The 143,809-nt window shown below is 40.1% G+C and overlaps 6 protein-coding genes across 11 annotated transcripts; 4 read left to right on the top strand and 2 right to left on the bottom strand.

Moving 5' to 3' along the window:
• Positions 1-3,713: 3,713 nt before the first annotated feature.
• On the top strand, positions 3,714-15,480 carry FAM210B (family with sequence similarity 210 member B). The gene is made up of 3 exons (XM_067554204.1): positions 3,714-4,522; positions 8,148-8,323; positions 11,367-15,480. Exons 1-3 carry the CDS (start codon positions 4,058-4,060, stop codon positions 11,581-11,583), a joined length of 858 nt encoding a protein of 285 aa, XP_067410305.1. The 5' UTR covers positions 3,714-4,057; the 3' UTR covers positions 11,584-15,480.
• A 495-nt stretch (positions 15,481-15,975) lies between these two features.
• On the bottom strand, positions 15,976-27,522 carry AURKA (aurora kinase A). Of its 3 annotated transcripts, XM_067554202.1 has the most exons (10): positions 27,426-27,522; positions 26,803-26,913; positions 25,913-25,971; positions 23,098-23,383; positions 22,444-22,498; positions 21,322-21,513; positions 19,285-19,423; positions 18,643-18,791; positions 17,810-17,984; positions 15,976-16,853 (listed from the first exon to the last, which is right to left on the bottom strand). In XM_067554202.1, the coding sequence occupies exons 3-10, from the start codon at positions 25,964-25,966 to the stop codon at positions 16,662-16,664; spliced, it is 1,242 nt and encodes a 413-aa protein (XP_067410303.1). In that variant the 5' UTR covers positions 25,967-25,971; positions 26,803-26,913; positions 27,426-27,522; the 3' UTR covers positions 15,976-16,661. The 3 variants fall into 3 exon arrangements, with proteins under 3 accessions (XP_067410303.1, XP_067410302.1, XP_067410304.1); XM_067554201.1 differs by lacking the exon at positions 27,426-27,522 and having other exon boundaries at positions 26,803-26,941; XM_067554203.1 differs by lacking the exon at positions 27,426-27,522 and having other exon boundaries at positions 26,868-26,922.
• Positions 27,523-27,792: 270 nt separating this feature from the next.
• On the top strand, positions 27,793-43,511 carry CSTF1 (cleavage stimulation factor subunit 1). 2 transcript variants are annotated; one of them, XM_067554198.1, is made up of 6 exons: positions 27,793-28,473; positions 34,211-34,406; positions 38,135-38,412; positions 39,048-39,245; positions 39,847-40,237; positions 42,607-43,511. In XM_067554198.1, exons 1-6 carry the CDS (start codon positions 28,327-28,329, stop codon positions 42,864-42,866), a joined length of 1,470 nt encoding a protein of 489 aa, XP_067410299.1. In that variant the 5' UTR covers positions 27,793-28,326; the 3' UTR covers positions 42,867-43,511. The 2 variants fall into 2 exon arrangements, with proteins under 2 accessions (XP_067410299.1, XP_067410300.1); XM_067554199.1 differs by lacking the exon at positions 27,793-28,473 and adding an exon at positions 33,495-33,511.
• Positions 43,512-53,885: 10,374 nt separating this feature from the next.
• Positions 53,886-83,872, top strand: CASS4 (Cas scaffold protein family member 4). The gene is made up of 8 exons (XM_067554553.1): positions 53,886-54,193; positions 69,570-69,624; positions 71,116-71,547; positions 74,739-74,843; positions 75,347-75,496; positions 77,146-78,489; positions 82,404-82,484; positions 83,294-83,872. Exons 1-8 carry the CDS (start codon positions 53,886-53,888, stop codon positions 83,705-83,707), a joined length of 2,889 nt encoding a protein of 962 aa, XP_067410654.1. The 3' UTR covers positions 83,708-83,872.
• A 3,804-nt stretch (positions 83,873-87,676) lies between these two features.
• Positions 87,677-139,187, top strand: RTF2 (replication termination factor 2). Its single transcript, XM_067554197.1, has 9 exons — positions 87,677-87,806; positions 89,689-89,783; positions 89,889-89,982; positions 91,810-91,949; positions 98,679-98,757; positions 129,101-129,214; positions 132,432-132,486; positions 132,567-132,659; positions 135,293-139,187. The coding sequence occupies exons 1-9, from the start codon at positions 87,738-87,740 to the stop codon at positions 135,478-135,480; spliced, it is 927 nt and encodes a 308-aa protein (XP_067410298.1). The 5' UTR covers positions 87,677-87,737; the 3' UTR covers positions 135,481-139,187.
• Positions 108,729-117,364, bottom strand: LOC137157070 (beta-1,3-galactosyl-O-glycosyl-glycoprotein beta-1,6-N-acetylglucosaminyltransferase 7-like). Of its 3 annotated transcripts, none has more exons than XM_067554194.1 (5): positions 117,036-117,363; positions 112,915-113,005; positions 111,122-112,159; positions 110,537-110,632; positions 108,729-109,490 (listed from the first exon to the last, which is right to left on the bottom strand). In XM_067554194.1, exons 3-5 carry the CDS (start codon positions 112,098-112,100, stop codon positions 109,255-109,257), a joined length of 1,311 nt encoding a protein of 436 aa, XP_067410295.1. In that variant the 5' UTR covers positions 112,101-112,159; positions 112,915-113,005; positions 117,036-117,363; the 3' UTR covers positions 108,729-109,254. The 3 variants fall into 3 exon arrangements, with proteins under 3 accessions (XP_067410295.1, XP_067410296.1, XP_067410297.1); XM_067554195.1 differs by lacking the exon at positions 117,036-117,363 and adding an exon at positions 113,550-114,931; XM_067554196.1 differs by lacking the exon at positions 112,915-113,005 and having other exon boundaries at positions 117,036-117,364.
• Positions 139,188-143,809: the final 4,622 nt, after the last annotated feature.

Genomic DNA, 143,809 nt, shown 5'->3' with positions numbered 1-143,809 from the left:
ATATTAGGAAGGCTCACGTTTATTACATGAATAAGGCAAAGGTCAAATCTGAGATCTTTTGGTAGTCTCAGGGAAATGGAAATTACCTACATCCTCCTGATGATGACCTTGAGAAGTGTCCACCTCAAAAGTGTTATAAAGCTAACAGAGATGAAAGCACTAACCTATGTTTATATGGAAGCTGAACATACTACATCACTGGGGTAGACGAATACAGAAACCAGAGAAGCAATTTGTATTCAGTAGATATCACAATCACTGCACTGCATAAAGTTTCATCTTTCCCTCATGGGACCTGTAATACTAACAGCTAGTAAATATTTTAGAAGTTCAAAGAGGATCTCTTAACACAAGGGACTAAAAGAAAAGCAAACTAAAGATGAAATATTAATGAGATGTGTTACAGCACACTCACTGTTTAGAGGCTGGAAACCCTGCTTTCACGGAACATTTTCCTTACCGGTGCCCCAGGATTAACTTTGAAAGTTAAGTTATGGGTGTTTTGCACTAACAATGACAACTTGTCTTTGGAGGCTATAACCCAGCGCATCCTAGAGGGACAGCAAACCAGATGATTCAGATGCTAAAACTGCAGCGCACTAACACACACTTCCAGTGTAGGCTGAGTAAGTCACAGCACAGCACCGGCAACATTAAGCCTACGCAACCGACAGGCCTGCAAACAGCTCTATTCTCCCAGTGCCCACACATAACACACGCAACTACCCTGCTAGCTAGGGCACCAGCCTGCATTCCAGGGCTCACCATTCTTACCATGTTCTCAAGAGGCACAGCAGAGAGTGAATCCCCTAATTGCCCTCCTTGCCTCCTTGCAGGGTAAACTTTCTTCAGCTCCATTATTAGGATTTCAGGTATTCCCAGGTGCATGGGGCAGTTATTAGAGGCCATAGGACTTCCTAAAGAGGGGAGGCTGGGTTGCGATAACAAAAAGGAAGGAGATTATGGACAAAAGGTGGGGATTGCAGTCATATGTGGGGAAGGAATAGGCGTTGCACGAATGAATTTACACCAGGCCCTGCAAATCTGAGGAGTGGGTCTGCATTCTTAATCTGGCTCTGATAGGTGTGTCTTCTCCCCATGTTCTTAGTCCATTATGCCCAGAGCAAACTGGAGCAAATCTCTCTTCACTTGGCACTTGTGTGCTTTCTTTGCTTTAAGCTGTGTTAAGTGGGGATGTTTGTTTCTTTTTCAGTGATTGCTGTTATTGTTTCTAATTTTGTTCATGAATTGCTCCGTGTCTGGAAATATCTATGCAAAATGACTCACCAATTATTTTATTTTATGCAAAAAAAGATCAGCCCGACTCAGTGGTTAGTATTGTAGATGGCCACTCTGCATTTCTACATTTGATCCTTGGCCCCAGTCTCAGAAAGAACAAGATTTATGGAGCAAGGACTAAAATGCTAGTACTATGTTTGCAGCCCATTATGTCTGGAACAGACACTCATTTAATATATGCAAAGCTCTCTTACTCTCTTCCTTCAAAAGACTCTTCAAAACACATCTGCTCTGTGGTGCATTCTACTGATAATGGCCACCCACCATGCTGTTTCCGCACTGTAACATTCTGTGTTGTCCTGTGCAGTTCTAGCTGTGCTCCTACACTACAAGTCTTTTCGGGCAGGAATCCTTCTATGTATTGGACACAGTTCTCCTTTTGTACAGGGCCATGTATGCATACAGCAATATAGAACTAATAACACTCGTAAGGAAGAAAGGATGGGTCATTAGGGAACAGGGAGAAGAAAAACATTTCTGAGCCACAGCTTACCATTTAGGTGCATTAAGTGTTTCCACACAATTTATGGTGATCAGTGATTGCTGTGAAACATGCAAAATTTCCCCTCCTCAACTTCTGAGCAGTATTCTGTGTGCCATTTGGAAGCCACCTTTCAGCCCAGCAGGAGATTCATTTCAGCAAAGTGTAAAGTGATTTCTGTTTATGAAGGATTCTGGGATCTTCAGGGCAAAAGGTGCTGTGTAAATTTCCAACATTGAACTATATTCAATGACCTTAAGGTTCCCCAGCTAAAAATCACAGAAGCCCTGGAAATGGACAAGTTTCGGCATTGATATTGCAAGTTATATGGGCAGACCGGCAGTTTGCACACCTCCTACACCACAGATCCCCATTGAAGATAATGGGCCACATGTACAGAATAACTTCCTGGACCAGGAACTAAGGTTCCAACTGAGCTATGTAACACCTGTACTTCCTCTTTTTCTTGTTATATTTATAGCTTAATGTAGAATTAACAGGATTGTCGAGCCCCATTTTCCCTGATTTTTGGTGCGGGGGACAGGGGGTTGGGATCTTAGAGATGTGAGCAGTTTGGGGGCAGGGACTGTCTTTTTGTGTTAGTATAGCACCTAGCACAATGGGGTTGTGGGCTCCAAATGTTATACAATGCAAATAATTAATCATGATAATAAATGTGTTCTATCTACCTAGGTTCATCTAGGTACGTATGTGGCCCCCATCAGTATCTGAGCACCTTCCACATATTTAAATATAGAAATGACAGTACCAATATTTCCTTCTTTTTACCTTCCCTCCTGTCTGGTAGGACAAATAGCATGATTAGGCTGTAGAGTTTTGGGGGGGTTTTTTTAATGTATGTTTCTTTGTGTATGTGGATGAGTGGGTACATATATATATATATATAGAGAGAGAGAGAGAGAGAGAGAGAGAAAGAAAGCTAAAATGGAAGGCTTGCTCTCACAGGCCTTAGCTTTGAAAATGAAGTCATTCTTAATATCCTGTGGGAGTGAGTTCCACAGTCTAGGTCCAGCATACATTCTGTGAAAGTTCTGTCGCTTGCCCTGCCTCATGAGCTTCTTCACTGTCAACTATTCACATGGCAGACTCTGGCGATGTCATAATTTCACTAGATTTCCAGCTACCCTGGACTCTTCCACCTGAATTTCTAATGTGAAAACAAGCAACACAACCCTCCCCAGCTTTTTTTTTTTTTTTTTTTTAAGGCAGACATTTTTCAGCCCTTCTTTCTACCTCATAAAGAAGCAAAAAAGGACACAAGCCAGTTTTTTTTCCCCTAAGGCCATTCCCATGTTCATCAGTCTCACTGATACTTAAATTCAGAGCTTTGCATTTAAGGTGAGTTACACACTCACACCCACACACCCCCACCCCCACCCAAGCAACAAAACTTTGTGCTGGGAATTAAGGGGGGGCTGTAGACAGGTCCCAGACCCTGTGGGACATCTCCTCTGTGAACCCCTGAGATGTGCTGTCAGGGGATCCACTGAGTGTCATTTCTACCCTTCGTAACTGATCACCACCACTCCTGGTGTCCTTAGCCACCCACCAGCGCGCTTTATTACATCCCCTCGGCGGGCCCGAGCCTAGAGGGCCATTTACAGTCAGCTTCCCCCCCGGGGCAGGGGGGCAACTTTTATTACTAGCAGCTGGACTCGCCGGCCTTCGGGCTCTCTCGTGCTCCTCTCGAGCCTCGCCGACCTGTCTGCCTATGGAGTCTCAGCAGCTGGGCGGCGGGGGGGGGCAGGCCCTCATTTGCCCTTTAGCTGTTTCTGCTCAGTGCATCAGCACCCGGGCCTCTGCCCACCGCCTGGCTTCACGCCGGGCCCAGTGACGTGCACGGGGAGAGCTGCGGGGCAGGCTGTGCGCTCCGAGCCGGCTGCTGACTCAGCGCCCTGCCCTTTGCTACACGGGGCCTGGGCTTTGCTGGCCGCCCTCCTACTGCCCCCCCCCGGCCCCGCCAACTCTGCTGGGGGCGTCAGCGGTGCAAGGAGGCGACGGTCAGGCCTGGCTCAGCGGAGAGGGGAGGGCGCACGGAGCAGGGGAGGGGACCGAGCTTCTCCCTCCCCCGAGTCCCGCCACCTCCGAGGAAAAGCTGCAAGGGGCCGCCCTGCCCCGCTCGCTCGCTCGCTCGCTACTGTCTCTTTAAGGAGGAGAGAGCCTGGGCTGCGGGGCGGGGGGTGGCTGCTAGTCTCGGCGGGCCTGGCTGCTTCCCTCGCCGGAATCGCGGCCGGGCCACGGGGCCCTGTTCCAGCCATGCCCTGGCTGGTGCCCCTAGGCCCCCCGGGGCTGGCCCGTGCGCTGGGCTCTGGCGCGCGCACCGCCTGGCGCACGGTGGGCAGCAGCAGCGGCGGCAGCCCTAGAGCAGCAGCAGCAGCGGGGGCCGCCGCGCCGCTCTTCGGCGGCCAGGTACAGGCTGGCCTCGCTGGAGCAGACGCTAGAGCGGCTCCGCGCAGGAGGCAGCATCGATCCAGCCTCCTGCAGGGCCACAGCTGGCTCCGCCTGGGGGACCTGCGCCTGCAAAACCCCCTCCGCCTCCTGCCCGCCGCCGGGCGGATTGCCCCTGCTGCTGCTCCCCGCTGCAGTTATCTGCCCGCCCTCACGGGCTCCGGACGCGTCCAGCAGGCGCGAGAGGAGGCAGAGCTGGGCCAGCTGCAGCTCCAGATAACACTGCAAGCAACTGCCAGCAACTTCCCCAGCAGCAGCAGCAGCTCCGGGAAGGTGGGTGAGGGTGACTCAGGCTGAGTCAGCAGCAACTGGCAAAGTGGGTTTCGCTTTGCTTCTCTGTAGTGTGTGCCCTGGTCAATATTGGCAAATACCGCCCAGGATCCCTCCTGCCTCAGGAAACCCCCTTGTGCTTTAGGGAGATGCATCGGGCAGGGAGGGGATTGTCCCGTTGAGAGGAAAAGGAGCTGTACCTGGGTTAACTATAAGGTCCTAATCTGTGCTATAAAATTTCTCAGGTCCTGCAGTGTTTCTTTCCAAAATGGGTTCATTTTCTGCACCACCATAGAGATTTATAATGCTGTACAGAGGGAATAAAGATGCCAGGAGTCTCCATTGGGGAGATGGCATCACAGCAGGGTTCAGAGGGAGGGAAATAATCTTATTTCACCCCATATAAACTTGCTTTTTGCTCTTTGAAATCTTTCTGGTTATATTGTTGTACGAGCTAGTGCCAATTTGTACGGGCTGGACACAGTTTTAACAGGCAGTAAAACAATTGCTTTTTTAAAAAATAATTCTGTCTTATCTGCACGCATTGGCCAAAAACATTACTTGATACTGTTTTCAAGATGCTGCAGTTTTTGTAGGATAGGTTTTAAGAATAGAAGGTGTTAAAATAGAGGAAAGAGTTCTAGTACTTGTAGTGTGTTTGTGCAGCATATTCTCATAAAATACAGGAGAAGGATTTTCATTTCCTGTGGTATGCTGATTACACGTTTTGAATTTTATAGAAGATCTGAAGTAACTGTCACTTCAGAAAAACTGAATAAGAAACAAAAGAAAAGGGATGAAATTCAGTTGGAAAGTTTAGGCCAAATGTTCCAGTCACTGATATCTATTAGCCTGCAGAATAGTTTTCCAAGGTATACGGTAGAGGCCCAATCACTTGGGACACTTAAAACTACACTGGGCAGGACACTTAAAAATGTACTGAGATATGGGAGTAAAGGTCTTTCTTATCTCTCTTATCCTCTTCCCTATTTCAGTTCAAAGACAACTAAGGAGCACTTCCACACTTTATTTGCAAATGTATTTTCAGCATTCAGTATGTCACTTTATTTTTTTTTTAAATGAGTGGTGTTGGATTAGAAATGCAACATGTTTGTTAGAACAAAATACATAGTATTTTAACATTTCCATAACTTGGCTGAGCTGTATATGGATCTCCCCCTCTCCCCCCAAATCTTCTGATGATGGTGAGGATTGTCTTTAAATTTGTTTGTCAGGATTTCTGAATGTGAAGGTTCAGCTCCAGGTTAATTTTTATGGCCAAGTTGTAAAGCATAAAAACGGCATCTTGTGGTGTTTCAAAGGTTCTTTGCATGGGCTAGTATCCTCTAAGGTCAGTGGGAGTTCCAGCTGTACAGTGCCTCTGAAAAACAGCAAATTATGATGGAAGTAATGATACGGTTTTAACTAGAAATGCCGCAGAGAGCTGTGAGAACTGAATGAGAGCCAGTGCCCATTACTTAAAGCTCTTGACATGAGCTTCTTTTTCTTCTGCCTCAGACCACCCACAGTCTGCACACTATTATCCATATGTTCTTTTTTCTTATTAGGTTAAAATATTTTGTTGAAGACCCTTCTGTGACCTATACTGTCTATTTATTTTTTTTTTTTATTCTTATTCTTAATACAGTTAGATTTTGTTTTGTTTAGGGGGAAATAATCCTGTTGGTATTGCTAAAGAACATCATATAACTACAGATGCTTACAACTCAAAATAGTCTCTCTAATGTGATTTTTCTTTTTAAACTAATCCTTTTAAAATATTTTTTCATTCAGTGCATTTCTGCAGGACTACAAATAAACACTGAGTTTCCTTTGTCTCAAAACAATAATCTAAAAATAAAATTTCATGAATATGCCCTCATGAGGCTCCAATCCATCAACCAGATGCATGCCAGGGGCAAAGGTCTGCTCATGAGTATTCAGCTCCAGCTAACCAGCTAACCTGTGCTTTTGGTTGCTTTCAGTCACGATTGAATTCTTAAACACATCAAGCACCTTAATCTTCTGGTGTGTTGATTTCTGACCTTACAGGACTCCCAGGAACCAAGAAAAATAGGCTTCCTAGCAGAGATGTTATAGAAAATAATTTTGTTCCTTCCGCTTTCTTTACTAAGCAAGTAGAAATACAGGGCATGACCACACTGGGTATTCAGAATAAATTGCTGCTAAAATGGTACTGATTTAATCTCTTGCCTCACTGCCAATACCAGTTCAGAAGCTGCCTCAATATCTATCTGTTTTTCTAGTGCTTGAGATTAGTGAGAGCAAAATTGAAGGAAATGGAAGCAATTTAGGTGACAAGAACAGGCTACATCTTCGATCTTGTGCTTCCATTTTGCAGTATGGGCTTTGATATAATGAGCCTGGAGTTCCTGTGAATTCTTTGTATCTACATTAGGAGAGGATACTCTTCTGGTTGTTTGATGATTGCTTGAGATGCTTTTTAGCACTGTAAATTGAAAGAATATATAATGCGGAGCTTACGTGGGCCGCCTCATTGGCAATCTGAAAGAGTTAAGACAGAATGGGCAAAGGAAACTGAAATATTCTCTCCTCCATCCAGGTCTAGAGGCACTTTTACTGGTGGGAAGCATTCAGTGGCACTGCCTGTGCTGTAGCTAAACAGTGGGTGTCTGGTCTCAATGACTGTCGGGCTGACACCATTACTATTCAGTAATTTGAAGGAGGAACTCTTCTCTCCATCCTATTGTCCAGTAATAAATAAAAGATCCCAAAGTTTTCCCTCTTGTCTTGGCTAACATTTCCTCTGGGGTTAAGACAAGATAATGTCCAAAACTGTGTCAGACCCAGCACCCGAGGCATACTGGCTGCTCTGTTTGCCTGTACAGTTAGTATCGGATTGCTTTGAAAAATACTTTTATTATGAAATTCTATTATAAACCTTAATCTGTTATAGAAGTGCCAGAAGGAGAAATGAAATGGGTTCCTCGCTGGCTGTGGCAGAAATTTGTCAGGACGATTAGGCTGCTAAACCAGTGCTAGCATATCTGCATTTGTTTTTAAGCAAAGGCATAGTGCTGTTCCTTGCTACCAAGTTGCAGCAGTAATTCCCAGATTCTTTCTCTTTGTTCTGTGTATCAGTAACATGATTTACAAGAGCTTAAGATATTGGGCTTTATCCGAGGGTAAATTATTTTAAGCTGGTGTGTGTGTGTGTGTGTGTGAGAGAGAGAGAGACACCAGTCACTTGGCCTTTGGTGATATAGTGCTCTTTAGTGATCTGCAATGTGAAGCTGAGCACTGAGGTGCAAAGCAAAATCATTCTGTCCTACAGTCCTGTCCTACAAGTGTGGGTGGACCACTGCCTGAATTGAGTCAATTGCAGGATCAGGACCGTATTCAGTGCTCAATGCATCCCTGAAACCTGGGTTAATGACTCATGTGGACTCTCTTCCATGGGGTAAATTGCCGCCTAATACCATACATCTTTGTTTTGCTCCCCATTCAAAGCACCTGAGAACAGCACTGCATACAGTACTGTGCTTTGGTTTGTTTCTCAACAAGTAGTTCGAGACAATTAGCTGGAACCTGGACATTGTGTGTCATGTGAGTGTTCGTTCTAAATCATCATTTTCTTTTTGGATAGGACATAGGTGGATCCCCTGGAAAGGAAGCCACGGATCCCAGTGATGAGGATGAGAAGAAACCCAACAAAACCCAGCAGCTGAAAAAAGTTTTTAAAGAATACGGTGCTGTAGGGGTTTCATTCCACATTGGAATTTCACTAATGTCTTTGGGAATATTCTACCTGGCTGTTTCAAGGTGCGGTTTGTACAGTGCTTCTTGCAGACTCTCTGGTTTTCGGTAATATTGTGTAGAAAATAAGAAATATCTAACAGGCATGGATTTTTGAGGTAGTATTTAACTGCTAAGACTAGTCAGGGCTCAACATTGTGTTTGTTCCATGTGCAGAAGTCTCATGGTATCCAATTGGAGCTCTGTGTATGGGGCAGCTGCATATTTGGGGCCCATCTGTATTGAGACAAGCAAGAGTAAAGATGAGGGTTCGCATTTAAAAAGTACCTTGCTCTCTATCTGGGAGCATATCAGCTGAAGCAGCTGGTGAGGGCTGCAGGATGGGGACTGTGCCAGTACAGCCATCCAGAACAGGAGTCTCTGTTCATTTTCTGGGGACCTGCTGTTTAGTGAAACACTGGCTTGGTCTGTGTAGATCTAAATATTTTATGTTTAATTCAGTGTTAATCAAATAAAAGCAGAACTCAGTCCAAAACATAGTGATTGCCCTGGACATCTACTCCGGGACTTCCATGCAAGAAAAGAGAGCAAAAGAATGATGTAGGCTGGAAGCCAGTGAGGTGCCTTGAAAGACACCAGTTAGAATTTTGCATATAACTGCAGAAGGAACAGAAAGATCAAAACAAATATAGGACTGAATTAAAAACAAAACAAACTAGAGGGGGGACAGCCAGGGAGAGGAGAGAGGAGTTTGTACATGGCTCTTGGGATCAGGTTCTATTTTTAGAAATGTACATAATTGTTTACAGGCACAGAACACAGGATGGCAGCAAAGATCCCCCTGGAGGCATTGGAAATGCATAACTCCCATGTTACAAAACAATTAACAATACCTTCCATTTGCTTTTGTAATTTTGACAGTTAATATTGATTTGTATTTTTAAGCATTTGTTTTTAATTTTTAACTATATTTTAATTTCCATTTTTGTGGGAAATGAAGGAAGAAGGGTTAGGGGTAGCCCTGACAGCCAGGCTGCAGAGGGCTCCCTGCCTGGCTCAAAGGCCTGAGGCACCAGAGCACAAGAGCCTATAGTGCTGGCTTGGCAGAGCAGAGACCCTTGGCTGGAGCCATGAGCAGGAGGAGGAGCCCCTAGCAGAGGGAGGGAAGCCACTCCGCTGCTGAATGGTTCCTGTCAAGGGATGGCCCCTGCACTCCTGGCAGGGAGTGAGTCATCAGGGCTGCAGAGGGTTCCCTGCACAGCTGTGAGCCACTGACACCAGATTCCTAAAAGCACTAGGTGCACTTGCCAACTGTTGATGGATTATTTTGTCAATTTCTGTCAGGTGAAATTGACATTTACCAGTGATTAAGGATGTAAATCAAATCCTGCTAAGCCTAATTATATAGTCAAGTGGGAGAACTGCAGAGAGAAAAAAAATGGGCTATTGGATCTTTGTTTGGGAAATTTTCCAGAATTTAGAGTCTATGCTAGATAACGGAAGATAGCTGTGGCCTCCTTATTTACAATGTGTACATGACTGATTGATGGCTGGAGTTGGAGACAAGTCACTCTTTCTTTCCTTTGGTCTGTTTTTACATAAGTTATTCAGCATTCAAACAGCCATTTTACTTCTCCATTAGCTAACTTTCAACATTATGTATGGATGTATTGTTGTCTTACTCTAGGTCAGATTTACTGATGGTCTATTTCATTTTACTGATGGTTGAACTTTATTTTAAATCTTGTAAAGATTTACAAACTTTCAACTATTTTTTTAAAATACAGAAAGTAGAATAATAGAACAGATTACCTAGGGAGGTTGTGGAATCCTTGTCATTGGAGGATTTTAAGAACAGGTTAGACAAACAACTGGCGAGGATGGTCTAGGTCAGGGGTGTCAAACTTGCTGATGGTGACGGGCCAAATTCTCATAAACTGCACTTCACAGGGGCCATGCAATACCCTCCGCCGAAAAATTCGGGCCATCTTCCCCTTTTTGGCGGTGCAGCATTGGCCCTTTCGGCCGCAGGATTTTGCGGGGGACCGTGTTGCCGGACTGAGTGCATTGCCGCTTTAAGGGATTTCTCTGCATCCGGCATCGATGCTTTAAGACATTTCATGGACTCTTAAACCGGCAATGCCATAGGCAGAGAAATCTCTTTAAGTGCCAATGCCCTCACTTTGGGCGGCAGCACGTCTCAAAAAAGCTGGCCGGACGCGGGCCGGATGTTTGACACCCCTGGTCTAGGTGATCTCTTGAGATCCTTCTAGCCCTATATTTAAAAAAAAAAAATTTTTTTTAAACTGTAAGGGGGAGATTTGCATATTGGGCTGATGCTGCAGCTACACAACTGTGAGAGCAGAGAAAAGGGAGATGAATAAGAAGGCTTTTTAGGGATGCCAAGTTGGGAGGGGGATAAAATAACACTTCAGTCTGAAAATATATTACTTATTCTTGTAACAGGCATCTGAGGTTATCAATTGGCAGCACTTTGTCTAGTCAGTTTCCTTCTTAGGTGGGCCTTTCACACAGCAATAGGGAGGGGAAAAATATAAATATTTTTAAAAGTTCTTGTAAAACCATTAAATTGGTTGGAAGGTATGGGAGGTCTTAGAGGCAAAGGTAATACCTCAAATTACAAATTTAATGAATTTAGATTTCTAGTTGATGGTGCCTCTTAATTCAATCAGTGTAGCGTATTTGTTGGGATATTTTTTTATTTCTTAATACATCTGTGCTTTAGGTTTTTGATTTACATAGAAAAAGGGAAATGTTAATCATCATGTGCCCCTTGAATCTTCAGAAATATTGCAAGGCCAGAATCTAATCTGAGTAAGAGCACTATAAATCTAGAGTGGCTCCATTTTAAAAATTCATCCATTTCTAGATCAGAATCTGGCATGCTGTTTAACTGCTTTTTAAGTAATGACATAAACTTTAACACTGTTCTGCTATAACTAAGGTAGGTATCCAGTTGGGGAACAGGAACATGAGTACCTGGATTATCCTAGATGAAACAAAAGATCTCTTTACTAACCTAAGGAAAATGGTGCAACTTCTTATATTTCTTTTTAAAAATTACAATTTTTTTTCTTTTCCTTCCTAGTGGTGTGGACATGACTGCAGTTCTCTTAAAACTTGGATTCAATGAAGCTTTGGTGCAATCAAAAGTGGCTGCTGGTACAAGCACAATTGTGTTAGCCTATGCTATTCACAAAGTGTTTGCTCCAGTCCGAATTAGCATTACCTTAGTTTCTGTGCCATTCCTTGTCCGATATTTCCGTAAAATTGGTTTCTTCAAACCTCCTGCTTCAAACCCATGATGAAATCCTGTTTTTTTTTTTTAAAATGCTTCACATTCATAGTTTTTAAAAGTGCTGTGCAACTGCAGTTTCCCTATTTGATATCATGGTAATACCGATCTCATCTTACTTTTTACTTGTCCTTTCCAGTAAAGGTTACTTTCAGGAAAATGTTGATATCTATTTTCCTTTCCTTCCCTTCCTTTGAGAACTATATTAAAATGGTCTCTGAAAACTTCTGCAAGTGATAACATAAGCAAACCAATGAGGAAACAGTTTAGAACATACATCTTAGTATCCTTACAGCTCAGCTTTTGGGCCTTAATTTTTTCTTGGTAAAATACAATTGCTAGAGCGCAGCACTAGTTCATAATAGTGTAGGTCAGACATTAAACTAAGAATGAATCCCTATTTAATTATTCTCTGAGGCATACTCTATCTTATCATGTGAATACCTCTTCTGATAAATACACAATCTTGGTGCTTAGTATTTATATCTGTTGCCCCTTTAAAATAATTTATTGCTTGGAAAAGACCCATGCTGTAATTCCGTACTTTTAAGTTGTATGGATGCTGAGCATCACTCAAAAACTCACTCCTCTGGTTGGCTGGCAGCTGGACCTACTGGAATCTTATGTATGCTACAATCCTGTAGAATATTTGGGTGAAATCCTGACTCTTTATTGCATAGCTCACTTCAGATGCAATTTTAAAGTGCTATTTCCTTTGATGCTGGAGTTGTCCATTTGGCGAGCTGTTCGCAACTCAGTATGGCAAACTCTACAAACTCCTGCAATGTCTATAATTCATCAAACCAAGAAATCTGCAGGTCTGAGCTACCTACAGTGGGTGCATGTTAACTATTTAATGTAAACAGAAAAAAAACTGATCTCTGCAGTAAATTCTAACCACTAAATGCTACATCATTCTTGTGCTGCAAAAGCATTAGGGTGAAGTCCCAATAAGTGAAATTGTCCTAAATGAACACTTAGTAGTAGCTTTAGGCCCAAGATTTAGATTTTTTTTAAATTACCAAATGAAATAAAATATTTTGAGCAGCTTTATCTGGATGTTCCTTTGCAGTGTTGATAAAACAAACACTGCAGCATAATGCAAGCAAAATGGACTTTAAACAGATTGATTTAACTTCAGCCTCCAAGTTAAAGGAAGTGCAAAGAACTAAGGATCTCTGGATGATGCAATTTTAACTTTTTTCTTTTTAAAAATCAGGTGAAAATTGCTTCTTAAATATTTTATTACTGTGACCTATAATGTGAAGCTTGATATGTACATATAGCCACACAATACAAAGTGCCCAAGAATGGGTCCAAAATAAGCTAGTGTGTACACCTCAAGGAATTTTGATGATTTAGGTCTAGATTGGCACCTTGCAAGTTGCCCTTAGTAAGAGTGCAGTTACATGCTGTCCATCTCAGAAGTAGAGCAAGATCCATATTGTGACTCAGTCACAGGGTTGTGGCTGCTTTCTCTTTTGCTCCATGAGTGATATAAGCTGTGCCAGCCTTCTTCAGAACATAGCTTACATCACCCTGCTCAGCTGCTCTGGCAGGCTCTAGGGAGGAGCCAGTGCTCTACCCATTCTCTGCCTGGCCAGCAGAGAGTTAACTGCTCCTAAGTGGCTGTGCTCCCTCTTGCAATGTGACCCCTGATTGAAAATGGGGTGTCTTGCATCCTTGCACAGATGTGTAAGCCACTGTGTGATTGAATCTGTAAGTAACCATGAAATCAACTTATCCGTCAAGCAGACTTTATATTTTAGCTTAATTGCTGGGATGCTTTGACTTTTTTTAATGTAAATTTACTTCTGCTGATACTGAATGGACTTTCTGGATAAAACTGCAGTATTTTTAAGTAACCACTGAAGTGGTGGAGAGGTGTTACATTGTTAACTCATAACAGTAACTACCCTAGTAGTTTCCTGTGATATGTAAGTTGCTAAAACATTTGGGGGCCTTTAAGGACTCAGACTTCTATTTCAAGTCAATTTTTTTTTTTTTTTTTTTTTTTTTTTTAAAAAGGAAACTTGGTTTTCCTTCCCCTTCCCATAATTATTTATCAGAGCCATTTTCTCTGATGGGCTTTTAATTCCTTTATAGAGTCTTCTGAGTACTGTTGCAGAGTCACTGTTTGATACCAATATAGCAAGATACAAAAAATTCTATTTTCAAAGTATTCAAATTGTCATGTCACTATATTCTTTCATTTCTAAGTAAAATATATTTTTCTATTATCACTATTAGATAAACAAGTAGCATTACAGCCTGTCTATCAATTGCTTCCCGTAATGCAGTCATGGTTGAGTGGTTTCTGGAAACAGTGCCCTTTAAAAATCACTAGCATGACATATACTACTTACATTTTAAAATTAATTTAATTTGCTCAGTGAAGTAATTAAACTGCACTTGTCCCCTTTTTAAGTCAGATTAACTTTAACCTCTGAATTAGATAAATCTGGTTGTATAAACTCATTTGTAATTTGTGTGTAGATGAATTTTTGCATTGTATTTTAAATCAAGAATATATTTTGAACTTCTGTATCCTGACTTGTAAGCTTAAAAATTTGAAAACAAATGTCTGTAAAATAGTGGTAAAGGCCTTAAAGAATTGTTAACACTAGTAAAAATACAATAAAAAAACTTCTAGTTTACTTTTCCAGTAAGAAATGCATACAAGCCTGAGGTATTATAATTCTGTAAACTCAGTCATATGTACAAAATTGCAAAAACTGCAGTACTTTAGAACACAAAAGGAATGTGCAGTGGAAAAATCTATTGCAGGTGAAACAGCAGTACTTAAGTGTAATCGTCTTCACTTTTACGAGATGCAGAGAATCACAAGTGTAGAACCCTGTGTATATTGACAGCAGGATTAAATCCTGTGGCAACATGACTTTTTTCTATTGTTCTGTAATAACTTTTCTTTGGCCCTATCACATGCAATTGGATCATTGCTAGAAAATAATCTAAATTAATCTAGGATTATTTTTTGATAATTTGTTCTGGGCTGGGACAACAGTCTGGGCTTCTGCTCCTGTATTACTGCCTAAGGCAAGTGATCTTCAGAACCTCCTTCCCTGGTGCGTGCCCCAAGAAAAGGGGAACTGGTCATTACTTCAGTTGTTCTTGAGTCTCAGCTCAGCATCTGCCCTGATCTCCACATTGCTTAGTTCACCAGCCTCCATGTATGTCCATCTGTACCTGAGCTGCACACGACTTCAGGGCTGGCTCCCTAGTCACTACTGCCCAGCTCTGTGAAATAGTGCAGGGAATATGCCCTGCAAATCAATTAACTCACCTTGAGTGGAAGGCTGAAGACCATAAGCATCTGCAAGCAGGGCACAAACAAGATACTGAATTCAGCAGCATGTGGGGAAAAAATAAATTCCATAGGCTCTTAGGCCTTCTGTATCTGCTGATACATTAGACTATTTTGCTAACAATGTAAGAATACACTTTTATTCCTTACTTCAGTGGAAATTGAATAGAGATAACTGCAAGCCCAGCCAATAGCCCACTTCTAACCACAGAAGTTAGTCAGGTGCTTCAAAGCTCACTTTTACCTGTGGAAATCTTGTCTACTGCATTAGTGAAATTACACCTGTATCCACAGTAGGGGGCTGCAGCACAGCTTTTTCTACTTTTCATTAATTCATTGCAGAAACTTTAGACAAACCACCACAGACCCCTGAGCAGTACTAATTAACAGCCTGCTACTAGCATCTTTCTGCCCCATGTTTTGAATTTTCCTCATAGCATGAAAATATGCAAACGAAAACTAGCATGAGTTTTCTCTCTAGACAATACTTGGGAGTTTGAAGTTTCAGCATTAACCACTTCTCTTATAATCAAGTTGTTTAAATCCTGCTATTTTAGGCTGAAACTTCCTGATTCATTACTGTCCCCTGTGCTGATTAGGGCAAAGGGTTTAGTCACTTGTTCTTAAAACAGGCAAGTCCTAAATAATCCACATATGAGCATGTCCACAAGTTTAACAAATATGTAAGACATTTAAATTGATGCAGATTCATGTGGACAGTTAAGAGTTACTTTAACTGGTATAAATGCTTCCACATTGGTTATAAGGGAACTAGTTTTGTTTTAAAATAATTCTTAGCCTACTACCACACCTCACTCTCTACCTCAGTACAGCAATCCTTGTGCTGAACAATAAAGATTTGACATTACAGTACAGTTCTATGGAGGGTCATCAGCAGAATCATTAGGCTCTGCAAAACCTACTGGAGTCTTTAAGAACAGGCTCTTACTTTTCATAGAACAGGAAGCTTTTACATTTCAGCTTGATACTTGTTGCTATTTTTTGTGATTTAAGAATGTTGTCTTCTAGTAGGTCCGGCAGCATGTGCAATAATGAAAACAGCACTATATCAGAATGTTACCTGCAACAAGTCTTTATTTAACAAATTTCAAATGCTTCGCCCCTCAAGACAACAGAAGGCTAAAGAGTACACAGAAGCAAGAAATGCACACAATTTTTAGGACACATTTATGAAGAGGCACATGCATCTTTTTCCACTCAGCTTCAGAACACTGCACACTTGTGATAACCTTAGCGGCCCAATAAATTAGAATGCAGGTAACTCACGGATTTATTATTGCACAGTTTGTTAGACCATGACAGACAGACAGTTGTGGCTCTTGCTGTTAGGAAGTATGAGCCAAACATTAAAACTGAACACATCACAGAGCCCTTGGGGAGAACACAACATTGAGCTTTGCCTCATCTCAGTGTATATGGCACACATATGCAAACTGGACTTCAAGTATGTTGGCTAATATTCCATCAACTTCTTTAAGTACTTCTTGTCAAACTGCTCTGAATATATATATAAAAAAATTTTCCATTACAATAGGAGAGTTTAAAATGGTGAATAGCTCATGCAACTGAGTCATTCCCCACTCCCTATATCTTTCCCAGTCTCCTTTTTAATGAGCCGGTCTTTTATTAAAGTCTGATTACAAGCAACCTTTCCTGGCTGCATTACAGTAGTCATGGTTACAAGGCTCCGCTTACATTTATAGTCCATTTGAGATAGGTTATAGTATGAAACTGCCACCTTGCTAAGACTGCATTCTGTTATTAGTAGCAGCTTCACTCTTCCGGCTGCTTGGTTGTTTTGTAGAGTTTGTGGTAATCCATGGATGTTCAAGCACATCTTTCAGTGGCAGCCTGTGGTATGGATTATGCTTCAGGAGCTTTAAAATTAGGTCCTTAGCTCCCTCTGTTACAAAAGGAGGAAATCTGAATTCCACCTAAGAACAAAAAATAAGTTACTATTCTAGTGGTAAAGAATCTAGGACTAACCTTTTCAGGTGTTAGGAATTGTTTGTGGTTGTACACAGAGTAAAGCAGAGAATACTGGGATGTGGTTGAGCCAAAGGAAAGTTTAGAAGAGTTTTAACAGTCTATAGACCAAATCTGACTTTTCTCTAGCCTCATGTCACATTTCAGCTATACAGAGCAAACCAGGGGTTCCCAAACAGTGGTATGTGTACCATTGTTGACACATTAAGTTTATATTCCATCCATTCACTTCACCATGATTTTTTTAAGAAGATGGTATGTGAACTTCTTCAATCAGACACTGAGCTAGAAATTTTGTTGTCCTCCTGGATTACTAACTATAGCGTTAACTGTAGATACCAATGGTACCTTACTGCAAGAAATCAACTATTCACTATTCAGTAGCTGAAACAGAAAAAGGATAAGAGAAGCCTCTGAAGGAGAAAAATGGAAATTACTGTAGGGAAAAGGAGGGGGAAGTCTTGGCATGGGAGAAGAAAAAAGGACAGAAATAGTAGTGGTCCTAAAGGTGTCTATTTCCGCTCACTGGGATGATGATGGGAGCAACAGTGTATTGAACAAATTACAAGCAACTGAATGATTATTACACTGATTTCTGTGCGTACCTCCCACGGACAGTGAATTTTGCTGTGGCTTGTATGTAAATTCACACTGGGTTACAGTCCATATTAAGAGAAGAATCCAGCCCTCTCCAGAGAGGCTGATTAGATAAAATCAGGGTAATTCCTGATGGATCAGAGCTGCTAGGCTGCTCTTCGATTAGCCTCCCATGGTAAGTCAGGGCCCCGTTTCCATCCCCATAAGTCAACTGAGAAAAAACATTTCAGTTTTATCACCACATATCTATTTAATATCACTGAACAGGTGATCTAGGATGAAGAAGTGAAAGTGACCCCATACATACCTTTGAAATACTTCTGTAAGTTTCCTGGTATGTGTCTGCCTCAAAAGGAGGTTTCCCTACTAGAAATTCGTAACACAGAACCCCCAGGCTCCAGAGATCCACCTTTTCATCATGTGTTCTCCCTTCAATCATTTCCGGAGGCAAATAGTCAAGTGTACCACAAAGAGTTGTCCTCCTAAAACACATATATATGGTTTCATAGAAACTGTAATTTGGTCTTTATGGAGCAGTATTCTCCATTTCTAAGAGTCATTCAAAGTTACTTTGCTAGTACCAGCTTCCACCCAGAACTTCTAGTTTCTCTTATTTAACTATGAAGTTCATACAAGTAGAATATTAACTTTTAGATGCCATCTTGAGGGCAATGTCTGTAATGATAACTTGGTGGTCAGTTATGCAAGGAAATGCATAAGTGCACATTAGTTTGTGCTCCCTTTACTCCAACAAAGAATTCACTTCAAGTTTCAAACATTGGACAGTGACAATTAACAAATCCTACTGCTCTCCCCAGATGCATGCAAGGCTCAAAATACAGTAAAACAGTATTTTCTTGATACACTCTGCACCAACAAATTGAAGGGGATTGGGATGAAGGTAAAACAGTGATCTGTAAATTAACTGGGCAAACCAACCAGTTTTGGAAGTTCTCATGACAATGTGCATATTTTTAGGCAAGTTGCAATTGTGAGATTCAATCTCCATGCACCATTCTTCCACAATTAGTGCTATGACAATAATGTATGTTTCCTTAATACATACTAAGATTTTATTAGAGCCATGAAGTTTTGCACTGTATCAAGAGATGATAGGGTATATAGTGTCTGATTTCTTACCTAGATGAGGGAGCATGTACAGACCATCCAAAGTCAGCAATCTTCAGCTCTCCATTTGAGCCAAGCAGCAAGTTTTCTGGCTTGATGTCTCTGTGAATCACTCTCTTTGAATGACAGTATGATAGAGCATCTGCCAGTTCTGTCATATACTGTAAAGAGGGATCCCATGAGATAGCATATATTAAAGACATGATAATCCCTTTAGTTTAACTGTTAGAGAACCTGATGTGACCTAGACATTCATTGTGAAATTTGCAGTGTTGTCAGTTTCAGCTCAATAAGGTCTATCTTAAAACACTTTCTACTGAGTTATTTCATCCTCTTGAGCCCCTTTGGCTATTTAGTGCTATGCTCTACAGCCTTCTCCTCTCCTGCGTACTTATTTGAGATGTTTAAGACCCCACAGTAGCACCAGTGAACAACTGTCATGATGCATAGTGACTAACTTCCCAGACCTATTCCTAAATAGGTAGTTTCAAAACTAGAGATTAAACAATTAATCAGTTATGCTCTTAGTTACTAAATGCATTGACTTCAGTGGAGATTAAGTGTATGAGTATGTGTCACATTTTGGTCTAAAAGGTCTAATTTTATACTTCAGTTATTTACAAAGTTGGTGGATGATAAACGTTAGACACATACAGTAGCAGTTCTTTGTTCATCAAACTTGGTTAGCTTCTGCAGCTCTTTATAGACTTCTCCACGAGGTGCATATTCTAGAATTAGGTAAACTCTTGTGGCATCATGGAAGTAGCCATATAGCCTGAGAATGTTGGGATGCCTGCAAGAAAATGACAGATGACATCTTTTTTTTAAATCATCTCTCTCTCTCTCACACACACACACACACACACACACACACACACACACACACACACACACACACAATGTAGTTACTAGAACCTGGTTTGAAGTGTCATGCAGTGGAGAAGCTAGATTTCTAATATTTTAATGAGTTACCCCCTACAATTTACACCAATGACAAAGCACATCAACTTTAGTATATAAAGACCCTTTTGACTTCATTTAAGTTTGTAGGCAATTTTTTTTAAGTCTGTTAGCCATTGCATTCAAGACATTTCTTCACTGTAGTTCTCTAGCATTTCACCTCAGAGTGCATGAGTTTGGCAAGCCTACTGTACATTTTAGTGCCTCAAAGGCTAGTAGGTAAAGTTCTGGAGTTGCTATAGAGTTTAAAGTGCATGTTTTAAAAACTTCCCTTTCAATTTTCCTTAATAGAGCAAAGATTGTTTAAGCCCCTCCTCCATTGCACCCCCCCCCCCAAATCAGTCTTTATACAGCTTTTAAGAAAGACCTTGTAAGTGTACCTCACTTATCTAGACAGCCTTCACAGCAATGCTACCAAAATCAAGGTTCTGTTCCCCTCTTGACTACACACCTGCCTAATCAGGTACAATCTCCACGTTTGCTACTAAGAATAAGTTATAATTTTTAATAGCTAAATATGACCACCATTCAACGTGAAGGTTTCAAAAACAGTTGCCCAATAGAGTCCACAAGTCAGTATTATAGAAACATTGGAGGTTAGACTGAAAAACCATTAGCTTACAATATACCTATTTGAAGAATGCTTTCCACTGTCTTTATTCTATAATAAAATTTGCTTTAAATTATTTGACAACACTTCACAGCTAGCCAACTTCACCAATTCCCCAGTTATTTGTTTCTTTTTATTTGAGTGGGTCTTTCCTATAGCAACAGGAGATAGGATTTTCCTGCCCTTTTTAATTATGCAAGTGCGATTTGAAAGCCACAAGAATTGGCAGAGGGTCTACAGAATAGGTGTAATGCTAAAGCTACTTTTGTCTTTGTAAGTTGCTGTTGTCTCTTTATAGTCAAGTTACTGAAGAATTAGTAAGATTAATACAGAAAGGATACATCTAAAATTGCCACACACACCCCTCCACCCCCCAAGTGCCACAAGTTATACTGACCTAAGCGCTGGCGTGCACAGCACTATGTTGGTACGAGAGCTTCTCCTGCCAACATAGCCACCGCTTCTTGCGGAGGCTGGAACAATAAAGTTGACAGGAGAGCTCTTTCCCATGAGCTTAGAGCATCTACTCCACAGTAAGCTCTGTAGTGTAGCCATTGCCTGAAGTATGTTAAATATCTCCCCCCACTCCAGAAAGTAGAAGACTAGAAAGTTTAAGGAACATATAAAAGGAGTTGTACAGATTTGTGCCATCTAAAACTAACATGTAATGGGAGAAGTCCCATTACATGTTAATGTTTGACAATGGGGGAGGGAGGAGGGTTATAAGGCCTATTCCTTTAATTTATTCCCTAAAATGTGTTGCATAAGGGTCAGGATAAAAAAACCATGCAATTGACTTGCTGCTTTGAGAGGTTGGTGTGGCAAAGCATAAAAACAACCTTTAGATTCATATTGCAAGCTCCGCGCATTTGATAAGGTAAGTGATCAACATTTGTTAGGTACCAAGGCAATGCTTAGTACTATACAAGAACTAGAGTGGCTGCCCTAATATCATACAAGAAGTACAGGAGACTGGTTTGCCCAGGCCATCCCAAGAGAGTAACTTTACAAGATATTCCTACCTTCCTCCTTTAATCAAGGATCAGGAGATACAATGGAGTCCAACTGTTTCTCCTGTTCTTTGAAGCATATCTAGAAAAGTAGTTTTAGATAAATTTTACCTAAGATGAGACTGTATTTCTACTTCTCTCCGCAGCTGATGTTCTACTCCTGCTTTCTCCAGCTGTGTTTTAAACAGCACCTTCAGCGCTAGGATAAATTTACTTTGCTTTTCACGAGCCAGATACACATTTCCAAATTTTCCTTTCCCCAGAGGACGGCCAATTTCGAAGTCATCAAGACACCACTGCCTTCTATGAGAAAGTTAAATAGGTTTAAGTTGCTAGATGCCACACAAAGGACTAGAATTTCTTGTTACATTGGGGTAACATCCCAGAGTAACTCCACTGAAGTCAAATGAGTTACTCCATATTTATACCAATTTAACCAAGATCAAAGTCTGCCCACCAAGTACTCCCACACATAGGGCCAGTCAACCAAGAAATGCAAACCTACCTTTCAGAAAAGGAATCTGACATGTAAAAGTCAATTTTTTCAGACTTCTGTATCCAAATTTTCAAGAGTGCAGGGAATTTTGCATGTGGTCAGGTTGAATGTGCCAAGATAAAAGCATGCATGGACACAAATGCCCAATTTGTGCACACAAATGAAGGTGTGTGCTTATTGGTGGTTTAGATATATCAAAGTGCATGCACTTAATTCAGTGCACACACTATTGGAAGCTGAGCCATAATTAGTACATTTTTTCCCTAAGTTCATGTATACATGCAGAAGATTTGATCTGGAAAGAGGCATTTTACATTTAGTTTCAAAATATAAATCTTGTCCAGTTTCAAGAAAAAAAAATCTATTAAGTTGTGGTTTTCCATACAAGGAAATAAAAATTTCATCTTCACTTAGAATAGCTCACCTGAGTAAAAAACAGAGCTCTTTTTTGGCCTGAGTATGCAGATTCTTTTTTAAATAAACTATGAAAGCCTTTGCTCTTGAAGATTATCAGGTCATGAAACCGACTGAATATATCCCAGAACTTCTTTGCTCCAAAATATTTTGTGGTATTTACAAATGCAAAGACAGTGTTCCTGATGAACCAGCTCAAAAACAATAGTTGTGGTTAAGTTACAAAATATTTTGCATCCAAATTGCTACATTGTTTATTCCTAAACAAAAAGAGTGAAACCCTGGCCTCGCAGACTTCAGTGGCAATATTCCCATGGACTTACTTTTTAGTTTCTTCATTTTTCTGGATAGATGTCCCTTCTGCTTCAAGGTTTTTTGCTGCACATAGAGAATTGAACACATTCGTAACTAGAGTTCAGAAACACAACTGCCATCACTGTCTGCTTCCGAAATGATTTTTTCTTAACCTGGTTCCCAAGTTTTGCACAGAAGCCAGGCTCAGAGTCCAGGGACAACCTGAACCTATTTAGGTTCTCCTACTACAATCATTACCACGCGTCTGAGAAGCAATTACTCTCTTATGAATAAGCCACTAATCTGGCCTATGGACAAGCAAGCAGCATCACACTACTTAGTGCATCACAGCTACAAGGAATTTTTAATCCAGGAAAACTTTCTGCAAAAGTCTGAACTACTCTTGTAACTTCTCTTCCCATTAGTAAAGCATTCTCTTCCAAATTGTAAGGTGCTTTGGGCAGGGATTGTCTTTTTGTTCTGCTTTTGTACTGCAGCTAGCACAGCTGGGTCCCGGTCCATAACTGGGACTCATAGATGCTGTGATAATATAAACAACAGAAAAGAATTATAGTTCAAGGTAAAACTCATGCATGCAGGAAGCATACGTGCCAACTCAGTTAAATTGATGCAGTTGACTGCAGATTACTGAAGAGGAAATGTTTATTTACAGTTATATTTACCAGATACTGAGGCCTGTTGAGATTCCTCGCTGTTTTTACTTGGAGCCTGAGGCCTAGAAATTGGTTGAACTAGAGAAGTTAGTCGAGGCTGCTGCATCAGCTGATTTTGAGACTGTTTCTGGTTTGACAGCACAGGTTTTTGGGTCTGGGACTGTACAGGAACTCGCTGGGCCAAATTTGAACACAGAATACGCTGCGCTTGGACTCCACCTGCAGGTACCTGATTCTGAGGATGCTGCTGATGAACAGGGAGCCGTTTTGGACCATCCCCAATGGGGGTTAGAATCTAAAAAATCCAACACATTTAGTTACAATAGAGGCAAGTACAACACACTAGATGTTCTGCTTTTCCTGTAGTTTATTCCTTGGCCCTGTCCATTTATTAATACAAGCAGGCAAGTGATTTTCCCATCCATGTAAAGGTTAATTAGCTCTAGTACACTGTAATATATCCATTAAGGGTTAAAAAAAGTAAATTGGACAGAAGGGATTCCATAGAATCATAGAAATGTAGGATGGGAAGAAACCTCGATAGATCATCTAGTCCAGTTCCCTGCACTGAGGCAGGACTAAGGCTTTGTCTACACTAGAGTTAGGTTGACATAAGCTGTTCCACCTCCGCAAGAGGTGTAGTGCTTAGTTGTCCATGTAGACAGCATTATTTACGTTGGCTATCAGTCCTTTACCCCTGGGGCTAAGAGCCCTGCAGCAGTAAGGCCAGGGGCTAACAGCACATCACAACACCCCATGCAGTAAGTCAGGGGAAGCGCTCCTGGTGAGGATGCACACCATTGACAGGAGCATGGTGATATCCTAAAATGCTGCTTTAATTACTGCAATGGCTGCATGTCAACTTAACTTAAGTTGACTTAATTTTGTAGCATAGACATGCTCTAAGCATTATCTAGACCACCCTGACAGTATTTGTCTAACCTATTCTTAAAAAGCTCTTGTCACACTGCCTGGATTGGAGGGGGAAGGGGGGGTATTTATTGTGTTATTTAACACCAATATGTCAAAATCATAGTAATTCATGTGAGATATGCCATGCCAGGTAGTTAGAAAGGCTAGAATGTGCTAAGTAAGATGATAATGTTTATATTCATGTGTTGTGTGTGTCATGGGAGTTATGGATATGTTTGATATATCTGTATTTCAAATTGTGCTGTGTCTGGGTCACACCCCAGACAGGATGGCTGCAGAACAAATGCCTGCTTCATGACCCATTAAGAGATCCACAGGTACAAGGGGCCAAGGAGAGAAGCCAGGGATATACCTGATGAGTCACCAGGACTTACTCATGTGACTCTGGACTCCATTTTGGTTCCTGTAAAATTCCACAAGCAGCATGGCAAGGGCCAGAGGACATAAAAGGCAGAGGCCTGGGATCCATTTTGTCTTCAGTCACCAGTCTTTAGTCTATCTTTCAGTCATCACCTACCTCTGGATCAACTCATCTACTGAAGCTGTGAAACAAAGGACTAAGACCCTTCCAGGTACTGGATGTATATAAGCCTGAAAACTCCACAATTCTTCTAGAAACCTGATATATATGGACTTTCAAACCATTTGTATGTATCTGATTGCTTTAATCCTGTAACATTTCTCTTATAGTTTGTTTTTCTTTTTATAATAAACCTATAGTTTTCATTATTAAAGGATTGGCTGGCAGCATGGTATTTTGGGTAAGATCTAAACTTATATTGATCTGGTACTGTGGCTGACCCTTTGGGGTCAGGAGAAACCTTTTTGGTAAAGAGCAGAGATTTAAATAACTGGTCTCTTTACTGGACCTAGTGGCTGACTGGGAGCCAGAGACTGAAATGCAGTAAAGGGGCTGTGTGTATTTGTATACTGGCTTCTTCATAACTAATGTGCGGAAATCAGAAGTACTGTTTGCGGCTGGTTGGGAAGTCTGACTTAGTGTCACCCACCAGTGCTGGGAGAATCTGCTCTCCTTTTGCAGCCAGCCCTGACCTTGGCATTTTCAGGTAGCTACCCTAGACACGGACAGCCTCTAATGACAAAGATTCCACAATGCCCCTAGGCAATTTGTTCCAGTGCTTAACTACCCTTACAGTTAGGAAATTTTTCCCCAATGTATAACCTAAATTGCAACAAGGGAGATTTAAGCCCACTACTTGACCTGTGGATATGGAGAACAATGTATCACCCTCCTCTTTCTAACTTTTATACACTTGATGACTTATATCCCTCCCCCTTCTCCAGACTAAATAAGCCCAATTTTTTCAATTTTCTCTAATAGGTAAGATTTTTCTAGATCTTTAATAATTTTTGTTGCTCTCCACTGGACTGCCTCCAATTTGTCCTATCTTTTCCTAAGTATGGTGCCCAGAACTCAACACAATACTCCAGCTGAGGCCTTAACAATGCTGAGTGCAAGAATTACTTCTTGTGTCTTGCTTACAACGCTCGTACTAATACATCCCAGAATGATGTTCAGTCTTAGATATTTAAAAATCTGTATCACAATTCTGGCTGCCACCCCACATGAAAACATTTTAACACTAGCAGCATGCAGAAGCAATTTGTGGAAGCTTTACAAGTTATATTCCAGGTAGCTAGTCTCCACAGCAGTGAGCTTATTAACAGAGTAGCTTAGTGAATATTCCCTAGTCAGAGTTTAATACTTCAATAAAAAAGGGGGACCTATTTGTTGAAAAGTCAGTGATAATTATCACAGATAACTTATGGAGTGGACAAATAGAGGCTTATACTCACACTTATACTTGTATGATCAAGCCAAGTAAAATGCATTTGCATTTTAGTAAGTAAGCATGCATGACCACTTTACCTTGACACTGTGACCAGGTAGCCCACTGTGGTTCTCTTTACCATTTTTCTCCATATTGTCTAAATAGAGAAAATATAATTGCAGACTTGTCTCATGTAGGGACATAATTAACTAGAAATATCTTATATACAGATCACCTTTCTCCTCATCACCCCTTGCACTTCCTCCTCAGATCCCATCCCTCGCACTCTTCTATCCTCATCCACACCCTAGACCAACCTACACCCCTCTGCAGTTTTCATACCTTCAATTCCCCTCCCCAATGAGCCCCCACCACCACCATGCAGGCAGTCTTCCCATTCTCACTCAGACTCTCCCACACCCTGTCCCTGCACAATCCCCCCCACTACAGTCAGAAGAGATCATAATGGTTCCTGCTGGCCAGAAAAATCCTACTCTAGGAACCCAGTATCCTTCACAGCCCCCAGTACAATCCCCTCACACTGTAACCTACTCACATCATGCCCCCCAATCCAGCTCCCCCTAAACCTTCTCCCCCTTACAACGCATGCTTCCCTGCAGCTCCCGCTCAAACTGTCCCAAATGCAACTGCACAGACTCCACGTGTGTCCCCCCCACCCGTGCAGCAGCCCCCCAAGCCTCTAGAAACTAGAACGCGGAGCTCATTCCCTCCCCCGCGCCTCACGCCCCCCGCTCCCCTCACCGACCGTCATCACCCTGCTTCCCCTGGCCACCAGGGCTGTTTGAATTCAAACCGCCATACCCTTTAAACCGCCGCCTCTCCCCATTGGCCCGTCCCGAGCCCCGCCTCTGCCACCCGAGAAACCCGGGTTACCAGGACACGGAAAGCTGCGGCGGCTGCAAGCCCCCGCCCGACCCACGAGCAGCACCAGCTCCAGCAGCCAGAGCCGCACGGCCGCTGTGCCCACCTGCCGCGTTCCTACCGCCGGGGTCCGAGAGCGCCTCAGGGTGCTACCGCCTTACAGTCATTCACCTGAGGCGCGCTCCTGCCTCAGTCTCCTCCTCCTCTGACTGACAGCCTGAAACGGACGCACGGCGTCAGCGTCGCCACCACCAGCTAGCGGTGGCAACAGCTAATTAAACGAACCACTGATGATGATTTGATCTTTTTTTTTAAGGTGCCCGGTCGCGGAGACCCAGGATTGGCCTCTCCGGGCCACGTGACAAGGAAAGCAGCCAGTTAAAATCCGCTGATTTTTTAAAAACAGAGGCAGATGATTGGCTTCCCAGAGCCACGTGACAAGGACAGCCGTTATTCGCTAACCTGGGGAGGGAGGGAAGTCGATCCGCCCGCGAGGGCAGGTGATGGGTCATGCTCAACGCCGGCCCGGCGGGGGCGGGGTTTCTTTTCAAAATGGTCGTCTGAGGGGCAGTTGGAAGCAACCATTTTAAAAGGCAATCTCTTCCCCTTCCCCCCACAATAAATCTTAGCTGGGGACAAACACAAGCCCCCACCCGTTTATAATGTTATTACTGCGTTGCCACGGGTGGGTGGTCTGGAGATACGCGATTAGCGTAAGGAAAAACCGACCAAGCAGAGACGTTGTAGAGGAAACTCAGTAACTGGCGCTCCGATCTACATCGTACGGAGGGGAAAACAAGACGCTGTAGTTGCGTCAACGGCCGCCACCCTGCCCCTGACAGAATAGCCAAGGCAGCAGCAGGCAGAGACAGCGGTCACGCACGCATGCGCCCAAGTCTTGCGCGCGTGTGACGTAGGAAGGCTAGCTCAGCAACCAGATGAACGGTTAGGAACCAATCGGCAGGAGGCCCGGTTGAAGAGAAGCCAATCAGCGGGCCATTAAGGCCCGGCGCAGACTCAGACTGTGGGCACAGGGGCTGGGGGGGGCGGGGTGGAGACGGACCGGAAGGGCTGCGTTGAGGCGCTCACCCTTTACTTCCGGCAGAGGGGCAGTCGCGGTGCTGCCTCACGGGCGCGAGTGGGTATTGGCGAGTGTGTCGCACCGGCGGTGACGTGTGGCCAACGGCCGCTCCCACGAGCCGTGAGAGCTCTCGAGCGCAAACGTGAGTGGGACACTGGCCAGCGTGTCGCATCGGCGAGGAAGTGCGATCGGTGACGGGGCCCACGGGCCGTGGGCTCTGCAGCGCGAGCGCGAAGGAGACATAGAGCCAGCGTGTCGCACCAACGGGCCGTGGGCGCTCAAGGACAAACGTGAGGGGGCCGTTTTGTTATACTAGCAGCAAGGCGTCTCGCGTGGTGGCTCCCATAGGACTCGGGCTGTTAAGCACAGTCGTGAAGGGGCTTGCGGGCCATTGTGTGATCGACGGCCGCCGGGCCCCGGCGTGACGAGGATTTAAGGCCTTTGAAGGAGAGTGCTGGATTAAAGCCGTTCCCGTGGGCCCCGTGCTCGTGAGGACAAGTGTGAAAGTGATCTCGGTGCGTGGGGCTGCGTAGCAGTGACGCGTAATAGATGGCAGCGAGGCCAGGTGTGAGGAGGATGTCAGGCCGTCGTGTTCCCTCGGTGTGTGATCGACGCCCGCTTCCACGGGGCATCGGTAACATGGGCTCCCCCAATGCTGAGCCACGGCCACTGCGGCTGCCTTTTCTTGAGGCTGAGGTGAGTAGGGCTGCCTCTTGTGAGGGGGTGGGTGTGTGTCCTCTGGGGTCTGTGTGCCTCAACACCGTTGTCTGAGTCTGCACCCGTGCTGCCTGTTAAATTCTGGAGTCATCTCAGAGGCCTGCAGCAGTGAGGCCTTGTGATTTTTAAATTCCATTTGCTTCCACCCAGGCTTGGAAAGTGGGAGAGGCACTGGCAATGTCAAGCAGTGTTTCTAGGCTTTTCAACCCAGACCCAATAGAACCAAGCAGTCCCAATTCCCTGAGATTCCGCTGCTGTCTCGCCATCAAAGTAGGAATTGAACCCAGGAGTTTTGAATTTCAGCTACAGATCCTATTAGGTCGTTCAGTCCCTAATTCCTGCCCAGGTCTCTCTCTGATGTACCCCCGAAGACTGCCACTGATCTCTGTAGCCCCTTGATCATTCTTCAGCTTGTCATTAGATCCTACTTCTCTAACAATTAAATTCTATTTCTCTCAGAACTGGAAATAAATTAATCATGCTTTCCTGGATTACACTGCTGTAAATAGTAGAACCCTGACCTTCCAGACCAGGAACAGAACCTCTATTTCCAGGCTTCTAGTGCAACTCTATATTCTTCTTTCCTCCCTGCAAAAAGTAGGCTTTTGCCAGGGGTCTGTACATACTCCCAGACTCATGCTTTTGTGGTATGCATTTGCAGGATCACCTAGCAAATGATAGTGGATGCCTGGTTGTTTAGCATGTAGTATGTTACAAACTGCTCATAGCACAATTTGCTGCTGATAGCAGTTACTGATCTCTAGGTATTTTCTATTATTGCACTGTCACAATTTTCTACTTCTATGCTTCCCCATCCATGGTCCAAAGTGACATATTATGATGACTGAGGGGAGCACTCCCATCACAGTTTTGCTACTCCGTGTTTAGGGGATGGAGAAGCACAGAGTTAACAATTTATGATGGAAGTGCTGCTATCTGTCATAATTTGCTACCAACAAACAATAGCTTACTTTACATGTCAACATTATTTTAAAAACAAGCATCTAAACTTATTTTTAGAAACAGATTTAACACTTTATTTTTGTTACTTTACCTGTGTACATTAAAATTGAACTTCATTATTTGTATTTTGACTGTATAGTTGCAAGAAAACCAAAATATTTATCTTTTAAAATGATTATACAATATTCAGATTTTGTAAACACAGTTGCACAAAGAATGTATTCTTTTTTTTTTTTATTGCTCAGGATGTCTTTATTGGTTCCCTGTGGAAGGTAGATAGGGTGCATGTGCCCATCTCTTGCAGAAGTCACACTGTGCCTTTGAAAAAAGAAAAAATGATGACACAAAACTAATTGCCAAATATAATTTCAATTAATTCAAAATTGTAAAGTAATATTTCTTGAACTTCTGCTGTGACTTTTTTTTTTTTTTAATTTTCCAGCTACATTTCAGAAGTAAAGATATGACTATCAGCTGCAGTTGAAGTATTTATTGATGTGGAATTATTACCACAATCCCAGGTTATTCCATCTGGTCTATATGCAGCTGTCTAGATACTGGGCCATAACTTCTGTTGTTATGCAGTGAACAATCCTATTTTGTTTGTTTACCTGCTCAAACATATGGTGTGTGTTTCTAATATAATTTTGTGTTTCTTACCATTACACAATCTTTGTTTTTCCTTCTTGCATCTGACAGGGTTGCAGTAGTAGACTTTCATGCTGTCTGCAGAATCAATATAATTTAATCTAATGATTATTTCCTAATTACAGAAACTATAGATAGAAATAGATTCAGGGATGTCACTTATTTCAAGAACTACATTAATGATTTGCAAATATTTTCCTTTTGGGTGGATGTCATATTTAAATAATATGTGATACCCTCATCTATTTGTCTTAAATTTGTTAGTGTGATGCTGGTAGATATAACTATATATCCTACTATATTTCTGTGCTCTTTCAGTTTCAACCACTTTTTCATTTTTCACTAATTAAACACTGTTCATATAGAGAACCCAATTTCTTTCATTAAAGTACCAAATTTTGCCATATTTTAATAAACATTCTAAAATAACTCTGTACTAAGACATTCTACTTTTCCTGTTTACCTTCTCATATACTTTAACCTCACTAGGAATATGCAAGCTTTTTCATTAAGATAAACATAGGAGAAAAATAGCAATTATGCTCCAACAATGTTTCTATAAGCTAATCAGTTTTTGAAATGGAATCATCATAATTAGAAAGCCATCAAAATTTGATATTGAATATTTTTGGGATCAGTGGCCCAACAGTTGTGTCCATCTAGCAGTGTCTTGTGTTCCACAATTTTTGTTTTCCAGAGTCACATAGTAGATTTTCCAGTTTCTCAGTGGATGAAGAATCTAAACTTTAAAATGAGTTGCCAATAGCTGACTTCATAAGTGGGTTTCATGTTTTCATAAAGTCACTCAATGTTTAGTAATGGTTTACTTTTTTTAGTTAATGACTGTTTGGAATCAGTACGCTTGCATGCACGCAGTTTCATATTAAGGTATGCATATATTACTTGCCACAGTCTTGTGTTATATTTGCTATGTAGTGTGCCACTGATAACCCCTTCATACTTACGCTAAATGTTAAGGTTTTGGGTCCAAGCTGAGTAAAACGGTGAGTCACATGCTCAATTCCTGCCAGTTCAATCAATGTCCACTATTAAAAAGGATGAGCACAGTATGTGCTATTTCCATTTTTATCTTTAGCTACCATGAACATATTCTTACCTTGTTGCATCATATTTATCAAAAATAGCATTACACTAACACTGTATATTAACTATGAATATAAGTATCTAAAAATCATCTAGTCCGGGGGGGAGTGGAGGGGATGAGACCCTTCCCTCCCACCCACATACAAACTCACCCCTTCCAGACTGTGGCCCTCGGGCGGGGGGGGGAAGTAGACCACCATAGATGGGCAGTGCTCCCTTGATCCTGATACAGACACAGGTGTCAGCAACACCACTGCTGGGAGCAGGGACAGTCCAATGCCAGTTTATGGGGAGGGAGAGGAGCTCAGACCCCCTGGAAAGGCAAGTCCCCACAGATCACAGGGCGGGGGGGCGAGGTCCGTACCTCTCAAGATAGTGGCATGTACATGGGAAAGGAGAGGTGCCATTGTCTCCCTATTCCCCTGGTAGCCCCCATGTCCCTCCCCCTGTATTCTTCCCCTCCCCATCATCTAAGCCTCTCAACCCCTTTCCTTCCCACCATCCCCATTTATCTCATCTCGTTTCTCTAACCCCCAAATCCCTCTCCCTATTCCCACCTCCTCTTCCACCCCAGGCACCTTCCAGTGAGCAGTTTGCATGTGTATTTTTTGTAAACAAGTTTCAGTACCTTCAGAATATTCTGCTGTATTCAGATTGAATTTTGTAGAAATGTAATCTCCCTTTGACAGAGGCAGATTGGAGCAAACTGAGACTCCTGCTTTTCAGTTCTGGTGTGGGCTGGATTTGCCACCTGGCTGTGTTCTAGGTTTGGTAATCATAACAGTCCCACTGGAGCCATTCAGTACATGTGATGTAGAGGTAGTTTCCAGCTAGCCTCTCTCTGTACAGGCTTAGTATAATCCATGTGTCATACTATCCAGCATTTTAAAGAATAGTGCTTCTAATAGCAGAATTGAAGTCTTTGGCTATTAATGTAATTTGATTTCCCCCCCTCCTCCGCACCCCCCAAGGGATAGTAGATACCATGCATTCAGTTGAGGTAGCTTTTCAAGCATTGGAGACCCTTGTGTGATGATCTCTCAGCCCTGGTTTGATCACTATCTGTGATCAAAAATTCATTGCCAGAACATGTGACTATTAAGAAAAGCCGTGAGGATAGGGAGGAGCAGGGGCTGTATTTCCCTGGTTCAAATGGCCCCTAATTTGGATCACCACTCAAACCTTGCATCCCCATGGGGCACACAACTTCGAGGCAATCTAAGGAAGGCAGGAGAAACTAAAGTTTTGATACTAACCCAGGAAGTCAGTCAGCCTTGAAGTCATTTGATGCAAAAGAATAAATTTGTGCTATTAAACTGCAAACTCCACAATCACAGTAAAAACGTATGAAGTGTCTTACTAGAAACAATGTGAAATGTGCTTGCTTAAAACCTCTAGTAACCATTAATATCTTTGAATTATTTGCTATTGAAATATAAATTAAATTGTTCAGATGGATGCCATTGCACTATGCTAATGAATGTAAATGAAGTATAAGAGTAATAAAACTACCATTTTTTTAAAGTAACTAATTAAAAAGAGTGAAACAGCATTGACAGTGGAATACAAAAAGGGGCTCTAATTCAGGGAACCAGATCAGGAGATAAGACAAACTGCTCTGAATCTTTATGCAGACATACATACTGAAAAGGAATTCTTAACCATGTTTAAAAACATGTACAGGAATTCAATTGTTTTAGAGCGAGAAGAGTGTGTGTTTGGGTTTCACCGACTGCAGGTGTCGTTAGCTGCTCAGTCCATCTTTTCAGATCGGGAAGAGTTGCTTTGTCTAGGGCAGGCATGGGGATGCACTGTGGCTTTAAGGACATAGCCCTGAGCAGCGGGCGCTAAGAGGCGCTGCCTGGCAGAGGTAACAATTGCCCCTCTGCCATCTACACCCTATTTTTACAAACCCCATTCTAGGAAACTTCCCGTTCCTAGCTGGCAGCGGCTCTTAATACCGCCGCCCCCTCTCTTCCTTGCACCCGCTTCTGGCCCCCTGGAGTGCAGCGCCTGCTCAGCCTTTCCACCTCTGGGTTTGTGCCCTTCGCGGATGCCGGGACTCCAGCAGGTAGCTCGCTGTAGAATCCAAGTGCGGGCCGCGCTGCCGGCTGACTTCAGCGCAGGTACCAGTGAGCATGCTCGCTGCCCACGAGCATGCTTAGTAGCGCAAAGCTGCAAACTGCGCTGGGGAGCGATGGGATACCCTCCTCACGCCGCCGCCAGCATCTATCGATGTTCTCAGGGCTCCAGTCGCCATTTTAGTGGGAGACTAGAGCAAGGGAGGCAGAAAGACGGGCAGGTAGGTGCCGGGGCGGGGTGACCAACTCCTTTCCTCCGCCCTGCTGGGCTGAGCGCCTTCCAGCGCTGCTCGCTTGTGGGAGGCCCTTTCCTCTAGCCCGCGGTCTCAAGGAACAGCAGCGAGGCTGGTCACTTTCCTTGCAGACAGTTTTCCCCCCGCCCCTTAGTTTACTTCACCCCTCGCCGTTTATAACAATCGATTGTTCTTTGGGGCTGGAAAGGGATGGATTGGGGGAGGTCATAGGCTGGGGTTTGGTTTTGGGGGGCTTCACTGCCTCTTAGCTTCCCTACAGATTTGTATGTTTGTTAAGCCTGCCTTTCCGAACTGTTTGCCCATCTCCCCACACCTGCTTGATTGAATTAAAGAGAGGTTACTGGCAAGAGATGGACATTGCTAACCAGTGTTGCTCTTCTCTCGCTTTCATAGCAGTCCTTAATCACAGTCTGAGTGCTGGTAACTGGTGGACTCTTTCCTCTGTAGTTGTTGCTGTCTGCAAAAGCTTTCTGTTATCTCTTCTCAGTTGTCCGTCTAGTTGTGCATCTTGGCTGAAAATCCCTTTCCTTTGCATATACAAAACCTTTTCAAATTTGTCTCTTTAACAGCGCTACTTAACGCTGAAAGGTGTTGGGATATATTTTGTATGAAAGATTATACCAATGCAATGTAACCGTTTTGTAAGTATTTTTTTTCTTGTTTCAGCCACCCGCAAGGCATTCCTTGCTCACTATGTATAGAACAAAAGTAAGCTTGAAAGATCGTCAACAACTTTACAAACTGATTATTAGTCAGTTGCTGTATGATGGATACATAAACATTGCCAATGGCTTGATAAATGAGATAAAACCACAATCAGTCTGTGCACCCTCTGAACAACTGCTGCATCTGATTAAACTAGGTAAGCTGTAATGCAGGATTAATATAAATATACAAGCAATTACAGACTTTTTGCTGAAGTCCAAGTATGTAGGTTCTGGCTGAGCGGGACAGGGATGGGACTTAATCTCTAGAGGTCCCTTCCAGCCTTACATCTCTGTGGTTCTGTAGTGGACACAATACAATGTAAAAGCAAATGTTCTTGTTAATTTATACAACAATAACTCCTAATGTTGCTGTACAGTTGTCATATTATGCATAGGAAACAAAATATAAGTCTTTTGGTTAAATCCTAGAAAAGATTTCTTACTTATTTGGACTCTTGCAAGTAGTGCCTTTCCAATGCTCTGGATGCCCTTGACAGTCTTCTAAAAATACACTGAAAAAATGGGGCCATTAGCTCTTGTGGAGCAAATCAAATAATCCATTGATAAATATAATAGAAACTAACTGACCCACCCAATCCCACATAATCCCGCATAAACACTAGGTAACACTAAGCAGGTGAATATTGTATCTGTTGGAGAATGGAACTTAATAGGAAACCTCTGTTAAAAGTTGTGTACTTTCTAATCCATCGTAGTTGAGGCAGTGTGGTCCAGTGGATAGGATGCTGGACTAGGACTCAGATCTGGGTTCTATTCTTTGCTCTGCAATTTGTGATCTATTTGTGATCTATTTTTTGCTCTGATTTGTGACCTTGGGCAAGTCACTTCACCTCTCTGCATATCTGTGTTTTCTCCACCCTTCTGTTTCTTTTTTATTTACATGGTAAGGCGTTTGGGATAGGAACTATGTATTACTATGACAAACTCTCTTAGTAAGTACAGTGCCTCTTATGCACTGTAGCAGGGGTGTCAAACTCATTTGCCATGGCGGTCCAGATTTGAATTAAATGTACTTCAGGTGGGCCATACATACCATAAATCGAGATACTAGGCCGTTATGGAGCGCTGTGTCTCGTGCACAGAGTACACAGATCTCACGACATCGTACGCCCTGGCGGCAGCGCATGATGCTGCCAGAGAGTTTAATGCCACGCGATGTCGCGTGCTGGGGCCGGACCAAAAAGGTTGGTGGGCCGTATGCGGCCTGCGGGCCGGATATTTGGCACCCCTGCACTATAGGGCCCAACTCTCTGTTGGAGTTTCTATGTGCTACTGGAATATAAATAATAATGTACTCTAAGGTAATTTTTTTTTCACCAGCAGAGCCAAACAAATTATTATGGAGAGACTTGTAATTGAGTTAGGCAGAAGAATACCAATGAAAAAGTCAGTGAAATCTGCTAAACCAAAATGCATTGTGTCCCAGTGTGATTAGGAGTAAATTTAGATCTGTCACTAATCTGGTTTTTGTGTGTGTGTGTTCATTGCAGTATTAGTGTTGGAAACACTTTATCATTAAAGTCTCAAAGAATAAGAGGTATTCTGTTTACTGAAAACATACCCAACTTTTCCATGGAGCAGTATAATTTTATACTTGGGAGAATTTTTATACTAGTGAAAAACTGCTACAAAGTTAACTACCACATGAATAAAATTACCAAAAGGCTATTTAAAGCAGAGTAAGCTTTAACAGTTCTTCAGACTACCTTCTTATCTTATTTTGTATAATGTCGTGACTTGAATCACTGCATTTCAGCTAGATTTGTTTTGCTCAGAAAAAAACTAATGACAAAGGAGCTACAAGGAGCTCTGAAATAGAGCCTTTAACTTTACATACATTTTGGTGTTAAGCAATTGATGTCTTAGTATAGTTATCTTTCATCATGAGCTTTTTGAAAATCTTCTTGGATAATGTCATGGCAGGGTACACAGCAAACTGAAATAGTCAGTGTTTCAGACAACTCTGAGAGCATCAGTATAATAAGTGCCAGATCTATCTTAACGAAGAATATTAGCATCCAACTCTACTCTGAATGGGGTTAGATGACATAGATCAGGCACACCATATAACCCTGCTCAGAATAGATTAATGATGTGGTTAAAAATGGTTGTGCCTTGTCTAAGCTGCAACTTCCACTGGTGAATTGAGTTCTCATTTTGCCAGTGTAGATACAACTTGGAAGAGAAGGTGGTGTCGAATATGAAGTTACGTGTATGGTGGATTAATGGTTCTCATCTAAATTACTAGTGCATAGGAGCCCTAATCATGGACCAGGACCTCATTAATAGTACTGCTTCATTGTGGTGATGATGGTACCCAAGAAAACAGATTATGGCTATTCTTCATTGAGCTGTAAAGGAAAAGGTTTTGTAAATGTCATCTGTTCTTTTTTTTTTTTAAATATTTTTCTGTGCAGGTGTTACTGTTTCCTGTGAAAGCTGGCTGTAGACATTGCTCCTGAGGGAATTCTGTGCCAAAAAACTAAAAATTCTATACCAAAAAAATTTAAAATTCTGCACACAATATTTTTAAAATTGTCAATAAATAAATGTGGAGGCCCCAGCATGGCAGTGGGGAGCACAGGCCATTGGCTGCATGGAGGTGGGAGATCACCCTGCAGTGCTCCTCCCTCCTCCTCCCATTCCCGCCCCCCCCCCCCCCCCAAGGGCAAGGACTTGGCGGTAAGACTGCACCTGACTCTGACCCAGTGCAAGAGCTGGATCTGCCCCAGAAACACCCCGGGGCCCTGCCCCTCTGTTCCAGGTGCACCAGGTGTGGGCAGGTAGGCTCAGCTCAGGAGGATTCAAGTATAAAGGGGCTTGATGTGTGGGGATCCAGGTGTGGGGTAAGAGGGTTTTGTGTGGGGCAGTCTGGGTGCAGGCAGCTCAGTGGGACATCTGGATACACAGGCTTGTTGGGGTTTCCGGGTGAAAGGGACTCTGCAGAGAAGTCCAGATGAAGGTAGCTAGGGCTCAGCAAGAGGGGTCTGGGTGTGCGGGGATTTGGGGGGGATGTGTGGGCAAGTGAGGCTTGGTGGTGTTAGGGTCCAGGTGCATAGGGCTTATCAGAGTGGTCCAGATGCGGGGGGTGTGTGTGTGTGTGTGTGTGTGTGTGAGGCTTGTCAGGGTGGGGTTTCGATGGGCCCGCTTAACGGGGGGCCTCAGTTGCTGCTGCTGCCACTAAGGGGATGCTGTATGTTAGGCTCCTGTCTCCTCCTCCCCCCCCCCCCCAAATTCCCATGTCCTCTTCCACATCCCCCTGTCACATCCATTCACGCTTCTCCCCACTGCCCCGTTCCTGACTCCCATATCCCCCTGCCCTATCTCACCCCCCTTCCTTCCCCATTGCTTCTTCCATCTTTTCCTATCTCCTTCCCCCATTTCTCCCGACCTGCCCCACCATGGGCACTCAGTGTTGTACAGAAAACAGGATGGCTCCTAGCACACAGAAGAGGAGCATGACCGCCAGTAGAAACCAGGAGGCAGTGTACAAGCAGCACTCTTCTTCAGCCTGCACTCTCAGAAATGGGGGGTGGAGTGGCACGTGACCCCCATGCCTTGCCTCTCTTTGGGAGGGCAGTGTTGTCCCTCTCCCTCCTCCCCCCCCCCCTCCAAACTACACCTGCGGGCGTCCCCAGGCGCACACAACCCTCCCACCCCCCATGCAGTTTCCCTTTGCTTCCCCATCATTTTCTGCAGGGAAGCAAGGAAATCTGTAGGGAGACATGAATTCTGCACATGCGTAGTGGTGCGGAATTCTTCCAGGAGTGAGACATAATCATGGCTACTCTAAACAGCTACTAGTATATTTATGAAGACTTTTTGTAGAGAAAGTAAACATATTTAATCTCTCTTCTTTCAGGAATGGAGAACGATGACAGCGCAGTTCAGTATGCAATTGGACGCTCCGATACCGTAGCTCCAGGAACGGGGATTGACTTAGAATTTGATGCAGATGTGCAGACTATGTCCCCGGAGGCTTCTGAATATGAGACCTGTTACGTCACATCTCATAAAGGACCATGTCGCGTAGCTACATATAGCAGAGATGGGCAGTTAATAGCTACAGGATCTGCTGATGCCTCAATAAAAATTCTTGATACAGAGAGAATGTTGGCAAAAAGTGCTATGCCCATCGAGGTAAAATATCACACGAATCATGATCAGTTAGTGAATGTTAAAATGCTACATCCATTTTATATCGTTCTGCCTATGACTGTATACTTAAGGAAAAGTACCCTTTGTTGTCTGGAATCTGCACACAACTAGAGGCAGTGCATAGTCCTAAGAATGCTGCCCTAAGCAAAATCACGAAACGTTTGTCTTAATTATAATGGTGATTTTTAGTTAAGAAGGGTAGTATTGCGAGTTAGAGCAGGGGACTAACACTTGGGACAGCTGAGTTTTATTTCTTTTTTTCTGCTGTTGACTCCATTTTGACTTAGGGCAAGTCACTAACCTCTGTCGGTTTCTGCTTGTTTCTCTGTAAAGGAAAGATATTGTATACTTATCATAGGAATGTTAATGACTAATATTTGCAAAGAACTTTGAGATATACTTAAAAGAATGATAATGTTTATACCTAGTTATTTGTCAAAAAATGCAGCGTTTGCTTGGCAGATCAGGCAGGTATTGGTGTGTGTTTAAAATTCACTTTTCCTCTTTAAAACATATATTTTCTACCAGAAGATCCCATATGTTTGTTATTACTCGGAGCATTTTAAAAAAACCCAAAGAGTTGGATGGTGGTTGACGTGTATCAATGTTCTCTATAGGTCATGATGAATGAGACAGCACAGCAGAACATGGAGAATCATCCTGTTATTCGGACTTTATATGATCATGTGGATGAGGTTACGTGTTTAGCTTTCCATCCAACAGAACAGATCCTGGCATCTGGTTCAAGGGACTATACGCTTAAATTGTTTGACTATTCAAAACCTTCTGCCAAAAGAGCCTTCAAGTATATCCAGGTTAGAGGCTATAGTATTTTTTTTAAAAAACAAAAACACTTGAGATCTGCCAACTACCATGATAGCAGTTAGCTAATTTGTGTTAGCAATTGCTAGGTACACAGGAGTATGCAATTATCCAAATTGCAGATACTCTTGTGGTAATTATGGATACAAATTAGGTACATAAAACATGTGCCTGTGGTCTTTGGAAATCTGATGTCCACTTTCCTCTCTATGTGTACCACCAGGGAAACCTGAAACTACCAGGGGTGATGCCTCTGGCATGTCCTTTATGAACAGCATTGAAGTCCTCTGGATTTCTTTTTGGTTGCTGATGGGAAAATGTCCTCCTCTCTCCCTCACCCCGTGAATGGGCTTTGAAAATTGATCTAGGACTTAAGGTATAATCCTGCTCCATCTAAATGTGTTACTGCCATATAGTGGAGAGGGGAATGGTGTTCTCCAATTTGTATCCTGCCCTAAACTCTATATCAATTAAGAATTGAACTTACTTTTTTTTAATATGGAAAATATTGTAGAACTTCAAACTTGTGAATCCACCAGGATTTTCTTTGTAAATAGGTTCTTTACATTGATTTGTATATTTCTCATCACACAGGAAGCAGAAATGCTACGCTCCATCTCTTTTCATCCTTCTGGCGACTTTATACTTGTTGGTACCCAGCATCCTACCTTACGTTTGTATGATATCAACACATTCCAGTGTTTTGTGTCTTGCAATCCTCAAGATCAACACACCGATGCTATATGTTCAGTAAACTACAATGCAAGTGCTAACATGTATGTGACAGGAAGCAAGGATGGATGCATCAAATTATGGGATGGTGTTTCAAATCGATGTATCACTACTTTTGAGAAAGCACATGATGGGGCTGAAGTCTGTTCTGCCATCTTTTCCAAAAATTCAAAGTACATCCTGTCAAGTGGAAAAGACTCTGTAGCTAAACTATGGGAAATATCCACAGGTCGTACACTGGTCAAATATACAGGTATGTGGCAGATGACTTATCAAGCAAAAATTGTTCATGCAGTAATCAGCTAGTGATGGGAATGAATATTTGATACAGTACAAATTTGAAAGTTCTTAGTCCAGTGACTGATGCACACACAGTTAAATCTGTGAAAAACTTTTCAGAATTTACTCATAAGATCACAATAGCCTTGTGCTGTTGAGCAGTAACCTCTGAAGTTAATTGGTAGCTTCTTCTGTGAGGATGAAATGGTAGGATTCCTGTAGTTCTTTTTTCTTGGTCACTGATAATAGATAAGTCACTTCATGCCTTTCATGATTTCCTTTTGGTGTTGATCAGCATCTTACACTAATCTAGGTGGATTTGGATTGCTTTCCATCGTTACTTCATATGATGTATTACTACTCTGTTAGCTTTCTGTTCAGGGAAAGCATCATCAAGTACAACTCTTTGGTTACTCCAGAAAGGAAAATAAAAGCAGAAATATTAAGACATCTTGGCAAGTAATTTCTGACTGGCTCCTTTCAGTCTTCCTTAACCTCCACAGGAGATCTTGTTGCTGTGAAATATAGTTTCCAGAGAAATGGGGCAGTTTTGATCTGCCAAAACCAGAAATTGACACTTTGATTCAATTTGCAAAAGAACTCAGTGTAACTTAACATAGTGATCTTTTTGCTCAAAGTCTAAAATGGTAATATTTTTAACCAGCAGAGGGTGCAGTATAGCCTGATAAACAATCACAAAATGTTTGCAAAGTGCTGCCTCTTTATTTGATTTGATTAGAAAGAGTGTTTCTCTTATTTCTTTATCAAGTCTGTGTATGCCATGGTATATCTGAAACACCTTATTTTTATAAGACAGTGAATGCTAAGTTTCTGTGGTGGAAATAGCAGCCTAGCTAGATAATGTCTATATATTATATACAGACATTGATTATGAGAACTTGTACTTTCCTCCATTAGCTGCGGTTTTTCCAGTTTTAGTTAACAGTTGTTACATACTAAGAGTACTGGAGGGAGAAGTGTGTTTGAAGCAAAGAGTTTCCCATTATGCTCATGCCCTATCTGCTATGAATGTCTTCTGATTTGGTTGATTCTGGTTAGGAGGGAAGGTCTAATTCTCTACTTCTATGGAATGGTGTGTGAACACTTACAGTAATATGAAATTCCGCCCCAGGTAAACTGTTTGTTGGAATGTATATAGGATTTCTTTATTCAAGGTGGTTTTTGCAGGGAGAATCCTCACACTGTGGTGGTATTGACTATTTAAAAACAAAAAAAAGCCCTTTTATTTCCAAGCAGCTCTTTGAATTTTCATGTACAGAAGGTGAACTCTGGCAAGCATTGTGTCCCGTGCCATTTCTCTTTCCTCCTCCCCAAAAAGACTCCTACTGTAACGAACTCATTGAAAGTCACTTTTAGTTGTAAATGCCCACATTGACACAATTTTTTTTAAAGCCAGAACAAATTAATAATTCATAAAATTTTATTAGCAAAAACACATCTAGACTGTCTAATGCCAACACCAACAGCTGTGACTTCTGAACAGGTGGGGAGGTGTAACATACATGAATTTTCTCTCACTTTTATTGAGCATCTGAACTTAATGCTTGTGCACATGAGGGACTAATGTTGTTGTTTTTCAGCCAGGTAAAGAGTGGGTAAATGCTATGCAAGCTTGCATAGATCACAGGAGAAGTTTGGCATCCCTATTAAAATACTTCTAATTCTCTTGAATAGAAATTGCCAGCCATGCTAAATGCTCAGTGGACATAAATATTCCTCCTAATTCCCAAACTCATCACTTATTATGTAAGTCAGAATTTGAAGTGTGATCTCCTGAAGTGCAGCTGCGCAACTACCCAGAAAGATTTCAAAAATATTATGAAGATGTGCCTTCATTTCACATTTGGCTCTGATGATCTAGTATTAGACTCAGCAAGTTTTTATGAACTTTAGTGATCTGATTCTCAGATTAATTTGAGTTGTGTTCAGCATCCAATACTAATCCTGTTGATTACATAACCAGCAAGTGTGTTGCTTTGTAGGAGAGTGCACAATTTTCAAGGGCATTTTCATTTATTGTGTCATTCTTCAGGCCTGAGACTTTGTTTCCCTTAGTGCTACTAAGAATTTGTCAGTATTTCTGTAGTGAGGGTGAGTGGAGAAATGCTAGAGCACAATTTTTTCCTAAGAACCCTTCGTCTTAACTTCTAAAGCTTAATAAACAACATAAAGCTGACCCTTGTTGATGGTCCTTAGCAAGTAATATCTAAATGAGACTTTTTTTTGTGCTTTTGAAAATCTCTCCCCTACCCACCCTCCACAAGACTACCGTTACATGTTTTACTTGCATCATTAATGAATATCATGTCCCTGCTATTCTAGGAGCTGGTTTGAGTGGACGACAAGTACACCGAACACAGGCAGTCTTCAACCACACAGAGGACTATGTGTTACTTCCTGATGAAAGGACCATAAGTCTCTGCTGCTGGGACTCAAGAACTGCAGAACGGAGAAATCTTCTGTCATTGGGGCATAACAGCATTGTCCGCTGTATTGTTCATTCTCCTACCAATCCAGGCTTCATGACATGCAGTGATGACTACAGAGCTCGATTTTGGTACAGAAGGTCAACCACAGATTAAAGACAGTGTCATAAAACAGTGATTACCTAGATTCATTATACCATCTTATACTAAGTATACTGCCAACAGATGCCTAAACAAGAGCCATGCTGTGTCTGTATTTAACTTTATCAAATATGATGGAAAAAGATGAAAGTATTGAGATTTAGTTTTCCTTCACTAACTAACCTTCGTGTGTGTGGCATCAATTTTATAAGTAGTCTCAACAATTTTTCTTGAATACAATTAATCCTACTGCAGGGATAGTTTTAAACTTGCTCTTACATGTCTACGTTTTCAAAATGTTAGTGATTCTTGCCCAATCTGCATAGAATTTCTCCATTACGTCTGTGCAATCCTATTGAAGTCTTTTTTTAAAAAAAAGAATGGATTGCATAAATTCTCAGCAGAATTTGGCCAGATGTTTTAATGAAGCTTTAAGTTGTCTTTCAGTTCTGATTCATGCATTGTGCGGTGAAAGCTCTGTTTTTTGTATTTTTTTTATTGGTATTTTATTTTATTTTACTTTATTTTGGCCATGTGGCCCTCCAGCTCTGAGCCAGAATTTTGTGCCATAACAATTTTACATCCATTTTTTTAAATGGTTTAGATGAATTCAACAAATGATGTTTTAGTTCTGATATTAAAGCTCTGACTTGAAATCTTGTGGCTGACTTTCATATGAGTTTCTCTTAACAGCTGTAATCTTGAAGCAAGTAGAGGTTACAATCTGACTCAAACCCATCAGGACCCGACTACAAGTTTAGGGTTTCATGTAATTTGTATAACATGCATTTGGTCTCAGTTTTGTTCAGGTAGTCTTATTATCACTCCAGACTTGCATACACAGTTGCATATGCCATGGACTAATTGCGTCCTGCAGATGAACACATTAACAGTCGTTAATACACTTTGATCTGGTCTCATTTCGAAAGAGGAATAGATCAAACCACATTAATGCGCCGTCAGCAGGGTGCAAATGGACAGCTGGTCCATAGCAGGCTTCCAATTTGCTGTGAACTAAAGTTGCTGTAGACAAACCCTGAAGTTGAAGAATATGTGTTTTGGGGCAGGTTTTTGAGTTGGGTATAAAACAACTTAACCCTCTTGGGTTTGGGTTGGCATTGGGTGTGGTTTACTCAGGTTCATATCTGGCTTCAAAATTAGGCCCAAGCGGACCTCCAAAGACAAGTACAAAGTGTCTCCCAAAAAGTGCTCGTACCATGTCAACTTTTACATAAGAACTTGTCTACACTTAAAGCTTTATAGTAGCACAGTTGCAGTGCTGAGTGGAGAACCTGTACGCTGACAGGAGAGTTTCTCTCATCAGTGTAGGTACTCCATCTCCCCGAGAGGCAGTAGCTGTGTTGACTGAAGAAGCCCTCCCATCGACACAGCGCTGTCTACACTGGGGGTTAGGTCAGTATAATTGTCACTCAGAATTGTGGATTTTCCACACTCTTGGGCCACTAATTATGCTGACATAAATTCCTAGTGTGTAGACCAAGCCTAAGAGTGACAATGCTGTAGTATGTGAAGTTAAGGAGAAACTGATTTTTGCTGTAGATACTTATAGTGTATAGTCCACTCAGTAAAAAGCAATAATCAAGATGTTGGGCATGTTGTTAATCTTAGTTATGCCAGTACAATCCTTCATCTGGATGTTAATTTATTGCTGTACAGAAAAGGGAATAAGCTGCATCATTGTAACCACTTTTTTATGGGTAGAAGTGCTTATACTAGGGTAGGTACATTGTTTTAGCTATGTTGGTATAGTTAAAACAGTACAACTTCCCCCTGCAGGCTGCCCTGGTTTTTTTATTTATTTTTTAAAAGAGAATCGGGGGCCATGTTTCAGGGCTGGAGAAGAAGCTGGACTTTCTATTTGTTCTATAAGGGTCTGTTTAGCAGCACTATCTACACACTACCATCCTTCCCACCGCCATGCTTTTTTTACTTCTCTCCAGTGGAAAGATTCCATAGGGGCCTGATTCATGTTTTTCCCCCTGGTTGAGACGCACCTCACCCCCCACATGGAGGGGCGGCGCTTCTCTAGTTCTGACTGGGCTGATAGGTCTCCCTTATATCACTAATGCATACTGCTTCTATAGTAGCCATTACATCAGCTGAAAGAGTGGGAAAGATTTTGGGCACCACATCAGCTCCTCCTTATGACATTTTATAAGGATAGGGTCACCCTCAAGTGCCTGCCAATATCTGTTTCAGAATTCTAGTCCATTCACCTCCCAGTTTTTTCCAAGTGTCATTCTCTTACCACAACACGTTTGTGAAGTTTAGTCTCACCTGGGGTTGACTTTCTGCAGTGATGGGACAAAACCCTTCAGACCACTGTCCACTGTTCTCCTATCGGCATAAGTAGAGTCTTCACAAAGCACTGCAGCTGTACCACTACAGCACTGTAAGTGTAGACAAGCCCTTAGAGAAAAGCTTACATGCTAAGAGCTACGTAGTCACTTTTTGGGAGATGTTTTGTGCTTGCCTTTAGAGGTCTGTTTGGGCCTAATTTTGAAGCCAAACATGACTGTTGGGGCCTTTGCAGAGATTAAGAAGCGGGAACTATCAGTTCTTTGAGTGCTTGCTCATGTAGATTCCATTCTAGATGTGTGCGCGCCTCCGTGCATGGTTACCGGAATCTTTTTCACTTTAGCAGTACCCGCAAGGCTGGCTCTGGCGCCTCCTGCAGTCCTGTGCGCATGCCACGGTATAACGCGCCTTCAGCTCTATGCCCCCTCAGTTCCTTCTTTCCACCTGTGACAGTTGCTGGAACTGCTCTGCTTGCTTCGCAAGTGCTCCTCAGTACCTTTAGTAGTGTTAGGCTATGTCTGCACGGACGGCAGCAAAGTCGCCGCTGTCAGATCGACTTATCCGCATCAACTGAGCAGTCTGTGGAGACCCGCTCAGTCGATCCAGCAGTTGACGCTATTAATCCATCCCCACAAGTGGCATGCCCGTCGGCGTGGTGCAGTGAAGACGGCACGCAGAAGAGAAGAATAGCAGTCGACGGGGTGGGCGCCTCCTGCAGTCCTGTGCGCATGCCACGGTATAACGCGCCTTCAGCTCTATGAGTTCCTTCTTTCCACCTGTGACAGTTGCTGGAACTGCTCTGCTTGCTTCGCAGGTGCTCCTCAGTACCTTTAGTAGTGTTAGGCTATGTCTGCACGGACGGCAGCAAAGTCGCCGCTGTCAGATCGTTTCCGCATCAACTGAGCAGTCTGTGGAGACCCGCTCAGTCGATCCAGCAGTTGACGCTGTTAATCCATCCCCACAAGTGGCATGCCCGTCGGCGTGGTGCAGTGAAGACGGCACGCAGAAGAGAAGAATAGCAGTCGCCGGGGTAAGTGTAGACCAAGCCTTAAATAGTTTTGTTGTTCGTTCTTTGTTAGTTAAGTAGTTGTTAATAGTCAATAGCTAAGATTAGGAATAGTCCCTACTGGGGCATTCGCCCAGGAGCGGGGCATGCCCTGGTCTCCGGGTTTCAAGGCTTGCATTTCCTGCAGCAAGTCCTTCCCTCTTAGTGACCCCTACGCCAGCTGTCTAAAGTGCCTACGGAAAACACAGAAAGGACAAGTGCAAGATCTGTAAGGCTTTCAGGCTGCGGACTCTGCCTGAAGCCCTTACTGATGGAGGCAGTGCTAAGACCAGCCAAGTAACTGGCATGATCCACCTCTGTGCCGAGTATGGCGTCGGGGCAAAGCGCCCAGGCGGCACTGGCCCCACCACAGCACCGGACCTCTTCCTCTTCCCCATCAAAGAAGAAGCAGAGGAGACAGCATGTGAGCCATCCCCAGGAGCTGTGCAAACAAATCAGAGGTAGATTTCTTGTTTTATTGTAAGAGTGAGAGAGAGAGACATTTTTCCTTTACTGTTATGATGATGGTGTAGAACTGTTTAGTGTGGCATAAGTGGACTCCATCTTGTTAGTTTCTTGAAGTAAGCTCTTTCCTGAAACTTGTACTGTTGAACCTAAAAATATCTTGGTAAGTTCTCTTTGTGTGAGTGAGGAATGTATGTGCAGGGCATAAAAAGACACCAGCCTAAACTGCTCTAACAACATAAGGGGGAGTAAAGGCACCGACTGCCATCCTAACCCTGAAGGCCGAAGAATACCTATCAACGACCCTAAAGTGCAAATAAACGACCCTAAAGTACAGAAGGATCCACCCTGGGAACAAAGTACAGAAATAAGAGAATAGTCATGTTTTCAATTAGCGGGTAATTAACAATTATACTGATCCTAGAGGCAGCATGACACAGCAAGGCCCATAGACTTACATGAGAGCCAGCAAGTATAAAAGATGGGGTAAAAACATGGAAACTTCGGCTTTCCTTCTGCCATTGACATCTGGAGCATCGGATTTGCAACAACAGAGGCCCGGCTCCCTCCTGCCCAGTCTAGTTGGCCACTAGGCTGGCTCGAGCAACGCATAAAAGCACTGGTAACTATACGACACCAACTTGCAGAACTTCTTGGGTATGAATGTGTGTGTGAATGTGACTGCTTTTTGATATTCGTACACTTACAATAAACGCAGTGTATTGCCTTTTCCCCCTGAGTAAGATCCTGCTAGTCTTTTCTTTTACAAGTATAACATTTTGGTGGAAAATTGCAAAAGGGGGAGCATAACGGTATTCTACGATTATTGTAAAAACTGGTGTACACACTGCCAGCTTTAGTAAGCCTGGCAATATAGAGGAAGAGCTAAAGAAAATGTCTGCTTTTGGGTTTTTTCTTTTTGGTTAATCAGACAAACTGAAGGATATAAGAGTTTAGGTTTGGGTGTTATTACTGTTGTTGCTCTTCCAGGAGATTGTTGTTGCTCTTCCAGGAGTTGATGTGTGTGTGTGTGTGTGTGTGTGTGTGTGGTTTTGTGTCGTTGTTAGTTGTTTGTGTTTTATTGGGGAAAATGTTTAAGAAAACACAATCTAGAAATATCCCCAAGGAAAAGCAGGAAGCACTACCTTTTGTACAAGAACTCATACCCTTTAAGCGGGTTTTCCAAAGGTTCGGGCACAGCCCCATGACACCAGAGCCACTGTCATTTAAGCCAGGATAGGGGCTGGGGTGTGGGTTCAGACACTTTGGCCCATGGAGCCCCACTTCCATGTGTGTGAATGTAAGAAGTTTTTTTGACAAAGTTTAGACTTAGGCAGCTGTGTTGCAAAGATGGTACTTGGTGGCTCAGGTTTTACAAGAACAATACGCCACCTTAAGAAATGTATAAAATACATTAGAATCCGCTCAGTAAAAACAGTGGCTAATAAACACAGCACTCTGAGAAGATACAGTAAATTGAAGGCAAAGGTAAGTGATTTATAGGAAAAGAGAAAAGTTAAGAGAATTGCAGTTGAAAGTTGTGGAAAATGTTATAGGAGAAGAATTCTTGGTTTCTTTGCAGCCATTCTGAAGGAAAAACGGGCCCCTTTTTCCCAAAGGAATGATCTGTGAATCCTAACTGAAATCATTTGAATATGGATGATTTAGTTAAAATCCCTAAAAGAAAAAAGGGTTTCATTGGAACTTAACTGCCTTCAAATGTATAAAAGGGAATGTAATGTGTGTACAGCTGTATAAAAATAATTAGATTGGTGCAAGGGAGGGGGAGAATTTGTGTGTGCAAATATATTGTGTAAATCTGCAAGGTTTTAAGGACCTAAACTAATATTTCTGGTTTGTAAAACCCTGTTTTGTAAATTTAAGATGAGTTGGTTTGGTTTGGTTTTGAAATAATGCCACTAAAATTCCATTTGAATCTTTCATTCAAAGTTGCAAAACTGACACACACCTTTTTTTTCCAGACACAGGTAAATTAGTGTTGTTTGGCTTTGTTGTTCAGCATTTAACCCTTGAGAGGTACCTCAGTGCTTTATAGGTTAATATCTTTTTAAATAAGGACTAAAGAATGTGGCCATGGCTATGCAGAGGCAGCCAAAAACAGGAGAATGAAAAAAGATTCTGGATTCTTTTTATTTTTGGAAACAAAATAGTAGATCAGAGCTGCAGTAAAATAATAAGAAATTAAAAGGAAAATATCCCCTTGTAGCAACATCAGGGGTAAGATGCACAGAAAAGCAACGTAAAAAAAACCCCAAACCACTGAACCTTAAGGTGACTGAGTAATCAGACTGTCACTTCGGTAAGGATTCATGAAAACGCTAAGCACAAAACAAATAGTTACACCTTACGTAAAAATTTATATGGTTAATATAATGTTATAGAGAAGTTAAATTATGAAAGAAATGTGCATTTTCCAATGACACATGCAGTGTATATTGTAGAAGGGTTAAAAGAAATGTAAACCAAACTTGCTACTTAATTAAAATCCTACAAGAGCTCACAAAGGAGCCAGGATAGGTTGTGTTTTCTTTTTCAGATCACTGTTTGCTTTACAAACAAACAAAAACTGACATAACCAGTGGTGTCTGTTTGATGCAAATTACATAGCTGATAGGGAAAGAAGAGAACTGCCCAGAGATGGTAGCACAAAGGGGCTGCAGCAGATAATAGAAACAAAAGAAAGGTAAGAAACAAGTCTGTCCTAACAAGAGTCCCTTACAAACTTACCCCACCAGAACTCCAAGGATGTAATTGAATTAAAGCCTATGCAAAGATTCCAAAAGGATATTGAACACACTTGCCTCAGAGACAAATAGTCTAAATAAAAGACGTGGTTATAACAAGATACTTACAAACACCCACTTGCAATACTTGTAATAAATTTGATGCTGCTGCTGCTGCTGCTGTTGTTGTTAAACCTTGAAAGAAATTTAAGTTTAATGAATAACCCTGTAACAATATATAATGTAAAAACAAGGAGAGTTCTGTGGCACTTTAAAGACTAACAAATTTAATTTTATCAGGCATAAGCTTTTGTGAGGCTCAGCTCTAGTCTTTAAAGTGCCACAGAACTCTGGTTGTTTTTGCTGTATACAGACTAACATGGCTACCCCTCTGGAACTCTAATGTATAATGTATACAGTTTATTTGGGGGGGAAATGGTAACTGAAAACACACCGCGTTAAAAAACCTTATGGTAATGATGCTTCTCAGTTGCTACCTGTAGATAATCTTAAAACTTGGCACAGCGGAGAAAACATTACAAACCTGGCCTGCTGTATAAAAAGGGAAACTGACGTACACCATTTCCATGAATTTCATGAATATATAAAAAAGGAAGATTCACCCTAAAACCTTAAAAGGTAGAAGCCATTACAAACCTGGCCTGCCTGTAGAACAAAAACACAGGAAAATGAGGGTAATTCCTCTGTTTTGCCTGCAATCAGAAAGATTTGTAAATGAAAGGGGTGTTTTAAGCAATAATCCCTCCATCCTCTCCCCCCTCCCCCCCTCAAAGGGGTAGAAAAATGTTTTTTGCCTTTCAGAACTTCAGGAAAAGCTGGTGCCAGCAAAACAGCTAAAAAACAAAACCATGGAGATCATGGTCTTTGTTTTGTGGGTGGTAAAAGATGACCCAAAAAAAAAACCAACCTAAAATTGGAAGCCTGTTTTTAAAAAAAAAAAAAAGTGTGAAATTAAATACGAATGCTGTCCAGCCACAGGATGCGTGTTTGGAAACCACAGAAAACAAATGGCACTATGCTATTAACCATTTTGCCACTAATAACTGTGTATGTAGGTGATCACTGTATGTGTCTCAGAAGCTGGTGTTCTAGGCTTCTTGATAACTACATGCATCAAGTAGATTATAATCCTCATGAAAATAGATGTTTTTTGTAGTATTGTAGCGATTACGGGATGTACTTTTGAATTTCAAGTGCCTGAACTTAGATGTAATCAGTTAAAAGTGATGTATGCTTTTTATTCTGCTGTGAAACCTGTACCACTTGGAATGAATTTGACTGTTTTACCAATGTTGCTTGTACATCCTAATTTGCAGAACCAGCTGCACTGCCAAACAGGAAGGGCACAGAGTCATGGTTATTGTGCCTCATAATGTCAAAGTAGGTATTTGCAAGAATTGGCCAGAGTCTAAAACATGAGTGGTGGGAGGTATTGTTGCAATGGCTCACCACTGGCATGGGAATCTTGAATTTGGCCTTGTGCCCCTTTGTAGTGATTTTGGGGTTTCAAATAATAGTGGTCCTCTTTACCAGCTAATGATATGCTGAATTTGGTGCAAAATTTGGCAAAGTTTCCCCACAGAGGAGCTAGTGGTTGCTGCCACCCTCGCTCCTGTCCTGGAAGGGACTATATTGAATTTGTCACCCCTCTCTCAAATAGGAGCTAGGGGAGGTGACTGCTCGTCAGTTGCTGATCTGGTGTCCTGAGTATGGGATGCCAACAAGAAGATCATTTGCCTGGTCTCAGGTGAGAGCTTTGAGCTTTCGTTGGATCACCGCTCTGGTGCATCCAGAATAAATGTGACGGCAGTTACATAAAGGCCCCGTTCTATAAAAAGTGACCTTTTTAAGGAGAGGAACTGTATGGGGAAATTTTAATTATCATATTTGTTGCTAACAGTAGCCAAAATCAATAGGCCTTTCTGCAGGCCTGTGCAGCTATGGCAGAACTAAGTCAGGAAGGGAGGGGAGCCTCTTGCTCAACCTTTGCCTGACTCTGCACCCCTCCCTGACGCTCTGGTGGACGTGATGGGATCTGTGTTAAGACCAATAAGCTTATTTATAAATGCCCTCATGGGATGGTCACCCACAGGCAGAGGAATATTATCCATAATGTTCCACCCATTGTTGGTTGATTTACTATTAAGCTGTTTATGCCTTGTAAAAATGTGCTTTATGTGCTGTTGGATGAGAAAAATGTATCTTAAATTGAAACCACAAGTTCAGAATGCCTCTCAGTATGTTGTTGAGAAAATTATATAAGGTGTGACCCATTCAGTACATTCGAATTGAAGGGTCAAAAGGGTGACAATGTGAGTCATCCCTAGAGCTGTGCAAACAAATCAGAGGTAGATTTCTTGTTTTATTGTATGAGTGAGAGAGGTAGAGAGAGATTTTTCCTTTACTGTTATGATGATGGTGTAGAACTGTTTAGTATGGCATAAGTGGACTCCATCTTGTTAGTTTCTTGAAGTAAGCTCTTTCCTGAAACTTGTACTGTTGAACCTAAAAATATCTTGATAAATTCTTTTTGTGTGAGTGAGGAATGTATGTGCAGCGCATAAAAAGACACCAGCCTAAACTGCTCGAATAACAGAAAGGGGTGTAAAGACACCAACTGCCATCCTAACCCTAAAGGCCGAAGAATACCTATCAACGACCCTAAAGTGCAAATAAACGACCCTAAAGTACAGAAGGATCCACCCTGGGAACAAAGTACAGAAATAAGAGAATAGTCATGTTTTCAATTAGCTGGTAATTAACAATTATACTGATCCTAGAGGCAGTATGACACAACAAGGCCCATAGACTTACATGAGAGCCAGCAAGTATAAAAGATTGCGTAAAAACATGGAAACCTTGGGTCTCCTGCAGTTGTCATCTGGAGCATCAGATTTGTGACCGACAGAGGCCCGGCTCCCTCCTCGTGCCCAGTCTAGCTGGCATTAGGCTGACTTGAGCAATGCATAAAAGGACTGGTAATTATGACACCAACTTGCAGAACTTCTTGGGTATGAATGTGTGTGTGAATGTGACTGCTTTTTGATACTCTTACATTTTACAATAAACGCATCGTATTGCCTTGTCCCTCCGATTAAGATCCTGCTAGTCTTTTCTGGTACAAGTATAACAAGTGTGCGGAGAGAGGCCATTCCCCCATATGGAAAAAGTCCAGGGAAGCAGGGTCGAGCGTGGATCCTGTTCCGGACCAGCTGGAGAGTCAGCAGGAGAGGGAATCACTGCCCAGAAGCGCAACCCCGATGAGCAAGCAACCCTGACTCCTGGGAGCGGAAGGGGAGCCTTTTCATTGCAAACCAGCAGGCGCTCCTGGGCAGGTACAGTTACAATCTTTGGGACTCCCTCAAGTGTTTTGTGGAGGCTCTGTCCCAGGAGCAGGCATTGGATTTTACCACCGTCCTCGAGGAAGGTAAAACAGTGGCTAGAGCGGCCCTGTAGGTGGCTTCTGATGCAGCGGACTTGACCGAGAGGACCCTGGCCTCTGCGATTTGCATGAGTCGGTGCTTATGGCTGCAGTCGTCAGGGCTGTTGCAAGAGGAACAGCAGTCCATCTAAGACCTGCCCTCTTCTCGGATCAGATTGATACCAAACTGCATGGTCTGAAGGATTCGAGGGCCATGCTATGCTCCTTTGGGCCTTTATACACCTTGGATCTCGCGGCGTCCGTTCCGCTCCCAGCAGCAGCCGCAGAGATACCAGCCTCTTCATTTCACTGCCTATAGATGAAAGGACAGAGATAGGAGCCTCTAGGAGGTGCCGGGCAACTGTGGGCTCCACCCCAGCTCCCCAGCCGGGGTCCTCCAGGTGCTCAGGCAGCCAGCACCAATCCTTTTGAAGGTGCGCCGGAGGACAGTGGTCCAGTCTTGACACAGGATCCTCCCTCCTGCCCATTCCTCAACTGTCTTGTTCCTTTCCTGTCCAAATGGGCCAAGATAACATCGGACCATTGGGTCTTTGGCATAATCTCAGCAGGATATGTCCTGCAGTTTTCTTCCCCACCCTCCTCACAACCCTCCCTCTCTGTCCCTCTTCAGGGACACCTCTCACGAGCACCTTCTCGTATGAGGGGTGGAGAGCCTTTCTTGCTTTAGGGGCTATAGAGGAAGTTCCGCCAGACATGAAGGGAAAAGGCTTTTACTCCTGATACTTCCTCATTCCCAAGGCAAAAGGAGGTCTCGGGCCCATTCTAGACCTATATTGTCTCAACAAATATCTCAAGAGACTGAAGTGCCGCACGGTCTCCCTAGCTTCCATCATTCCCTCTTTGGATCCAGGGGACTGGTATGTCGCCCTCAACCTAAAGGACACATACTTCCACATTGCGATTTTTTCCCAGCCACAGATGATTTCTTCACTTCATCGTGGCCCGCTCGCACTACCAAATTACGGCATTACTCTGCCAGAAGAGTGTTCACAAAGTGCATGGCGGTGGTGGCTGTGCACCTGCGACATCAGGGCGTGCAGATTTACCCATACCTAGACGACTGGCAGATCAAAGGCGGGCCTCGGTCTCAGGTCCGAAACTGCCTGGACCTTGTATGTACCACCTGCCGCCATCTGGGTCTGTTAATAAACTATCAAAAATCAACGTTCACCCCGGTGCAGTGGATAAAATTCATTGGAGCGATTCTGAACTCAACACAGACCAGGGTATTTCTGCCCCAGCCTCACTTCAAGGCCATGTCAGACATTATTACTCGTCTGCGCGAGTGCCCCATCACAACGGCCAGGTATGTAGTAAGGCTCGCACACCTAGGGCTCTGCCCACTCCATTTCTGGCTGGCCTCGGTGTACACTCTGAGCAGACACTCCTCGGACTGAGTGGTCACGGTACCCTGCGTGTCCTGTCCTTCCTGGAATGGTGGCAAGACCCTCACTCAGTACTGTGAGGCATGCCGTTCGAGGATCTAGCCCCCTCGGTCATGTTGGTGTCGGATGCCTCAGACTTGGGGTAGGGGGCCCGCATCAGGTCTGACCACAGCACTCGGGGAGTTTGGTCGCAGGAGGAATGAGACATGCACATAAACGTGAGGGAGCTATGGGACACCTGGCCTCCCCTTCATTGCGGGCAATGTAGTGTGGGTGCTGATGGACAACACTGCTGCCACGTACAGGCAAGGGGGGGCCCACTCTTCAGTCCTTTGCAGAGAGGCAGTATGTCTGTGGAACCTCGCAGTGAGCTGCGATTTCCACCTTATAGCCTCACCTTCTGGACATCAGGAATGACACAGCAGAGCGCCTCAGCAGGTCCTTTTTACCCCGTCATGAGTGGTTGCTCCACCCTAGGGTGGCCGCTATGATCTTCCAGAGGTGGGGCTCTCCCCAAGTGGACCTGTTTGCATCCAGATGGAACAAGAAGTGCCCGCAGTTCTGTTCTCTCTGCAGCCTCAAAGAGGGGTCGCTGTACGATGCCTTTCTATTACAATGGAAGGGGGTTCTGATGTACACGTTTCCGTCCATTCCACTGCTACATAAAGTCCTCCTGAAAATCAGGAGGGACAAGGCAGATGTTATCCTGGTAACACCGGCTTGGCCCCATAAGCATTGGTTCAGCATGCTGCTAGAACTGTCAGTTGCCCCCCGCCCCCGCGCGGGAGTTGCCTCGATGGCACGACCTCCTTTCCCAGGACCAAGATTCCTACATCTGACCTATTTTCTAAGTGGGATTCCAGCTACAACAGACGGTGTTCTGAGTTAGACAGGGTAGATCCACATAGACACTAGAGCTGAGGTAGCCTTTGCTGCCTGTTTGAAAAATATCCGTGTCTGAAATCTGTGGGCAGCAATATGAGCTCAATCCAGACTTTTACAAGTCCCTACTCTTTGGCAGAATCGTCCAAAATGGATGCCTATTTAGTCCTGCAGTTATTGTTTTAAATAGGACTCCACCCTACCTACCTCCAAGCAAACACATGACTGTTTGCTAGCCACCAAGAATGGAACATTACAATCATTCAAAAATATTGTTACCCTACAGTGACTGGTTCTTCAGGAGGTGTCTACATAGATTCTGTGGCTCACCTTTCTTCCCTGCTTCTACACTACAGAGTCATACCAGTGGGATTCTATCTTGGTAAAGGAACTGGGGGTAGAGGGGAATGCAAAACATCTTGGGCACAGGTGTGGCCACAACAGACACTGCAGACCAAAGGAACTGGATCTCATTTTCATACAGCACATGCACACCAAAAGTGAAATCCACATAGACAACACGAAGCACAGTTTAAGTAACTACTTTCCTGAAAATTTGTTCATCTTAGTTCAACAGATGCTTTTAAACACTCTAACTCAATATTTCGTATGTGCAGATGCTGCACCTACTTAACACCAGCTTGGATGGTCACAGAAAAAATCCAGGTGACTGGATAGCAGATTAGAGTAAATTAGATGGGAGAGTCATAGTCCACCACTCTTCCTCTTAAAGTGCAGAGGAATCATCACAGGAGACCAGATGTTGGCTCAATTTATCTCCTGGGATGAGTCAAAGTTGCTTACAATTTTCAGTGTCTTTCATACAAAATGTACCTCCCAACACATATGGTAGTGCAGTTGGTGCCTTATAGGTATGTAAGAACCCAAATTCCCTGCCCCACAGAGTTTAGTTTATTACAGCACAAAGCTATAATAAATATTTTGTATTAAATAGTGAGCAAATTTTGCAAGATACAGAAAATGTGGGATAGAAATTAATTGATAGGATTGTGGTAGTCTGTCATTTCATTAACATGCCATGCCAAATTCGTGTAGTAAATTGTTCTTCCATCAAGTTTCTAAATTAGGAACTACAGGAACCATGTAGTAAAGCAGAAGGGTGGGTTTTTTGTGTGTGATTATTTGCAACAAGTCTGTGACAGACAGATCAAGGAGAATGCCACTTTGTAGACATTATTCCTAGTTGCAGACGCTGTTAGGGGTTTTTGTTTGTTTTAATCTTATCCGCTGTCACAGAAACTGACTTTTATGGAAGACCTTTTGTATAGCTTCCTAAATGCTTTCAGAACAATAGTCAGACTTCTTTTTTCTCTTGAGAAATAGTTCCTGATGCATTCTGACTTTGCAAAACAGTTCTGTATAACACTGTGGTGATGATTTATAATATTCAAAGTGACACTGCTGCTTGATGACAGCTATGGATAAAAATATCAGAATCAACACAGCTACAAAGGTAGGTTAATTGTTTATGAAAACAATTTAGTGACTTAAAATATTAGAAGTTGGAGTAAGTGATACTTTTTAGTTCAGAATTACTCTTGTAGTATTACAAATGTTTTATATCTTTACCAACTTATTGTGGAAAGGGAGTTCTTGGTTTGGATGCTAAGGTACCTGATGTTTGTCTGTACTTCTGCTGTTGGAGATCTGGCTGTAGCAGTGTCATTACAGTCTGAAGAAATTTTTTCTTGGATCGAACTTTGACTAAAAGGAAACTTAAGAGATTTTATAAACAGTAATTCCACTGACAAAAATTAAGCAAGCTCCTGCTACTATCTTGAAGGTACCATCTCTGTTATCAGCTCATAATAATGCTTTGTAAAGTTCTTTCATTGTATAATATTGTACTATTGTTAACTAAGTACTCTGCATAACACATTTGTTAGGTTGATAAGTTAGTTCCCTATTTTACAGGAAGGATATATATAAAAAAAAAAAAAAAAAAAGAGGTTGAACTGCTGAGGGTTTTTTTTATTAGACTGAAATCATTTTGTAAGCCTTTCAGGCTAAGGAACTTGTCTATGCATTTGTATTCCGCCTAACACAATGTCTGCCTGACTACAACATAACTGGCTAAAAGTCACAGAATGCATCAGTGTCAAAGAGAATGCTGCAGTGCTTGGCTCCCCATTCAATGTTCAGTTCACTAGACTGTCTAGTGTATAAGATTTTATCAGGCATCTTAGTGTAATTATTTGTTGATCACTGACCATGATCTCGATACTGAATGTAGATATGATTTCTGGAGTTTTTTCTGGGTTGGAGTTTGATACCAGAAATGTAAGAAAAAGCACTCAATGGGGAGTTACATGGAGCATTTATTCTACTCAGAGTTTTCTATCAAGATCTGTAAGAATAAGACAGGGCAAATTTTTTAATGTTAAATCCATCAGAAGACAATGGGACACATTTCCCTTTCTATTACTGAGAAGACTACTTGGCCTATTTATGTTTTGAAGCTCATATATTAGAAGTTCATTTGGCTCCTAACACACACATTTTCAAGTTAGCAAATTTCCAGGTACGATATTTTAGTCTCAGATGTCAAAATGGTTTAGCACTGGTTGCCTGAATTTAGCAATATCAAGTTGACTTGTAAATTCTGAGCAGTGCCCTTATACAAACACACACATCTTATGGAGGTGAAATATGGTAAGAAATTAGGAAAACATTCAAGTTTCTGGTGCACCAAGCCTAGTGATCTGTTAGTTCCCATTATCCCAGAACCTCTGGGATAATGTCATTTCAATGGCCTTGCATCATTCTGTAATTTCCTCTGAGATAGCTACACTTTGGCAAGATGGGTGGGCAAAAAATTAGTCCTTTTATGGCTGGAGTTAGCTTTTTGGAGCACGATGGCTGTCCGCTTTGGCTGTGCAGCAAGTCCCATTATGAAAGAACTAAATAGTAGTGTTAACAGGGACTTCTGAGCAATCCCCTCTCCACCAGCAGCCTGACCCTCCTGTCGTGACCCAGGAGTCCCTACACTCACCCCTTCAAATATGAGTGAGTGGCATTGTGACCAAATAGTGATCAGGTCGGGGCCTGGGGGCTTCCTCTCCCACCAGCTCCGGGGCCTATGAGTGTTACTCCCACAGCTAACCATTGGTGACTTTTGGCCTCCCTTTTGCAGGATAAACTTCCTGAAAGGTGTCCTGTTAGCACACTCTATGGACAGCTTGTTAATTTGTTTTTTGGAATATGTACTGAGGGCTGATTGTACATTGTGCAGATGGAGAGTCATATGCACGCACAAAGTAAAAAGTACAGCATTTGCACGGAGCCCCATCTTATATTAATAAGTTCTGGTGCATGGCTGCCAAATTGATCCTGTCTAGCAGCAGCATTAAGTGAGAGTGGAGATGCACATAGCTAAGCTCTTGTCAGACACACTGAAGCTCAGTATATGCTCAGTATATGTGCACACCTTTTTTTTTTTTTTAACTTGCATACTTGCCAAATAAGTGAGCAAGCTTGCAGAAGGCTTAAGATATTTCTGATGAGCACACCTAGTGCTTAGAATGTTATTTACATACTCTTATCTTGCAACTGTGCAGCAACCTTGCAGATTCTGCTATGCATTGTGCAAGGCCTTTAAGCTACCTCTGCAGTAACGGAGCTTGGGCTGGCTATGTGCTAGTTAGGCTGCTCTAACTTGCTGCTGGTGGCTAACTTACACTACTTGCCAAGGGCTTTGAGGACTAGCAGGCAGATGTGGGTTACGGAATCTACAGCCCTGCTCTCTTTCTGTAAATTATATCCCCTCTAGTATAGGAGGGAGGTGTGGAATAGTGCAAGAGTTATGCAGGCTCTATGCCACTGAAGGTTCCCATAGCAGGATCATCTTCCTGTGGTCAGTTATACCACCTTTAGGGCAACTTTACGACAACAGATTGCATTGTTGATCCTAAAATATATAAAGAATGTCTATGATCTGTGCTGGTACATTTGTGCAATTTCTCTAGGCTGAATTCTTCTCTTCTTGCACATTCACAACTGATCATGCTAATGGTGGTCACATGAAAAGGATCTGAAATTCTTGGAAGTGAGCTTCATATTACCAGACACTTTGCATTACTAGAAAGGTTGGCTGGATGTTTCCACATTACCAAGTCCAGTCCAACTGCAAAAGGTTAATTTAGAGAAGACATTTAAAAAAATCCAAATTTTGCCCCCTACAAGACACAGCTTTTCATTATAAATGTGTTTCGGGGAGAGAGAGAGGATGTTCTTATTGTAGAAAGAGGAAGGAAAACAATCTACTAAGCAAGATCACTTCTGTGTAAAGAAACCTGTGAAAATAGTACAAAACAGAAGATGTTAAACATACACTGTTTAGCTTTGTTCTCTCACATTTTCTGCCTTTTAAAATGTATAGTTACTCTGCAGTGATTTATGTAGCGACTTGGTGAGCCATGACATTTCGAGTGACCTGAGTGTGAAAAATTCAAAATCAAAGTATTTGTAAATACAAACTGACTAGGAAGAAGAACTGATACTGCCTTGAAAAAAGTCCCAATATACACTCAAAGCACAATCTGGCTGAGCTTCACTGCAGTGTCTACATGATATTCTTATGGCTGTACAATATCAAGGGAATTTCTCTTTTGGTTTCTGCCTTTTCTTCCCTGAGGCTTGTCCATGTGTCATTCCATCATTTGCATGAACACAGCTGCAGCCCATGTAACCTTAGAGAGAATTTACTATATAATTAGTTCCATTCATTCTCAGTGGCTGTTCACCCTCCGCAGGGTTCACAGCAAGTCCAGCACTGGGAGGTTTAGCACCTAGGCTTCTAGCCAAACTTTACAGTAAGCTGAAGAACTTTCACATTGAGAAGGGGAAGGGTGTACTGTGCTCATGTAGGTAATGAAATAATAGAGAAAAGACAAGATGAAAGTCAATGTAAGTACTAGATTATTATCTCTGCTGTATTTTATTTAATGGCATCCGTGTGAGAATGTATGTGGAATGTATAGCTGTATCTGCTACAATCTCTGTTTAAAGCATGCTCTATTCCTGTTTACTAGTTACTAACATGATATTTTGTAATGTACGATCTTAATTTTTAACATGCAATCCACAGTTATCTGAAAAACATACTACTCTGTTTTAAGAAGAAGAGGGTAAAAGTTTCTGTCTGTTAGGTTTGACTCAGCCTTCCGTAAGTAAAGAATTATACAGTATACTGTACTAGTAAGCAATATTTATGGCAATGGCTGGTTAATAGATGTCTAATTGGCCTTCATAATCACCAAGGGATTTTTAATGAGCAGAAGTGATTGCATCTCATCTTCATTTTGGATCTCATTCAAAAGAGGGGAGCCCTACAATTGTATGTGGAGTATATTAGAAGACATATGTCTGATTTATGGAACTGTGCAAATACAGCCTATGAGCTGATTCTCCCCTTGATGTACAAATGTTAAGTAATGTGAATAAGTTACATGTGTGCAGAGAGGACAAAATACACTAGAATGATTGAACACACCCTAAAATCCTATTCTACAGTGATGACTGAACTGCAAAAGAGCGAAGGGTTAGTAAGCTTCCTTTTGTCTTTAGAAAGTTTTTTAATGCACTAATTTTTCATGGGAAAACAGCATAGCCACATATAATGCTGACCGAATATGTATTGTAAGTGTGTCTTAATATTTTGGTCTGAATTTTCAGAACTGCACATAAAAGCTTGCAGTAATAACATATAAAAATAGCCAGTTTGACATTTAGGTTGTAATTTTCAAAATTAGGCTTTCAAATTTGTCACTCAGTTATGGAAATCTGAACCACAGATATTAGTAATAAACATTATTTGCACTTGTTCCTTTCATCTGATTATCTCAAAACATTTTGCAAAGATTTATTAATTCTCACAGCAAATCTGGTGGAAAGTATTTTGCTTCCCTATTTTATAAGTGGGCAACATAAGGCACAGAGAAGTTAAAATACTTGCCCAAGGTTACAAAGTGGTCAAGCTGGGAAGATAACGTCGGTGTCCAGATAACCAGACCCTTGCTTTAAAAAATCTACCACTTCACAGACTACATTTTTCTATTAGTCCTGTGATACCAGGTATAATGACTTCTTCTACCATTAGTTTCCTTTCTATAGAAAGGTAAGAACTGCCCCAAACTGGAAAACTGTTTGCTTTTTCAGTCTCATACAGAAGCTGACCTGTGACAGCTGTAGTTTCGGAGGCAATTCCCCCTTGTTACCACATAAGGGGCATGCTAACATCATCAACTCCAGCATGTTATAATTGTTTCCTGCATGTGTGATTTGGGGTAGCCAAAAAAATTCCAACAGTTTTTCCACTTAAAAAACAAAACAAAAAAACCCCTAGGATTTCAACTCAATGAAAAGTTTCACAAGTACCTGCTTTCCTAAAATTTTTCAATTTTTTTTAATCAGAAAACCAAAACCTGTGGGGAATTTTAGACAAAAACTTGTGAATTTAAATATTTTTTCTTTTAATTGAAATTTAACAATGGGCAGGGGGAGGAGGCATTTTCTGGCGTCTCTAACAAGGATTAGGACCCTTGGAGCTAGGAAATCTGGGTTCTAGTCCTGTATCTGCTACTGATTCACTGTGAATAGGTAAAAGAACCTCTCTGAACCTCTGTTTTCCCAATTCCATTTTATTTTACTTGACTTTCAATTTAATTCTGATCAAGTTCAGACAATCACTATCATCTTATTTTAAATGTCAGGCAGGAGGCTGAGCAATCACCATCAGGCTGCTACGGGGAAGAAAATATAGCAACAACTAAAATAAAACCTTTCCGATTAGATACATGGTACATCCCTGCTGCAAATTCCTTTTGTCTAAATCAAATGGGCGATAAAGGAGTACAATAGATGGGATTACAGCAATGACTGCAACCCTTCAATGCTTAATTTCCAGACTTTTTAACTACTTGAGCTTTTAAAAGGTGTAGTGCATGGTAGAAGAGAGAGGATGGGGGGGAAAAACAAACAGGGCTTCACTTACAAAATCTCTTGGGATGAAGCAGAGTAACAAGGTTATCATCCTAGTTCCTATTGCAGCCTCTTTCTGGGCCTCTTAGGAGCTTCCTGGCTGTGCCTCCTCTCTATATCCCTCCTGTAATGATCCTCTAATCCATTCTTAACCAGGGGTCTGGGGGCCCTGGGGGCAACAAGCAGGTTTCAGGGTGTCCACCACGATGGGCCAGTGTTAAGACTCGCTTGCTGGGGCCCAGGGCAGAAAGTCGAAGCCCTGCTGTGTGGTGCTGAAGCCCGGGACTCTGAGCCCCGCCACTCTGGGCTGAAGCCAAAGCCGGAGCAATTTAGCTTAGCAGGTGTAATTGCCCTACTTATTACCCCCTAATGCTAGTCCTGGTTTTTATATGCAGAAAAACAGTTGTAGCACAGGCAGGTCATGGCATTTTTATAGCATGGTGGGGAAGGGGGCTCAGAAAGAAAAAGGTTCAGAATGCCTGCTCTAGCCAACCCCCTTTTGCTGCCTACTTTAGTGATAGGTATCTACAACCAATCAGAAGCTCTCAGTATGTCTTGATAATTTCCCCACTAAACATACTTAAAATACTAGACAATTTGGAGATCGAATGAGCCAATACATTTTTTTAAATAAAAAAAATTGTAATGAATGTTTTAAAAAACTTAAGTGCAGGGAATTTTAAAATAATATTATATTTTTATAACTCCGTTTATTATTTTTGTTCCTCAAACTTCCTGGAAAAATTCTGGCATGAGATGTGGCATGTGAATTTTTAGGGATATGGGGTGAAATCTGGACCTTTTGCAGTCAATGGGAGTTTTGCCATTGATTTCAGTGGAGCCAGGATTTGACCAATTTTGGGGGGAGAGGAAGGAATCTGAGAAGGGTTGAAAAATAGATTTATAATATAACTTAATTATGGAGCAGCTACTAACCCCCCTAATACTGAGGAAACAGGACTCCATGTATAAAGTCTCCTCCAAAAGTGTTCTGTCCAGAGACTGGAAGCCAATTTTTCCAGTCTGGTAGGATTGTCATCCTTCCGAGAGCTGAGCTGATCCTTCTGGATTTGAAATTTGCAGTTCTTGGAATTTTAAACCTGCTGGTTAGATTTGCAAAAGACCTTAATTAATGTGGAGTTCTGGTTGCCTTGTTGTGTCTCATGCTCTTCCAGAATCTCTCAAAGCAGTTAATTAGATCCCTAAGTGGTCTTCTAACAATTAGATTACCCTTTGCATAGAAAATAAACAGATATAGCATTCCTCTCCATTCCTAGCTTTCTAAGGCTATGGCTACGCTGACGGCAGCAGATCAATTTCTCTGGATCGACTGAGCGGTCAGTGAAGACCCGCTCAGTCGATCCAGAAATCGACGTATTAAGACCACCTTCTCAAGGGGCGTAGCACAGTGCAGTGAAGACGGCACACAGAAGAGAAGCAGAGAAGTCGACGGAAGTTACACAAGTTTTTTGCATAGCTTGCGTAACTCCGGCCGACTGCCGCCGAATCTCGGAGATATGTGTAGACAAGCCTTAAGACTTATTTATCTCCAATCCTGAAAAATTTCTATATGCAAAAACATGGGACTTCTGTATATGGAACAGGTGTTGAATCAAGCCAAATAGTTAATGCTTGCTGCATTTTTGTTACTGTCTAGTTACATTAACTACAAACAAATGAGCAGATGAAAGCATCTCAGCTCACCTGTGCCCCACCAAAAATGTTACACATCATCTACACCAAGAGCGAACATATCTGGTCAGGCATAATCAGACCGAAGCCACATATATTTAGGGAACTTCAGACAATTTGAGGATATTTTTTCTTTTCCTCCACATGTGTTAAAATATACTAACTGTTGGTAGTCTACAATTAATTGAATTTGTCAGGCTAAATTGGTTTAATTTAGGCTAGTATTTAAAAAGGACTTGTCTGGGAACCTCATTCCACATCTCAAAAGACATGTCGAGAATGTTTATTTGTTCAGCTCTTTTCAGAGGTGAATAGATTAAACTGGAAACAATTCAGTAAACATGTCAAGAGGTGTCACTGATGCATCACCATAATTGTGTTGCAAACTGTCCATGGCTTTTAATTGTATCTTCTTCCTCTGTGTAAATATTTGAAGTCATGTTTTCGTGCACAAAAAAGTACTTCAAAGGTTTTAAAAGACACTCAAAGTGTGGCTACAACATCTTTTAAGATTGTATATCTCAATCTACAGAAGAAACTCCCATGACTAAAAATCTGTGTTCAGATTTATTTAATAGCTATTTAAAAGAAACAAACTAAAAGCAATAAAAGGAAAACTACTTGGGATTATTTCCTTTAGAAATTCAGATTTTGTCAAATGCCTTGCATGCTTTTGGATTGTATTAAATAATATATAATAATTAATAAGGGTTTTCATATACAAATTGCAGGTGTCCATAAATGAAATGCCAGCATTTTGACACACTTGTCTGATTGGAAAGCCACCATGTTAACCACTGTAATATGCAAGATTTTGCTAGCAACATTTGCTTATATTTATACTAGATTTTCTTTTCTGTCAAATGGTTGCCCTATATTTCTTGGGAATATTATTTCTATATGCTGTAAAATAACTTTTTTCTTTACTTATAAATATATGCCATGCTACAGCTACGTGAGGTTAAATAATTGCATTGTCAGCTTTGTGGACTTCTAACAACATTATTTCCCACTATTTTTCATTCATAAACATACAGTTACACAGCCAACTTTCATCCTGAAGGATCCCAAAGTGCTTCCCAAATTCTTTATTGTGCATCCTTGAATCATTTCAGGCTGGGAGGTGAAGGATAGCAGCCAGACAGATCATGGGACCTATGTCTGTGCAAAACCTCACCTTTCAGATTTTGTCTGATCAAGTGCGTTAAGTGATAAGGAAGAATTTAATTTATCATTTCAGACAGGTGAAGGGTTTTGTTGACTGAACTAGGATTCCAACCTATGTTGCCAGGGAGTTAAAATTGCTGCTTAGACTATTAAACCATCTCTTTTATCAGCATTTAGTGTGACTTTCCTCCCCTCAATATATGTAATGAACTCATCTGGTTATAAAGAGGGGTTATACATACATATTGAGAGGAGAATAATCTCAAAATGTGATTAGGCATGATGGTCACATTCTAGACATAAGTTCTTGGACTGGCTATCTGAAATTTGCCTAGCAGTAGGAAAGATTAACACATCTTCTGTTGAGGTGCCTTCATGAGATGTTGAACTGGGCTTTCTAATAAATCATGTTCCTTTATCTTTTTATGGTAGCAGTGAGGTTTATGGGGAAATATTAATGTCCTTGCTATATTGCATTTTTAGGGAAGATATGGTCTTTAAAGAAGCACCAAGCAACATAGACAAAAAATACTTTGATCTCATCTGTGCTGCTTTAGTGTTTAATGTGCACTTGCAATAATCAATGCACTATAAAGAAAAGTAGAGAGATCACAAAACTATGCAAGAGCTGTACACAGCTGGCCGAGTCAGCCCTGGGTGGTTGATGATGTTAGACAGCCAGTTTCCGATTCTCTGATGACAAACAAAAAATGCAATTCCCTTTGGCCTCAAAGCAGAACTATCTCATATTCCAGAAGCCCCCTGAGGTTTCAGTGATCGTGGGAACGATTGGCTAATAAACACACACACACAATCTGCACAGCGGCATTTCTGCTTAAATAACAGAAAGGGCCAATCGATGAGAGTGAGTCTTTACACATGTCCCAGTCAAGTATGAAAAAATATTTTGGGCCTGGTTTTGAAAAGTGATCTCAAGTTTGGTGTCCCTAGTTTTGCATCCACAAATAATCTTGGTGCAAATAACTGCAGATACAATTGATGATGCACTAATATCTAGCAACCGGACTGCACTGGCAGATCCGATTGTCAAATGTCTAAATCTCATAAAATGGGTCTACAGTTATTTGCAGCCACAAAATTGCGCACACAGTTACTTTGGGTACAAAATCAGGTACCAGGCTGAGCTCTTCTAAGAGTCAGTGTCTTATAAAGCTTCCTGGAACGACTAGAGTAACCAATGGCTGCTTAATAATTCATTGTATTTCTCAGAGTAAATGTAAATCAGAGAATGGAGAATCTGAGTGCAGAGTTCTATGCTGTGAGGGCATTGGTGAATGGCAGAGCAAAGGCCTGGGAATGATGGCTCACAGTGTGTATGCCAGATTCTATCAATGACTCTCTTAATCTCACTGCACCTCAGTTTAGTCATCTATAACGCTAGTCTAATAATCCCTTCCTCGCAGGGGTATTACAGAGGGCTTTGGTCTGCCAATCCAGCATGTTTCACCAGCACTAAATTTACTTACAAATGATTTTCTAGGCATGTGTGCATCACCCATTTGGGTCCTGGCACATGACTTTGGCTCCAAAGTGCTACTGTGATACAAATAATATGTAATAATAAGACGTCTGCCAAGCTGTATATATTCCCGGGATGAAAGATACTCCATAAGTGCAAAGTATTATTCTTCCTCCCTCACGCTGTAGCTGTCAAAGTCATAAGAGTCATGATGACTAGCCACCACCGTCAGAAAGGAAATGAGAGGGAGAAAAAAGATATGTACTATACTTATTAACAGATAGGCAAAGAAGAAACACAAGCCATGGAACAAAGGCAAAGCTGTATAATTTACCATTGCTTATGACTGACAAAAATGCTTTTTCTTTATTTTTTGGAGCTCAAGCATTAACTGCGGCACAGCCTACCTCACTGGCTTTGTGTTGCTGGTCTTGGTTTAACAATATGCTGTTGTGGTTTTCCCTTGGTCTTTCATTACTGTAGACTGTGAAAATACACAGAGAGCTGAAATCCTTCAAAGGAGGAAGTTGGATTTTCACAACAAGATCTAGCTGCAAAATACTTTACAATTTATCGCAGGAATTGGAGCCAGGAGGCTAAAATAACAACAACAGTAAATTAACAGTTAAAACTTAGGTCTGTAATAACCTTGTAGCACATTTATAAGGTTTTGTAAGTGTTGCTGAATGCTGCTAAAATCTCTTCAAATATGAGTGCTAAGGCAAATAGGTCTAAAATCCTCAATAATATAATCAGGCAGTTTCTATGCTTTTTGAACATACAGTGACAAATGTCATACATCATATCATCCAACGGACGAGCAGACAAAATCTACAAACATATAAGATTTATCATACCAGTCAGATTACTGGTCTCTCTAATCTGGAATCAGACTTCTAGCAGTGGCCAATACCTACTGCCCCAGAGAAGAGGAACATAAAGAAATCCTATAAAACCACTTGATTGTGTAATGCAGAAACTGGGGATGGAAACAAATTGGTTCCTGACCCCTGTGGTAATGACCATATTCCCTGAAGCATGAGCTTTAATTTAACATCACTCTAGGTTGCATAGCTATATTAATGGTCATAAAATTACTCTCTGCCCTTCTGTAAATCTCACTAACGTATTTGTCACAGTGACTTCCTCTGGGACCAAAGTCCACAGGTCAATATATGCAGTGTAAAAACATCTTTGTTTTTATTTGTTCCAATCATACTGCCTTCTCAAATCTAAAAATATGCTTTTAAAAACATTATTTAAAATTGGTCACTTAATAGGACCCAGCGTGGTCCAATTCCTTGAATCATTCAGTAGTTCAATTTAATTATTACATCTTGCCTAATAAAGCTGCTCCAGCAATTTCTGGCATTTCTCTTGCATTCACTTCTTACATTCATCTGTTAAGAATGGAGCCCTGGAAAGGAACACAAGATGATCCATGAGAACAACAGATTTGTTATTCACAATGAGTCAGATGTTCAAAAGTACTATGTAATTTTGGATGCCTCCGGTTTCGGGCGCCTAATTTTACACAGCTAGGGCCTGATTTTCAAAGGTGCTGAGCACGTGTGACACTGTGACATCGCACAAGTGTCTTACTGTAGAGGCCGTTTTTTAAAATTCAGCCATGGAATGTAAGCAATCATCTACGTGCGTGTTTACTTAGAAGTTATATCACGCTATGGGCCACGTTCACAGTTTTTATTAACAATGCTAATATCTGCGTCTCCAGAGACAAATTGAGTCCTATATTTAAAAACACAAGGCCTCGTTTGTGCTAAGCATCCAATTAATTTTTTGTTTCCCCTTGGTTATTATTGGACCTTGATGACGATTCACCAGATGAAGCATTTATTGGTCCAGGCCTTATACAACTTTTTTGTAACCCCTTTTGCTGCAGAATGAACTTTAAGATACAAGAATAAAGAGTGTGGATTAAGGATTCTTTAGTGGCTGCTCTGATAGTAGGATTGTCTTGCCCTATACATTTACAGTAGAAGGAGTCCCATCTCTCCCTCTGCAAAGAGATTCGAGAATACTTGGCATATTTCCCCCGGAAATGCCTATTGAAATCACGTTTGAGTGTCACTGAAGCACTGATGATGTGACTGTTACTTCATACATTCATATAACATGGGCCATAACCTGTGGTACTTATTTGCAGAGATTCCTATGGAAGTACATGGACCAAGCTTAGAGTTGTTGTGAGTGGGTTCAACCCTTCTGAAATCACTAATCCTCAAAGAATTTTGTGTGCACTGCAATTGCAGACTCAGGCCGTAAAAATGCTTACCATGGTGTTTTCTCAGTAAATAATTAGCAGCAGATAGGTTAAAAATCAAATGTCTTTTCAAATCATACCATGGGTTATCGCCTCTCATGGGTGCAATTAGGGAAGATGGTCTTGTGGTTAACACTCCAGTTTGGAACTCCTTTATCTGGATTTATTTCCTGGGTCTGCCACAGATTTCCTGTGAGACCTTAGACAAGTCACTTAATTGCTCTGTGCCTCAGTTGCCCCCCATTTGCAAAATGGTGATATACATATTCCCTTTGTCCATCCTGTCTATTTAGTTCATAAGCTCTTGGGACAAGGACTGTCTGTTTCTGTGTGTTTATGCAGTTCCTAACACAATGTGACCCCATATTGGTTGGAGTCGCTTGGTGCTATTGCAATATTCCTGCTAACAATACTAGGAAAATTTGGCCTTAATTCATAATTGTGACAATGTGAAATGTCTTACCCCTCCCTGGGTTATGCTGTATGATGAGATTACAGAATGTCTCACTTAAACACAGTTGGTCCCAAGCATTTGGTATCGCCAGAGTAGAATTTGGGTCTGACACGTACAAGGCAACAAGAGCATTTTAATCAAACTATAACATAAGGTAAGTGGGACTGTTGCTGTCCATCTCTGACAGCTGCTAGTGCAGTATGTGTGGATAAACCCATGTATCATGAAAGGGCCATTGTTCCCAGCCATCCCTATGAAGAAATTTATGTTACCAACAACAGGCCGCTTTCATCAGCTGAGCTGACAAATTGATTTTCTTCTCCTGATACTTCAAACCAGCTGTTGCTTTATGGCAAATGTGCTGGATAAAAATACAAGGCATTATATTTCCAAAGCAGACGCTATCTTTTTGGACATTACTTACACTTCTGGATAAGAAACTGTTTTTCCTGACCCACGTTCCCTGGGGAAAGTGATTGATCTTATTTTGAAGCTGAAAATGAAGCCATGTAGTTATATGGGAAGTAGCATGTGCGTAGGTTTTTTTTTTAATCCATTCATCAGCTGTAGTAAATTGTACAAAAATGTCTCAAATGGTCAAGGCCACATTTGCTATTGCTTTTGGCTATTTTAATAATAGTAAAATCAATTGCTTGCTAAATACCTCAAAGTTCTAAGAACAAAGCATGTTTGGTCACGTACATATCATCACCACTAATATTAAAGGATGGTTCACTGGTTCGGATGCTTGTATGGGATTCGACAGACCTGCATTTAAGTCCTTGCTCTGTCACAAATGTCCTATGTGAGTATAGGAAGGTCATGTAGTATGTCTGTGCCTCAGTTGCCACCTGTAAAATGTGGATAATAGCACTTCCTGACCTAAGGGGAGTGCTGTGAGGATAAATACATTAGAAGTTCTGAGGTGCTCAGGTACTATGATAATGGGGACCATGTAAGTATCTCAGGGAGAATTATCTTCCATCCATAAAGTAACTAGCAGGATCACTATTCTTAGATCTGTTAATATGCTAATAGATTTGAAATTTCCTTTGTCTCATGTTCATAGGGGCCTTGCCTACTCTGAAGATTTTAGGGAAATCTATCACTGTTCTGGCACCAGTGCTGCTCTCCCAGTACTAACACTGGTGGAAATGCTAGTGTAGACTTACCACTGGTGTATTTACCGTACTTTCTCATCTAGAACTACTGGGTTAGAAGACAGCAGTAAAAACACGAGCAGCTACCATAGCTACCATTGCTGGCACCAGTAGATACTTCCTTGAACTCCTCAGGATAGTCATTTATATCTGGCTCTAAGAAAGGAAATTAATAATAATTATTCTCCCTGACTTTTCCCAGAAAACACAGTGCTGAATGGTTATGTGGTTAACACAGAGAGCTGAGAGGCAATGAGATACTATGTGTGATTGGAGTGGTAGATAGATAGATTAGATAGAAGCCAGGAGATGCAGGTACTATTCTTGGCTCAGTCACAGACTTCCTGTGTGATCTTAGTAGCTTTCTGCCTTAGTTCCCTTATTAGTAGATCTCAGCTAAAGCTACTTCACAGGGGTGTTCATGAAGGTAATGTCATTCATGTTTGCATTAAGATCCTCAGATGGAAGGTGCTAGAGAAATATAAAGTAGTATTATGGTATTATTTATTTCTGTAGCACACTGAAACATGGCAGGCATATGTTCAACGGTTTAACTTCGTAAAACTAATGCCTTGAGAACTGATCCTTAGGATAAATATTAATATTTTGAATTTGCGTGGATTTAGGTGCTGAAAAATGTTAATCTGGTAGGTCCATATAACACTTCTGCATAATACAAGCAGTGCAAACGTTACTGCACATGTTTTTTTGTTTTTCCTCTCTAGAATACCTTGGCAAAAGCACTCTATGACAACAATGCTGAGTGTCCTGATGAGCTAGCCTTCCACAAAGGAGACATCCTAACGGTTCTTGAGCAGAATGTCTTAGAGAGTGAGGGATGGTGGAAATGTTCCCTCCATGGAAAACAAGGTCTAGCTCCGGCTAATCGCCTCCACCTCCTTGATGGTTCACAGGCAGACATGTTGTCTCCCTCCTCCCAGCATGATTCTCAGGAATTGCCCGTCTGTCAACAAAATATCTACCAGGTTCCATCAGCTCCCAAATCTTCCACGTTGTCGTCTATGTATGAACAGATGAACAGTTGGATTAAGCCACCTCCTTCTTCTGTTTCTTCTCCACCTGCTCAAGAAATATATCAAGTGCCAGCTTTGGCTGCACAATTATTCATTGAAAAGACCCATAGCTTAACCAATAAGGTAAGAATATAAACAAGTATTAAGATGTCAAGTGTTGGAAAATACCAGTGAGTGGGGTGAGGGGCAGGGGAAAGCCTGATAGCCTTTAGTTTTTCAGCACTACTCCTAAGGACTTGAGAATTTCAGCTGAAGTTGCAGTGAAGTCACTCAAGTAAATGATGCTTTGTTTAAATTGCTACAAATGTATAACAGTATTTATTGAAGTATTCTCTTGGAAATATTTCTGTAAAACACATATAGTAGTCCCTGGAATCACATCACCTACACTGAACTACAGCCGCCTTTGTGACAGTAAGCGGCAGCTGTATAACTGCCCAACCAGTTAGGACAGGAAGTGAAGAAGAATATAATTGTTTTGAATGGAATATAGAAATGATTTATGGTTCCTACAAACACTCACTAAAATTCCTGAAGTTATAGTAATTCCATCCAGAGCTCCGTCCTCAGACATGCATTTCTTCACATTTGGGAGGTATAGAAGTAATTTGTAACAACTTGGTTAGAGAACTTCTCACCCAGACTGTCATCTGCTGTCACTGGGACTGCTGCAAATCTCTTCTCTTTAGTCTCTCCAAATCACCGTTCTCCAACCAGTTTGGAATGCTGCTGCCAATCTTCTCAGGCACCAGGTCACCTCCATCTTCAGATAACTCCATTGGTTCCCTATCCATTTCGGGATTCACATCAAAACTGTCCCTCTTGTTTTTTAACATGGGTTTCAGCTTCTCAGTGAGGGACCCTTTCTGTCTCTACTCACTCTTTCTTTATGCTTGGATGCATGATTAGCCAGTTCACTTTTGGGTGTTCCCATTAGCACTCAGGCACTCACACAGCCTGTATAAGTGCCAAGTATTATTTTTATTAAATGTGAATTGAGTGTCCTAACTTGGGCAGTTGAAAACTCTGCTCTATGTAACAAATTAGTATCTGGGAGGCCTTCTGAATTAAAAATGAGCAGTAATATCAGGGATTTATCAGTGCAGTTCACTACTGTCTATTTTACTTTATGTTTTATCTCATAGGCTCCTGGGGCCTTGGGTATGAGAGCGTCACATTAACCATCCCCAAATGAAACTCATGTTACAAAGGTTAAATGATCTAAGGCAGAAACTTAGAATAATAAATCAGTCTATAAAGGATGCAGGAGATTCATCTAATCATTTACTCTGGGCCATCATTTCACGCCATTTACTTTCTTTAGCTATCATCCCTACCTTTGCATCACAAGGCAGGACAGTGACAACAGTGTTGTTCTGTATACACAGAACCAGGTGTACAGATGCTGGAAAACAAAGGGAACTTAGTGTGTCTGTGAAGATTGAGGTCCATTTTTTCAAAATTGCATTCCCAGTTTTCATGTGTGATTACCATAATTGCACAATCAAACTGGGTAACTGAATATGCAAAAGAACGTAATTAGCCGTCTGCACATGCAATGATGCTATTTATGCACCTCATCACCAAGAATGCATACACAAATTGGAAGACATTTTGTGAACATTTTGCATATGCAATTGTCCCCCAACTTTTAAAAAAAATCAGGCCCTGAAATTGCCACATACCCATTTCCCATTGAATTAAGAGCACGAGCTGAGAGTTGCATGGCTTTGCTTAGCTATCTAGCTATCTATAAGATGTTTCTAATATTTACAGTTTCAGGTTTGCCTGAGCTACATCACAGTTGCTACTACAAAGAACAACTGTACCACAAGAGTCTGCAGCCACAAGTACACACATATTTAAAGGTGTAGAAGTAGACAGCCAAGCTGAGTGCAGGAGTGCAAATTGAAGTATCCTAGATTACCCATGTAGACGGTATGGGACAACTGGCATATCTTCTGATATGTTCAGCTGTTCTCTGAGCAGCTGAGTGAAGCTACTCTAAATCTTTGAGGGACTCTGATTGAGAAAAAAAAAAACCCCCCCTACATTTTAAAGCATTGTAATTGTTTTACTTCTCATCCAATAAAAACTTCAGCCATTTGTCTTAGCCTACCTGACCCTGAAAATATACAAAGGGATTTCTTTCTGTAGCAGGTCCAGTCAGAAGGTGAAAAATTCACCGATTCACATTTTACTATCAACCAGATAAGACTGTCTGTATCTGAAAGTAGGTTTGGGCCAAACCAGAACCATTTATCTGGACTCTACTTACCTCACTGTGCAGAAAAATAAAGCCTGTTCTCTTATAGTTCTGTCAGTGTAGACGATTTTGTAAGAGAAATGGCTCCTTTTGTAGAATAATAACGGAATTAATGTTCATTTATTTCCTTTCCTTACAAGAAACTAAAGTTTCAGTCAGCCAGGCTTTTTTCAAAAATGAAACAGGCAGATTAAAAGCTGGGGCTTTGTCCTTCCACCACACAATATGAGTCACTACATTGCTCTGAACTTGGTGTGTGTGATTGTTAAGATGGTGGTGAACACTGCCTCTAGCTTTTAAAGAGCTTATTGCAACATAAAGCTTCCAACCTTCAGTGGACGTTTCTTCATGTCAGAAATTTGGTGTTGCAATGTTCTATTTATAGACCAGTTGTGGAGTCCCAAGGGAACCTTACTGTAGAATAGACAAAATTCAGGGTGGTTTTTGGAGTGAGTGAAACATCCTTTTCCCAGTGTTCGTATCTATTAGCATTCTGCTAGCATTTGAACTAAACACATCACAGCCTCCAGTCATGGTGGTATTTTCATTCCTACACCTCTTAAAATAATGTTTCAAGCAAACAATGAAATAAATCTATAACTGGTCTGTGTACTAGAGCTCCTTCGTCAGGCTCGTGCTCTAGGAGCTGGAGAGGACCAGAGGAAGAGGTGAGAACATCAAAGTTGCTCTTTCTGAGAGAAGTCCAACCTCCGTTACGGTATACTTTAACACTATGCTTATAATCTGGTTTCACCAGATATCTTCCTGTGCCCTAGGGAAGCTGGAGTAGAAACACCATGGGCCTTTTTTCAGTTGTTCTGCTTTTTGGGAGCCAAAAGATTTAGCTGGTATCTGGATCAGTATTGATTCACTACAAATCTTTTCCAATGAGCAATATTCAAGCTTATGACCACTGAATATTTGACAGATTTTTAATTAACATCCCAAAAGAAATTCTTCCAACAATGGCCAATGGTCATTACATTCTCACAGATGCCCTGAGATTACTTCAGCTTTCTCATTATTTTCCTTTTTTTCCTCCCTCAAGGACCTGTTTACTATTCCCAGAGTATCTCGGACCTCCGTACCAAATATAAGAAGTGAGGTATATGATGTTCCATCACCACAACACCGGGTGGCCTTATTCACTCAGGTGAGTCCTGTCATGTCCCTGAATATGTCCATCAAGAAGGACTGGAATTCAGGGCTTCTGAATTTCTTATCATACGCAACAGTTTTATAGAATTTAAAAGTAAATTAAAACATTTCTATTAATTTATTTTTGAACTCTGCTAGAAAGATTGATAGAGAATTCTATAGGAAAGTTCAAAAACCAATAAGAATCTCATTCTCTTTCAAATCTGATAATTTTTTAAAATATGTTTGCATCCAAATCTTCAAAAATTAAAACTGCAACATTCCACTGCGCCACCTAGTGCCCGTCCCTATCTCACTGTTATAAAATGCAGGTTTCATTCAATCATCTAGTAGATTGTAAGAATCAGATGCTACTCTGAGTCCACACAACACACAGAATATCTGTTGCTGCCAGAGGGTATTCTATGCATGAACTGAAGGCAGTCTATGACCCTAAGTCTTCAAGTTGGTGCTGTAATAAACAATATTTAAGTCAATCTTATTTTTGTATTCGATTAGAGCTATGCCACTCCACCTACAGCCAGAAAGGGCTCTGTGCCGATCCCCTCCAAAGAATATTTCCAAGAAGAGAAGCAACAGCTTTATGACATCCCATCCAGCCCAGAAAAGGCAAAAATCCAAGTCCAGCAAGACTCTCCAGTGGGCAATGTAAGTGTTACTTACTGAATGGCAGAGAATAGTCTCTCATTAATGCTGTGACACTCATACAGCAGAACACATGAAAAGGTTTATGGTTATACTAGTATGCTGTACGTGCCGTGAGGTGGGGCACTAGCATGATAGATAAGTGCCATCAATCTGCCAAGAAGAACAGAGGTAAAAACAGCATTACTTGAATGTTATATTCATTGGCATAGGCATCGGAGGCTTGGGGACGCTAAGCCTCCCGAAACAGCTGCTACTGCTGGAAGCTCCTGCTGCCTCAGCCTCTGCCCCCGAGGCCCTGCCCTCACTCCGCTTCTTGCCGTCCCAGATCCGCCTCATTCTCCGCCCCTGCCTCCCACAGAGTCCTGGTGCATCTTGAACTCCCCCTCTCCCCTCCATACACACACCCTTCTGAAGCAGCCAGGCACCATCTGGTCCAAAGTGTATATTCTTCTTCGAGATGTGTTGCTCATGTCCATTTCATGCTAGGTGAGTGCGCGCCTCCGTGCACAGTTACCGGAATTTTTTTCCCTTTAGCAGTACCCGTAGGGCCGGCTACGACGCCCCTGGAATCCCACATGCATGCCGTGGTATAACAAGCACCACCAGCCCTACACCCCCCACCCCACCCCCAGTTCCTTCTTTCCGCCTGTGACGGTTGCTGGAACTGCTCCGCTTGCTTCCCAAGTGCTCCTCAGTCGTTACCCTTTGGCTTCTCTTCTTCCCCCAAGAGTGTTCACAAAGTGCATGGCGGTGGTGGCTGCGCACCTACGACGCCAGGGCATGCAGATTTACCCGTACCTAGACAACTGGCTGATCAAAGGCAGGTCTCAGTCTCAGGTCCAGAACAGCCTGGACCTCATATGTGCCACCTGCCAATGTCTGGGTCTGTTTATAAACGATCAAAAATCAACGTAACCCCAGTGCATTGGCTAGAATTCATTGGAGCGATTCTGGACTCCACGCAGGCCAGGGTGTTTCTGCCCCCTCCTCACTTCAAGGCCATGTCAGACATTACAACTTATCTGCACGAGTGCCCCATCACGACGGCCAGATCTTGTCTGCAACTGCTAGGCCACATGGCGGCTTGCACGTATGTAGTGAGGCTGGCACGCCTAGGGCTCCAGCCACTCCAGTCGTGGCTGGCCTCGGTGTTTGCCCTGAGCAGACACTCCCTGGACCAAGTGGTCACGGTTCCCCCTCCGATGTCCTCTCCTTGCTGGAATGGTGGCAGGACCCTCACTCAATGATGTGAGGCATGTCATTCGAGGATCCAGCCCCCTTGGTCACATTGGTGTCAGATGCCTCGGACTTGGGGTGGGAGGCCAGCATCAGCTCAGAACACAGCACTCAGGGAGTTTGGTTGCGGGAGGAATGAGACATGGATAGAAACATGAGGGAGCTATGCATGATATGCCTGGCTTGCGGGGAGTTCCTTCATGACATGTCATTGACATTGACATAGTTCATATTTGCAATTTGATTGCATATTTTTGAAAGGGAGCAGAATTAGAACTATGTCCCAGAGCGTCAGCTGGTGTAAATTAGCATAGCCCCATTGACATCAGCAGACCTATACTGATTTACAGCAACTGAGAATCTGACCTTATATTTCTAAATGCCGCTTGTAAACCTTGTGTGCTGCTTTCCAGGTGTATGATGTCCCCCCGACAACTGCAAGAGACCATTATATTTCATTACAAAATTTGCCTCCAAGAAAATGTTTGGGTCATTATAATACCTTGCCAAATCCTCGGAAGACAGAATGGACTTATGATATTCCAGTATCACCTGAAAAAGAGCCTTCCAATCATTCCCTGGAGAACCAGGTGCTCTATGACATACCGCCAGCCAGATATGGTTCCAGTTTGAAAAATGTCCCACCAACAAATATCAAAGACAAATTGGTGAACCCACAAATGTATGATGTTCCACCAATTCTGAGAAAATTAACCTTTCCTGATATCCCATGTTATGATGTACCATCCTCACGTGACATGCTACTTTTGCAACAAAATGGTAACCACCATGTTCCTCCAAGCTTTCAGACTCCAAGAGTTGAGCAACAGAACTCTGAACAAAATGTTTATGATATTCCAAAAGGGTTGCCTACTGCTTTACAACACAAGAAAGGGACTGAAAAAAACAACTGTAGTTTTGGAAACCACATTTACAACGTTCCTCCACAGCTGTCAAAAGATGCCAAATTAGAACAAGACAGATTATCGGTGTCCAGTATGCATAGTAGAACCAGCACCCTGTCTACATCATCAAGCACTTCTGCTGAGACTTCTTCTATGTCATCATCAGAAGAATCTACTAAAGAAATTAAACTGGAGTTTGACTTAGCCATAGAGAGATTGACCAAGCTGCAGCACAGTGTATCCAGTTCAGTTGCAAGTTTGATGATCTTTGTAAGCAGTAAGTGGAGATTCCAAGAAAACCTAGAGAGAAACATTGAGGAAATCCATAGAGCAATTGATCACATAAAAGTATCTTTGGGAGAATTCTTGGACTTTGCTCAAGCCATTAAGGTCAATGCCTCTTGTGTCACTGACAATAACCTCCAAACCAGAATTGAAAAACAACTGAAAATTCTTACAGACTCATTCCAGATCTTGGTAGAAACAAGGGAAGCACTGAATAAGTGCAATTGGTCACTGGTGGTTCTGGTCGTTAAGAAACCTCAAAATAACCCAGATGATCTTGATCGGTTTGTTATGGTAGCACGCACAATTCCAGATGATATCAAGAGATTTGTATCTATCATCATAGCTAATGGAAAGCTTCTCTTCAGAAAGAATCACAAGGAACAAGAGACTAAGCCATCAAAAATTGGCACAGACCATAAAATGGCAAAACAAATCCCAATACCCAGAAGAATAGAACTTGATTCACTCCAAAGAAATGCTTTGGATAAACTAAACAAAAACAAAGTCTCTTCTGAGAAATCAAGAAAAAATGTCGTTGAAGACTGTGACTATGTTCAGTTACAGGTCAGTGTAACATGATTTGTTGCCAATTTTCTGCTTCATGTTGTTTGCAGATAAGTTTACTTGCACTATTTTAACTTTCCTTTATCAGAAACCACACTTTGGTTTATATTTAGTTTCACCTGCTAGCCTGATTGCCTACCTCCCGGCTTTTGGACGTGCTATGACTATGGGTGCCATGGCAGCCACAACCATGACAGTCAGTAAAATATAAAAGGACTAGAGATGTAGGACTTGTCCAGTCATAGAGAACAATTCTTGAACCTCACCATCCAGATTTACTTAGGGCTAAATTTTCAGCCCAGCTTCAAACAATATGTTTCCTATGTGTGTCTTTAGGGTGATATTTCTTTCATGACAGCATATCCAACTTTAATGGTGATGGCACAATTTTGTGTTTTGGGTGCATGTCAAGTAAGGTTCCCAGATGCAGGAAATGTCAGCTTCCTTGTTTATGGTTTGTTAGAAAATGTGTTTGAGGTGTAGGGGTAATTTACAAAATGTATTAATACATAAACCAAATGGTCTAAACAACTTAGGGTATGTCTACACTGCAGACTGAAGTCGATTTACTTTAAAACTACTTTCACCTGCCAAATTTTAGAAGTCACAGGAGTGTGATCCCATCACGCTCTTTGTGCCAGGCTCTTGCGTCCCCACTTGCCACGCTTAGGTCAACATTCAAAGCAGTGCACCGTGGGTATCCCACAGTGCAACTAGCTGCGGAGGCTTTTGAGAAGTTTGTCAGCCTCCCGTGATGCAACGTGCTCCCTCCTCCTCCCTTCCTGTCCCAAACAAACTGCAAATGCTTTTTCGTGCCATTTTTCTATGACACGCACACACCATTGCCGGAGAGCACGGAACCCGCTCAGTTCTGCACTATCATTGTGAGCATCACAAATACCTCACGGCTTATCCTGCGGTATTTTCAAAGGCGAGAGAAGAACCGCAGCAGGAAAATAGCGATGTAACTGAAGCCGCCCTGCTACAAGCCACAGAGTAGAACAATTCCTGTTTGCTGCAGGCTGTCACGCATCTTCAGTTCATGAAGTGCTAGTTCTGGTACTGGGAAACAAGCACAGATTGATGGGATCGCATTATTATGAAGGTGTGGGATGATGAGCAGTGACTGAAGAACTTTTGTATGCAAAAAGCCACTTTCTTTGAACTTTGCGCGGAGCTCTCCCCAGCCCTGAAAAGGGTGTGAATACTCTCTTGAGACTAGCTCTGACAGTGGAGAAGCAAGTGGACTTCGCTCTGTGGAAGCTGGCAACTCCAGACTGCTACCGATCAGTTGGGAATCAATTTGGAGTCAGTAAATCCACCGTTGGAGCTGCTGTGATGCAAGTGTGCAGGGCCATTAATAGACTTCTGCTACGAAGGGCAGTGACTTTGGGAAACGTGCAGGACATAATGGACGGGTTTGCTGCAATGGGGTTCCCAAACTGGGGGGGGGGGGGGACAATAGATGGCATGTATGTCCTATCTTAGCACCTGACCACCTTGCCACAGAGGACATAAATTGGAAGGGATACTTCTCAATGGTGTTGCAGGCCCCTGTGGATCACAGGCGACCTTTAACCGACATCAATGTGGGGTGGTCTGGAAAGGTGCATGATGTGCACAGCTTTAGGAACTCGGGTCTTTTCAATAAGATGCAGGCGGGCACTTTTTTCCCTGACCAAAAAATAAACATTGGGGATGTGGAAATGCCAATAATGATCCTGGGGGATCCTCCTACCCCTTGCTCCTTTGGCTAATGAAGGCCTACACCGGGCACCTGGACAGCGAGGAGTGTTTCAATAACAGGCTCAGCAAGTGCAGAATGGTGGTGGAATGTGCATTTGGCCATTTAAAAGCCAGATGGAGATGTCTGCTTACTAGGCTTGACATCAGTGAAAAGAACATCCCATCAGTTATATCTGCGTGCTATGTGCTCCATAATTTGTGTGAAACCAAGGGGGAAAGTTCCCCCACAGCTGGGCCATAGAGGCTGATAGGCTGGCTGCAAAGTTTGAGCAGCCAGATTCCAGCACTATGCTCAGAGCCAACCGCGGCATGCTTTGGCTTCGGGAAGCATTGAAAAACCGGTTTTGCAATGAACTGCAGTAATGTATGTTTGTGCTGTGCCTTTACTTCCCATCCCCCACTCTTGCTCCGGCGACACCCTCCCCTTTTCTTCCCACCCAACCTATGAATGAATAAAGACAAATGTTTTTTAATGGTACAAAGTTTTATTTGTGACCCATTTTAAGGGGGGGAAAGGAGGATAACTTAACATTGTGTCATTGTGCAAGCAACTGTGGTTGCGTGCAGTTCTTAAAGGGGACGTCATGTCTTTCTGCTTGCCTCCACCGGTGTGGAGTGCAACACATACTGCACCCTGCTCAGTCTCCTCCAAGAGCGCTTGGGGATGGGGCCTGATAACAAAACAGTAGGCGGCGGAGCATTTTGGAGGGGCTGCAGAGGGAGTCTGTCCTGCCACTGCTCTTCCTGGAGCTCTACCAGACACCACAGCATGTTGGACTGATCCCTCATAATACACAACATCTCCTGTTGCATATCACGCTCCTGCTCCTGTGCAGATCTTCTGTGTTCCATGTCCATATCTAGTTTTTCAGACAAGGACATCCTCCAGGCTCTGAGCTCTGTGTCAGCAGCTGTGGAGGTGATCATAAGTTCACCGAACATGTTATCCCATGTTTTTTTTTCTGCTTCCTAATCTGGGAAAGTCTTTCAGCTGGAGTTCGGCAAGGAGGGCCGAAGGCCGAGGTGTCTCCTTTAAGAAAAGCACAAAGTTAACATTGTTAGCTGACCCAAAGTAGTAAAGGAAATGTTACCATGTAAAAAGTACTCCCCTTCATGTTCACAAGGCTAAGCCAGACCCGCATTCCATTCTGCACATTTCGAGAGGGTCAAACTGGCGTTACAGACATGGTAAACAAGGGGCCCTTGAATTTGTTATAGAGAGACTTCATTAGCACTAAAATCCACAATCCTCGCTGTCTAAACCAGAAACTGAAATTCAAAATTTCCCAGGGCTTATGGGGAGGAGCTATTTCCTGTTTACATGGCCACGTTACAGCGAAGTGTGAATGTCCACAACGGGGCATTATGGGATACCTCCTGGAGGCCAATGGCATCAATTTACATTGCGGTATGCCTACACTGACGTAAATTCGACCCATGGAATTCAATTTCAGCGCTTCGCCACTTGCAGAGGTGGTTTTATTAGGTCAACTTTTACCGCGCTTTAAATCGACGGAACTTACATGCCAGTGGAGACGCATACTTTAGGGGGTCAATGTAAGTGGCGTTACATCGACCTCCACTGCTAGTGTAGTCCAGGCCTGGATCCCATACTGTAGATTAACTGGCCTATTTATTAATTTTGCAGGTGCTTGTCAGTTGTGTAATTTTCCCAGAAAGGGAGAAATACCAGAGATTCCAAGAAGATCACTAGGAACATTGCTCTTGCTATTGTTTTTACATGGAAGGCACTCAGATACTATGGGCAGCAGCATACATCCCTAAAAGAAAGTGAGAGAGAGTATTTAATACCAAATGCCAGGAAATAATATCTAGACTTAAACAATATTAATTTATTCTGGGAACAGAGTAAAAAGAACAAATATTAGACAGAAAATGGCTCTGTCATAAAATATACTGACATTAGCTGGAAGTAATTCATTGATAATGGGCCCGATGCTATTACCCCTTTCAGGATCAGCTCCTAAATTCTGTAATAGAAAAGTCTACAGCTGATCAGTTATGCTTCTAAGAGTAGGTGTCACTGTACACAGTAGCAACATTTAGGCTGCATGACAAGGAATTCTTATGCCACTATATAAAACAAAACCAACAATTTAGTATGTTGAACCATTACATAAATCGTTTCAAGTGTTTTCATTTTTCAGAAGTCACTTGGGTTGGAACAGGCACAAAAAAACCTTTCTGCTAAAGAGGTGGCAAAGAAGAATGCAGATTTTAAAACAACGGTATTTCTGATTTTAAAAATTGTTACTAGTTAAGCCTTTTGGTCCCTGAATTTATATATGGCTTCTATGCTTTGTTAACATTTAAAATAGTTAGAATTTGACTGGAAAAATAATGTTTATGTAGGGAACCTTTTTTTTTTTTTTTAACTGATCTCTTTTCTAGGACCAGTGCTTGGAACAATTTACAAGTCCTGAAAGCATTTGTACTAGTTTAGCAAATTGCTTCTAATCCTCATGTCATGAGATCCTGGAATTTTCAATCATAGCATTATTCACTATCTTGCCTTTTTTTCACTTTATTTTGGATATGACTGTGCCAGCTAATATCTCAAAGGCCACAGTAAGAGATGGAAGCCTTGGTTTTCAGAGCTCTGATTACCCACAACTCCCATAAAGCAAATATCTTGTACAATCAGGCCTAAATGATTCATACATTTGAAAACTAGAATTCCAAGTGTTCAGCCTTTTTAAAGCATTGACTTTTAACTCCAACAGTTCTTGTGATATCAGCTACTAAAATCATGTTGTAAATGACGTGTGTGTATGTAGGCAAAAGGTAGATTGTAATTAGGATCATATCATTTTAAAATCTGATATTTCATGGCCTACAAAATTAGAAACAGTGCTTTATAATTACAAAAGGTCACCAGGCTGTGACAATTTTGGGGCTGTGGCGAATCAGATGTAGAGAAGTGAAGAATAATTTTTTTAATTTAAACTACAGGAGAACACAAGGTAAAGTGGATAAGGAAACAATCTCTGTGTTGCCAAGCTTCAATGTATTTCTTGTTTTCTTTTCCATTTTTTAGGTTTTCCCACCTGCAAAAAAGCATAATATTCAGAGCAATCTGGAGATGGGAAAGAAAATCACTCTCTCAGAAAACTGTAGACTCTATTTTGGTGCCCTTCACAAGGCCATTAGTGTATTTACCAGTAATCTTAGCAATAATCAACCACCTGAAGTCTTCATAGCACAGAGCAAACTGATCATTATGGTGGGCCAAAGGTTGGTGGATTCTCTCTGTCAGGAAACTCAAGAAAAGGATATTCGGAATGACATCCTCTGCAGCAGCAGCCACTTTTGTAGCCTGATGAAGAACTTGGCTGTTGCCACCAAAAATGCTGCAATGCAGTATCCGAATGCAGATGCTGTGCGAGAACTTCAAAATCAAGCTGATGAGCTGTCCAAATACACTCAGCAGTTTAGAGCAATGATGGAATGAAGAAGTCTTCCCATTCTTAGAAGAATCCTGATGAAACCCTTAAGAGCTCCCCATATTTCTGGGTTTTAACTCCTCACCTATGGTATCCTGAGGGCCGAGGAAGACAGGACTCCACAAAGAACCCAAATGCCAGTCTTAAATCAGCCACACCCTGTCGAGATTGCTGTTGGGAATTAAAAGTGTTATAAGGCCCTGAAAGTAGGAAACACTGAGTAACTACACAGCCTGTGGCCGTGAGCCTCCAAGTCAGATTTGGGTTAGTGGGGCTTGCTCTGGTGCTGTAAAAACAGCTGTTTAGACAGCTCTTTGAAGTTGCGGCTTGGGCTAGAGCTGATTGTGAAGCTCTGCCCCTCCTAGGCTTCAGAGCCAAAGCTCCAGCCCAAGCCACAATGTCAAAGTGCTGTCTATACAGCTATTTTTAGAATGCTAGTGCAAGCCAGCTAGCCCAAGTCTATTGACCCAGGCTAAGAGGCTCACTCCCACGGGCTGTGTAGAAATACCCACTGGACCAGGAATAGAATCTGTAGTTTCCACACAACAGTTTAGAGCACTGTCTGGAAGATGCTGAGTCAACCCTTCCAATCATTCTTCTGAGTGGCTTGGCAAGAATTTTCACAGAGCATTGTTATAGAATTATTTTATTATTTGTCTGATTTTTTTATCTTTCCAGAGTAGATAAATATATTTTTCTAATCTTTTTCACTTAGAAATGTAAGTATTTTACTGGCTTTCCTGATAATAGACCAAGATATAAATTGTGATACACTGTTATGTGAAGCCATCATCATTCTCTCTTTTCCAGTGGACTGTTTACTGTATCTAATAAAAATGTTATTTAAAAATCTTTCATATTACAGTGTTATGAACACATTATGGGACAATTTCTGGCAGATGATGAATATACAGGCCTCAGAAAACCCACACCCAGCACCACAGACAAAGTTGTTCTCTCCATTCTGGCTCTCGTCTAAATCCATAGAGCAGCTTGCTTCACAGGTCTTCCATGAGAGAAGTTATAATGGAACATTACAGAATTGGCCTCAAAGTTTAGGAAGCATGGTCTGCATGTTTATGACAACCAAACACCCATAAGATCCACGCAGGTTGTTCCTGAAAAATTAAGATGAGTGTCAAGACAGGAATAATCTGTTTATAAGGTTGCTGCCAATCAGAATATGGGTGCACAGTTATGCTGCTCTTGCAGGATACAGGTGTGCTCATTTTGAGGACACTTCTGCATAATTCCAGAATTTGATTAAATGATTTTGGTATGATTTCTCTCTCTCTGGTCTCAGATATTATAGTGATGGGGGCCATATAAATATCTAGATAGGTTTTTGTGTGTTGTTTTATATTTTTTTCCCCAGTTAATTTATTTTTTTTTAAATATAGTTTCAATCTTCAAGTCTGGCCTTCCTTTTTAGGTAGAATTTGTAACTGTATAATTTGCTTCTAATAATTAGGCAGTTAGTTTTGCCAGTATTTGCAGCTGCAACTCATTTGTGGATGCAAAAATCTGGGTGCAATTTGTTCCTGTAAAGAAAATTTGTGTTAAGGCCCAGCTGAAATTTAGCCCTATATATACTCATTGCAGTCACGATGTTACATATGCTTTAAATTATTTAAATATAGGAATAGATAATAATAATGCTGTTTTTGAATATTGAAATGCAGCTAATTGCATCTTAAGGTCATCTTTTTTCCTTGTATATTAAGTTCTCATGTGAATCAGTGCAACATTCCAACATGCAACAGAATGCATTGCTGAAACAGCTGCATTCAGACAGATTTACCATGGAAGTGCAAAGACAAAATATGTAAGCCGTTATTTTATTTTGAGCAAACTGTACATATTTTGGCCTGGCTGATATCTACAGAAGTTTGTTCTCTGCATTTCTCATGTTTACTTTTGTTCTTCTATTTTCCCTTTTAAACATTTTTGTAGTTTACAAAACATGAATAAATAACATTAATAAAAATATTTTAAATTTTTCAATATACCATTGCAAAAATGATTTTGTGTCTATGTCCTTAATAACTCTCTCACAGACTTAATTGGGCAGATATTGCTTAGGTATCTCTTTCCAGCTATTTGATGCAAGGAAAGGGAGAGAGACCAGGGACAAGTAGTGATGATGCTATCATTGATCCTATCAATTCAGGTTAATATCTGAATTAGTTGTTTGTTCATTTCCTCATATTTTCCTAGTTGTGTTTTCTGAAAACATTTTAAATTTAGTACCTCTGTACCAAAATAAAAAACAAACAGAAACAAATTCAGCTTTGAATCAGTTAAAAGATGGTATCAATTAACAAGGTTTTGTAACTCTAAGATATAGATTGCTGAAAAGCACCTAAGAAACAAGCACAAAAAAGTCTAATATAGCATATGTATAAATCCAGGGCAGAAGTAGGCCCTTTGATGTGGAAGTTTCAGTAGTATTTTCTCTTGAAAGGAACTGAACATCAACATAAATACCATTATTTGTTAAAGTTATTCTTATCTACAAAGAGAGAATGGAAAAGTATAGGAAAAGGCTACATGTTAAGGTGGGAATTTTCAAAAGTACTCAGTGTTAGCCCAGCTCTGCTCCCACTGAAATCGGGGGGAGCAAAATTAGCCTAACGCTTAGGCCCAAAATTACCTGAACTGGAGAAGTGATAAAGATCAAAGAGCAATGAACAGCATATGTTTAAGAATCTGTGTTCATTAGAACAGATATATGGCTAAGTAATTTTACTGGACAAAATCCAACAGTAAACATTAGCGAGGTTTTAAAGGAAAATGTCATTGTAGTATAAACAGTATTGTGAGCATCACATCTAGTTACAAGGAGACTAAATTACTAAAAAAAACAAATGTCTTATTATAATGAAAATGATTTATAAAAGAGACTGGCCCAGGATTCGGTAGAAGGATATATTACCTTTTACTTTCTAGACTGCTTGTTTAAATTCAGCCTGAAAGCTAATACTTTCTGTTGTCTCTTTCAGTGGCCTATGTGAAATCTAGTCTTAGAGTTTAGTTCTTGGTGGGAAGGTCTCCACAGCTGTCATCCTTTTAAAGTCTTAGCAGTAAGGACTGGTGTGAATGGACCTTGACATTTACTGGATGGACACACAAGGAATCACAATCCTGCAATCTTAACTCTGGCAAAATTCCCACTGAAGTCAATGGGAATTTTGCCAGAGTAAGGGCAGCAACATCTGGACCTTTTTGTTTTGTGAAGGCGATGGAGGTAATACCAAGTGCATGATGTGTATGTGCGTGCGTGTGGTGGGGAGGGGGGAGGGAGAAAGAGAGAGAGATCACAGTTGCAGCTTTTTAGTCACACTGACATAAATCAAGGTCAAAGGGAGACCCTAAAGGCAATCTGTTAGCTCTGAGAGTGGGCAATGAAATCTGAAAAAGGTTCAGAGAAGGGCTTGTGTTATTTACGTAACATCATTCCAGTGCATGAGTCCATTCTGTCGACCTGTTCTCATGTCCAGATGCCCAGGCCCTGGTGTATGTCGCTGTGTGCCAGGGCCTGTCTTTGTGTGTCGGCCCTGGGTGCAAATATGCCAATGTCCATCCCCATGTGCCCATGCCATCCTTGGGTGCCTCCATGCCAGTGCCCAGTCCTCTGTGCTTATGTGCCTGTGCTGTCCGTGTGCGCCTCCATGCCAGTGTCTGGCCCCTTATACTCGTGCTGTCTCGGTGTGCCTATGTCCCCATGCCGCCCCAGGTGCCCATCCCCATGAGCCCGCGGTCTCCTGGCACGTCTCCATGTCAACGTTCATCCATGGGCTGGCCACCAGCCAATCCGCACGGGGGCGGAAGACTGAGCTCACGTAACCATAGAACCTCAACCTTCTCCCGCCTCTCGGGTGACTGACTGGTTGCTCGGCTTGCTAGGGGACCAATAGCAACCCGAGTTCCTAGAGCGTCATCCTCCTGCGCCGGAAGTGCTGATCATCCTGCCGGAAGTGCGTTTGTTTTATGTGGCAGGGGGAGCGGAACTAGGCAAGGGCTGCCTGGAGGGGAGCGATGGGTTGCGACGGGGGAACCATCCCGAAGAGACACGAACTAGTGAAAGGGCCTCGTAAGGTCGAGCAGGTAGGAGTGTGTTCCAGGGAGCCGGAGCCATGGCCATGGCCGGGGGCGGGCTGGGCCGGGCCGCGGGTGTCGCTGAGGGGGGGGGGCTGCAGCCCAGGTGTGAGCAGGAAGCCAGGCCCCCCTCTCCCCGCCGTAGTCCTGTCAATGACACGTAGGGAAATAGCCCCGCGTCTCGGAGCTGGCCCCGGCAAACCTCGCTGGAGTCTCTCTCGCCTTGGAGGCCCCCGGGGGTCTAGCGCGGGGCCGTTCGTGCAGCGTGTCTGTCCGGGTGGAGCCGCCTCTTGAGCTGGCGCTGACCGAGCGGCTGGTAACGGGAACGAAGCTAAACGCCCGGCCAGTGGAAGGGGCAGCGAGTGCCGCTGACTGCGCGGCGTGGGACTCGCCTGCTGCTCACTGGCTGCCTGGTTCAGGAAGATTCGCGGTGCCTTGGTGTGGATGCTTTCTGGGGATGCTGTCTACGGTGACATTAGGCACTTCTTGTCCTGTGGGATGTTTCTGGGGATAAGCCAGCCCACGAGCTGTATGGATTTAGGAAGAAACTTCCCCTATGGGCAGTTATTCCTCTGCAGACATCCAGTACTGGCTACTGCTGGAGACAGAATAATGGACTAGATGGATTACTGATCTGATCTGGTAGGCCAGTGTCTGTGGTACTCTTTGGCAATTAATGCATTCTGATAGCTAGTTAGTTCTCTTCTATTTTTTAATATATTAAGCATGTATAATGTTCTCCGTGATTTCATTTGCTGTCACCTGGAGGGGCAGATCAGAGGAGAGAGAGGAGAGAATCGGTGTGAATGGAGAAAGCTACAGGACCTCATGTCCACCCCCATGAGTATACACAAACACGGCAAACATTTTGTCATATATAAAACACCAACCAGCTCTTTCAAATCCGTCCACATTCTCTTCCTATTTTTCTTGTGGCCCACAATATGCTCAGCTGAGGTAATAGTTCACATTTACACATAGCAGGCTCAGGGAAGAGCCTGCCAGTGCAAACTTTGCTTTTCTGCTCTCATTGCAATTTTAGCATTTACAATGCTTTAGCATTGGGTGGTACTAATGGACAGCCACAGCTTCGGGGGAGAAGAGGAATAGGTGGAAAGAGAGAGGTTAGCAGAAAAATTTGTAAAAGATGGGTGAGGGAAGAGAGAGGAGGGGAAAAAGACAGAGGAATAGAGAATAGATGAAAATAGACACACAAAAAAGGAAAAACATTGTACTCTGTCAATCCATCCAAAGGAAGGGGCTCCAACAAAAAGGATGGGAACCATTAGAACAATGGTTTTCAATTTTTTTTCATTTGTTGACCCTTAAAAAATTTCAAAGGGAGGTGCGGACCCCTTTGGAAGTCTTAGACGTAGACTACCCAGGTTGAAAACTGCTGTTCTGTGATAACCTTTTGCAGACCCCTTAGATGTAGTCTGCAGACCCCCCAAGGGGTCGGTGGACCACAGGTTGAAAACCACTGCAGTAGTTACTCCCTGTGCCGTATTTCCCTCCCTTTCCTGGCTGAGTTTATAATCTAATGTTCTGATACTGCAGTGGTAATACATGCAGGCAGAAATTTATGCCTGTCTGGAATTATTGGGGCTACTTGCGAGAATAAGAGCTAGTAGGATTGGGCCCCAAGTCAGACATAGACAAAAGACTTGTTTCCTAGAACACTAAATAAAAGTCTAACCTTGCAAATGTGCAGGATTTTCACTGAAAGGTTTTGAAAAAGCATTTTATCTAGTGAGTTTGAGCCCATAGGATGGTTGATTGTCATTTTGTAGGGCATTGGTGCTGGTTTTAAATATATGTATGATAAATCTGCCAATGGGGAAAAAATCTCAACCTGAAATGAATAATAAACCAATGTTTTTTCCTCCCTCAGGTTGACAAAAATGCAGAATTAGTGGCACAGTGGTACTACTGCACACTGAGTCAAGAAAAACTAAGCAGACCAATCGTAGCCTGTGAGCTAGGCAGGTATGATTGTTTTTTTTCTTTAGCTTTCTTGATAAAAATGCTAATTTTTTAATAAATGTAATTTATGAAAGTCTCATAATTTTGACTACAAATTTGATGTTGTAGGCTCTATAACAAAGATGCCCTCATTGAGTTTTTACTGGACAAATCATCTGATAAATCCGTTGTGCAGGCTGCATCACATATCAGGAGCATTAAAGTAAGTGGATCCTAAAATTGAAATCTGATTCTAAAAGGCAGTCAGTTAACATCTTAATTTGTAGAGTACTGTTCTGGCACTTTTTTCAGTTCAAAATGGAAACTTTAGCAAATAATTTTGTAAATTCTTATATAGCACGTAAATTTAGCATCTTATTTCCAGTCAGTTTGATACTTTGGTAGCAGTTGTATTGGCTTACAATATTGGAGATGCTGCAGCTATACTGCAGAGTATCTGTCTTTTTATGATATATTGTTTGACAGGAGTACCCATGCTTTTGTCTGCCTAATGGTCACATTTTCAATTTGCTAGGCAGGCAAAGTCTGTGCCCAGTCTCTCTAAAATGGAACAGATTTCACACACTTTCTTCTATATTATGAAGATGCAACTTGTGGAAACTATTACTCTCAGCGTTTCATACACCATCTTGATCCAAATGGACATTCAGCCTGCCCTAAAGTGGAGCATTGCATGCTGTGATGTGTCATCTTCACAAGCTGCACTTCTGCATTAAACATGAGAGTTGCCCATGTCACCGTAGATAATTTAAAGCTGCATTTGGATTACCCTTTGCTTTATGAATAGCTAATAAGACCTTGAATGTTAATATTAAATAAAAACCAAGCCCCATACTACTCCTGTAACATAGGTATTATTATCACCTTTTTAACAATTGGTAAAGTGAGGCACAGGGAAGCTAAACTGGGAAAATGGCTAGTTGATATTGAGCCATAATGGCCATTTTGTAAATTGTTTATTTTAAATTGTTTATCTTTATACTGTACTGGAAAATTATCAGTTAGAATACTGGTAGTCAGGAATAGAATTGAGTCTCCCCTGCCAAATTGATCAAAATCATTTTACACATATAAAATTTCAGAGCTGTTGTATGGCTGAACTTCTAAAAACTTTGTACAACATTTGTGACACTAAAATATCATTGACATTAAAATGTCATTGAAAGTTTTAATATAGAATAATAGAATCATAGAAACATAGGGCTCGAAGGGACCTTGAGAAGTCATCAAGTCCAGCCCCTTGTGCTGAGGCAAAACCAGGTAAACCTAGGCCATCCCTGGCAGGTGTTTGTCCAACCTGTTCTTAAAAATTCTACAACCTACCTGCAGAGCCTATTCCAGGATTTAATCACCCTTATAGTTAGAAACATTTTCCTCATATCTAACCTAATTCTCCCTTGATGCAGATTAAGCTAATTATTTCTTATCTCACCTTCAGTGAACATGGAGGACTATTGATCACAGTTCTCTTTATATACAGCCCTTAGCATATTGGAAGACTGTTATCAGCTCCCCCCCTTATTGTCTTTTCTCAAGACTAAACAGACCCAATTTTTTTAATCTTTCCTCATAAATCAGGTTTTCTTAATCTTTGCATTTTTGTTGCTCTCCTCTGGACTCTCTTCAGTTTGTCCATATATTTCCTAAATTATGATGCCCAGAATTTGACACACTACTTCAGCTGTGGCCTCACCAGTGCTCAGTAGTCTTACATATGATGACACTCCTATTAATATACCCCAGAATTTTGACCTTTTTCGCAACTGCATCACATTATTGATTCATACTCAGTTTGCGCTCCACTATAACCCCAGATCCAGTACTGCTACCTAGCCAGTTATTCTCTGTTTTGTAGCTGTTCATTAGATTTTTCCTTTGTAACTGTAGTACTTTGCACTTGTCTTTATTGAATGTAATCATGTCTTCATATAATAAACCATAAAGGAAAATGTATCTTCAGGAACTTATCTTCAACATGTCTCAAGTATCATTAGAAAATAACTTAAAAACTTATATTTGTCTCTTTCAGAATGTAACAGAACTGAACCTTTCAGATAATCCAGCTTGGAATGGTGATAAAGGGAACACAAAAGGTGATAAATATGACGACATCCAGTGTGCACGCTTCATTTGCCCTGTGGTGGGCTTGGAAATGAATGGAAGGCATCGGTTAGTATTGTACATGTAACTTTAGCTGAATTTTACTTAGAACTGTGTAAATTAATATTGCAGAAACTATTCAAATATTGTGAGGGCAGACCCTCAGCAGGAGTAAATTGCCATAGCTCCATTATGGGGATCTAATTCCTCTCCCACTGAAGGTCTACTGAAAAACTCCTATACAATGCAAGTTGAGCCCCAAGGTGTCCTCCTATTGTGATCACATTATCTTGGAGGAATGTAATAATGAAGTCTATAAAATTACAATGGAAGTCTACTAAATTATGTTCAAAATCTCCTTACCCATTTTCTTTGTGATGATGAATGACCTAATATTCTACTTGTCAAAATAATTACCCCAGGCAAGAAAAATGTTCTTCTCTAATGTTTATTTGTTCCAAGAATCCATTTTAAATTGTACTTTATTCAGTAACTAACAGACAGCGGGGAAAACCGACAGGTGCAAAGGAGCATGTGGTTCGGACAGAGACATCACTTAAGGGAGGATCTATTAATGGAGATTCTCTATATCCTAGTAAGAAGGAGAGGATGGAAAAGGATAAAATGTGGGAATACTTATATACAAATATTAGAAGTCTAAATACTAAGATGGGCGAACTTGAGTGCCTCGTATTAAATGAGATCTTGATATAATAGGCAACACAGAAACTTGGTAGAATGAGGATAATCAATGGGACACAGTAATACATCGGAAGGACAGAATAGGTCATGCTGGTGAGGGAGTGGCACTATAAGTGAAAGAAAGCATAAAGTCAAATGAAATAAAAATCTTAAATGAACCAAACTGTGCCATAGAATCTCTGTGGGTAGTAATTCCATGCTTGAATAATAGAATATAGCAGTAGGGATATACTACTGATCAGGATGGTGACAATGATTGAAATGCTCATGCAGGTTACAGAGGCTATAAAAATAAAAAAACTCGATTATAATGCGGGATTTCAACTATCCCCATATCGGCTGGGTATATGTTACCTCAGGATGGGATACAGAGTTTCTTGACACATTAAATGACTGCTTCTTGGAGCAGCTAGTCCTGGAACACACAAGAGGAGAAACAATTCTTGATTTAGTCCTAAGTGGAGCACAGGATCTGGTCCAAGAGATGAATATAGCTGAACTGCTTGGTAATAGAGACCATAACATAATAAAATTTAACATCCCTGGGTGTGGGGGAGGAAACACCAAAGAAGCCCACCACAGTAGAATTTAATTTCAGAAAGGGGAACTACACAAAAATGAGGAAATTAAACAGAAATTTAAAAAAAATTAAGATATTAAAAAACAGAAAACATAAGTGTCAAAAGTGAAATCTCTGAAAGCTGCATGGAAACTTTTAAAAGACACCATAATATAGGCTCAATTTAAATGCATATCTCAAATTAAGAAACATAGTAAGAGGACCAAAAATGTGCCACTGTGGCTAAACAACAAAGTCAAAGAAGCAGTTAGAGACAAAAAGGGATCCTGTAAAAAGTGGAAGTTAAATCCTATTGAGGAAAATAGAAAGGAGCATAAACTCTGACAAGTGAAGTGTAAAAATATAATTAGGAAGGCCAAAAAAGAATTTGAAGAACAGGTAGCCAAAGACTCAAATAGTAACATTAAAAAATGTTTTAAGTACATCAGAAGGAAGCCTGCTTAAACAACCAGTGGAGCCACTAGACGATAGAGATGCTAAAAGAGCACTCAAGGAATAAAAGGGTATTGCAGAGAAACTAAATTAATTTTTTGCATTAGTCTTCTTGGCTGAGGATGTGAGGGAGATTCCCAAACCTGAAACATTCTTTTTAGGTGACAAATAGGAGGAACTGTCCCAGAGTGAGGTGTGATTAGAGGAGGTTTTGGAACAAATTGATAAATTAAAGAATACTAAGTCACCAGGACCAGATGGTATCCACTCAAGAGTTCTGAAGGAACTGATATGTGAAATTGAAGAACTACTAACTGTGGTATGTAACTTATCATTTAAATCAGCTTCTGTACCAGATGACTGGAGGATAGATAATGTGATGCCAATTTTTAAAAAATGCTCCAGAGGAGATCCTGGCAATTACAGGCCGGTACGCCTAACTTCAGTACCAGGCAGATTGGTTGAAACTGTAGTAAAGAGCAGAATTATTAGACATATAGATGAATATGTTTTGTGGGGGAAAAGTCAACATGGTTTTTGTAAAGGGAAATCATGCCTCACCAATATACTAGAATTCTTTGAAGGGGTCAACAAGCATGTGGTCCAGGGTGATTCAGTGTACTTAGATTTTCAGAAAGCTTTTGACAAGGTGCCTCAACAAAGGCTCTTAAGCAAAGTAAGTGGTCATGGGATAATAGGGAAGTTCTGCTCCTGGATTGGTAACTGGTTAAAAGATAGGAAACAAAGTGCAGGAATAAATGGTCAGTTTTCAGAATGAAGAAAGGTAAATAGCGGTGTCCCCGAGGGGTCTGTCTGGGACCAATGCTCCTCAACATATTCATAAATGATCTGGAAAAGGGTAAACAGTGAGGTGGCAAAATTTGCAAATGATACAAAACAAAATACTTAAGTCCAAAGCAGACTGTGAAGAGTTACAAAGAGATCTCACAAAACTGGGTGACTGGGCAACAAAATGACAGATGAAATTCAGTGTTGATAAATGCAAAGTAACGTACATTGGAAAACATAATTCTAACTATATATATAAAATGATGGGGTCTAAATTAGCTGTTATCACTCAAGAAAGAGAGAGTCATTGTGGATAGTTCTTTGCAAACATCCACTTAATGTGCAGCAGCAGTCAAAAAAGCTAACAGAATGTTGGTATTCATTAGGAAAGGGATACATAAGACAGAAAATATCGTATTGCCTCTTTATAAATCCATGGTACGCCCACATCTTGAATACTGCATGTCAATCTGGTCGACCCATCTCAAAAAAGATCTATTGGAATTGGAAAAGGGTAACTAAAATGATTAAGAATATGAAAAAGCTTCCATATGAGGAGAGATTAATAAGACTGGAACTTTTCATCTTGGAAAAGAGACACTAAGGGGGGGTATGATAAAGGTCTATAAAATCGTGACTCGTGGGGAGAAAGTAAATAAGGAAGTGTTATTTACTCAACACAAAAACTAGGGATCACCAAATGAAATTAATAAGCAGCAAGTTTAAAATGAACTAAAGGAAATATTTCTTCACACAACACACAGTCAACCTGTGGAACTCCTTGCCAGAGGATGTTGTGAAGGCCAAGACTATAACCGAGTTCAGAAAAGAACTAGATAAGTTCGTGTTGGATAGGTCCATCAATGGCTGTTAGCAAGGAGGGGAAGGAATTGCTGCTTACCAGAAGCTGGGAATAGCCAGTGGAATGGATCACTTGATGATTGCCTGTTCTATTCATTCCCTGCATTGGCCACTGTCGAAAGACTGGATGTTCGGCTAGATGGACCATTGGTCTGACCCAGTATGGCTGTTCTTATGTTCTTAGCTGAATGCCTAATGGCTCGTTTATCTGTTCATGAATGCTTTGTCATCTTCCTTTTAATGCAAAGCAAATGTTTCAAGGTGGTGGAGTGACTCTTATTTAGTGTTACTTGAAGCTTTGGTAGGTTTTTTTTTGTGGCCATATTGTGTTATTTGAAAGGAAGCTCTTTCCCCAAGCATATAAACCATACACAGAACCATTACCAGATCCATCACACACTTTTTTTCTCTTTCCCTTTTTGTGGCACACTAGGTGTTTCTCCTGAGTATCTCTTAAAGTTAAGGTATAACAACATTTTTGCCACAAAGATGATGTTAAGAATATAGCTCCCATTGGCAATACTGCTCATTTAGTAGTTAGCAGAAATGTAGTTATGTTGTATGTTTATGCCCTGGTAATATGGTTATTTTGAACTGTATAAAAGTAAGAATTATGTTTGGCTTATTTTCAAACATTTTATATTAGACACTGAAAAACTGAATTATGGTGGGAATTAAAAATTTAGCTAAACCTCTCCAAGACTCTACATATTACTTAGGTTCATATTTTAAAAAATGGCATTGTTTAATCCACGTCTCAAATTAATTTTCAAATCAAATGTTTTGTGAATTACTGTGAATAGCCACAACATTTTTATTTATTTATTTATTTATTAGTGTGTTCATAGTGCCTAGGAGCCTTAGTAATGGACCAGGGCCCCATTGTGGTAGGCGCTGTACTATTACACAAGAACAACAATAAAAAAAGAGTCCCTGCTCTAAGGATCTTACTGTCTATAAATCAAGAGACAATAAAGGAAGACAGACAGATTGGGGAGTACAAGGAAACAATGAGACAGTGCTGATCAGCATGATAGTGGTCTCAGCAACCTAACCATTGCCAACTTTTTTTTGTAAGCATCATAAAAATGTAGGGCTGGACTGGATCTTGAGAAGTCATCAAGTCCAGTCCCCTGCACTGTGGCAGGACCAAGGAAACCTAGATGATCCCTGACAGCTGTTTGTCCAACTTGTTTTTAAAAGCTTCCAGTGATTGAAACTCCACAATCTCACATGGAAGCCTATTCTAGAGCTTAAATACCCTTATAGTTAGAAAGGTTTTCCTAATATCTAACCTAAATCTCCCTTGCTGCAGAGAAATCCCATTATTTCTTGTCCTGTCGTCAGTGGACGTGGAGGACTATTGATCACAAATTTTTTTATATACAGTCCCTAAAATGTTGGAAGACTATTATCGGCTCCCCCTCAGTCTTCTTTTCTCAAAACTAAACATGCCCAGTTTTTTTAACCTTTTCTCATAAGTCAGGTTTTCTAAACCTTTTATCATTTTTGTTGCTCTCCTCTGGACTCCTTCCTGTTTGTCCACATTTTTCCTAAATTGTAGTGCCCGGAATGGACACTACTCGGCTGGCGCCTCACCAGTGCTGAATAGAACAGGATAATTACCTCCTGTGTCTTACATATTGCACTCCTGTTAATACACCCGAGAATCATATTCAACTTTTTTTAAGCTGTCACATTGATGACTCATATTCAAGTTGTGGTCCATTATAACTGCCAGATCCTTTTCAGCAGTATTACCATCTAGATAGTTATTCTCCATTTTATCATTGTGCATTTGATTTTTTCCATCCTCATTGAAGTCCTTTGCACTTGGCTTTACTGAATTTCATTTTGTTGAACTCAGATCAGTTCTCCAATTCGTCACGGCCATTTTGAATTTCAAACCTGCTCTCCAAAATGCTTACAACCCTTTTCAGCTTCGTGTCATCTGCAGATTTTATAAGCATACTCTCTACTCCATCATCAAAGTCATTAATTAAAATATTGAATAGTACTAGACCTAGGACTGACCTCTGTGGACCCCACTAGATACGCCTTCACAACTTGACAGCAAATCTTTGATAACTACTCTTTGAGTACAGTCTTTCAACTAGTTGAGCACCCACCTTATAGTAATTTCATCTAGAGATCGTTTCCCTAGCTTGCTTATGAGACTGTCATGTGGCACTATGTCAAAAACTTTTCTAAAAGCTTCCCTCTGTCCACTAGATCAGTAATTGTATCAAAGAAGGAAATTAGGTTGGTTTGGCAAGATTTGTTCTTGACAAATCCATGCTGACTATTCCTTATAACCCTATTATCCTCCAAGTGCTTGCAAATTGATTGTTTAATAATTTGCTCCAGTATCTTTCTGCCTATTGAAGTTAGGCTGACTGATCTGTAATTCCTCAGTTCCTCCTTGTTACCCCTTTTAAAAATAGGTATTATGTTTGCCCTTCTCCAGTTTTCTGGGACTGTGTTTAACCTGTTCTTAAAAACTACTAATAAAAATAAGTCTAACCTGCTCTTAAAAACTACAAATGACAGAGCAAAGGAAAGTTTTGAGAGAGGTTTTGAAGATGGATAATGACGTAGCTTAGTGCACGTTTACAAGGAGTGCCTCACAAGTATAAGGGGAAGCGTATGAAAAAATATGAAGATGTTCGTTTGAAAATGTAACAAGTAACAAGGCTGGCATCTTGGGTTGATTGAGGCGAACGTTGACTACTCACTAGCGAATGAGAGATGATAAAATGTGGATAGACAGTGAAGGGCCTTGAAAGTGAATACAAGCTGCTTATGTTTGATGTGATAGAGATAGGAGAGTCCATGGAATGATGCAAAGGAAGGGGTGACATGGTTTGGGAAAGTGATGGGCTAGGAATGTGATCTTTGCAGCAGCCACAATGAGAAGAGTCATGGTGTAGAGTGTCCATCACTCCTCCAAGTGCTCATCATACATATACCACAGTTTGATTAGTGCTTGGATACTTCAGATAATCTGGGGAACCTACATGAATCAGTAGCAAAGTGTACTGAGGCCTAGTAAAAATTCATTAATTTTTGAGAGATTGTAGTAAACCTGTTAGTATTCCCTGAAATAGTATAAAAATAATGTATTTTGACCAGTATAATTTAGTTTAACAAAGTACATAGTGTAATTCAGAATGCTTGATCTTTATTATTTGTTTAGTTAGTAATTGTAATGACTTTGCTGATCATTAATACAAATCAGCTACATCATACTTGTGTATCTGGTGATAAGCCACAAGGGGGTGTACAGAGAGCTAACAGGTAAATTACTTGTTGCGATCTGCAGTGTTGGTTTAATTTATTTACTATATGTGTATAAAATAAAATGTCTGCTACTGGTAAACTAAATTTTCTAAAATGTTAGTATCAAATTACTCTGGTTTTATTTTTTCCCCAAGGTTTTGTTTTTTGCGGAATTGTGGCTGTGTGTTCTCTGAACGTGCTCTTAAAGAAATTAAAACAGAAGTTTGTCACAGGGTAAGTTTAATCATTAAATCTTGTTTTTGCTTTAAAAACACATGGGAGTAAATGTGACCATAGCCTGGATGTACATGTAAATATGCAGACGTTGTATGACACAGGCAAATACTTCTTAACACAAACATTTGAACAGCTGCACATACAAATTGAGGTTACACCTGCAAAACTCAAAGGCTTGACTTTTCTAGTAGTGTGAAAATAATTCTTTATATCCTTTTAACAGAATTGATCTTAGTAGTTCCTTTTTGATTATCTTAGAAAATGCTTTCAAATGCACATCTTAAAACCCTTGTTCTTAAAATTAGTTTGGTTTTACAGCAGCTATTCTCCAAAACCAAATGTCTTGTTCATTTTAGTATTTTCTCCAGACACTTTAGTCTTTTAATTTCAGTTCAAGAAGGGTTTATTTTATTTGCTAAATATTTGTGGTTTATTTTTAAAAAATCTTTTGTCCCATTTATCGTATTAAATTGTCTGGACTGAGCAAAACTAAACCTCTTAAAAATTAAATAAAAAAAGTGGCTTAGACCTTGTGGGCTAGATTTTCAAAATATAACGATTACGTCTGTGTGCCAGCCCAGCGGTTCAGTATACAAACTGAGTAATTACAGATGCAAACTAGCATTTTAATGCCTGAATTGTGCTTCTTATAACTGAGGACTCAAGGGTAGAAAATATTGTGCATATTTTACAAGCACAAATGATCTAGCCAGTCATGCTCACTTGGGGGGGGGGAGGGCAGGCAGTAGGCTCCAAATAGTGCCTGGAATGGCTAGTACTATAATTTTGTAGAATCCTGTCCAGTTCATCCAAAAATGGACAGATCACATGTTCCCTACCAGATTGTCTCCTTTTATCTCTTGTTTCAATATATTTTCTCCTGAGCTGCTTGAACTTTTTCCAGCACTAGTTGGCATCCTAGGCTCATGTCCCCTCATGGACATGTGTTTTGCACACAAGCCTTATTTCTGTGGCTGGCCACAACAACTCCCTGAAACAATGCTTCACCCCAGATAGTGATGAGATCCAAGGTCTCAGCGTGACTCCAAGCAGCTGCTCGAAGCATGTTGTGGAGCTTCTGGAGCGCTAGTGTGGTTATATTGCCAGAATAATGATATACTGGGCATAATCTGACTCTGTGCCAACTTTTAAAGGAGAGGAAAGGTCATCCTGGGAACATGACACCAGAGCATGGAGATTATATAAGTAAACAGACAGGTCAGTAAGGGTCGATCTGCAAAGCACTGTGGGGTAGCATTGAAGCATGCAAAAGGTGGTGCTCAGCAATTGCGTGCACACAAACAAAAGACTGCATTAATTCAATTAGAAGCAAACCTAGTCCACTTTGCAAGAAGACTCCAGAGTTCCAGATAATGCAGAGTTAGTGTGCAATGGTGGGTTTTGTCATATGTATGCAAGGATTTTCAAACCGGACTGATTAGATTTGATCTGTTTTTAAAATCCCTGTGTAGACAAGCCTTAAGCATTAAAACTTCAGAATTTAGTTAAATTGCCTCCCTTGTGTTTTTGTTTAATCCTTAACTGTAAACTTCCTTGCTTTTTTGGTTTTAATTCATGACACTTAGTGTACTATTTTCTCCTGTGTGAACTTTTAAGTGAATTGCAAAGAACCTGCATTAGTAGTTTGACTCTCAAAAATGTATATACACCGTTAACTGAAGTACATCAGAGGACTCTGATTCTTAACATAGGTTTTAGTAAACTCAATCTAGGCCTTGTCTGCAGTAGGAGAGTTTGACCAGTATAATTTTATTAGTATAGCTATACCAGCAAAACCCTCTAATGTAGATGTACTGATATCAGTATAGAAGTGATTTTACCAGTGTAGCTTATTCTGGTTCGGGAAAGCAACATAAGCTTGTACTGGAGTAACTGTATGTGCAATAGGACTTTTACAGACATGGTTATGTTAGTTTAAAAACAAAAATCACACTCATAACTGACACAGTAAAATGTTTATGTAGACCAGGCCCTACATTTTGGTCTGTACTTCATTTGATATGTGGTTAAGACTGAAGATTTAGAGTAGTGTTGAATGTTCAGAAAATAAACACTCAAATATATATTGAGATAGCTCTGATCCAATTGCCTTAAGCTCAGGTGAGCAGAAGTTTAGTAAATGGGATCCTACGGGAGCTGGTTTCTATGCTTTCTGGTAGTTAATGGCTTGTTTATATTGAAAGCAATAATTAGCTGTATTCCCCTTGTGCGTGCAGTCTTTTTATTTATGCAGTAGTCAGAAACAAACTGAAGTGAATGTGAGAATATGAAGCAAAAAAAGGGTGATTTTGTATATACAGTATTTTCTATGATTAGTGATTGACTATTAGGAATACTGTTTGTTAATATCTGGTATAGGCTGTCTCTCCGGATGCAAAGCCTTCCACAATACTGCATTCTAGATTTTACCAATTCCCAGAGAGACCTCTTGGCAGCTAGAGTCCAGATAGTGGCAATGGTGACAGCTTCTGTTGTGCTAGCTGACGTATTTAAAGACATTCTGTTTTGTTAACCCGTATCTTAAAGATAAGTGAGAATGTGTTCTCAAAAGAAGGAACTTCTGATGCAACAGTGATCAGCTCTAGCATGGCTATTATGATTACACTGATTGCAAAATTAAATAATTTTTTTGTGTGTGTAGGAAAAATGTAAGTTTATTACAGCATAACCTATAGGCTATGTGTTTGATTCCACTCCCTTCATATCCAGTATCTCTTTCATTCAGTCAGTGGACAACCTTAAATTTTTTTACGTGGGAGAGGAAGAATATATTTAAACATAAATATTATGACTAAAGTTCAGAAACTGTCAGCAGATTTCATATACTCTATTGTGCTAAGTAATTGAAACAGTTTTCTTTTGTTCACCTGATTGTTTGACTTCTAAAAAAATTAGGTTATTTTAAATTAGGTTAAAATAAATCCATTGTTAGTCGATAAGCATCTAAGCCTCCACTGTTTTATTACAGATGTATGTCTTAACCTGCATTCTACCATAAAAACCTGATAATCCTGAGACCTCTTAGTTCATGTCACCCCGGGAGGACACTGTAGGCAGCACAAATACATACCCACAGAGCATAAATCTGGAGGTTAGGTAGTCACTCTAATCTCTACTAATCTTAACTGCGTAAAAGTTCATTCCAAAAAAATCTATTTTGTATGTCCTCTTAAATTGTGAGCCCGCAGACTAACCTGAATACCTGATAATTAGCAAACAGTTAGACACCAAGTGCTTCCCAAAGAATTTAGAAAGATACTTTGTCATAGTGATGAAATTCAGAAGACTCATTGTCTTGGGGAAACACTGATATAGACTATGGCTTACACAATAGCCCAAAACTTTCCATCTGAACTCCACACTTGAGGTTTCATACAGCTAATCTCTGGGAGCATACAATGGCCCTAGGCTAGTTCGTCAGACAGGATGCGTACAGGGGAAAGAGAAACAAGTCATCTCTTCCATGCCTCCTACTTATAATACTTCTCCAATCTAAAATAAAAACTTGTACCCATTACATTAATAAGGGTAAATCATGAGTCAGTCCCCACCCCCGCAACCCAGTTTCTGGGCCATGCTAAATTTCCAAATGTACTTATAGATGACTCTCCCCAACCAAGAGGCCAAAGCCTATAAGAATTAGTGGATCACTATAACCACTCTGGTATATTGCTGGTAGACACTCTTCCACCAAAGCACGCTTTTCTACTCCACCACATAAACCAGTTATCATGGTTCATGGATAAATTGCAACAGGAAAAATAGGAAGGAAGAAAACCAGTTTCAGTTGTGAGAGAAATTGTCTGATACAGACAGACGCAGAGACCCGGAATTCTGTAAATGTATGCCACTGCCATGAAGAAGGCAAAGAGAGCCTGCCTATCCTCTGCCAAGTAGACAGCAAAGTCATGTCCTGCAAGAATTTTCTGAAGCATAAATCTTTTCATAAATTTTCTGCTGAACACTGAGATACCACCTCATACACTTATCTCTTAAGAATTTGGTCCATTCACACAAACAGAAATCATGGGAGTAATGATGGTACTTGGGGTCACCACATGAGTCTTCCGTGGTGGTGAATGTAGAGAACTTATGGGACCTCTACTAATAGAACATAAAAATGGCCATCCTGGATCAGACCAATGGTCTGTCTAGCCCAGTATCCTGTTCTGACACTGGCCAATGCCAGGTGCTTCAAAGGGAATGAACAGAACAGGACAATCATCAAGTAATCCATACACTGTTATCCAGTCCTAATATCTGGTAGTCAGAGGCCTAGGGACACCCAGTGCATGGGGTTGCATCCCTGACCATCATGGTGATAACTATTAATGGACCTATTCTCCATGAACTTATCTGATTTTTTTAAACCCAATTATAGTTTTGGCCTGGCAGCGAGTTCCACAGGTTGACTGTGCATTGTGAGAAGAAGTGATTCCTTTTGTTTGTTTTAAACAGGCTGCCTGTAAATTTCATTGAGTGACCCCTGGTTCTTGTTTTATGAGAAGGGGTAAATAACACTTCCTTATTCACTTTGTCCACTCTGTTCATGATTTTATAGACCCCTATGATATTGCTCCTTACTCATCTCTTTTCCAAACATTGCCCATCCCAGAACATGCAGTAATCTTACTAGTGTTATAGAAACTATTGTTCACTGCTAGGCACCCTGCATATTATTACGTAGTGTCTAACTTCTCTTTACTAAGCCAGCTAATCAGGAAACTAGCAAATGTATTTCCCCTACCACACTTAATTTCAAACTGAAAAACAGAAGGAGCCATAGTTTTTCAAACGTGGAGTTTTAAGTTATATCTGAAAACATGAATGCACAAAAGCATTATTTACACAGGCAGAATGCACAACTGTATCTGAACACCAATTTGCATTTTGGTGCTTACATCTTGCACCATAAATTTGCTAAATTTCACATGCAGCTCATTTGGAAAAAGTGTCTTGTACAGTGTCTCTGAAACGCATGTCCATAAAAACAACTTGCAAATGCATGTTTGGGTCTGATTTAAGGCAACAAAAGTAAGTAAGTTCAGGTTGCATTAGCTCATTTTGGCAAGATACATATTGTGTACCATGTTCAGAGGCTTCTGAAATCCCTAGACACTTGGAAGGAAGATTGTCCATTTTTGTATTTCCTTTCTGACAAGGGTCCCGTGACCCTGAAATAACTTCATTCCCAGCAAAAACCTTATATGAAGCAAATCTCAAATATGTTGTCTATCTAAATTCTTCTGCTGTAGCTGAAAGCTTATAAAGTCTAGTTCGTATTTTGTTTTGCTAACAAGACAGGAAAGCAAGGGGCAACTGCCAATACTGCTTTCTTTCATGAAAGACACTATGCGGTGGTTAACATTTGAGAATTTTTTTTTGAAGTGGTTTAGACACACAGTAGTTGCTTTTAAATTGTTTTTCCACTCTTACACCTTCTGTCTCCTGCTGCTTAGGATTCAAGTCAGAGCTGCCATTAAAAAAGTGAAACCGGTAGAACAACTAGCACTTGAAACATGAGAAGTCAAACACAAGTCTGTATTGTTAAGAAACAGATTGATTGTATCTTTTCTCTTATCATCTGAATGATAAACCCTTATTTTAATTCTATTTTTGGAAAATGACTAGTTTTCAAGTTGATAGTGTCCATCTCAAAGTAGTTCAGTAAGAGCCATTAGTACAAGTTCCAATAGCAGGTAGGCCTTGATATAATCAGGACCCAAAACCGTTAGGGTGTATGATTTTAATACTAGAACTGCTGGCTTTTAATCTGCTCCATTATAGCCACCGACTGTAAGGCATGCACGATGGGCATAATGTGATCATGATACCTCAAACCACTGAGTAACTGTGATGCCACATTCTGAAGAAACTGCAGGTGAGGGAGCAGCCACAATGAGAGGACTGGCAAGGGTTTTACAATAATACAAGCTTATCACTATAGTCTTTGTTGCTGTTATGAGGTAATCAAATGGTTAAGATGCAGATTGCACAACCAAAAAAGCACTTTTTTAAGTGTCAGATATGTTGCAGGCTTCCATGGTCAAAAGTTATACCAGGATTCTTAACTTGGTTAAACCCCCTTCTGAATAACAAGTGCTGGAAGCAAATGGAAGAGTGAGCCACCACCTGCTGGCAATCACAACTTCATCAGGTACTCAATAAGAAGACTATAATGCATACAGTTAGCAAGAAAGTTCAAGCATTCCTGCAGAGCAAAGACTGAACTTGAAGGGAAAAAGGGGATTAATATGTACATCGGACAGGAGGGGAGAGAGGACAGAACCTTGAACAATGTATTTCTAGTCCATTGATTTGATAAATCCGTGAAATACAAGTTTCATTATGTTCTTCAAAACCATATTTTGGATTCTGTTCTTATCCTTGCAATGTTTAACAGGCTCCCTAATTGATACCATGGGCACTTTTAAAATATAACATTTATCATAAGCTGTGGTAAATTACATTTTAAAAAATAGAATGGCATCTTTTGCATTTCTTTAACATTTTATTTTGAAAATGTCATTCTCAGCAGGTTTTAATACTCTCTTGACATAGTACCTTAACTATTTGAACCAGTGCCTTTTTAAACATACACAAATATGCTTCTTTTGGAAATGCAGCTAGCTACTGCACATGTGCAACAACTTTCTTTCAGAAGTTTTACAAATGCCTTTCATCTATAGAATTAGTACATCTGTGATACATTATACAGCATACAGTTTCCTGGTACGTAATCACATTGACATTGAAGTTTATTGGGTCAACAGTTTTAAAAGTCAATAAATACAGATTACAACCCTGAACAATTTGCTGGTAAAAAAACAATAATGTACATTTAATAAATTTCCCGAAATATATGCTAATGCTATTCTCAGCCCTCGGTCACATTAATTACTTGTTTTTAAATTGTTGTTGAAAAAACTCAGTTTAAAATAAAGTTAAGGGTTTTACTTCAACAAGGTTGTGCCAATTCAGAGTTAGGGATGAAATGTTTTTCTTAAACTGCCCCATTGTGTTGGCATTGTGTGACTTCTTGCCCTCCCCCCAATTTTTTTATATGTAGAATTTTGTATTAAAACGACATAAAATATAGAAGAGCCATTTAAGGAAGGATCAGCCTCAACTCTGAACTTCTCAGCTTGCCAGTTCTTAAATCGTAGCTTAATATTATTTTAACAAGGGTGGGGTTTTTACTGTAAACTATGATTTTTTCCCCCCCTATTTTATTCAGTTAGGGCCATATTCTGCTACCCATACACATGTTAAGTGATTCCTTGCTACACAAGTAACCCATTAATTTTTTTAATTATGGAGAAATATATTTCTTCTTGTGAGTAAGTGTGGCAGATTAGATTGTTAATTTGCAAGCTAAGCACTATGAGTCCTTTATAGTGGATCTATTAACAAAAAGAATGTGATCATTACATTTATTTTCTAAAAAATCTGTGCATAGCAGATAAATCCTCCTAATGTTTTATAATGGTATTTAGGCAGAAGGTTCAAAGCTTATTTTGTGATGAGTGATGCACCTAACAAAATACCGAGTTTTCAATCAGTTTAAACAAGTGAAAAATGCTCTAATGATGAATTTTCTTGAGAAAAGGCATTTGCTAGTTTATTCTGTGACTCTAAACCATGAAATTCATAAGATTAATGCTGCAATGTACTTCTAAATAACTAAGTTGTATCCTGATTTTTTTTATACCATGGATAATTATGGAGGCAGAGGTTGAATTTCTTGATTTGCTAAACAAATAGGGAAGAGATGCTCAGTGCTTATATTAAAGTTCATTTCAAATAAACTATGCAGCCAAGAAACAGTTCAGGATAGAAAATCATTTTGGCCTTGGGTAAGTCATTTAACCTCTTTGTGGCTCAGTTTTTGCATCTGGAAAGGGGGAATGATACTTTCGCCACCTCACAGGTATAGGCCTGACTTGACGAATAATTGGACATGGGTGAGGCCTTATTTCTTGTGAGACAGGATTAGGGAAGTAAATGGATCAGCAAGCTGAAAACAGAATGTCTGTACTAGCTAAAATAAAGGGGGGAACACCCAGGGAACCATTTACAGTGGACAAGATAACAATGGATAAGGTAAGCCTGGAATGTAAAATGAGGTAAAGAATAAATCGTGCATGGACAGTACATGCTCTTTAGGGATTGGTTCCTAACCAAGTGACGAAGCCAAGCACAAAATTATTGAAATGCCAATGGGTAAACTTATATAAAAGAAGAAGTTTGCTGTGTAACTTTGAATGTGTGGTACACGCTGTATCCACCCCCTACACTTGAGTCTGATCCACTCACTGCAGCTCTGCTGTATGCCTGATAAAGGAAGCTGAGTGACGAGATTGGAGTCAAACTGAGTTCTTGGGGAACTCAATGGAAGAGGTCTCATGAGAACCCCAATATAGTGGTGCCATGACTTGGAGCCGCTTGTCTGGAGCAGGTAACACATACACCCCTTAATGTGGGGGTCACACACTAGCATTTAGGAAAATGGCTTTAAAAGGGTTTAAGAGTTTAAATATGAAGAAGTTAGTACCATGCTGGAGAATAGGTTAAATTTAAGAGCAGACCTATGAACTCCCAAGAGAAATATTATGGGTAGACTGGGACCGGGTGAAAAAGGAACTCCAGCAAGTGGTATTAGATGATTTAAAAAAAAAAAAACTTGGCAAAGCATGGCAGAAGTCCATTAAATGCCATAAATAAATAAATGGCAGAGCACAGTGAAGGTCTGTTGAATGCCACTAATATTTTCAAAAAGCAGGACCCATTGGCAGCTATAGAAAAAGGTATTATCTAGATGGAAGTCTCTAGATGTATAATAATAGTATGTATTTTATTAGATCCCATCAAACTTTATTTCAAGGAAATGAAGTGTATTTGGGTTCATTGGAATGAGGTTCCAGTGCACTCACTTTTTTGCAGGGACACTGACAACTTGGATACTTTTAAGTGAACTAAAAAGTGAAAGTTTCTCATAGAGTCCCCTTTCAACAGTGACATAATCTGAATAATTTTTTCTCTTTTGCTGGTGCTTATAAGAATATTTTACTCAAAGGAGAGTGAGCAGGCCTGAGAACAGCACCACCCAATGTGCTTGTGCCCTGCACTCCTAATGCTCATTTTAGCAGCAGGATTGAGGTAAGGCCTGCCAGGAGAGGCTGAAGGACTGAAGAAATGCTCTGTTTTCCAGAACAGAAGGGGTCCTGGGAAGAGAAAACCTTCCTAGCCCAAAAACTATGCTGAATCCTTGCTCTGCTGCCTCTCTTTGTTGGGTCTGGATGGGGACCTCACCTTCCTGATGCAGAGCAATGCTTCCTTTGGTCCACAAATGGATTTGGAGGTGGGGTGCATATCCATATACTGCTAGGTATTCTCTGAATTCTACAGCTATGTGCAGGTGTTTGAGAGAAGTGGGCTGCCTGCATATGTTCCCAGGAACACCCTGTGGGATGGAAGAATGGGCCTGTTGCCTAATTTTCAGTTGCTCTCTAGCCCCAGGTACAGTCTGTAGCTCGTTGCCCTGTCTGCTCCTGTTGTTCCCCAGTTCCATGCAGGAATGCCAGGAAGAGGGTCCCCTCAGCTCCAAACTCAACTAGTAGCAGTTCTGTTGCTGATAAATACCCTCCAGTGAAAAACATGCATGTAAGGTTCCACCAGAGCAGTGCATAGGTGATGTTGCCATGCTAGTACATGAGCCAGGAGGTGCAATTGGCTATCAACAAAGCAGCAAAATTGACAATATACAATGTGCGGACAAATGCACAAAATAAATGGAGAAAATATATCACTTTCAGTTGTAGAAATTTGTTACTTGTAACTCTATTAGGTTAAAACAACTCAGTGAATTTTTTTGACCTACACTGTCCCTTTAAGACTTCATTATGTAAACTTCTCCCTTGATTCAAAATAAGTTACTTACTAGAACATATAGTTAAATGCCACTTTAATTTAACTTTAATATATTAATATTCTGTCTTTGTTCAGTCTCTGCATCTTTTCTGTTTCAGCATCTTGAATGGTGCTTTCTTCAGAGGTATATGAAACAGTGATTTCCCCATTGAATGAATCACTTTCAGGAATAGCTTGAATTTTCTGCTTCTCTTTGATAAGTCTCAGATTTAATCATATGGTAGTTTTTGCAGGTATAAGGGGGAAAAGTCTCATCAAGTTTGTCTTCTGATCTTTTTGTCTGTATTCTTCAGAACTTTCTCAGAAGCAGTCTGTACTGAAGCGATAGTAATTGTACTTTATTCAGTCATTACTGGTTTCTTAACACCATTAGGAACCTTCTTACATTTTGTAGTTCCCAGAGGTGGTGATTGGTGAATAATAAAACAGGAGCTGGGTTGAGGACACCACCTTCCTTAACTATAATATACATAAAGAAGTCTGCACTTTTAAAAGATATGTTGCTAATTTCTTGCCATTCTTTCTCTTCAGTATTTTAGATGTTCAGTGGGCTTCGACATTCAGCTTCATATTAAAATAGTTACTGTCCTGAAAATGCCAGTGGGCTTCTAGTGGAACTTCAGCTTGCTTCAGTACTTTAAGCCTGTAGCGTCTCTCTAGGCAGTCCATAACAAGTGGATATGTTGTGGGCTCAAACTTATTGGCAAATAGATTAGGTGATTCAATGATCCACTGTAAATCCCCCAGTCCATAGACACAAATATCTCGGATGTAGTGACCTGCAAAGACAACATGTAAATACATTAGCAATTCCAAGCTGAGTGAAATGCAGAAGGTACACAAATTGGGGAACAGTGAATTAGATATTTTAAAAACACTTTAAAGTACTACTAGCATAAATGACAAATAGATGTATCTGTATCTGAAGCACTGTTGAAGGAGATGTAAAGAATATTACTGGTTTGTTAGTTTATAAACACAAAGGCTACACACTGATTATAGATTTTAGGCAAAGAGGTGTGCATTGTCCCCCACTTGCTGCTTCAGTGACACATTGCAATGCTTCAAGTTGCTCATTGGCCTGTTGGAAGTCTGATCCCATGCTCCTCTCTGGGGTACATTCTTCTTCTTTTATCCTATACCCAAATTTCCTCTCTGCTTAGTTTATGGCGGTTACAGGTTTAAATGAAAGTAAGTGATTGCATACTCATCCAGGGCCAACCAGCTCTTTAGATGTCACAGTATTTCCTTATTTTTGCCAATATTGCTGGGCTGCACATAGGCATATCCCGAGTTACTTTCTGCGCATATGCAGACTCACTTGTTCAACATGCATATTTGTCAAATGGATGTCAAGTAAAACTGCTCTCTTCTGTTTAAAACTGGAGCTACTAAGGTTAGTGTACTGGGTGCATTTTCATTTAATAGGTGAGAATTATGTGAGTGTGCAATGGCTTGTAAAAACAGTGGTTGTTTAAGCTTTAATGTTACTGAAATGTAAAATGTATAGAACTCTCTCACTAACTCAATTATAGAAAGATCACCTTAGTTGGGGGCTAAAAAACCAGTTTTAGTAAATAGGTACTCTAACAGTCTGCAATAGTCTAAGATGTCAAAAGATATTTGGACTGAATATAGGAGAGTAATTTAGTATGGTAGCTTTTATATGATACTTTAAAAATAAAATATCTGTGACTGAGACATTTCATGGATAATTATGAAACATAAGAAGTATTCTGCAATGGATGTTAAAGCAAGTGCATCAATTTATCTGTTAGTGGCATTTCAGAAATCCAGTGTGTTCTGTGTTCGGTTATCACATTACCTTTGCAGCCATTATGTACAACTCCTTCTTGATCTTTCCATTTAATAGCTCGTATATTTCCTTCCCATTCTGCATTTGGTGTGGCAGCTGGAGCATCTAAAAAAATCAAATCAAAACAGAAAATCTGAGCTTTTTTTCTGTGCATCACAAATCGTTTTGATTGTCTTTGAAGCTATCTATTTAAAGTACTGCCTTTATTTTTTTCTTCATTTTACAGATATTAAAAATAACAGGTGCCTTGAAATAGAAACATCTAATAGGTTTGCCCAATTGCTCCATTAAAACAAGTAGTTTAGGAGTTAGGGGACATGCTTAAAAGTAGCATTATTCTAGCCCAGTAACTAGTGGTCTGCACTATCATTTGTGAGACTTACTATATTTCTGGATTCCATCTTTTGTTTCCCAAACTATCAGGGATGTGGACACTGCAGTACATCCACTGAGGATGGAGGAAATAAACTCTGCAGCTGATACACAAATGACATTGCTGGGTTCCAAAGGGAACCTCATCACCCTGCTGGGCAGAAATGTCATAATAATGTGGTACTAGGAGGCAATTCATGGTATAAATAACATGCGACTTACCACTCAAACGATTCAGTGTGACCCAGTAATGCTCATCTGGACTGTATGTATCCTTTGACCATTCAAGCAAATCGTTTGCACGTATATCAGTCAGTGAAAACTCAACAAACTTTCGAGTGAGTACATAGTAAGCACTACCAAAATATATAGTTAAGTTATGTGGAGGATCATCTTTCACATTCTTAGTTGGATACACATAGGATGTTCCTGAGTGTACATATTCTTTGTAACTAAGATGTGTCCTATATTTCATATGAGGAGGTTGGACCACCCCAGGAGTTATGTTTTTACCATTCCATTTACTTTTGATGTACTGTATAATTTCTTTGTTCGTTTTGATGGGATAATCCTGGCCACACAGATTAATAACATAATTCCACTGAGTTTTGGCATTAACTAAATCCTTCATGCAATTAATATCTGCTTGTAATCTTGAAAATCCTGCATAAACAACGTTTTCTTTTTTCGATGAAATAAAAATGTTTTCAAAGCAGTTAACTAGGGTTTGCACTGCAGTTTTGTAATCCTGTGGTGACTTTTCATCTATGTGTATGCAGTAAACATTCTGAGGCAGATAAATGGCTCTGAGTAGCTTCACAAACATTTCTAACTCCTTGTGAATTGTGATGATGTATGCCAAGGAGAAGTTTTCTTCTTCTTCAGACAGTGGTTTTGTTATAAAATGCAGACTGTTCAAGACTGTAGAGCAATTGCATGGAGTCCGTATGCAATCAGACATTTCAGGTTGGTGAAGAATCTGTTGACAAAAATGTCCAATTTGAGGTGCAGCACTTTTCCCCTCAAAAAGTGCTGAACATAGCTCATCTGGATAAAAGCCACATTGTGCTGAATCTGGGATGAATTTTTTTTCACTTGGTTCGTTGTAAAATGTGTTTCTTACATAGATAAAAGTGAAGATGAAAATACAGACACCAATGCACACTAAAAATCCTGACTTTGTTGCATCAAGTTGGTTCATTTTTTGCTCTCTAGAAACTTTCTTCTGACCATAGTTCAATTAAACATAGTTCAAATTACCTAAAAGGGGAAAAAAGACAATTTTAATTTTTTATCTGATGACAGAATTATGCATTTGTAGATGCAGAAATTGTATTCTTAGTATTGCATAGAAGTGCTAAGTTCCACAAGCACCAATATGCGAAGGTAGTTAGGAATAAATGTCACATTCTAAAATAAACTTTATCTTTGTTCCCCCCATGCTGTGTTCACCCTTATTGACGGTAAGGTTCGGAATGTATCTGCTGTTGCGTTCTCCGCAAATTCCAATTATTATTTATATTAGTTGTATTTTTTTCTTTCTCTCCTGTGTCAACCCAAGAGTTATTAAATATTTGAATCTCTTTTGACAGCTGTTGATAAATGGATGCTCCTATAACATATATAGGGACATAACAAATATGTTTGGACAATACTAAAGCTTCATCTCTCTCTGATTACCTGGTATATTTAGCAGGAGAAAAACTATTAAAATAAGAGCCAAAGACCACAATATGATCCACAAAAGTATCACTATAGTTTGTTTGTTACTTTCATGGTAATTAACAAGTGAGCCATGGTTCATTTGTATTTGGCTGTAGCATTTTTAAATTAGTGCTTTTGAATACAAAACCTGAAAGCACAATGCATTTTCTTTTTTTAGCTTACTTAACCTGTTCTTAAAAACAATGGCTGTAATTTACCTTCTAACATGACTGATCAGTCATTTCAGTTCTGTTTCAGCAAAATTGTTTATAATTTCATATTTTATGTGAAAATATTTTTTTTACAGATACCTCAGATCATAAGCATGACATTACAGCAGTTCAGTCTCCCAAAGTCATTAGTCCTTATTCTTGACATATTTGGTGTAATATATATGCATTCCTAGAAAAGGGAAGACAGTCAGTCCTGATAAATATTATTTTAGAACTCCTAACAGTTTTACTTGCAATTGTAAAGACAATTCATGCTTTCTCTTGCTTTATGTAACACTTTTAACCTTTATTCAAGTTAACTGCTTGTGGCAAAATATTGATATTTCACATGTAAATACAGCATATTTTGCATCTGTCAACATCACTTGTGATCAGAATTTCTCATTAGTGTCTCATGAATAAAGAATAGAAAATCAATGCAGTTTATTAATTTAGATCTTTCCATAGCTATTTCTTATAAACTCAAGATTTCATGCTTTCATTAAAAAAAAAAAAGATTTCTAGTTTCTTTCAAATAGAAAATCAAATAAAGTAATTTTGTTTTCAAGCTTCTAAAGCATTGCAAACAGAGAATAACCAACTCAGGTAAAATTGAAACATGAAGCTTTTTTAAATACTCAAAGTTGAAAATTGGAGATCTTCTATAACATATATCTTCTACAACATATATATTAGATTTTTGGCAAATAGTGTATTTATCATATTGTCCTTACTGGAGAGCACAGGATTTCAAGTTTGAAGAATGTCTTATTTTCCCCCGTCACCACATTAATCCATTTTCTGCAACGCTAGATGGAAGATTCATCCATTTTGCTTCTATGCCGTAACTGTGCATCAGTCAGCAGTACTCTTCGGTGTGCACTGAACACACAGGCCCAAGAACAATGTTAGGAAATCAGGTCCCAGAAGAATATTTTTTCCTAGTGGCTCATAAGGGATATGTTTACTATGTAAACATATATATGCAAGCATGATTTTAAGTGAGTCCGTTACATCTCTTAAAGCTGAACAGTTCAGCACTCTCATCATCATCAACCTTTTGATGTTGTAGAGAAAGCAGGAGGAGGAGAATGTCTTTGAAAGGTAGACGTAAGCGTTTTCACAGCAGAAATGAAATATGACAGGCACTGGGAGTATAGCCTGCTGCCAACTGACTAACAGATCCAAGAATAGGTTAGCATAATGGACATTATGTACCCAGTTGCAGGGGTTAGGGGCCGGAGGGTTTGTTACAGTAGGGTAGCACTGGCTTTGTCTGAGAGCCAGAAACACTGTTTTATAATGGGTGAATGATTAAAAAGTGAACAGAGTAGTCACTCTGAATTAGTGAATGATGAGATCTTTAGGGCATGTGTCACATAGGACATTCACTGTGCTGGGCATCAGCATAAGTATTGCATTAAAGGACAGGAAATGCAAAGTTATTAAAAGGTTTTGAAAATCCAGTAGCATATACATTTTTATAGGTCTATTGTCTATATGATTTAGGCCCTGCTTAGGATATGCAACATCTCTGTAGGAGGAGGAATTTTTTTCTTGAAATATTAATTAGTATATCGATTTGAAAACTGGGGAGTTGCTGAGAAATCAAGCTGTAGTCTGTTTATTTCTTACATATAAACTGTCTTTAAAACAGTCCATCCCATAAATGGAATCCTCTGGGGTTTTTGCATGGGATTATTGGGTATCTGTCTTGGGCTTTTCTGTAGTGCTGTAGCATCTAAGCATTATAAACAGTTTTGGTTTTTGTATAGTATCATAAGTATACATAGCACTTCACTAACAGGTAAGAAGAGAAGATTCCTTCCCCAATATGTAAGTATTTCTTAGACATTTTAGGAATATGCATAATTTTTAACTCCTAATGTAAAAAATAAACATAAATGGTGAAAAATCCACTTTCACATTGTTTCATGGAGATATTAATAATCTGTTTTATTGTATCACTAAGTGGCCTCAGTCAGGATTGGGAACCCAGTGTTTTAGGTGTTGTATAGAGGAAAAAAAGTCCTAGTCTGAACAGTTTACAGTCTAAGAAAGATAGAATGCTACTACTTGGTGTAACAAACAGAAGGAATGAGTATAGGAAGGAGACAAGAGAACAATAACAAGAACCTACATAGGATTTACATAGGGTAAATAAATTAAATATCAGAAATCTCTGCTAACAATCTATCTAGATGTGTTGAAATTGACAGTGGTTCCTTAGAGAAGGTGACTATATTTAGGTTTAAATGATAGTGATGATGTCAGTGATTTATTTTCACTATAATCTCATTTTTCTTGTGTCAGTTGTTACTTAATTTTTTGTGACGGTATCACAAACTTTCTTCAATATGCTTACATTTAAAGGCAAGAAAACCATTATGGTCATGTTGAAATTCTCTCCTTTTTGCACAAGGCTTGAATAGTCAAGCTTTGAGTGGAAATATAGGAGGATGTGAGGGGACAGAATTCTACATCACCCATCCTGGGGGCAGGCCTTGAGGCTAAAACACAGGCCCTCCACAGTCACTGTACCAGCCTTAGAGCTGAAATAACAGCTGTTGCTCTTTCTATGCCCTTTGATGGGAAGTTTGGGCCCCTGGATGTATGAATATCCTGTAGCCCCCACACCAATATATTGAGCCAAGATGGAGAACCTCTGGCAAAACCATACTGTTCATATCTCCGTCTGCCCTCAAAGGAGAAGTGTGTATGGAGGTCCTTTGCTTAAGCCCTCTATATCTGGATGAACTTGAATGTGCATACACTAGAACACAAATTCTCTAGGTATTCATCATAAGCAAAGAGTTACCATGATCAAATACCTGATATTCAGAGTATCTTGTTACATTATGGCCAGTACTTTCAAACTTAGGTACGTAAGTGTCTTGATTCAGAGGTTCTGAAGTCAATGGTTACTTCAGGTGTTTGGCACCTCTGAACACTCGCTATACTTTTTAGGTGTTGAATTGTAAGCACTCAGTTGAAAATTTTGGTTAATATGTTAAAATTCCAAGCTTTATATGTGGTGAATTTTCTGGATGGAATGTGGGGAATGAGGGGGGAGGAATTATTGGGCTCAGGCAAAATTCAAACATCTTAATTTGAGAGAGCTAGCTAAAAAGCAAAGTGAAAGTATTGCAAAACATTGCTTGCAGACACGTGCACTTACCAGTCAGTTCAATTCCTCAAGGCCCCATTTTGTATATTCCAGTACATTTAATTGCTTATTCACAAAACTAAATTCAGATCAATTAAAACACTATTGCTCTTCAGCATCTCTCCCTGCCTTCATCTTCTGGGCCACATCACTGTACCCCTAAATCAGCTACTGTATATGCACCCGTGTATTTCTTTAAAGTTAAAGTTTAGTTAAACTTTAGTGCATACATCTTCATAATTTAGTGAATCAAATGGCTTTAGAAGAGAAAATATTTTATTATAAAGAAAGAAAGAGGTTAAAAAGCACTTGCACTTCATTTCCAAGATTGTTTTTATGTGTACTTGGGTTTTTATCTGATTGAAGAGGAAGTTATACAACAGGTAATGGTAGAGTTATATTGCGAAGTGAGCAACCAAAATTCTAAAAAATGTTACAAAAGGGCAAGCCTAGGTTCTCTAAGAAAGTAATAGCAGTGAATGTTGCTTTACTTGTATCCTTTCTTCTTACGACTGTTTTTAAAATAAACTGTTGAAACATCTCCCGTAATGGGCCTTATCCTACCTCTGTGAGGTAAATGAAAATGTGTCAGATTGGACGTCAAATAAATACTTTCTTTGAAATTAAAATTCTTTTGACTCCAAAAGATGAAATATTGAATCAGTACTTACTAGAACATCAAAACAGGTTTATGAAGGCTAGTATTTAAGCTGCTTTCTTCATTTGTTTACAGCACAACATTTTTGAGCACTACAATTTAATACAAATGCTACTATGAAAGCTGAAAAACACTGGGTTATGCAGTTATAAGAAAATGAGCCGTTTGCTAGAAACCTTAAATTGCAGTTACAAGATTTGAATTTTATAAAGATAACCTTTCTTCATAAACATACATAACAGGAACTGTATTTTTCAGACAAAAACATATATTGAGAAACACATTTTAAAAATAAGGGCAATGCTTTGGTCAAATTTAAAGCATTCATTACAGCTCTCTGATTTTTAAGGTATGTAGCAATAAATAAATCTTAAAACCCAGTTTATGTAAACTTACCTTGTACAAGAGAAGCCAGATATTTGCAGCAGAATTTAATAAAGAAATCTCGTGTGTAATCCATTGTCCTTTGGGGAAAATTCAGGTTAAGTCCTTCATTTTGTTCCTTATGTAGAAAGGTCATGTGAAATGAGTTAAATATTAACATGAAATATTTCATTTACTGCTTAGCGTAGCTCCCCTTAACTGTATAATATACTTGTTCTGCAGTAGCCTCTTTAATATTCAGAAGCAGCAATGTCCTCTGTAATGTAATAATGAGAGAGAGCTTGAGCGTTTCTGAACTTGTTCTGTCATTGCTCTGACGCAGCCTTTTAAGGAAATAAAACCAGTCTTTGAGATCTGTAGAAACAACATTGTGTCTGATTACAAATAGTATTGCTATGGCTTTAACCTCTGGCTTGCTACTACAGCACTGTGAAGGATGTGGGGGGGGGGAAAAAAACCTATGCTTTTCTTAACTCTTTGTCTGCTGAAAGTTTCCAATTTAAGCAGACAACTGAGTATAATGGAGGGGGGTGTTTAGACATTGGTATCAACTTGAAGTTTAAAAACAAGACAAAAATCTTAGATGTGACACTTGCCTTTCTTTGCTTTCTCTGAATCTAAATATTTCCCTTTTGCTTTTATAAAATTTAACACTTGTTAAATAAGTAAAAAGATTATAACAGATAAGCCTTCTAGGAGCTGCAGAGCTTTTGGATATGAGAACTGCCTTGAGAAGGAGACATGCTTTATGTATTTTGTGTATTTGCTGTCAAAAAATAGTATACGTGAGTAGTACTACAGCTGCACTTTTCTCACTTTGATTGAACTAAAAGTCTGTCAGTCAGAAATAAGTACAGAGATGGCCTAGAAATATCTTAAGGAACTGCTGCAGGCACTCCAAGCATGAAACATGCTGACTTCAAAGGAAATTCTGTATACAGAGTTGCAGCGTAGGGCCTTAAATAACCAATAGCACTATTGTTCTAGCTGCTGTAAGGTGTTAATTATCAAATCTCTGCAGTGCATACTGTATGAGCTATATGTGCATAAAATATCAACCTTATTTTAGGTATCTCTAATCCACGTTCATGGGGCTTCATAAAACAAAAAGATCCTATGGAAATGAACTGCAGGATTTGGGTAGTATCCTAAACCATATATATATATATATTTTTTTTTTTCTTTTTTAATGGTTTCACTTGTTCTCCCCACTCAGCTTAACCATTTTGCCACCAAGTTAATTTAGCTGAACATCCTCCCTGATGAACAGTTTGAAAGAATTATGTTTTAAGACTTTTGTGGTGTATTTAGTCCTGGACATGATATAAATGACAGATGCCAGCCTTCTTGAGAGAGACTCTGGCAGTCAGTCTTACCAAGGTTCCTAGTCCTTGAAGTACTGTTTAGAATTGACCTAGAATTGAGGCCTGTGCACTCTGTGCTGAGCTTGGGGGCTCCTTTCCAAGGTTTACACAAATGTTTTTCTCACAGATAAAGACAACATTCAGGCAGGTTGGCTCAGCACAGTATTCTTGGATGGCGTGTTCCACTGGTTGTCACTGTTGGATGATCTGCTTATTTCTAGGATTGACAAGTGAATCCAAAAAGAATGTTCCTCCATAGAAGTTTGTTCAGCAGGAAAAAGTTAAGCTCATCTAAGTATATCTTCAGGTTTTAGGAAAGAGCCTGTACTTAGAGTTCGTTTGGAGGACACTTCAGCCATCTGAGGGCCTTTACGGAAAAGGGAGTATCTACTCCAGCGTTACTGAGGGTTACTAGAGAGCTTGAATAATTTACCAGACATTATTAGTTAGCAATTTACTAGCCAAAACGGCCAATAAAGAAGATGAGGAAATGGGGGCCCGCCAGGCAGATGCAAGGGCAATATCCTAGTGAGAAATAGCCTCCCCAGCTGCCATGAAGAGGAAGATGCTGGAATTCCTACAAGAGTGTTGTCTGCAAACTCGTCTTGAGGACCTCTTTTGCATCAGCCTATGACAAATTTGAAGCCTCTGCTCTTTCCCTAATTTCTGTTTTCTTGCTCCTCTCCCTTGTCTCTCCCTCCCTGACCCCCCATACATCATGAGGTTCTGTGGCCAAGGATCGGCTACTCTGCCCCTCCTCCTGACTCCTGCAAAACTTGGGGGAAGAAATGAAGTGTTTCATCTATTCTTCCCAAGCCTGTTTCACACACCCCCCCCCCCCCGTCATAGAATCATAGAATATTAGGGATAAATGGGACCTCAGGAGATCATAGTCCAACCCCTGCTCAAAGCAGGACCAACCCCAACTAAATCATCCCAGCCAGGGCTTTATCAAGGATATGTATCACCATTGCTTGCCTCTACTACAGTTCATACTTTTAACAAGCCTATTTGGGTATGTCTGCACAGCATTTTGGAGCAAGCCAGCAGTAAGCCTCCTTGAGCAGGTGGATATAGTGGAATTCATGCTAGCATTCTAAAAATAGCTATGTAGACAGTGCTTTGAAGCTAGAGTTGGCCTGGAAACCCACTTGCCTGCCTAGGCTTCAGAGCCTGAGCTTCATCCCAAGCCACAATTTCAAAGTGCTGTGTGTAAGCTATTTTTAGAGCACTAACAAGAGCCTAGCTAAGCCAAGTTTGTCAACGGAGGCTGGGAAGGTCACTCCAAAAGGCTGTGTAGACAAACCCTTTAGGATTATGAAGAGCAACTGTGAAACTGACTAGAGTCTTGTTGATTTCACTTTGTGGGGGCTTGGGAAAGCTGAACAGAATCAAGCCAGTAAAGCTGTCCTTTGCAGACAGCCCTACATTTGTTCACAGTTGGAGGGTTGTTTCCAACTTCACGAACTAGGAACTCTTCAGCAGAGTTTCAGTTCCACAAATGAATAGCTTAAACTGTCTTTCTCCTCTTCTCTTGTTCCCCTTTTTCTTTCACATACACCCTGTCCCTATACGCCTCTCCCATATACTGAGGAAAATAATTTTTTCAAGTGTTGGATTACTGTTTCTAATGAATAGACTTTTGAAATGGTATCTTTACATATTATCCTCCCAAAAGTATTTTAAGCTATTAGTCATTCATCTTCTGAAGCACCATTTTGGTTCATCAGCATGTGATAGCCTGGCATATGAACCATGATTTGGTCCCTGGTCTAATAAGACACTAGTCAATCCTGCCTTCTAAATTCTTGCTCTGTTTAGAGGATGGTTGGGATGTGTGTAGGAACAGGGGACAGCAGGGGTATGGAGCTATGTATTCCATGGGCTGCTTTAGATTGCCTGGAAGAGAATTCTGGCTTTTTTTTTATGTTTTCAACAGTCATACATCTGGGGGGGGGGAAATAAACAACTTTATCTGGCTTTTATGTCTTTATGCTTAGAGTTCCAAATTAGTTTTAAAAGACACTGAATAAACAATAACACAGAGATGCCAAGCTTTTAAATGCATAAAGCTACATTTATTAATAGGTATAAAAGGTATATTTGTATCTGTTGTTATTACCATAGCTCCTAGGAGCCCCAGTCCTAGATCAGGACCCCACTGTGCTAAGCACTGTACAAACATAGAACAAAAAGATGATTCCTACCTCAAAGAGCAAACCCTGAGTTTGTTATATAGCAGGAAGAGAAGATTTTATTATAATGAAAACTTTTTTAAAAAATAAAGCTACACTGGTACTAAAAAAGGCTTTATTTTCTTCATGTAAAATTTTTCTTATCAATGCAATTAGTGCAATTTTATTTTTAAAAGATTTTCATTTAATCTAAAATCTACTCTTTCTGTTATACTTTAAGTTCTGGCTACCTACTGAAATCAGAACTCTGAAAACTCTGAAATCAGAGTTTGTAGCTAGATATATCTTCTATACCTAATAAATCGTTATTTGAATTGTGTGGGTATTATTTCTTCAGAATCTGAAATTACCTTTTTTGTAAAGTGAATATGTGTACTTATATATTTACAAAGTCAGATTCTGAAGGCTTTTCAATGCCTATTGCCCCCACAGTTCAAATAATTGTTTAATGCAACAGTCTTAAATCAGGTAACTTCACAAATATGCAGTTTGACTAAAGCAATTTATACATATTTTATAATTAAAGAGAGCACCACACAAAAGCAACACAAATTGTGAGCAACTGAACTATAGTGTCGCTCATTCTCAGGCAGGTTTTCTGCTTGTATTGAATGTGTGACTTTTCAACAGTTAACAGCTTGCATCACAAGAAGCAGAATTGATTGACTGCTTTTTTTATATAGGAATTTTCAAATTTTCTCTGGTTTATGGATGTCTTCTCTGCAAGATGTGACAAGAAAAGGCAGCAGTTAAGCATGTTCGGTATTGGTGTAAGCAGTTCCAGTTTCATGATATATATAGATTACAGGAAGCCAGACCCTCTACTATTCTGACACACCTTTAACAGGAAATCTGACTGGCAGTAGATGTTTCGCACAATAAAAAACCTCATAAACCAGTGGTTCTCAAACTGTGGGGGTTGGGACGCCAAAGTGGCTTCAGTCTTTGGCTTCAGCCTGGGGCAGCAGGGCTGAGGTTAGAGTCCCTCTCACCTACCCACAGAACCTCACCCACTCCTGTAGAAGACCCATAACCTCTGGCTGACTTATTGAAGTCCTCAAATCATGATTTAAATACTTCGTTACAGAGAATTCACAATTTAACTCTGTAAGTGACCCATGCCCCATGCTGCAGAGGAAGACGAAAAGCCCTCAGGGTCTCTGCCAATCTGACCCTGGGGGAAATTCCTTTCAGACCCCAAATATGGTGATCTGTTGGACCCTGAACATGTGTAGTAACTCAGAGCTGTCCCCATCTAGTGCCCCATCACCAGCCATTGGAGATATTTGCCCCTAGCCGTCACAGATCGATTACATGCATTGTAGGCAGTCTCCTCATACCATTCCTTCCATAAACTTATCAAGCTCAATCTTGAAGCAAGTTAGGTTTTTTTGCCCCATCTGCTCCCTTTGGCAGACTGTTCCAGAGCTTTGCTTTTCTGGTAGTTAGAAATCTTGGTCTAATTTCAAGCCTAAACTTGTTGATGGCCAGTTTATATTCATTTGTTCTTATGTCCACATTGGTACTTAACTTAAATAACTCCTCTCTCTCCCTGGTATTTATCACTCTGATATATTTATAGAGACTAGTCCTATCTCCCCTCAGCCTTCTTTTGGTTAGGTTAAATATGCCAAGCTCTTTGAGTATCCTCTCATAAGCTGGGTTTCCCATTTCTTGGATCATCCTAGTAGCCCTTCTCTGCACCTGTTCAGTTTGAATTCATCTTTCTTAAACATGGGAGACCAGAATTGCACACAGTATTCCAGATGAGGTGCCTTGTATAATGGTACTAACACTTCCCTGTCTGTGCTAGAAATACCTCATCTGATGCATCCTAGGACTGCATTAGCCTTTTTCACAGCCACATCACATTGATGGCTCATAGTCATCACCTATGTTGTGATCAACCAAGGCACCCAGGTCTTTCTCCTCCTTTGTCACTTCCAACTGATACGTCCCCATCTTATAGCAAAAATTCTTGTTGGTCCCTAAATGCATAACCTTGCACTGTATTTTATTCCATTTCTATTACTTCAGTTTAGAAGGTCGTCCAGATCATCTTGTATGATATTCCAGTCCTCCTCTGTATTGGCAAGATCTCCCAACTTTGTATCATCTGCAAATTTTATTAGCCGCTCCCACTTTTTGGGCCAAGGTCAGTAATAAAAAGGTTAAATAAGATTGGTCTCAAGACTGATCCCTGAGGTATTCCCCTAGTAACCTCCCTCCAGCCTGACAGTTGACCTTTCAGTATGAGCCATTGTAGTCTCCCCTTTAACCAGTTCCTCATCCACCTTTCAATTGTCATATTAATCCCCATTTTCTCCAATTTAACTAATAATTTCCCATATGGAACTATATGAAATGCCTTACTGAAATCCATGTAGATAAGTTCTACTGTACTGCATTTCCTTTATCTAAAAAATCAGTAATCTCCTCAAAGGAGGAGATCAGGTTGGTCTGGCACAATCTACCTTTTGTAAAACCATGTTATATTTTATCCCTGTTACCATTCACCTCTATGTTCTTAACTACTTTCTCTTTCAAATTTGTTCCAAGACCTTGCATACAATTGAGGTCAAACTAACAGGCCTGTAGTTTCCTGGATCACTTTTTTCCCTTTCTTAAAAATAGGAACTATATTAGCAATTATCCAGTCATAGAGTACGACCTGTGATTTTACAAATTCATTGAAAATCCTTGCTATGGGGCTTGCAGTTTCATGTGCCAGTTTCTTTAATATTCTTGGATGGAGATTATCTGGGGCCCCCCAGTTTGCTCCCATTAAGCCGTTTGACTTTGACTTCCACTTCGGATGCGGTCATTTCTACCTTCATATGCTTGTTCCCATTAGCCATCCTGCCACTACCTCTAAGTTGTTCTTTAGTCTGATTAAAAACTGAGGCAAAGTATTTGTTTAGGTTTTGGGCCATACTCCATCCTCAGTGCTTAGAGGTCCCACTTCTTTCCTTGTTCTCTCTTTATTTATATGGCTATAGAACCTTTTACTATTGGTTTTAATTCACTTTGCAAGATCCAACTCTAGCTGGCTTTTGGCAGTTCAGTTTTATCCCTATACCTTTTGACCTCCAAGAGGTAGCTTTCCTTGCTGATCCATCCCATCTTCCATTCCTTGTAGACTTTCTGCTTTCTCTTAATCACCTGCTTGAGATGCTTGCTCATCCATGTTGGTTTGCAACCCTTCCCTACAATTTTTTCCCCTTGCTTGGGATGCAGGCTTCAGATAGCTTCTGCACCTTTGACTTAAAGTAATTCCAAGCCTCCTCCACATTCAGATCCTTGAGTTCTTCAGTCTACTCCATTTCTCTAATTCCCTTAATTTTTTAAAGTTAACCCTTTTGAAATCAAGTACTCTAGTTGCAGATATAGTTTTGTTTATCCTTCCATTTAGTTTAAACTAAATTAGCTCATGATCACTTGAACCAAGGTTGTCCCCTACAACCAGATCTTCTACGAGATCTTCACTACTCACCAATACCGAATCTAAAGTGGCCTCGTTAGTGACCTAAAGTCACCTCTTGTTGGTTCAATGACTATTTGGTGAAGAAATCTGTCAGCTGTCACATCCAGGAAAATCTGGGTCCTACTAATACTAGTAGCACTTGTCCTCCAGTCTATACTTTTGGAAAGTTAAAGTCTCCCATAATCGCACAGTTCCCAGTAATATCTATTTCATTAGAAACATGAAAGAGATCTCTGTCCATACCCAGAGCAGATCCTGGGGGTCTGTCACACACTCCAAGCACTAGCCCAAAGGAACCTTTTGTAGTTTTTTTCCTCAAAGTGATTTTGGCCCAAACAGACTCTGCCTTATCCATTCCATCACTTCTACTTTTTTTATAGTCTACCTCATCATTAATATACAATGCTACTGCACCACATTTGCTTTTATTTCTGTCTTTCCTGAACAGCACATGTCTTTCAATACCTGTACTCTAGTCATGAGTACTATTCCACCATGTTTCTTTTATAATATCTGGTTTCACTTCCTGCACCAGTATTTCTGGTTCCTCTATTTTGTTAACCAGGCTCCTTGCATTGGTGTACAAACATCTTAACTGTTGCTGCTTGGCTTTGCCCACTTTCCTTGCCCAATTGGGTACAGTCATTCTACTTCCAGTATTACTTACCTGACTGTTAGTGCCAATAACTATGAACCTATCTTTCCACTTAATGTCCATTCTCATACCCACTGCTGTTTTTTCTCCATTGCTGAATTCCTTCAAGATGTCTTTATCTTCTGTGTTAGGATTAGTTTTCTGAACCATGTGGCCCTCCCCTTTGTAATTATGGAGAGAAGAGGTTACATCTTAATAAAAAGAATTAAACAGATTGCAGTCAAAATACTGCATAAATGTACTTATAAATTGATGGAGTGAAAATGTCTAGTAGACTAACTGTTAATTCCCTTTGCTAATAAATACATTAAATAACCTAGATAAATAAGGAATTTGAATGGGGGAGGGGGGAGGAAGCACAGAAAATTGGGATATAGCAGTATGGGCACAGTCATAACTTTTAGACCAGCAAAAAATATTTAATCTTACAGAAAATGCAAAGACAGAAATTGATAATGAGACATTAGATAAGGAAGTTCCACTAACAATTACATTTATGTAGAAAATGTGTCTACCAAATGATAATGGATACCCACAATGAAACATTGTTCTTACAGTATATGTAGTTTTGGAAGGATTAGATTTGTATTGATAAATGTAGGTAAACATTAATTTCACCATACACACACAAACCATTGAAAAGATGTTTCTGTCAATAGTACAAATTTACAATAGGCAAAGTAAGAAAAATGCTGCTTTAGAGCTTATTAGAGTTTGATTTAAGAATATTTACTTAATATATTTTGACGTGATGTGAACAGTTTGTGTGTTAAGATTTATAAAGCTTTAATTTTTTGAATCTCAATGTCTACTGTCATTAAGTTATTGTTTGACCCACACTCCCGATAATTTCCTGCAACTGTGAACATTGAAAAAATTTAAAATAATGTTTAAAAATAAACCTTGGTATTATCCTTTGAAATTATTTTTAAAACATTGAATTTTGCCAGACCTAAGCATCATTGTGGATCCCACTGTAGGCTCCCATATGCTTCATGCACAAGAGCCCGAAATCTTTTCATATTAGCAGCATCTGTATATCATGCAGATTAATAAGTAAATGTACTTGCAGGGCATTTAGGTTGTAAAGCAGTGTATAAGTGCTTAGTATTACATCTATTGGATAGAGTAAATCAGGAGTGCTGTAGTTGAGAGGCCAGAGGAGGAAAATAGAAATTATATGACCTCTAATGTCTTGAATAAGTCCACCTGAGTGTTGTTACCTTCATTATCCCCTTTTATCCACGCACCCACCTTTCAAAAAAAATGCAGTTTGATAGCTATGCCATTGTGGAAAGCAATTTGTCCATCAGATGGTATTGTCTCTCTAGAAGAAAACTCTGAATGGGTGACATCTTAATACTTATTTCTTGTCAATACAAGGAGCTGTTGCTTTCAGGTATTGTTCCACTTAAAAATATTGCCCGGTTGAGAGAGACAAATTTCAGAGCAGAATTGGCATAGTTTTTAACATTACTTAAATACATTCACAGGCAACAAGTCAGCAGAAAAATGTCTTTCTGTGTGCTTTTGTTGCTTATGCTGGATGCATTTTTAGAAAAAGTTGAAGTTGGTTTCCTCCTTAATGATTTATGCAAGAAAATTAGGATCTGGACCTGTTAGAAAAAGTCTTCAGCTGGGACAGAAAATTTACAAGGGTACCTCCATTTAAAAAAAAAAAAAAAATGTCCGGGTAAGATTACTATTGGGAACAAAGAAATAGTGGCATAAACATGCAATGTTTGTAGCCTTTTACATGGAATAGGGTTTTTGTAGAAGTTCAGAATGTTCTAGTTAGTACAATTAGAATATTTTTAGAATTTGCTATGCAGATTGCTACAAATATATTAATTTCTTGTAAATGTAGTTATTTTAAGAATATGGTTCTCCATTAAGATCATAAGTATTTATTATCCCTTTAAAGGAATGTATCGTGGGGGTGGTTGTTTCTGTAACAGATCAAAATACTAAAATTTTCCCTTCAACTATGAGTATAAATATTTTTAAATGAGTAGCAGCTAAATAGATGAATTAGAACAAAGGTTTCAACAAAAGAATGTTGTTTATATCTGTCCTGGAAAGTAGGGTGACTATAGTTTAATAGCTATGTTTTATGGTCTCATGTATTTAGAAAATACTTCCTATCATCTATTTTGATGTTTTCTCCTTTTGATTTAGCAATTGAAAAAAGAGGGGAAGAGTAAGATAAGATTTACCCATATTGATGTAATGGAAAAAGGGAATATTGCCAGCTTTGTTTTCTGGCTTAGTTTCTGTTACAGGAAAAGCAATTTATTGTGATTATGGTAAATGATGGAAATTTAGAGGGATGAAACATTCATTAAAATAATCTAATTTTCCTGTTAAGAGAAATTACTGTTAGTCCTATAGCATCACATTCCTTGCACTATGTCTATTGTATTGTTATTGTTTCCATTGTTATCCTTTATGCTGAAGGTTTTATTAATCCAGATTAAGAACTACTTTTTATGTAAATTGCATATATACACCAAGTGGTGAAAACTCTCTTTGGCCAGCAAGGTCAGAATCCAGCAGCAAATGACTTTTTGGAGGGAGATGTGAGAAGGAACTATAATTGTTCATGGTTACTGTGACAGTGCTAACAGATGGTGTCACGGTAAGGCGATACGAATCAATCGCAAATGCTTACTGCTGGTTCGGCTCTGCTCAGTGTATGTTACCTGCACACATGCAGTCACCAGTTTTACTGCTTGTAATTTCTTGCTTCTTCGTGTTAGGTCTGCTGGAGGGACAAGATAATTAACCACTGTTGTAGTAGGGAATTGTGCATTAATATGTTGGGTAGGAAGATACAATCTATGCATCAGGCATTTTAAAAAGGAAATTTAATTTCCTTAAATTTCCAAAGTATATTAATGCTGACAATAAGCTAAAAGGATTTTTGGTAATTACGTGAAATGCGGGGCGCATCCTTAACCAACTTGAAGATAAGATTGTCCATCTAATCAATTAATCATTGACATTTCTTGGAAATTGGAGAGTGGACTCCCACCACAGTGCTTTTATAATTACAGCACTGCCTTTTAATTTAAGAAATGTTTGTTCTCCCTTCTTGTGCCAAAAGCTAATTGAGTAATCTGTATATATTACAGCAAAGTTTTAACCTATCAAAAACACTGAAACAAAATTCACTTCAAGACATGTTTTATGTGTGTGTGTTTTCTTAATTTGATACAGTAGTGAGCTGCCTCTCAAAGTGTTCTGTACACTGTCAGGCAGTCACATAGTTTTGGCTTGGTGCTGAATGGAGATAGGCTTACAAACTTAAATTAAGCTAAAGCAATACAAGACACTCTTAAGCCGATTTAAGTGTGCCCAAACAAGGGGCTGCACTGATTTAAACTAACTTTCTGAACTGATTTGACACAAAATACTTACTATTTTTTAAGCTCTCTCTGACAGTATGATTACTTAGAAGGAGGACTCAAGACTTTTTGTATTGTAAAAACCCTAAAACCCATGTTCACTCTTTTTATGGTCTGTTAAAGGTGACCTTCAAAGTGCCTTAAAAACAAAGAAAAAGTTTAGGTTCTTTTTTCTTTATGATGTATGAAGAAGGCTTGACATTTTGGTTTCTCTCCCTCCATTAGAAATTCATTTATTGTCTAGATGATTTTTATGGGAAAAGTTATGAATCTCTGGAGAACTAGTAGGATATCTGACATAAGTATTTAGAGAGTACTGGAGCAATTGACAGAAGAATGGATTTTTGGTTGCATTATTCAAAATTATTCTTGTTTAACTCTTAACCCCTGAGAAACAGTGAGTGAAAAGATGTCTGAAAAATTCCCCATTGATTAAGGGGAAAACATTAAAAAATCTTCTCAGTCCTCATTTATACACCAGAAAGAAGCAAAATTAGTGCACAGCCCTTTGCATGTTACATTTACATGTAAACATGCTACTGGTCTAGATTAAATGTGCAAATGTTTAACATTCAGTATTGAACAAAGGTCAAGCATGAGGACTACTGGACATGCAATGAACTGCCACCATTTTCCTAACTGACAAATATGAGGCAACCTGCACAGTTAGCTGCCACAAAAATGGAATAGCCCTAGGGTCCCATGCAAATAATTTACCTGAGGTGCTAGCTGTGGTTTCACACCTTAGTCATCCTCATGATTTGAAGCACTTTTGTGCAAGACCACAGTATAATTCCATTTCTGCTGCAGAAGTTGCAGCTGCTGATCAATGTCTAAAAAGAGAGAAATATACACCGAAGACCATGAGGAGGGAAAATGACAATGGAAAGGCAGAGGGAAGGAAGGATGTGGCAATTCTTTGAGGAGTGTTTAAAACACTGTATTTATATTTTGTGTCCTTTTCTATTAAAGTGTGGTGTTCCCTTTCAAGAAGAAGATGTGATTATCCTTAATGGTGGTAAAGCAGATGTGGAAGTGCTGAAGAAAAGAATGGAGGACAGAAGACTTAAGGGCAAATTGGGAAAGGTAATGATTTTCAGAGACTTAAAAATGCTAGGAAGCTGTACATGTAATGAGATCTTTAACAGATTAATCTTTAATCTAAAATAGATCTCACAGGTGAAAGTTCAACTTGTAGAAATAGAGATTTTTCATTGATTCTCAGAACGAACCACATTCATTCTAAACTAGCCAGATTTTACTTCTTGCTGGTAAGTTTTAATTTACATTGGACCCACTCACCAGAATGCTTCAGTTTTATCCAGAACAAATTATTTTTAAAGTATTAGTTGTTTTCTTGTACCTGTGTTTCTATACAGCATTCTCCTGCAATGCATTTTAGGTGCAAATGTTTTTATTTGCTGTATACCCTTATGAAGTGTAGAGGATTTATTCAGTAATCGCTGTATATTCCAGACCAAGTCTCAAAAAGATATTGTTATGCTTACAAGACTAAAGCAGCCAACATCAGTTCAAGTGTATGGTGGCCACGTTGACACACCATAATGTAATGGCAATACAACTAATAACAAAGATCATGGAAAAAATGCAGCAGAAATAAATATATTGAAACATACACTTTGCAGATATTCGACATAAAGATGACTCCTAATTGATCCTTATTTGTGCATAAAAAAAGTACACAACTCTCTCATGGGACATTGCTACTGGAAGAAAAATATTTCTCCTAGTCACCTGTGTACGTGGATAGTGTGCACTACTTTATAATTCATTATTCTAGCCTATTTTAAAGAGCCACCTTGATATGTAACGCTGTTCAGGGTAGTGAGCCTCTAATAGACGTTTATAGCCATGCCATCTCAGGCTCTGGTCTCATCAGTCTTTTTTCTTGTTCTTGTTTCTTGTTCAAAACCTAGCTAAAATATGTCAGAATGTAAAATTAATTCTCTAAACCAGGCTAATAGGATTGCTTCTTCATTGTTGTTGTACTTGAGGCCAGACATGTATTTGGAAGATGTTAAACTTAGTCTGTGTGTCACTTATCCTCAATTACATTTGTTTTGATACTTTGTTTGTGGTGACCACCTATATATGGTTTTCTAATAAAAGAATAGCAGAATTGTACTTGCTACATTTGATAATATTTTAGAACAGTTGTTCAAAACAGGTGGTTGCCTATAAGATCTCTACAAGTTTCACGCTACAGTGTGTTTTATATTAATTTTTTAAGATTTTGGTAGTTTCTTTATAAACAGGTGCTAATAAGAAATAATAAGAAAGAAATAATAGATAAACTATTACTGTTACTTACTATTAAACTATTACTTACTATTATTTTTAGTAACCCATATTTTACCAGTTCTAGTTTTTACATTTAACTTATTTTCACTCAGACTGAGTTATAACTTCTATTACAGTCTATTTTGGTCTTGGTTGCTGTTCTTTTCTTCTACGGATAGAGTATATCCTTATCTGTGTTAAATTGAATTAAAGTAGCATTTTATAGAAGAAATACTTACTACAAATAATGTGCTGTATTGCAGCTTCTCCTTGGTTCAGATGGGAGCCTTCTTGGTCTTTGGAGTTGCTGGGTAGCAACCATCAGAATATGCCAATTTGTAATGCAAATTTGAATGAATAAAGCTCTTATTGAGGACTGGCATTTCAGTAAGAATGCTTCCTCATCTAGCTTCATAAAGAAAAGTTTCCTCATAATTTTAGTTCTTGAAATCGAGATTTGGGAAGGAGAAGCCTGTTTTATGCCCAATTTATTGTGGTATTCTGTGTTGTTCAAGCCAAACAACCCCAACAAAACCATAAATCCATGTTTTTTCAATAGTATCAGTAAATATCAGTAGGGCTGCATCTTCTTCTGTTCAACAACATCACTTCTTGGTTATCTGGTTTCAGTAGTAACTTCAAACTCCTGGTTCACTGGAGAAGCAGGCGAGTGTGACAGGCTCATTAGCCGTGCTGCTAAAGACATGCTCAATGCTAAAACTGACCCTGAAATTGTCATTTTTGTTTTAAGCTGTTAACTCTAATCCATAAATTCTGTCTTCTTACTGGATGAAGAACTAAAATGTGAACGCCTCCAGTGCTGTCAGATGATCCATTGTCAGATTTAGGGCGCAGAGTTTTTCAGTGAATGAGATCATATTTCATGTACTTCATCCCTTCTCTTTATCTGCTCTGTATCTGAAGCAGACAGCCTCTTGAAATACACAAAGATCCTGCTTTCTGAAGCACTCAGATAGGGTTCTTGTAAATTTCAGTGCCTCACCTGTCCATAACATAAAGATGGAGGTACAGTGAAGAGAGAGTGGTATTTACATGCACATACATACCTGCAAACATAATCATAGTAGTTTATATCTGGCTTTATGATACCACCACCTGCTGGACAAGACTAAGGGCAGCATTTGCTATGTCACTTATTTTCCCCTAAAATTAATTCATCCTCAAAACAATACATGAGCACATGTTTCAAGTATGTTATTGAATCTGTTTACCTTCATTGGGCTTTGGTTAGTCTTTTTCAATATTTGTAAATTTCCTTGCTTTGTCAGCACCTCTGTAGACATCTTTAAACATCAAATACTGTCATTGTTTTTTTCTCGTATTTTCTTTATTTGAGCACACACAAGAGTGGGCTTTGAAAATCTGGCCAAGAAATGCTATTGAACTGATATTTCTTTTAGCATTCTAAGAAACTAATTGTAACTGTTCTCTTAGCTTTGTTTTCCAAGTGAGCATCCATATAAGAAAGGATGCATTGATAGAACTGTGGCTAAACCCAATGAGGTTAACTGAGAAAAATAAAGATTGAATCAAAGTAAGGATTCCAATTATTTGTTTATGCTGAAATTTCTTTTGTTAAAAAAAATGCCATTATTCATTACAATTGTGCACAGCTGTAGTATCCTACCAAATGGTTTCAGTGCTAGTCAGTAAGATTGCAGAATAGCTGATCCTTTTACTAATAAAAATTAGTCTTTTTGTATTTTTTTAAAAAGATGAAACCAAAAAAATTGCTTCTAGGCAGCTTAGTTTCAGCCTATGTATTGTTCTTTGAGGTGCTTCCAAGCTAATCAAAGATTATTATTTTTCTATACTAAAATGGTATGAAAAGCATAAAGTAATTGTATAGAAAGAAACAAGTCCATCGTATAAAACACAAGCATAACAAATGGACTTGTTTTTCTATCAAACACACACACAGTGTGATATCGCATCTGGAGATTCTAAATGTAACCTCAGTTTTTTGCTCCTATTATTTCAGAAATCAAAGAAATGTAAGGTAGCAGAATCAATCTCCCAACAAGACACCACTGAAGGTAATGTCACAGCTACAATTTACATTTACCTTCTGAGTAATTTAACAAGTTTATGCTTTAGCTTTTTTTTTCTTCTGTAGATTCTCCAGGACCATCAGAAGTAAAGACTGGAAAAGAAGACATGAACACTAATTCTGGAGAAAGGAAGCAGATTATCTTCACAAAGAGTGCAGGTGCGTGTGTATGTTTCAGTTTAACTGGGAAAATTTTCATAAGCTGTTTTGTTCTGTTCAGATATTTTTAGAGAGCCTTTGTATTTGTGGTTAAATTTTCAACCAGGCTTTTACCTTCCTCTCCCTGTGTGTGCACAAAATGGCACATGCATACCCATGCAACCATGCATTGCAAACATGCTTGAAAATTCAAATGCAAGCGTGTGCAGAATGTTAGCATTTGCCCTTGTAAAGCCCAGTAGGAGGTAAAATTCTAATATTTGTGCACACATGGAAGTGTGAAAACTTTGCAAATGCACAAGCATGTCTGATGTTTGCATGTGCACCAGAGGCCTGGGTCTGACAATTAGGTCCTTCATATCATCCCTCTATTTTCTTGCTACATTTCTGTTTTTCCCATTGTATCTTACTCAGTTCCACTTTGTGGTGTTAATACCATTATTTAGGAGTTGGAGAAAATTGTTTTCTACTAAAATTCACAAAGCAAATCAAAATATTCCCTCTCAAACCATAAAAACATCTGCTATGCAAATAGTAGTATTAAAAAAAACTTCCCAAAATAAATGACCCCAGAAGAGATTTGTTCAAAGCATCATAGAAGAGAGTCCAGTGCAAAATAAACCAAGGTCACCTTATTGTTTTCATGATTAATTCCAGTTTTTATAGGATTTAACTTGTTGGTAAAAATAAATATTGTTGCCAATGTAAGTGTGCAAGGTTGAGCTCTTTATTTTTGTAATGTTTGCAGAAAAATTGTTGTCATTTCCCATTAAATCTGAAGGAGGACAAGTCTTTTTTGACATTCCTTTCAAATGAAACTAACCAGCTTTGGATGTTTAAATAATTTGATTGCTGTTCTGCTACATGGCAGTAAGAACAATGTAAAGTAACTTCAGGACTTACCTAATGTATTCAGCAGCAGTCATGCTGTTAAGATTACATTTGCTACCCATTAGTCCAGAGAGTGGCAGTATGACTTTAGGTAATATATATGACATGATTTAATGTCTTTAATTCATATTGATGTTTTTATCCAGAAATATAAAAATGAGCACATTGTAAAGACCAGTCAGAGTTTAGAAATGAGACTCAAAATCAGGTAAATTACAGTAAGAGAAGACAACATTTTCTGAAGGGAAAATCATCTAATGTTTGATTAATCCAGAGATAGTTAAATAATGAGCCAATAGTGCTTCTATGTAGTAAGCACAGAGTATTTTCATTATAAGTGTCTGACCTCTGCCTCTCTCCAAAGAACTACTGAGCTCTTAAATTTATAAATGATGATTCTTAAATTGATATTTCATCCAAAATTATTATGGTTGTTAGTAGATGTCTAGTAATGTACTAACTCTAATAATGCTTGAAATAATTACTCAGAACACATTATGCAAAGGAATAATTGCTTGACCCTTTTGAAATGATAGGTCAATTATTTATGTCTTTTCAGGCTAGGTTGCATTAATGAACTGAAAAAAAAAATCCACTGAGGGACAAGGAAACCTGGGTAGGGTAGGAGCCGGGTGAAAATTATTTGCTGAATGCTGGGCCCTAAAGTTTCCATGGATTTATGGGATCCATTTTGATTCTTTCATGTATCTTGGTGCAGTAGTCATTCTTAGTGGGTATCTTTTTAGTTCTTGTTCCCCAAGGTGAGGATAAACCGCTTCATGGAGTTATTTTTCAAGGGAGGGATGGGACCTTTGGAAAGACAATGCTATTTAAATCCACCTTTTGTTAATCCTTTCCAGTCAATTAAGAGGGCATTTTCCAAAAGGAGAAGGCTAAGGTCCATGATTATTTAGGATTGCATGTGCAATTCCTATGATTGCATGCACAAATCAGGTAAATGTACATGCAGATATGTTCCAAACTAGCTATGTACATGCAATCGTGCCTGACACATAATTGCAATAATTATGTGCAGTTTCTGCAAGACTTTTGTGTACATATTTTTTGTGGTTTAGAGCGTCTGCTTTTTAAAATACTGCTGTAACTATATCCTCGGAAAAGATTGCACATTTCTGCCAGTGGTTGCAGAGAGCAGTAAATGCAACACACAAAAGGCAATGGCATCAAAAACAATGGGATGGGCATTTTCCTGGCTTGAATGAAAAATTATTAAAAGACTTGCAGACCATTGTTGTTGCTTATAAATGACTTCATAAAGGATAGATAAACGCCCACGTAATAAACATGTCACAAGTGTAACTTTAGTCATTTGATAACTAATCTTAAAACAATAGCTAAAGAAAAATATCCTCGTACACTTACTGCTAAGACCAGATTTCAGTGCTCTGTTTTTGCATACAGCAGTAGATGATGTCCGTACTGCATTAAGCAGTGCAGGACGGTAAGGAAGGGTGTGCATGCACACACACGGGAGGGAGAACTGCTTCCCTGTCTATAGCTGTAGCTGCCAATTTTGTGTGTGTGGAAAGAGGTACAAATTACATAGGCTAAAAACTTGCATGAGACCTAGTACGTTCAGAAAGATATTCATGGTAGGTAGGTTTCTGAGTCAAGCCTTGGATAAACTTATTTTTCAGAGTGCAAAAATTATTTTTTTTAATAACTTCAGGGGTTTTTTAGATTTGGAAATTAGAGAAATTGTATTTTTGTTTCTTCTCTAGCGGCTAATGGAAGTTCATCTGCATCAGGAAAAGTCAGTAAAGCTTCATCTGGCACCACCAAGAGATCCACTGCAGACAGGGAAGAAAAATCAGAGGCATACAAATCTATTTTTACGTCACACAGCTCAGCAAAACGCTCAAAGGAGGAGTCTTCCAATTGGATTACTCACACAGCATACTATTTCTGAAACAATTCTGTATGTGATTGTACCAGTCATTACTGCTTTCCCCTTCCCTCAGGCTTTTTCTGTGTAACTGATACAGGGTGTTCATTGTAATCTGATGTTATCTGGAATTATTCACTTTGCAAGTTGTTTATAAACTTGTAAATAACCAGTGTACTTATGTTATTTACAGTTACTGTTAAATAAGAAATAGCTGGCCAAAATCCATGTCTCCTAATGTGACTTACTTTAAAAGATTGTTTACAAAAAGTACAATTCTTTAGGGTCAGATTCTGCCATTTTGGTTACAATGAGTGATATTTTACTCTTGACTGCAGTTCGATTTAGGGTTGCAGAATCCGCTTAGTAGTAAGTTTATCCTTCTATGCTTTTAGATGCAGAATGATTTGCCTACACAATTTTAGCTGCAGTTGTAATTGAACTTTTCTTTGTGTTAGTTAAGACTGATTTTTATTTTTGTAACTTTCTGACACTGGTTGCCAACAATAAAAACCCCACAATATTTCCTTACTTGCATTAACTGATTTGACTCTAGTCAAAACCAGTATACTTCTCTCTTAAAGGGGCTAGAGTTCACTTGGAATTAATGGAGTCAGGATGGAATCATTTGAAAAGCTTGGTGAGCTCAACAATAAAAAATACTTTTGCAGTAGTCTCCTGTTCCATTTCAAAAGAGAATGGCAATGGGGAAAATGTTTTGCTATTTTATTTTTAAAGAAGGTCCCAGAATTGTTGGTTTTTTCCCCAAAAGGTTTTCTGGCTTTTTTTTCTCTCTTACATTAGAAATATCAGGTCTGGGCTTCCCTTTTTCTGTTGGAGAACTCTTTGGAGAATTGTATAGGATAGTGGCATCATACTATGATGAAACTTGAGTTGCAGCTTTCTTTCTCTCAATTGAAGTAGCTAGGAGGCTGGGTTTTGTACACCATTAAGCAGTAATTTGCCTTTAATTAAAACAAACTGATGGATGCAAAATCTTTTTAGCTAAACTGAAAAATATTAACATACTTATTACCATAACTTTGGATGTTTTGAGAATTTGGAGATGAATTTAGTTCATCTGCTTAAAGCTGTTTAAATAACCTAGCATATTAAAATTAGCATCAGTGTGTTTAAATACACATTAAAAGAATGGTGATTCTGACTCAAGGGTTTGGGTGGAAGTGAGAAGAATGCTACACAGGATATCTTAGACAAATCAATGTCAAACTCAGTCTTTTAAAAAATTGTTGTGTCTGCAAAGAAAACTATGCCTTTAGCCCATCTGCTTTGGTTTTAATATAAAAATTCAAAATTTATGGAAAACTGAATGTTACTTTTACATGTTTTAATGTTGTCTATGCCAAATAGCAGTTTTAATTTAAGGGGGAAGTTTACAGATACTGTTCAGTGCAAAGTTTGGAAGTATTTGCTTCTGAAACCTATTTTACTGTTATTTCCCAGCTACTTTCTAGAAACTGCAATCCTTTAACCACACTGTGGCTACCAGTTTCACCTTTTTTTTTCTTTGTACTCTAGGTAGGTTAGACTATGGAAGTCCAATCTATACACTTCAATGCATCCTTCAGTTTCTTCTTGGAATCACTTTGCAAGAGTATGGAAGAATATTTTGATTATTGTTCTTTAATAATTACATGATGAATATGACCTTTTATATAAAAAGCTGTGGACTAAATTTCAGACACACCCCAAAAGAAGTGCTCACAGTAACTGTGAATGCAAATGTTTGCCCAACAAAATAGTATAATTACATGTGGAAAATGCTCACTCAAATGTGTGCATGCATTTATGTGGCTAAACAGATGCACCTGCAAACTTTGTGGGTGTATGTATTAATAAAGACCACTTTAAATGTGGGCCCTTTGTATTTTCAAATATAGTGATAATCTTTCTTTGCACTTTCTTTTCTTGCAGATTAGTGTAACGTGCTGCTTCCAAAACATCTATAATCCATGCTTCTTGATTCTTATCCTAAAGCTTTTAACAGGCACTGACTATGTTAGGCAGTCCAATTTGAGTCCAAGTCAGAATTGCCTACATAGAACTGAGTGATGCTATGTGCATGTACAGCAAGACATGGTGACTGGCTCTAATTTGATGAAATCTGTCCCTATAACTGTGACTGAAATAAGTGGTTGATTTTGTCATATGACCACAAAGGTTCTTGTTAGTCTACATAGCATATGTCAGTGTTCATGTCAGTGTTTGAATAGAGCAACTTTTAGTTGTTAGTCATCTTTCATTGTCGTAAGCTTTCCTCTGAGTCTTTTTTAACCTTATTTGAAATTTACCAATCCTTTTTAATGCTAACTTTCCACTTCCAGTGATTCAATTGTCTACCAGTACATGATTCACTTATAATACCAACTTAAAGTGATCAAAATAAAAGTTGAAAGCTATTGTTAGGGTTTTTTTTTAAAATGCTATAGCCTTTGTTCAAACTGACCAAACTAGAATTACAGTCACTAGCATGCTTTTAAATCTCCTGCACAATGTTACATTGTTACTTTTCTGTGTGACAATTAATTAGCCATGTAATTTATTTTGAAAAGTGTCTCCATTTCTGACCAGCAATAATTAATGGGAAATTTAGATGCTTTGTTTATACTTGTCTAGGTGGTCTTTCTGATTCATATGTGTAGAATGCAATGGATATTATTTGGTAATTATTGTGATAGACATAATTAAGCATTATTTCCACAGGAGTTTGTCATGAAACATGCATGGTAGGCATTTTAGTTGTCCAAATATGTTAACACATAGAATACATACAATTAATATTCCAATCAAGTCAGTTTGAGGTTTAGTTCAGCTTTAAGTAAGCACTTATCCACATTTTATATTTAAATATGTGTCTAGCAATTAGCTTTGTTCTTTCTGTACTGTATGTTTTTCTTGTCATTCTTTTCCTTTATTATTTAAGCACAAATATTGAATTCACTGTGGGACAATTCACAAAATGACAGTCCTTTTATATGCAATCTAATTGTGCTTTGACAACAAATGAATATCAGCGTGTTCAAGTACACATTAAGGTATGTAGTCCTATAGGATAATGGTGTAATACTTATTTTATTTTGATTATTTCTTTGCCATACCACATGATAATGTAACTATAAATATTTAGCACTTACACTGCACAATATTGCTTCCCTTCCCTTGACAATATTCTCATGTTTCCTTTAATGCACTGACTTCCCTAAATTAAACTTTTAGACAAAATCCAACCTGCTCATTTGAGGCATTTTGGTGATCTCCGCAGCCTTTTGATACACTTTTTGATAATGTATTTCATAATATACTCAAGACTTCCATAAATTGATCAAAGTATGTTTCGACTTTCATATATACCAGACTGTTTGCACTCTGCTCGTCCTGCAAATTTATTTTACTTTCAGAAGTTGCCAGGCTGCTTTAATACTCTGAGTTTTTGAGATAATTCTGTTTGGTATTTTAGTATCCAAACTTTGTGGGAGGATTCATTAATTCTTTTATAACAATTATAATTGTAAAAGGATTGTAGGCAACAAATTTTTTTTCCCCTCTTCCCCTTAACAAAAGCTTCTGTGAAGGAATTTGATACATTGCTGGCACCCAATATAATCTATCACCATAACTGACTTTTGTTTATAGAATTTACTCCTGAATGTAAAACAAGGGAGTAAATAAATGGCATTTCTGTTGTTGGCAGATTGAATTAGACAGATGAATCTTTAACAGTGTCAAGCAAATATTTTTGTTTCCGGATGCTTACTTATTTGTCAATATTTTGCATTTTCTTTATTTAATTTACATGAGTTTTGATGCTAATGAAAGCTGAAGTATTGCAAAATTTTTGAGTTTGAAAACATCTCTATCCTCATGGCAGGTACAACATAGGCAGTGTCAGTTCAGGCTTCCCACAACACCATTTCCAAGTGTCTCAACTCTGTTCTGGGAGGATTTGGGAGCCGCTAATTCTGTTTCCATGCAGTTCAAACCTTGACCTATCTTCTGAGACTGCTAGAAAGGATCCCGTTAATGCCAGTTGTGTAATAAATTTCACATCACCACAAAAAAAAAAAAAAAAAAAAGCAGCAGCCACTGCCACTACCACCACTTGTCTACTGGGAACTGGATTGAAACACAACAACTTGCTTTACATATTCCAACCATCAGATGTTGGTGACAACTCTCCTTTCCAAATATGATCTACTGAACTTGAAGTGAAAGGCTCTGAATCCTATTTACAGTCCTCTGAAATGCTCTATATCCTATTTACAGTCCTCTCCCCTCCTCCAACATGCTCATACAGCTTCCAGGGTTTTAGTTCTTGTACCTGTATAACTGGAAACTCCAGTGTATTCAAATTCTGAATATTCAAGGAAGATCAGCCTTGAATCAGTTTTCAGTACTACAACTTTACTCAACTGATCACCCCAAACCAACTGGAAAGCTAAAAGAATTCAGCTTAAGCACAGCATTATATAAAGATGCATATCAGATTAAAATATTTCCTTATTAATACCCCATTCCTAGCAAGACTGAGTAAAAGTAATTTTCCTTTCTATAAGGGTCTTGACCCGCTTGCTCTGCAGCCAAGATGCCAGTTGCTGTTGGTATAATTTTGCTTAAGATTATGAACTATAGCAAGCCTGCCAAATGGTCTCATCGTTACATTAAAAAATAAAAAGGGCTGTTTATGCATTTCAATCCACAGAGGTTCTGAAACTGACATGTCCTAGGGTGGATGAAGTTTTATTTTGTTACAAGGCTTCACAAATGTGGAACCAATTATTGCTAGATAGGAATAGTTTCTTTTTGTAAAATGGAACTCAACCTTCCTGACATCTGGGAATTATTGTGATTAGGTTGATTTCTTGCATCTATGTTTAAATCTGATCAAGTTTAAAAATGAGCTTCCAGCTCCCGAAATCCTGGCCCCCTTGGAACTGATGGGGGTTTTGCCATTTACTTCACTGGAGCTGGGGTTTTACCCCAAGTATCCATCTATTTAACCAAAATTATGGAGCCATTGGTAGCAATTCCACAGCTACAATTACGCTGAGCTTTTCACTTGAAGTGGAATTGAAATCCCCCTTTCACAGTCCAGTGACAATTCAATCAGCAAATTTAACACAGCTTCAGTTTCTGTTCAGAGAATAATGGATTTCACAATGATATTATCGAGCGAAAATAGTTGAGAAAATACATCCTGTTTTGAAATTTCACCCTGACAATCTCACTTGACTCGGGCTCTCTATAGCTATACAATGAAGCTACTCACTTCATCCTCTTCTACACCGGCATCAATTCTTGCAGATAGGCCTCTCTTAAAATGTAGGCTTTTCAGGTGAATAAGCTTTCCCCTCCTCTTATTAGTTAAGTTTTTCTCAAAGACAAGTAGTGAATCAGCCAGAATCCACCAGGTGCATCCTGTATCAGAGATTTCCTCCATGGTCCATTGCTCATTTCTTCTCCCTAGCTCTGCTTTTCACAGAGATCCTCGGCCAGCTCCTTACTCAGGGGAGCAGGAGAGGCTGGCTGGGCAGCAAGGCCAGGCCCACAGAATGGGAAGTCTCGAGAACACTCTGGCATAGGCTAGTTTTGCAATCAGGCTTGGCCTGTGCTGCTGCTGAACCAATCTGCATTTGTTGGGCTAGTTAGGGAGTCTGCCTCATCTGACCTAACTTTCTCTTCACCTTCCAGCCCAGGTCCTGCACCTGGCATGGGTTGGGAGAGGAATGTGAGTCCTGGGCTGATTGGAAGCCTGGTTCATCAGCCTGTGATTCTCATTTCGTTGGCCTTGGATGGTTCACCAAAGAGAGAAGCTGCCTTTTTAGTGGCGTTTGTCAGGGAATTTGCCTGCAAGTCTTCTCTCCCCATTGCTGATAAAGACTGGTTTCTGACTCCCTGTGTGACCTTGGCATGTCACTTTACCTCTCTCTGCCTCAGTTTCCCCATTTGGAAAATGTACACACAATTTACCTACCCTGCAAGGATGTTGTCAAATGTTATTGTAATCTTTGAAAGAGCAATATATTCATACAAAGTGTAGTCAGTAAGTTATTGCGCTGAAAGAGGCAGTTGTAATAAATTACATCCACTACAGCTCGCACAAGGATTGCTTTTCCATAAACTAAACATTAAAGACTGGCCTGATTGTGTATGGAAACATATACACCTGCTTTAAGCTTCCCTAATGACTGTCACAAATGACAGGAATCCCCACAAAGCTAGTTTTAATTTAAAAAAATAAACAAAAAACCCATAACCAATTAGATATCCTTTAATATCCACACTGCACTTTATATCTAGTGATAAACTCTCATGTGAGCTTCCAAAATGCTGGAATAGGATGGGTGTAGCTTTCTTCCAACTTATCTACCAATCTAAAGAAATGCAAAACAATTTCTTGCTGAAGTATGCAGACTAAGCAAACTAGTAAAAACAGACTTAAAAATCAATCTTCAATATTTGGTCTCAACCTGGACATATTCCTATTTTCGTATGCTGAACTCTTTAGTGTAAATGGGTCTCATGTGGTGTCAAAGAAGTTAAAAACCGGAGAGTTTTATAAAGCTTGTTCCATTGTTTAAACTTATTTAACTCATGTTAAGGTTAACACGCATTATTCACACTGACAAAAGGGCAGAAATTACACAACAGTGTTTGTAATAATTAGATCACATTTTTGATTGGCAAAGGGAGTTGAGACTGGTGTGAATGAATGACACTGATTAATAGCACTGACTGAAGCCAGGTGTAATGCATGCATGTGTGGTTCAAGCTAACTCCATACAGTTCTGCCAGGGCTGGAGTCCTAGTTTCCATCTCGCCTGCTCTTCAGCTGTGCAACCTCTCTTGAGCAGAAATGGTCAGTCGTGGTCTGTGTAATGTGGTATTTATGTAGACAAATTATTTTTATTACATGCACTTCTAGCATGTCTATCACTGTAGGATGAGGGTAATCCCTGAAATGGGGACTTAATTGAAGCAAATAACTTAACCTTATACTTTTCAGAGATGAAAATCTGAGCCATTAACATACTGCATTGCCTAGTCCAGCATTTATTTTATATCATCAATATTATGTATAGATATAATATTCTCTAGATATATTTTCATGGTTTTCATTAAGTATATAAGCACTATGTAGCTTTCAATGTTAGTTTCCCTTTATGAGCAAATATCTAACTATTAGAAATCAGGATGAAACCTAATGAAGGGAGGAGGGAAACAGGTTATCCCACATCTGTCTGTGGCATTTTTACACATTCCTCCGAATCATCTGGTGCTGGCTGCTCTCAGAGATAGGATACTGAATTAGCTGGGTCTTGGATCTGATCTAATGTGGCATTTCGTATGTTCCTACAAGATAACACCATCTTTCTTACTATCTGAACTAGTTCTCTTATTTAATGGAGTGACATACATTCTGTTTGCCTTTGGATTATGACCAGCAGTCTGCACTGCTGGGCTAGATGGACCTCTTTAACCATAGCCATTTACTTCTCCTCTCCTTTGGGTGTAATGCTACTCATATCCCATCTGGTCTGCACAGGTGGCCACTGGTCCACAGGAAGAGGAATTCCTTACCTGTTGGTTGCTTTCTGTGACCCAGTTCCATCAGTGCTGTCTGTCAAATGGCTAGCTTCCTTAGGTTCTCTTGTTACTTGCTTGTTCTAACTTTAAAGTTAATGCATGACATAAGGTGGTTTCATTAGAAGCACTGACTGGACAACAATCAATGGAGTGAGTGATTGGATTCAGTGACTGAAGAGCGGGAAGGTGTTCTTGACATGATCATTGACCTACCTGATTTGCATATAGGACTGGGAAGAACTGAAACTATCTAATATTCAGAGAAGATTTAGCAGGTAGGATATTCTCCTCTAGGGCAAATCCATCCCTGGTGTAGATCTACTGACATCAGTGGAGTCACACCAAGGATGAATTTGACCTGTTACCTTTATATGAAACTAATGTACAGGGGAGAGGCTATTTGAAAGGCAATTCTGTGAGACGAGAGACTGTTAATGGGCCTTACTGGGAGCAAAGGGTTGAAATGGAGCAAATGGAGTCAGCTATGCTGTAAAATAATTCCCTGGGGGAAGTGGGGAAGCCCTAATAATTTGTGTCATTTATAACTCAAATGGACAAAGTGGTAGGGGACAAACTGAAGGGAATAACATTGCCGAGACAAATTAGGAGGAGGATTTTCCCTTTAGTTCTGTTATGATGAGTCCAGAAAAGGGGTGGCCAAACCGTAGCTCATGAGCTGCATGCATTAAAGTGCAGCTCGCAGAATCCCCTATGCCCCCCCCCCATTCTCTGCCTACCACACTGGGGT

This window comes from Emydura macquarii, unplaced genomic scaffold (genome assembly GCF_026122565.2).
Source record: "Emydura macquarii macquarii isolate MOO-44397 ecotype Brisbane River unplaced genomic scaffold, CSIRO-AGI_Emac_v2 contig_1483, whole genome shotgun sequence".
Classification (NCBI taxonomy): Eukaryota; Metazoa; Chordata; order Testudines; family Chelidae; genus Emydura; species Emydura macquarii.
Note: the sequence above shows the minus strand (reverse complement) of the source record. Positions and strands in the feature narration are given on the sequence as shown.

Bases quoted from the DNA above. Each gene is read 5' to 3' on its own strand.
- FAM210B (XM_067554204.1), top strand. From the start codon at position 4,058: ATGCCCTGGCTGGTGCCCCTAGGCCCCCCGGGGCTGGCCCGTGCGCTG. The intron at 4,523-8,147 runs GTGGGTGAGGGT...CTTTTTGGATAG, and splicing joins GCAGCAGCAGCTCCGGGAAG to GACATAGGTGGATCCCCTGG. The intron at 8,324-11,366 runs GTGCGGTTTGTA...TTTCCTTCCTAG, and splicing joins TTCTACCTGGCTGTTTCAAG to TGGTGTGGACATGACTGCAG.
- AURKA (XM_067554202.1), bottom strand. From the start codon at position 25,966: ATGGAGAAAAATGGTAAAGAGAACCACAGTGGGCTACCTGGTCACAGT. The intron at 22,499-23,097 runs GTAAATATAACT...CTCTATGTGCAG, and splicing joins TCAACAGGCCTCAGTATCTG to CAAAAAACCTTGAAGCAGAA. The intron at 18,792-19,284 runs GTATGTGTCTAA...CCCTCTTTACAG, and splicing joins ATGAACAAAGAACTGCTACT to TATATGACAGAACTGGCAGA.
- CSTF1 (XM_067554198.1), top strand. From the start codon at position 28,327: ATGGCAGCGAGGCCAGGTGTGAGGAGGATGTCAGGCCGTCGTGTTCCC. The intron at 28,474-34,210 runs GTGAGTAGGGCT...TTCTTGTTTCAG, and splicing joins TGCCTTTTCTTGAGGCTGAG to CCACCCGCAAGGCATTCCTT. The intron at 40,238-42,606 runs GTATGTGGCAGA...CTGCTATTCTAG, and splicing joins TACACTGGTCAAATATACAG to GAGCTGGTTTGAGTGGACGA.
- CASS4 (XM_067554553.1), top strand. From the start codon at position 53,886: ATGGCGGTGGTGGCTGTGCACCTGCGACATCAGGGCGTGCAGATTTAC. The intron at 69,625-71,115 runs GCAGACGCTATC...TTTCCTCTCTAG, and splicing joins CAAGGCATTATATTTCCAAA to AATACCTTGGCAAAAGCACT. The intron at 71,548-74,738 runs GTAAGAATATAA...TCCTCCCTCAAG, and splicing joins CCCATAGCTTAACCAATAAG to GACCTGTTTACTATTCCCAG.
- RTF2 (XM_067554197.1), top strand. From the start codon at position 87,738: ATGGGTTGCGACGGGGGAACCATCCCGAAGAGACACGAACTAGTGAAA. The intron at 89,784-89,888 runs GTATGATTGTTT...TTGATGTTGTAG, and splicing joins GTAGCCTGTGAGCTAGGCAG to GCTCTATAACAAAGATGCCC. The intron at 89,983-91,809 runs GTAAGTGGATCC...TGTCTCTTTCAG, and splicing joins CACATATCAGGAGCATTAAA to AATGTAACAGAACTGAACCT.
- LOC137157070 (XM_067554196.1), bottom strand. From the start codon at position 112,100: ATGAACCAACTTGATGCAACAAAGTCAGGATTTTTAGTGTGCATTGGT. The intron at 110,633-111,121 runs GTAAGTCGCATG...TGATTTTTTTAG, and splicing joins CACACTGAATCGTTTGAGTG to ATGCTCCAGCTGCCACACCA. The intron at 109,491-110,536 runs GTAATGTGATAA...TTGTCTTTGCAG, and splicing joins TGTACATAATGGCTGCAAAG to GTCACTACATCCGAGATATT.